At 46.0% G+C, this 123,658-nt stretch overlaps 2 protein-coding genes and 1 pseudogene across 6 annotated transcripts; 1 reads left to right on the forward strand and 2 right to left on the reverse strand.

Moving 5' to 3' along the window:
* Positions 1 to 17,880: 17,880 nt before the first annotated feature.
* Positions 17,881 to 27,173, forward strand: Capn12 (calpain 12). The gene is made up of 21 exons (XM_004659884.2): positions 17,881 to 18,117; positions 18,417 to 18,486; positions 18,635 to 18,753; positions 18,942 to 19,075; positions 20,511 to 20,679; positions 21,185 to 21,259; positions 21,331 to 21,416; positions 21,486 to 21,560; positions 22,670 to 22,833; positions 22,916 to 23,142; positions 23,524 to 23,535; positions 23,705 to 23,913; positions 24,286 to 24,328; positions 24,404 to 24,463; positions 25,046 to 25,103; positions 25,476 to 25,546; positions 25,640 to 25,702; positions 26,166 to 26,244; positions 26,808 to 26,924; positions 27,009 to 27,067; positions 27,147 to 27,173. Exons 1-21 carry the CDS (start codon positions 17,881 to 17,883, stop codon positions 27,171 to 27,173), a joined length of 2,154 nt encoding a protein of 717 aa, XP_004659941.2.
* A 445-nt stretch (positions 27,174 to 27,618) lies between these two features.
* On the reverse strand, positions 27,619 to 120,680 carry Actn4 (actinin alpha 4). Of its 5 annotated transcripts, XM_004659885.2 has the most exons (22): positions 120,423 to 120,679; positions 56,012 to 56,126; positions 55,704 to 55,823; positions 53,219 to 53,305; positions 50,999 to 51,086; positions 50,054 to 50,132; positions 48,884 to 48,965; positions 48,085 to 48,170; positions 43,504 to 43,596; positions 41,302 to 41,532; positions 40,429 to 40,576; positions 37,213 to 37,363; positions 34,428 to 34,536; positions 34,090 to 34,230; positions 33,833 to 34,015; positions 33,613 to 33,747; positions 32,070 to 32,249; positions 30,805 to 30,951; positions 30,014 to 30,094; positions 29,674 to 29,739; positions 29,011 to 29,169; positions 27,619 to 28,914 (listed from the first exon to the last, which is right to left on the reverse strand). In XM_004659885.2, exons 1-22 carry the CDS (start codon positions 120,582 to 120,584, stop codon positions 28,756 to 28,758), a joined length of 2,802 nt encoding a protein of 933 aa, XP_004659942.1. In that variant the 5' UTR covers positions 120,585 to 120,679; the 3' UTR covers positions 27,619 to 28,755. The 5 variants fall into 5 exon arrangements, with proteins under 5 accessions (XP_004659942.1, XP_012804540.2, XP_004659944.1 ...); XM_012949086.2 differs by lacking the exons at positions 30,014 to 30,094; positions 48,085 to 48,170 and adding an exon at positions 46,352 to 46,437 and having other exon boundaries at positions 120,423 to 120,680; XM_004659887.2 differs by lacking the exon at positions 30,014 to 30,094.
* Positions 59,163 to 59,304, reverse strand: LOC123462684 (annotated as a pseudogene).
* Positions 120,681 to 123,658: the final 2,978 nt, after the last annotated feature.

The raw sequence follows: 123,658 nt of genomic DNA on the forward strand, positions 1-123,658 counted from the left end.
TTGAGAGCGACAGACACAGAGAGAAAGACAGATAGAGGGAGAGAGAGAGAATGGGCACGCCAGGGCTTCCAGCCTCTGCAAACGAACTCCAGATGCGTGCGCCCCCTTGTGCATCTGGCTAACGTGGGACCTGGGGAACCGAGCCTCGAACCGGGGTCCTTAGGCTTCACAGGCAAGTGCTTAACCACTAAGCCATCTCTCCAGCCCTAACTAGTCTATTTTGATGTCATTATTTTTACCTCCTATTATGCAGGTAGCCACTCTGAGGTCATGAATACCACACCAACTTTGTGTCTGGAAGACAGTATTACAAAGCACTCCTCCATACCACTGACTCATACATTCATTCTACTACCTCATCCACAGTGGTCCCTGACCCTTGGAGGGTGTGATAGAGATACCTCACTTGTAAATATACCACTGATGGTGCTGGAGAGATGGCTTAGTGGTTAAGTGCTTGCCTGTAAAGCCTAAGGATGTGGTTCAAGGCTCCATTCCCCAGTACCCACGTATGCCAGATGCACACGGTGGCACATGCATCTGGAGTTCATTTGCAGTGGTTGGAGGCCCCGATGTGCCCATTTTCTCTCTCTCCCTCTCTCTCTCTCTGTCACTCTCAAATAAATAAGTAAAAATAAACAAAATTTTTTAAAAATACATATATATACCACTAATGAATATACTTATTTCTTGTCACCACTTTGATGAGTTTTTAGTTTACCAGGGTTGACAGCCATCTGAAAAGAGAAGTATCTCTAACCCAAAGTGAGAGTAGCATTAATAAATGGGCATAAGCCTAAGTATTTGGATGATTTTAATTGGGCCTTACTGGTAATTTATTTACTGGTTTTGCCTAGTTTACATAGCACTCTTTTTCTAAAACCATTACGAAAAAGGTGGGTAAATGATCCCCCCATACACTGTCAAAGGACTACCTGCAATTTAATAAGATGCTTCTAGACTCTATCATGATAATAATTTTTATATCCACTTAGCATGATTTCTTTTTTAAAAAATTTTTTATTTTTATTTATTTGAGAGTGACAGAGAGAAAGAAAAAGAGAGAGAGAGAGAGAGAGAGAGAGAGAATGGGCATACCAGGGCTTCCACTGCAAACGTGGGTCCTGGGGAATCGAGCCTTGAAACAGGGTCCTTAGGCTTCACAGGCAGGTGCTTAACAGCTAAGCCATCTCTCCAGCCCAGCATGATTTCTTTAATATGACCTTTTCCACATAACCCACTATTTTTAAAGATTCCCTTAGGCCATCTCAGGATTTGCCAACCTTCTCTCTCTTTTTTTTTTAACGGTAGCAGAGCTTCTCATACTGAGGGTGATAACATTTCAACATTGGTGCCTATTACTTTCCTTAGACAAAAACAAACTGAGCTATCACTGCAATAGTCAAGGAGATTTTGTGATTCCATATGAAATCCAATAATTGAGTTTGTTAATACCATACTAACATTCAAGCTTTCATATTTGGACCTCAGCAGTCCAGGCAGGGAACCCACTGGAACCAATTGCAGCATGATTCATCCAGTGAGCAGGGGAAAATGTGTGCAGTATTTGAGGGCCACTGGGGCTGTGCATACAATAGTAATTCAAACTAGTTGGAGACTGGGCAAATATAGGACCCAGAACTCTAGCCATCTGTCAGACAAGGTTACCATGCACACATCACAGCTATAGCAAATCCCACTGTCTTCCTTGCAAGCCTAACCCCCACCCCATACCATTTTATTCTGGGTTATCCACACCCTTATCCTGTAGCATGTTGATTCCTATACATATATTGTATTTATTTGCAAGCAGAGAGAGATAGAAGAGAGACAGACATAGAGAGAATGGGTATGCCAGGGCCTCTAGCCACTGCAAATGAACTCGGGATGCATGTGTCTCTTGTGCATCTGGCTTACATGGGTACTGGGGAAATGAACCTGGGGCCTTTGGCTTCACAAGCAAATGCCTTAACCAGTAAGCCATCTCTTCAGCCCCTCCTTTCTGTATTTTAAATAATATTTCTGCTTATCTATTGGGAGAGAGAGAGAGACATAAAGGTAGAGAGAGAGAATCGGTGTGCAAGGGCCTCTTAGCCACTGCAAACAAACTCCAGATGCATGCACCACTTTGTGCATCTTGCTTTATGTGGGTATTTGAGAATTGGACCTGGGTCCTTAGGCTTCACAAGCAAGTGCCTTAACCACTAAGCTGTCTCCAGCCCGTCTTTCTGTGTTTTGACTTGCACAGTTCAGTACCTTCTGTTCTTTTTTTTTTTTTTAAACTCTTCCTTTCCCTCTGACCCAGTGCTTTGATCTGGTTCTCCTAGGAAATCTTCCTGCCTTCACTCATTGCTGCATTCCCCATTGCTACACAATGTAGGTATAGAGCCAATTCCAAGAATGACTTTGCTGAATATCTGACAAGTACAAGAGTCTGCCTAACATGCAAATCTGATCATCTTATTTCTATATGTACAGTCCTTCAGGAGTTCTCATTGCCATGAAGACAAGATCCAGACTCAGTTCACCAAGGCTTTTAGAGACATCAAGAGCATCATCTCATATCTATCCTGTGGCCTGCCTGTCCTAGGTAAAATAACTAGCAGTGGTCCTGACAAAGCCCATGGTAAATGCAGTGGTTGAGAGTCATGTCTGGTGTTGGAATTGAATGAAATGTTGCCTTGCCCTTCCCATGGAGGGCTACAACATGAAGGGAGTCATTTGGCCCTCTCTTTGGCCCAGTTTTCTCATCTTGATAGTGGAGCTGACAATATCACCTAATAAGGTGGTGATATTTGGATGTGTGATTACATGTTGAACACTTACGTCAGTTTCTAGCACATACAAACACCATCAGTTTTTACCTGGGATATGTCACTATGGGCATAATAACTTATCATATATTTCTTCCTTTTTCCTGGCTACATCTTTACCTAACAAATTTCCTCCATTCTGCTTGTATCAGATATATATATATATATATATATATATATATATATATATATATATATATATATACCTTCAATATTCAGTTTATTAAACATTTATGGAATAAAGTGTGACATTTCAAAAATGTTTATATATATAATGATAAGGTCACGTTAGTTGGCATGTGTGTTACTTCAAACTTGTATCGTTTCTTGGACTGGGAACATTCAACTTCCTCTACTAAATTGCCAATCACAGTTGCCTCAATGAGCCATAAAACATTAGAAGTTATTTCTCCTGGGGGCTAAGGAAATAGCTCAGCAGTTAAAGGCACTGGTTTCAAAGCTTGCTGGCCAGATTCAGTGCCCCAGCCACTCAGGCAAATGCAGACAGAAATTTGTTTATAGAGAGCCTACCCCTGCCCTGTGCACGCATATCTGTGCAAACACATATGCAAATAAATAAATCATATTTTTAAAATGAAGCTATTTCATTCCAGGCATCTGTGTCCCTGTGCTTATTCTCCCTCCAGCACGCCTCCTCTCAGCTTGGAGGCCTATGATATTTTCAACACATCTCTTTTCTTCCTATTGAAGATCTCGCCTTACAGATTTTTTTTTAACCAACTGTCAGCCTCAGTCAAGGTCTGTCAGCAACTGTCTTAAGGACTACGCAGGCTGCCTCTTGGCCTACTCAGGCCTGATTGGTAAGAAGAGAGAAGAAGGATGGGAGGACAATATGACTTTGAAAGTCTGTTGATGTCTGCACAAGTGGAAAATGTCTGGTAGCCTCTATGCTGGGGTTTTTAAGATAGGCCCTCTAGAATTCAGCAGTAGGGAAAAAAATAAATAGTTACAAGAATAATGAATGCAAGAAAAGCAGGGCCTATTAAAAAGTATGTCAGTTGAGGAACTTCTCTCACAGAACAATGGCAGGGGAAAGTGTGCTTATTGAAAAAGACAGCAAATAAAACAAAGTTAATGGAATTAGAGAGCTTTGAGGAGAAAGAATTCAGAAATCATTCTACTTGGAGAATAAAAGATGTTGTTTCCCAAAAAATGGCCCATTGGGAATAAATACCCAATACTAGGTACTTATTGCCATTATTGTTCTTGGTAATCTAACACCTGTTGTACAGGGGGTGATAAGGATAATTTTCCCTCTAAAGATACTGCATAACAGGACCATCATTTTTAGTCCTTTGAAGCCTGTGAACAGTTAAACGTGGCTCCCCTGTGTGGGAAGAGAGCCAAAAAGAGGAAAATATGTCTGAGGCAAATGTGGCCAGCAGGAGGAAAGATAGGTTTCCTGGGGTAAAGTAGAAGCCTCTCTGTCAGAGTCTGGATGCAGTGAGCATTTGAAAAGGATCACTTAGTGAAGGCTGTGGAAGGTGTGAGAAATCAGTTTATCATATCTTTTGTTTGTTTGTTTGTTTGTTTTGGTTTTTTGTTTTCGAGGTAGGGTGTTTCTCTGGTCCAGGCTGACCTGGAATTAACTCTATAGTCTCAGGGTGGCCTTGAACTCATGGTGATCCTCCTGAGTGCTGGGATTGAAGGCATGCACCACCATGCCCGGCTAGTTATCATATCTAGATGGCTCAGTGTCACCCATTCCTGGGTGTCCAAGTCAGGGTGACATGTGTGACCACCAGGCAAAGTCTCCCACCCTGAATGACAGTGTAGTCTGCACTCCTGATCACCACAGCGTCTTCAGCACAAGCCTTTGTAAAACCAGCGATGGTATGAAATACAAGGTTACTGTTCTTGACACAATTGCCATGCCCAATTTTATGAAATGACACCTGTGCTCCCAGGGATGATCCCTTTAATAATATCTTAGTGATTCCTCCAGTGATGTACTGTTTGTTGATCTAGTCAATGAGAGTACCTTTCTTAAGTCAGAACTTCAGATTTGCATTCACATTTTCCTTTTAGCAAAGTAATTAAGACATGTTTGTTGTTAAAGATAAAGGGAAAATAAAGCCAGTGAAGCTCCCAGAAGGCACTGTTAAGTGTTTGCAGCCCACTCCCAGGTGTGGTCACTGTTATACTTCAGTCTGTATGCTTCCAGGAGTCCATGCTTATTAGCTCCCCATGGGTGGCCAAAGCCAGTTCCTGCCAGGACTTCATTGAGCTCTCTCTTAGACATCACAAATCCAATGATGAAATGGAGGGAATAAATGGTAGAGGCGGTACTTTCTAAAGGCCAAAATTTATTTATCCCCTGGGTCTGGATCTGCCCCTCCATACTTGTTAATAAGTCAATGGATCCCACCTTTGGCACAAAGCTTGTCCCTACCTCTTCCATATGTCAGGGAACCATTAAGTGTGGTATCGGGTATCAGATATCTGTTCTGTTCTCAATTGTGTTAGAATAGGGATTCACTGGAATTTCAAATGGGAAAGTGTGGGGGTGGGGAGGGAGGGAATTACCATGGGATATATTTTATAATCATGGAAAATGTTAATAAAAATTAAAAAAAAAAAAAGAAAAGAATAGGGATTCACTAAAGGTTAAAATTCTCATACTAAGGTGTACTGGGTTATTCAAGTTCAAGTCAGTAAGAAATGTAGGGAAACTACAATATGTCCTATGTTCAAAGAAACTTACCAAATACTGTTTGTGACCCAACTCATCTTATGGACTACTGGCTACCTATTTCTTCTTCTCTGTACAAAATAGCTAAATACACAAGTTTCTTGACATCCTTGAGCATGCTTAGTGTGAGCCACCTAAAGGAAGACATTATGGATATAAATGCATTGAGTATTTGAGCCAGTTGAGAAGCCTCCAGCAAAGCCATGACTATCACACGATATAAGCAGATAGGTCGATCTAGAACCTCTTTGAAAACTGTGAATGGTCCACATTTAATAGTTAGGAACCCTTAGGTAAGAAAAGTTTCCAATTCTTTTACAACTTAAATCATTGAGACTTTGGGCCTCATTACGTACATTTGCATATATTCAGGATATGGGGAGCACATTGGACATTTACACACTTCCCAGTGTTACCCTAAGAAAACAATTTGCTCCTGATAGTAGTGGATTAACATCCCCCAATAATTCTCATGATATGTAATTCAACACTATCTATTTATGAAGATTAGCTTTTTCAAGAAAAAGCAAGAAATTTTGCAGCTCAGGCACTCTAACTTAAGTTTCATTCTTTACTACCCCATGAGATCCAAAGCACTTGTGCAAGAAGAAAATATCCAAACTGCAGCCCAAGAAGTTAAGTTATACTTTTAAAAGTAAATATGTAACTTATTTTATATGTTGTAGATAAATTCCAAAGCAAATGGCACTGCTTAACATAATGCCCCATTCAGCAAATAAAGTATTTGTGATTATCCACAGCGTAAACACTTTCTTTTTAAGCTACAGAGAAGTCCATAACATCACAGGAAGATGACGTTTTCATTCTTTCAGGCACACTTATGACCCCCAACTATATAGACTCCAGCAGCCTCAGTGTGGCCCCATGGTGTGACTGTTGCAACAGTGAGGATGATCTGAAAGAGTGCTATGAATTTCTGAATTTCTTCAAGAACAATAGTGTCTTAGTGAGGTCTTGAAAAATGGGGAGCATGCAAACACATATATACTTTCCTCTCTAGGATAAATGTAAATGTCTTTATTATAACTGCTGCTCTCTCTCTCCCTCTCTCTCTCCCTCCCTTTTGTTGATTGCAGGTGGTAACTCTAGCTTGTTTTGGCACATTGACTGATAGAGCAGGAAACCACGCAAGTGGTCCATTGGATGCTGCCAAGATTGTGATCCTAATTGCTTGAGAGAATAAGTGATTCAAATAACAGAGTGCATTATAGGGAAAGAGCACTTCTACCTACAAATCAAAGTTTGATCTTCACAGCCAGCAAGAGTGCACTCTCAATGTTCCAAAAACCTGAGAGGAATGCACAGTATGAGAAGCTCAAACAAATTAGATGGAGACAGGTCTCTCTAAGGACTCTGGTAAAAACTGGAATGTTGGGCTGGAGAGATGACTTAGCAGTTAAGCACTTGCCTGTGAAGCCTAAGGACCCCAGTTCGAGGCTTGATTCCCAAGACCCACATAAACCAGATGCACAAGGGGGCACATGCATCTGGAGTTCATTTGCAGTGGCTGGAGGCCTTGGCACACCCGTTCTCTCTCTATATATATATCTGCCTCTTTCTCTTGGTCTGTCTCTCAAATAAATAAATAAAAATAAACAAAAAATTTTTTAATTGGAATGTTAACACCAACAACTAGCTTCTTGGGTTGTCAGGGTTGGCTTAGAGTAGAAACAACAAACTTGGGAGACAAGTTATTCATGCAGCAGAGAGATGCAGGATACAGGTTATCTTGGGAGATCACTAATCACTGGTGAGCAAGGATAGAGCTGGTTATCACAGTGCTGTTTAGGCAGTTTGGAAGCATGCTTGACTAAGGAACAGAAGTAGAATTATACAGATGCTAACAATGGACATCCATAAGACACACTCAAAATATAACATGTCAGGTCTCCCTCACACACACCCCATATTTGCATGCTATGGTTGGCTATTCAGCTGAGAAATCTAAAACTTCATTTACTCTTGTGACAAGCAAAACTTAGACAGGGCCTTCTCTGTATTCTAACTCACTTTATAATGTCCATATCTCATTTTATGTTCTCAAACAAGTATATTATGACCAAATATATAAAAGCTAGGCATGGTGGCACACACCTTTAATCTCAACACTTGGGAGGCAGAGGTAGGAGAATGTCTGTGAGTTCAAGGCCACCCTGAGACTACAGAGTGAATTCCAAGTCAGCCTTGTCTAGAGTGAGACCCTCCCTCAAAAAAAAAAAGGGGGGGGCTGGAGAGATGACTTAGCGGTTAAGCGCTTGCCTGTGAAGCCTAAGGACCCCGGTTCGAGGCTCAGTTCCCCAGGTCCCACGTTAGCCAGATGCACAAGGGGGCACACGCGTCTGGATTTTGTTTGCAGTGGCTGGAGGCCCTAGCTCGCCCATTTTCTCTCTCTCTCCCTCTATCTGTCATTCTCTCTGTGTCTGTCACTCTCAAATAAATAAATAAAAAATGAACAAAAAATATTTTTAAAAAAAGAGGAGAATATTAGGAGATATAGATCTCATATATCTGAGTAAAAGAATAGTATTACTTTAATTTTTTATGTATGAGAGATAGAGAGAATGGGCACACCAGGGCCTTTAGCTGCTGCAAATAACTCCAAATGCATGTGCCACCTTGTGTATCTGATTTACATGGGTCCTGAGGAATCAAACCTAGGTTCTTTAGCTTTGCAGGTAAGCACCTTAACCACTAAGCAGTATCTCCAGTCCTAGACTAGTCTTTTTACATAACCCAGATGTGGTAGACTTAGGATTCAAAGTCCTGTGCAGGCCCCTGTCTCCATAGGGACTTACCCATGTCTGATAGTGAAAGATTTGTTGGATAAGAGCAAAAAATAGAAATTTCTTGGGATGAGTATTCAAAAGCTAAAGCTAAAATTCATTCTCAGTGAATTAAGAATTTAGTAGTCTATATGCACCTTGCCTACATTCCTAGAATGTTAGACAAGATTACTGGGTGGCATCTGATGTTACACATCTCAGAAAACCATGAAATTCCAGGTTTTTTTCCCCATGACAAGTGGGGAATCATGAAAAGGAATCTGTCAGCCATAGTGGTGGCTCAAGCTTTCCCAACCTACTTCCTTGCCCTCATGATAGTTCCTAACTTAGGTTCCCATAGTACAAGGCTTGGCTTGCCCACACAATTAGTGTTTTATCTTTAGCACAGACCTGCCCAGACACCCCTCCCTGCCAGGAGGACTCTGTGAACCACTTCATGGTTTCCCTGACAATGCTGTGGAACACATGAGACCTGTTCCCCAGAAACCATGCCTTTCCTTGTGTTAATGCTAGGAGCTATGATTCATAAAAGGGCCAAAGCAATACAAAGTATGATGCTTCTCTCATGGATGCCATTTGACTTTTCCACACAGAGGGTTGAAGAAGTGGCACTGGCCAGGAATAAGGGTGGCCACACCTCTCTGGGCTGTTGTCTCAAAGGTTTCAAAGTCCCCTTGCAGTGAGGACCAGGAAGACTTATCTTTTTTGAACTCACATCTGTACACATGAGACATGAGATGGACGACCTGGCATTGTAACCTTAAAAAAGTATGCTCACTTCTCTAAGCCTTAGCTTTTTTGTCTACAAAGCACCAGAAAACCCTAGCTGCTAGCATTGAATCAATGAGGTATAATTAGTGCTCCAGAATGGCACTTTAGAGTGTCCCTTGTGGTGCCTGATCCCCAGTCCATCAAATAGTCCTTGTACAAAAATGGATAGTGATGCTGTGCCTTGCTCAGGATTGGGGTGATGAGGGTTTGCTAAGGAGCAATGGGTGAGTAAACACTAGCAAGTGGAAAGTACATTTGGTTATTCAAAGTTTGTGAGTGCTGCTGGGCATGGTGGTGCACACCTTTAATCCCAGTACTTGGGAGGCAGAGGTAGGAGAATCATTGTGAGTTCGAAGCCACCCTGAGACTACCTAGTGAAGTCCAGGTCAGCCTTAGCTAGAGTGAGACCCTACCTCAAAAAACAAATAAACAAAAAGATAACTTGTGAGTGCTAAGCTGGATATGGCCATGCCCATCTGTAACCTCAGTCCTGTGTGTGGTGGGGGCCTTCGAATCACTGGGATTCCCTGCCTGGAAAAACCATGGCAAAGGGACAGCTCTGGTTGAATGGGATGCTTCTTCACAATGAAACAAGCAGATGAGCAAAAACAGGAGGACAACGAATGGTCTCCTCTGGCCTCTGCAAATGTGCACACAATGCACATGCATCTGCACAAGCATGTAATACACCACACACACATCACATCAGAGAGAATGAATACAAAACCCTTTGATGGGCTGGTCCCACAGCTACTTGAGGAGGTAATAATGACTAGAATCAGAGTAAGGCAGAAGCTATCATAGAGAGAGCTGTTGTCCGAGTTTTTCCTGAAGGTTAGCAATACGATTGAAGAGACAGATACAAAGCCTATGCCTATTACTGACTTCTTCTGGCCTCAGATACAAGGCACAGATTAGAGGGAGGATTGAAAACTTGCTAGTAGAAGTTTTAACCGCATGATTCCTTCTTGAGAGTGAACTATATGATAAGTGGCTGAGGTATCATTTGAAGCCATAGGATGAAGATTGAGTGACATTGATAACTAAAAGGGCTCCACCTGATTAAGGGTCTACCTAGGTGTGGGGGCTCCAGGATATTCATTCTTCACATCTGCTTTTTGTTTGCCTGTCTGTGGATGAATTGCCATTTGCCAGAGGGTCCTGGAAATATCTGGGTGTGGTGGCACATACCTCTAATCCCAGCACTTAGGAGGCAGAAGTAGGAGGATCGCTGAGAGTTCAAGGCCACCCTGTGACTCCATAGTGAATTCCAGGTCAGCCTGGGCTAGAGTGAAACTTCCTACCTCAAATATATATATATGGAACACCATTTGGTCCAGCTGCCTGTGTCTAATAGGACTGAATTAAGCCAATTTTAGATCCATTGGTAACAGATTTGGAGACAACCAAAGACTTGGGAAGCCTTAAGGTTCACTTATGAGAATCACAGTCTTTTAGTATTTTCAGATATATAATAATATGAGAAAACTCTTGGAGACTAGAGTATCTGTCAACATTTGAGATATATTTCCTTCCTGGGAGTGAAGAAAAGAGAATAAACATTTATCAAACTTCTGCCTGGAAGTGTGATTATCAGTTAAACATATATCAGAAATGCTTGGGGAATGAGTAGCCTAGGTCTGGAGAGTGTAAGGCTGATGGATAGCTCGAGTGAAAGGCAATTAAAAAGAGATAGAGTTGATTGATTAGTGCAGTATCATGCAAAGTTCCAAGTGCTAACCCCTTGAAGTGACAAAATACTGTTTTTGGGAAATGCACTAAGCTCCCTTGTCAATTAATTGGCAGTCATATACATAAAAGGCATGAAGCAAGTGGCACTGTTTTTAGTGCATTCATTTGACATGTACAAAGTGATCACATGGAAAACAAAAAAATCATAATAATTCTGTCAATTACTTCATTATACATACACTTGAGTGGTCCTGGATTTGGAAAAGCTTAGGATATTTAAGCCAGATGGACTATGCTTGTTGCTCACTTAAAGTAACTATCTTTAGAGAAGTTAAGTCAGTGTTGGAAGCATTTTCATTTTACATCACTGTGCTGTGCCTTCAAATGATGACACCTTAATGTGGTGCATGTAGACCTCTGAGCTCCATGTTCAAGTACAGTCAGTTGTCTTTTGTTACCTGAAGGTGACTGGTTTTAACATTTCTCAAGGACACTCAAATCCATGGTCATGCAATTCTCTTACATGAAAGGGTATTTGCACATAACCAGTATACTTTACCTCACCTAGATGTCATATACAGGGTTTAATGTAGTGATTTGAATAATAATTAAACTGTAGCATTAGGGAATAGGAAGAAGAGTGTGCCTATTGAATACCATTGCATTTTGAAGAGTATGTGATTCACATGGGTTTTGCATTTTAGTCCAGGCTGGCCTGGGACACACTGTATACCAGTCATCCTGCCTTGGCCTCTCGAGAGCTTGAATTGCAGGTGTGAGCCACCATTTCCAGCTCAGGTGCATTTTTTTAATTAATTAATTTATTTTTTAATTTATTTATTTGATACAGAGAGAAAGAGAAAGAGAGAAAGGGAGAGAATGGGCATGCCAGGGCTTCTAGCCACTGTAAACTCCAGATGCATGAACCACTTTGTGCATCTGGCTTACATGGGACCTGGAGAATTGAATCTAGGTCCATAGGCTTCACAGGCAAGGGCTTTAAACCCGCTAAGTCATCTCTCCAGCCCCATACTTTCAATATGCCATAATCATAGGACATTAGTTTTTAAACTTCCCAGGGTGATTCTAGTATACAGCCAGGGCAAAGAACCACTGGTCTCCAGGACACAGAGTGCAGGCTGTTGGTGGGATGCTCAGCAAGTCCTCAGGTGCATTTTTTTTTTAATTTATTTATTATGAAATGGAGAGAGAAGGGGCATGTCAGGGCTTCCTGTCACTGCAAATGAACTCCAGATGCATGCACACACTTTGTGCATCTGGCTTTACCTACGTACATTATTACCTCAGACATTTCAAATAATCACCTTTAATCTCTAAGCCACCTCTCCAGCTCTTCAATTTTTGTTTATAATACACACAAGTGTTGTAATTCACCAAGTGTTAGTTGACTTCTCAGAACTGGTAGAAACAATGAGCTGACTATGTTAGAGGCTGGGCTCTACCAACTTGGTGAGATACTTTGACTGTCTCTAATCTCTTTCTACTGAAAGTAATGCAACAGGTCATGGGTCACACACTCCGATCATGGTTAGCAAGCAAGTTGTCTAGAGGACACTTGTGGTCAGTGAGTAGGTGTTTGAGATTCATAGAGAAGCCAAGTCTACACCTCCTGACTTCACAGCATAGTTCCTTTTCTGTTGTTCCAGAGCAAACTCAAGCATGCACTACAGATTGGCACTTTTAGAATGTGACCCAGGGGTTGCAAACAGGTGAAAGGCATAGAGGAAAGGCAATGGTTATAACTCTTGCATATTTTGCATGAGAATATTGAAAATGACTTACATTTAGGAGGCTCCCTTCTCCTCTGTGCCCTAGTATTTCATAAAACCTGAACAATGTCCATTTGTTCCAGATAGAACCAAACCAGTCTAGAACTTATTTAGCAAACTTCTCTTAAGTCTAGAGGCAGGACAGGAAAGTGATTAAACAATAAGCAGGACTCTGCTGGCTGTGACCAAGTAAAAATTTTTAAATGTTGACTTTAAAAAAAATTATCTTATTGTTTGTTTGTTTTGTTTTTTATGAGGCAGGGTCTCACTTTAGCCCAGTCAGGCTTCAAACTCACAGTGATCCTCCTACCTCTGCCTCCCAAGTGCTGGGGTTAAAGACATGCACCACAACGCCCCACTATTTTATTTTTCTTGAGGTAGGGTCTCACTCTAGCCCAGGCTGACTTGGAATTCACTATGTAGGCTCAGAGTGGCCTCAAACTCATGGCAATCCTCCTTCTGCCTCTCAAGTACTGGGATTAAAGGGGTGTGCCACCATACCCAAATCCCAAGTGTTGACTTTTTTTTTTTTTTTTGGTTTTTCAAGGTAGGGTTTCACTCTAGCCCAGGCTGACCTGGAATTCACTATGGAGTCTCAGGGTGGCCTCGAACTCACAGCGATCCTCCTACCTCTGCCTCCCAAGTGCTGGGATTAAAGGCGTGCGCCACCACACCCGGCCAAGTGTTGACTTTTGAAAGGAAAGCTCCCAAGAGGTGTTCACCCACTGTGCCTGCAGACTGATCCCGTTATTTCAGCTAATCTTGGAAATTCAAGAAGTAAATTTAAATCTTCACACATGAGGGCTGGAGAGATGGTCTAGTGGTTAAGGCACTTGCCAGCAAAGCCTAAAGACAAAGGTTCAATTCCCCAGAACCCACATAAGCCAGATGTACAAGGGGTGCATGTGTCTGGAATTTGCTTACATTGGCTAGAGGCCTTGCCATGCCCATTCTCTCTCTCTTCCTCTCCCTCAAATAAATTACTAATTTTGTTTAAATCCTCACGCATGAAACCATCAGTATTCTAGATATTTTTCTTGCAATTTATACTTGCAGAGCAACAGGGTGTTTTAGCATCCCATTCATCTTCTACTGGAGAAGATGTGAGGGAGGCCAGGGTGGTGGGATTTTGAAGATGTCAGGTGGGAAAGCAGCCCTAGGTTAAAGAGAAAGAGATTTATTTCTACTCCCAGGGATTAGGTGGGGCAGTAATTTCATTCCACTGAGCTACTGGGTATCTAACTGCACCATTCCCAGGAAGCTGAAGATGGACTCCAGTCCTTCTCAGCCTCCTTTTTAACTTGTGCTAGACAGTATAGGAGTTACTTTCTTAGGACGAGGCATAAATGTGGAGTTAGCTGGATCTGAGTGAGAATTCTGGCTTATCTCCTATTGCATCTCTGAATTTCTGCTGCAAAATACTATCATGTGTAAGTTTCTTGCATGAATTAAAGAATAGCACATGTATGCCCAGGGACCCATGAGCTCCTTAACACTTTGAAAGTAGCCACCCTCATCATAAGATAGGTTCAGGTCCTTGGGAATGTCACTTGTCCTGAGCATGCACAAGCTGCAAAGGGGAGGGGATATTGAAGCCCAAGGAGACTGGCGGCATTGGAAAAAGATGAGACTCTTTAGAATTTTAATTTGTAAGAACTTTAATCAGATGTCATCCTGCCCATTGTAAGCAGTCATTTTGGAAAGTTTGGTAGAAGGAGGGAAAAGGGTGAGGCATTCTTCAGACTCTAGGCCCAGGTATGGTGGGATTAGAAATGCTCAGGGCTCCATCTTGCTGCCCAAAGTCATATCTTGGGAGCTCTGTCCTGACAATCTGTTCAGGGTCAGATGGTATCCTGCCTGGTTTTGCAAATAGGACTGTCTGTCAGGGGCCTCACTGCAACTCTAACCAATCAGAGAGAGCGTGATTGTAAAGGACACAAATTAGGACTAGCCAAATGAAGATATACCTAGGACAGTGTGGGAGGGTGAATTCTGTAGGTCTCCTTTCCTCATCTCATGAAAGTATAACATTTCTGTTACCTGGAGGTAACAGACAGCAAAATGACACAGACAGGCAAGGATAGAGAAACTGAGACAGAGGTAGACATGGACAGATACCTTCAGAAACAAACAAAAAGTTTGGGGCTGGGATTTAGCTCAATTTCCTAGCATGTACAAATTCCTGGATTCAATCCCTAGAACCATATAAATCATGAGTGGTGGTGTACTCCCATAATCCCAGCACTTGGTTGGAGGTGGAGGTAGGAGGACAGCCTAACCTAATACAGTGAGTTAGAGAACAGGCTAAGATATATAAGACTATGTTTCAAAACAAACTGAGACAGAATATCTCACTAATGGGACCTGTAATCCTAGCACTTGGGAGGCTAAAGCAGGAGCATGAGAGCTCAAGGCCAATCCAGGGATATATATTAAGACACTGCCTCCAAAACCAAAAAACAAAAAATAATAATAGCTTTAAAAACCATAAAAGACACAAAGAGGAAAAAGAGAAAGGAAGGGGCTGGAGAGGTGATTCAGTGGTTAAAGGCAGTTGTTTTCAAAGCCTGCTGGTCTGGGTTCAATTCCCCCATACCCAAGTAAAACCAGATGCACAAAAAGTCCATTTGTAGGCTGGAGAGATTGCTTAGTGGTTAAGGCACTTGCCTGCAAAGCCAAAGGACAAAGGTTCGATTCCCCAGGACCCACGGAGGCCAGATACACAAGGTGGCACATACATCGGGAGTTCATTTGTGGTGTCTGAAGGCCCTGGCACAGCCAATCTCTCACTCTCTCTATCCATCGCTCTCAAGTAAATAAATAACATTTTAAGGGACTGGAGAGATGGCTTAGCAGTTAAGGTACTTGCCTGCAAAGCCTAAGGACCCATGTTCTACTCTCCAGATCCCACATAAGCCAGATGCACAAAGGTGAGGCAAGCACAAGGTTGCACATGCCCACTAGGTGGTGCAAGTGCCTGCAGTTTGATTGCAGTAGCTAAGGCCCTGGTGTGCCAATTCTCCCTGCCCCCCACCTCGCTAGCTTTAAAAATAAAATAATAAAATAATTTTTAAAAAATATTTTATTTTGGGGGCTAGAGATATGGCTTAGTGGTTAAGCACTTGCCTATGAAGCCTAAGAACCCTGGTTCAAGGCTCTATTACCCACGTTAGCCAGATGCACAAGGGGGAGCACGCGTCTGGAGTTCGTTTGCAGAGGCTGAAGGTCCTGGCGTGCCCATTCTCTCTCTCTCTCTCTCTCTCTCTCTCTCTCTCTCTCTTTCCCTTTTTCTCTATCACTCTCAAACAAATAAATAAAAATAAACAAAAAAGTTTCAAAAATATTTTATTTTTTATTTATTTATTTGAGAAACAGAAAGAGAGAGAGAGTCTGTGTGAGAGAGTGAGAGATAGAATGAGTGCCCCAGGAACTCTAGCTAATGCAAATGAACTCCAGATGCGTGCACCACCTTCTGCATCTGATTTTATGTGGGTCCTGGAGAATCAAACCAAGGTTCTTTGGCTTTTCAGGCAAGCGCCTTATCACTAAGCCATCTCTCCAACCCCGCCTCCCTTTTTTTGAGGTAGAGTCTCACTCTAGCCCAGGCTGACCTGGAATTTACTATTTAGTCTCAGGGTGACCTCGAACTCACAGCGATCCTCCTACCTCTGCCTCCCAAGTGCTGGGATTAAAGGCATGTGCCACCATGCCAGGCAGCCCTTTTGTTACTATTTAAAGAAAAAAGAAGTTGGGTGTGGTGGCTCATGCCCTTAATCCCAGCACTTGGGAGGCAGAGGTAGGTCAGCCTGGACTAGAGTGAGATCCTATCTTGAAAAACCAGAAAAAAAAAAAGAGTTCTTTTGCAGTGGCAAGAGGTCCTACATGCCCATTCTCTCTTATGTCTCTTCCTTATAAATTAAACCCCCCCTTTTTTTTCAAACAAGGTAGGGTCTCCCTCTATCCTAGGCTGACCTGGAATTCACTATGTAGACTCAGGCTGGCCTCAAACTCAGTGATCCTCCTACCTCAGCCTTCTGAGTGCTGGGATTAAAGTTGTGTGCCACTATGCCTGGCATAAATAAATAGTATTTTTGGAAGAAAAAAAAGTGAGAGGGGTATAGATAGGATGGGTTTAGTGGAACAAAAGTTACTCTAGCTACTCAGGAGACTGAATCAGGAGGATGGAAAGTTTAAGGCCATCCTGGGCAACTTAGTGAGACCCTGCCTCACAATAAAAAGAAAATTCAAGGGCTGGAGAGATGGTTTAGCAGTTAAAGTGCTTGCCTGTGAAGACTAAGGACCCAGGTTCAGTTCCCTAGTACCTATGTAAGCCAGATACACAAGGTAGTGCATGTGTTTGGAGTTCGTTTGCAGTGGCTAGAGGCCCTGGCACGCCCATTGTCTCTCTAGCTGCCTCTTTCTCTCTAATAAATAAGCAAAAATAAAATATATTAAAAAAATAGCTGGGTGTGGTGGTACACACCTTTCATCCCCACACTTGAGACGCAGAGGTAGGAGGACTGCTATGAGTTCAAGGCTACCCTGAGACTTCATAGTGAATTCCAGTTTACTACATAGTGACTACATAGTGAATTCTAGCCTGGGCTAGAGTGAGACCCTACCTCGAAAAACCAAAAAAGAAAGAGACAGAGAGAGAGAAGGAAGGAAAAAGAGAGAGAGAAAGAAAGAAAGAAAGAAAGAGAGAGAGAGAGAGAGAAGGAGGAGGAGAAGGAAGGAGGGAGGGAGGGAGAGAGGGAGAGAAGGAGAGAGGGAGGGAGGGAGAAAACCCATATATATAAAGGTTGGAACTGTAGCGCACTGGGAGAATACTTGCCTAGCTTGTATAAGGCTTTGGGTTCAATCCTCAGTGCCAATAAGCAGATTAAAATAAATAATAAATACATAAATAACTGATAAGATGGCAGTGAGGTGGAGATGAAAAAGGGATGTGATGACAGGGACAAGCAGGCAGAAACACACCCCCACATTGACCTCCTTCTTGGCACTCCACAGTGGCTGCTAATCTTCCCTCAGCTCTACCCAACCTTCCCCTCCTGCTGCTGGTCAAGCCCATTAAGATGCTAACCCAGCCACAACTGAAGGCTCCACGCCCCAGGGAGGAAACCACTGAAGAGGCGTCCCTGCTCCATAGCACCCCAAACCATCAATTAATATTAATGAGAGTAGGCTTCTCACTGTCTAAAGACCCCCAACAGAGTGCAGATGGAGGCGAAGCTCCGCCCTGTGACTCAGGAGGTTAAAGCTCCTAGGCCCACTTGGAAATCCAGAGTGTCCAGATGGCGAGTGGCAGCAGAAGAGTCACCATCCAGCTAGTGGAGGATGGGGCAGGGGCTGGAGCCAGGGGTCCACAGCCCTTCCGGGGCCAGAACTACGAGGCCATTCGAGCAGCCTGCCTGGATTCGGGGATTCTGTTTCGTGACCCTTGCTTCCCTGCTGGACCTGATGCCCTTGGCTATGACAAGCTGGGGCCTGACTCAGAGAAGGCCAAAGGGGTGGAATGGAAGCGGCCCCATGTAAAGTGGGCTGGTCTGGGTTGTGAGTCTGAAGGACAACAGAGGGCTGGGATCTGGATCCCTGGGTCTGAGGAAGGGAGCTTGGGTCTGGACCCTCTAGTCTGAAGAAGGGGTGGGGTCTTGTTGAGAACAGACTACCATTGGGGTCCAAGGGAAGGTCAGGGAAGCCAAGTTCCTGCCTCAAAGATCCATAGCTTTTCCAGGGTTGCAGGGTCTCATTACCCAGAGAAGTGATGCAGGAAGGGACCTAGGCCTCTGACCTTCCTTTTCCTGGGCTGACTAACATCCCCCTCCTCCAGGAGTTTTGTACCAAGCCCCAGTTCATCTGTGAAGACATGAGCAGAACAGACGTGTGCCAGGGAAGCCTAGGTAAGGCCCTGGGGCCCATCTTGAGCCCCAGATCTAAGAGTTGTGCCTATGGTCTGACACAATTTTGTTCTGTCTCTCCACCTTTCCTTACCTCTCTGGGAATCCCTCCCTCTGTCCGTTCTTACCTGATCTGAGCCTTTCCTCTCAGGAAACTGCTGGCTTCTTGCAGCTGCTGCCTCCCTTACTCTGTATCCCCGACTCCTATACCGGGTCGTCCCCCCTGGACAGAGTTTTCAAGATGGTTATGCAGGCATCTTTCACTTCCAGGTAGAGCTCAGTTCCATTCTCCATGTCTTAGTTTCCCATGGTGGCATAATGGCACAGATGTCTACTATTTTCTTGGGGTTATAGTTCTTGGACTTGGTGATGGGTAGACAGAGTTGAGAGTCATGGATTAGAGCCCAGGTAGTATTTGGAAGCTTTCTGAACCCAGGTTCTCCCCTGTCTCCCACCAGCTCTGGCAATTTGGTCACTGGGTGGACGTGGTAGTGGATGACAGACTGCCTGTGCGTGAGGGGAAGCTGATGTTCGTGCGTTCGGATCAGAGGAATGAGTTCTGGGCCTCGCTGCTGGAAAAGGCGTATGCCAAGTGAGGTCCCTGACCCCATCCCAGTTACAGCCCCAAGACCTAGGAGAAGACCTCAAGTCCCATGGGACTTAGAAGCCTAATATCTGGGATGCTTTAGACAGTCCACCTAAATCAGATCACAACCCCCAGACCCTATATCACATCATTCTCTTAAAATATTTGTTTTTGTGTTAATTTTTATTTGTGTGTGTGCATGTGCACATGTATGTTAGGGTTTCTTGCTGAGACAAACAAATGCCTGCCTGGCTTTAAGTGGGTGGCTGGAAAATTGAGCCCGGGCTGGCAGGCTTTACAAGAAAGCACCTTTAACCACTAAGCCATTTCCCCAGCCCTGGATTTTTTTAAAAAAAGTTCAGAGTCTCACAATGTATCCCAGGCTGGCCTCAAACTCATGATTCTCCAGCCTCCTGGATCTAGTATTAGAAGCCTGCCTACTACTGTGCTAGCTTAGTTTTTGTGTGTATGGTTACGGGGAGAGAAGCCAGGGCTTAGTCCATGCTAGGCAAAGTACTCTACTGTTGAACCATGCCTTTAGCTTCTCACTAAGGGATCCTAGACAAATACTTTACCATGGAGACACCCCCCAGCCCCTCACTGGTGGATTCTAGGCAAGTGCTCTATCAAAGTCACACCCTCAGCTCATGAAACTTTAAATCTTAAATGCCTCCTTCCTTTAACATCTTTCACAAAACTCCTAGAACTCCACTGATCACCCATAACTTCTAAGAATCTCAGAATCCCATTTGTCAGACCCTGGATTCACCTAATCTAAAATTTATCCCCAGCAGACAGTTAACCTTAGACTATCTCATCTGATCCATTGAGATGTCTAGAGTACCCTCCCCCCTCCCAGATCACTCAACTATCCCTGGGGCTTCAATTCCTGCCTTTTTTCATCTGGAGGCTCTGGAGCCCCTGTCAAGCCCTAGTAGGAATCACTTATACAGCCTTTGAGGTCTAGAAGGTGCAGGGCTTTGAATTCTGGTACAGCTTCCTCTGGCTTCCCAACTGCACAGTGTCTGTGGCCCCAGGGACTACAAACCCAGATCCAAGGGTTTCTACCATGTGACCACCTCATGTCTAAAGATTTCAGCCATTGAACCTAGCCTAGTGGTACATGCTTGCAATCCCAGTGCTGTGGAGGCTGAGGCAGGAGGTTTGAGGATATCCTGGACACACACACAATCAGCCAGGCTTGGTGGTGCACACCTTTTATCCCAGCACTTGGGAGGCAGAGGTAGGAGGATCCTTGTGAGTCTGAGGCCACTCTGAGACTACATAGTGAATTCCAGGTCAGCCTGAGCTACAGTAAGGCCCTACCTCAAAGGAAAAACAAAACAAAACAGAAATACCCTTAGATATAGCTCCTAGATTTAGAGAAGGGGGCTGAAGTGCACTTTTATGCCTCAAACCACACATCCACCTGCTTCCACAGGCTCCATGGCTCCTACGAGGTAATGCGAGGGGGCCACATGAACGAGGCTTTTGTGGACTTCACAGGCGGTGTGGGTGAGGTGCTTTACCTGAGACAGAACACTCCAGGCCTCTTCTCTATCCTTCGCCATGCACTGATCAAGGAGTCCCTTGTGGGTGCCACTGCCCTGGTGAGAGCTGGGGTCCCATGCAGACCCCCACCAGGACAAGGATACAGCCAAGGATGCCATAGGGAGGGGGGGACATCCTGTACCTCTCAACTTCTGCTGCTGTTCTTATCCTCTTGATGGTGAATTCTATGCAAGCATTCAGCAAACTACAATTGAGCCAAGCTCCAGCCCATCACTGGTGGATTCTAGGCAAATATTCTACCTCAGCTGAGTAACATCCCAGCTCTCTATGTTTTATTTTTAAGATAAGATGTCACTGAGTTGCCAAGGCTGGTCTTGAGTTTGCAATCCTCCTGCTGGGATTATAGACTTGTGATACCAGGCTCAGGCTTCATCTCTCTCCTTTTTCTGTCACTCTCACTCCCCAGCTCAGACACCCTCTGAGCCCCATAGCATTCTGTGCTGTGTTTGGTTGACTCCTGCTTTGGTGGAATGAGGCTGGGGAGGAAGGAGCAGCTGCCCTTCTATCCCCAATCCCAGCTTCACAATCCTGTCCCCTGTCCAGAGTGATAAGGGTGAGATTCGCACAGATGATGGGCTGGTGAAAGGACATGCATATTCAGTTACCGGCACACATAAGGTGAGACACCTCTATGGCTGGGCTGGAAGGGGATATCCAGGTGCCATCCTCATTAACAGTGTTGCCCTCAGGTGTCCCTAGGTTTCACCAAAGTACGGCTACTGCGACTGAGGAACCCCTGGGGCCGTGTGGAGTGGAGTGGGCCCTGGAGTGACAGGTGGAATTGGGTCTGGGGTAGGTGACGGGTGCTACCCCATCTGCCCAGCCCTCACACCTGTCTCTCCAGCTGCCCACACTGGGATGCACTCCCCTCTGAGTGGCGGGATGCCCTGCTGGTCAAGAAGGAGGATGGTGAATTCTGGTGAGTTCTCAGGGACCTGTGCTGTGCCTGTGGGATGGTCACTGGAACAAGGATCTCAGAGACAGGGTAAGAACAGACATAGAAATTTGTGGGATGAGTACTAATGGAGAGAAACTGTCTATATCAGTGGTAATTTGAGGAGAATTTTCTATTTTAATTTTTTATTTTTATTTATTTGAGAGCAACAGACACAGAGAGAAAGACAGATAGAGGGAGAGAAAGAGAATGGGCGCACCAGGGCTTCCAGCCACTGCAAACGAACTCCAGACACATGCACCCCCTTGTGCATCTGGCTAACGTGGGACCTGGGGAGCCGAGCCTCGAACCGGGGTCCATAGGCTTCACAGGCAAGCGCTTAACCGCTAAGCCATCTCTCCAGCCCGAGAATTTTCTATTTTGCAAAGGAAAGAAAGATTTCTTTTTGAGGGGGGGGAGTGTTGTGAAAGGATCTCCCACTGTGACCTGGCCTAGAAGTCACTATGAAGATCAGATTAGCCTCAAACTCATGGCAATCCTCCTGCCTCGGCCTCCCAAACACTAAGATTACAGGAGAGTGCCACCAGACCTGATTTTAGGACATTTTTCTACTCTCCTCCATCCTCTTCCTTTCCCTTTCTCCTGAGCACAGGGCCTTGGGCATGCTAGGGAAGCCTAAACCACACCCTCAGTTCCCAGCCTTTCACTGCTGCACTCTAGGCAAGCTCTCTAGCACAGAACAGCGTCCTAAGCCATATTTGGGGGCTTTCTAGTCGATATGATGGTTTTTTGAGGTAGGGTTTCACTCTATAGCCCAGAATGACCTGAGTTCACTCTGTAGTCTCAGGGTGGCCTCAAACTCACAGTGATCCTCCTACCTCTGCCTCCTGAGTGCTGGGATTAAAGGCATGAGCCACCATGCCCGGCACATTTGATGTTATTTGAAGGTAGTTTGTAAATCTTTGGAACTGTGGAGAATTTCTGAAGACTTGGAGATATTTTAAGGGACTTTAAAGTCAGCAATTTCTGAGATTGAAAGGTAGTTAGCAGTACTGAAGGAACTGAGGGCTTTGCAATTGAAGGCCACTTCTGGGGAGGAGGGCCAGGCAAGTCTGATGGTCTGCATCATCCAGGATGGAGCTCCAGGACTTCCTCACTCACTTCAACACGATCCAGATCTGCTCACTGAGCCCTGAAGTGCTGGGTCCCAGCCCAGCAGGAGGTGGCTGGCACATACACATCTTCCAGGGTCGCTGGGTGCGCGGCTTCAACTCCGGGGGAAGCCAGCCTAGTGCTGGTGAGGCCTGGGGGCCCTTAAAAGGCAAGCTGGGGTGGAGACTGAGGCAGCCTAAAAAACCCAAGGCCTTCTCCTCCGTTAGAAACCTTCTGGACCAATCCGCAGTTCCGGCTGACACTGCTGGAGCCAGATGAGGAAGAGGATGAAGACTATGAAGAGGGGCCTTGGGGAGGAAGGGAGGTTCGGGGCCCAGCAAGAGGGGCTCGCATCCCCAAGTGCACAGTCCTCTTGTCACTCATCCAGCGCAACCGGCGGTGTCTGAGAGCCAAGGGCCTTACTTACCTCACCGTGGGCTTCCATGTGTTTCAGGTGAGGCCAGGGCCAAGCTGAGATTTAGAGGGGCAGTGCCATAGGGGCATCATAGCTAGTGAGGATACACGGGGGCTCAGAGAGAAGAGTCCTTGCTGAGAAAATCTGGGGGACAGGGTGTGTACAAAGAAAAGCTGGGGTTCAGTGGCCAAGAATGGACAAAGGGCACAGAGAAGGGACAGGGGCCCAGATGGGGAAGGGGAGAGTTGGGAGTGGGGCCAGAGGGCCCTTGGTTTAGAAACTGGAGGTCTAGGTCCAACAAAGGTCATAACGAACCAAGGAAAAAGTTAGGGTCTAAGAGATGTGGAGGGGCAGGGAGGGGATTAGAGCTAGCCATAGCACCTGCCCGGCCTCCGCTTTTCTAGCCTTTTCTTTCTACAGATTCCAGAGGAGGTGGGTCTCTGAAGGGGCCCCAAACCCTTGATCAGCCCCAGCGCTGGAGGGGCAACGTCTCAGCCTGGATACTGGGATGGGGATGCAGTCTGGGGTGTGTGATGGGCCAGAGAACTGGGTGCAGAGCTCGATGGAGGAGGTGGGTAATGGCCATTCCTCCGGTCCGCAGCTGCTGGGCCTCTGGGACTCCCCGCGCAGCCGGGCGCTTTTGCCCAGGCTGCTGCGCGCCGATCGCTCTGTCTTCTGCGCTCGTCGTGATGTGAGCCGCCGCTGTCGCCTGTCTCCAGGCCACTACCTGGTGGTACCCAGCGCCTCCCGCGCAGGCGACGAGGCCGACTTCACGCTGCGAATTTTCTCTGAGCGCAGCCATACAGCAGTGTGAGCCGGTTTCCCAGCCCCGCATCGAGCACCCCGGCCCACCCAAGGACACCAGTCGTCTCCCAGGATCTCAGAACCCTTCCCCCCTGACCCTCTCCGGGACCCCCTACCCCCAGCTCAGAATCTCCCGTTCTGCCCTGGGAACCCAAACCTGCGGAATATTCCGCCCTGCCCCAGGACTAAAAGCCCCGCCCTTACTTACACCTGAAGCCCTCCCCTCCCAGATCTCTGGTCCCACTCGTTCAGCCTTGCGCTCACCATCCCAGTCCCTCAATACCCCACCTGATTCTTCCTCTGTGACACCCCACCCCCGGGCCTCAGAGGGGGCCGTGACATGAACCCCCATCCTCACTTCCCATCTATAATTTACAGGGAGATAGATGACGTCATCAGCGCAGACCTGGAGGCCCTCACGGTACGGGGCTGCCCTGGGAGGAGGCAGAGGAAGGGGAGGGCTTTGGGACACGACTGAGCTGCCCCCACCATGCAGGTCCCCTGTAAACCTTTGGAGCTGGCGATGGCACAGCTGTTTTTGGAGCTGGCTGGTGAGGTGAGGAAGGGTCTGGGCCGGTGGCTTCCTGCTGAGCCGGTCTCACCCTAGGTGTTTTTATGTTGCTTTACACTATAGTCCAGGTTAGTCTGGAACTCATGTAGTCCAGATTGGCCTCAAACTCCTGGAAATCTTCCTCCCTCAGCTTCCCTACTGCTAGGATTACAGGCATGAACCATGTTCTCTTTTAGGTGTCTTTGCTTTACTTCTCTCTCTCTCCCTCTTTGTGCTCGCATCCCCTGAGCTTTTCTGAGATTGATTCCCCATCTCTTTTGCCCGGTCTGCACGTCCTGCTTGCACCCAGTTTCTCCCATCTCACAACCTACCAGATTCGTGCATATTTATTTTCCAAGTTCCCTCCTAAATCGTCCCTGTAGATTACTGTGGGCTCCCACACCCAGGGCTTCTTTCATTGCTGCCTTCACCACTCTGGGGACAGACCTGTTTCTGCCAACTGAACTCTATGACAACAGGTCTGAGGCTTCATCAGTCACTGTCGTGTCCTCAGTGCTGCCAGGCACAGGGGCCGTTTGTTGATTGCCTGTATAAGAAATGGCCTCACGCGTGGCTCTTTTGGACTAGGAGGAGGAACTTGATGCCTACCAGCTGCAGACCTTAATCAGCATTGCTTTGGAGCCTGGTGAGTTAATCAGGAGTCCTTATAACCAGAGCCACAGGTACACAGTCCCATGCACGGTGTTGCTGGGGGTCCAGCCACAGGAACCTGGGCTCAGCCTAGTGGTGTCTCCCTGAAACTCTCATGGCATGTCCTGTGGCTTTCCAAGGTCATGGCCACATTCAGGCACTCCTCCCTCAGAAGTAGGGTGTGTAGGATGTTATAGGCAGACATGGAACCCTTTGACTGGATTCAAAACCCAGCTCAACTAGTTACAGCAGGAATGAGTTCTTTGTGCCTATTTATAAAATGCTTACTTCAGGGAGTTAGGTCCAAAAGTCCTTGCAATGGTGGCCCACTGAAGGGAGCACTGGGTTTGGGGTGTTTTACTTGTAGCCAGAGCCAACACGAGGACCCCTGGAGAGATTGGGCTCAGGACCTGTGAGCAGCTCATACAGTGTTTTGGGGTATGTGGGGTCAGTGTCTAGGGAAGGGGGTGGAGATGCTGGGATCCCTCCTCCCCTTTGGGGGACATTGTAATCAGATGTTCCCACCTGCAGCATGGGCGAAGCCTGGCCCTCTACCACTTCCAGGAACTCTGGAGCCACCTCCTGGTGTGGCAGGTAAAGTGGGGACTGGGAGAGGCAGCTGGCGAGACAGGGGGTAGGGGCACATTAGAAAGACTAGGCCTCCCCACGCTAACTTGGGAGTGAGCCATATCACAGCCTCTAGTCCCAGATTGGAAGCGCAGCTCAAGGCTCACCTCTTTCCTGACCCCGTAACTTCAGGATAATCACCATGAGTGCTCAGATTAGGTCCTTTTGAGAAGGAAGTGGTCAAAAATCTCTTAAACATGTAACGGTGATAAGACTTATTGAGCCCTCCAGCTTTTTGAGTAGCTGAACATGTCCTCAAAAACCTGTCATTTTGCTGTTGCTTCAGTCACAGACTGGGAAGCATGAGTGGTTAAGTTGCAGACCTAAATCAAAGGGAGTGGGGGTGGGGGCCTATGCTGTCTGGCCTCAGAGGCTCCCTCTCAAGCCACTTCAGAAGCCTGGGTCATGACAACCTGTACTTCCCACCCAGGCTACATTTGACAAATTCGATGAGGATGCCTCCGGGACCATGAACTCCTATGAACTGAGACTGGCACTAAATGCTGCAGGTATGGACAAGACCCTGGGAGGTCATGAGAACAGAATGTGTTCCTTTTTGCAACATCTGAGTCTGATATGGCCACCTGCAGTGGTTATTCACATTGCCCAGCTAGCTCTTTGTTGCCATTTCCTGGTGACCCTGAGAGACCAAGTGGGAAGGAAGGGGAGGGACCTTCTCAGTGTGGAGTAGGAATACTAGGAGGGCCCTTAAGGAAGAGGGATCAGGAGCTGGTGTTTGAGAGACCCTTGCTTAGTTAGGCAGCTTTATGTTAGAAAGTTTGGAATCCAGTGAGATTGGGCTGGGGAAAATTTTTTTTTGATTTTCAAGGTATGGTCAAGTCCAGACTGAAATGGAGTTCACTATGTAGTCTCAGTCTGGCCTTGAACTCACAGCAATCCTCCTACCTTGGCCTCCTGAATGCTAGGATTAAAGGCGTGTGCTACCATGCCCAGAAAAATTGTTAAGGCAGTTCAGGCTTATCTCAAACTCAATCCCCTGCAGCATTGGCAACTCTCTGGGACATCAGGGGGTGTGATGCTAAGGTGGGGCTCAAAGGCAACCTCCTCTTAGGTTTCCACCTGAACAACCAGCTAACCCAGGCCCTCACTAGTCGCTACCGGGACAGCAGGCTACGTGTGGACTTCGAGCGCTTTGTATCCTGCACAGCCCAGCTTACCTACATCTTTCGTGAGTGCCAACCTGGCTGGGGAACAAGAATGATACCCACCATCACTAGGTGCTAGGCACTCACCCTAGTCCTCTCATACATAGGCCACTGTAGCCAGCACCTGAATGGAGGTGAGGGGGTCATTTGCCTGACCCACAAAGAGGTAAGCCAAGTAGGAAGTCAGGGTGGCTCCAGCCATTCTGGAACCCCTGCCTCAAACCTGCTTCCCTCCTCCTGCCCAGTGGTTGGAGGTGGCCACGTTTTCCTAGATTTGCAGGTTGACACCACCCTGTCCCAGCTCTCCGTCTCTCTGCCTGGCATCAGCAGTGACAACTAAACACGACAAGCAAGCACCTGCCTGTGGATGGGGACTAGCCCACTTCAGCTTTTTCTTTTACCTGCACACTATGGTGGAAATACCATGTTTGGTTCCTTTGTTGTTATTTTGGTTTTGAGATAGGGTCTCACTATGTAGCCCTGGCTGACCTGTAAATTATATAGACTAGGTTAGCCTCAAACTTGGAGCGTTCCTCCTGTCTCTACTTTCTGAGTGCTATAACTACAGGCCTGCACCACCACATCAGACAGCCCATGAATGTCAGTCCCCACTCCCAGTTCAGGAGTCCTCAGATGAGTACAGGACCATGGTCCCACACACTCCTGAAAAGTAGAGAACAGAGAAAGCAGGATGAAAAAAAAAAGACACTAGGAATCTATCTTAAAAATATTATGTTTTATTCTTCCGTCCCCAAAGGATGGTTTATCCAGAAACCAAGACAAAAAAAAAAAAAATCAGAATAAATTCAAAAAAAATTTTTTTTTGGGGGGGGGGTGAAAACCATCAAATACTAGGCAGGCAGACAGGCCAGCAGCCCACCTCCACCTCAGGAAGTTCCCATAGACCCCTGCCCACCACAAACAAGGGGAAAATCAGGAGGGATTGAGGGCAGCTAATCAGCTATGTCTTCATTACGAGAGCAAGAAAGGTGGCAGAGATATGCTGCTAGGTGGATATATATTTATATAATAAATCCGTAAGTTAATAAAGTAAATAGTAATTCTCTGGAAGTTTTAAAATTTCTATAGGGTTTTTTACTTTTATTTATTTATTTATTTATTTTTGGGTGCACATGCTTCAGGGCCTCTCGGCTCTGTGAACTCTCGACATATGCACAATTTTTTGTTCCTGGCTTTACGTGGGTTTTGGGGAATTGAACCCAGGCCAGCAGGCTTTGCAAGCAAGCACTTTTAACCACTGAGCCATCTTCCTAGCCCACTGTTGGTTTTGGTCCTTAGAAAATGAGACCCTGTGTCCAGACAAAGCAAGGCCAGAGTGGACTGGGGCTGGGCTATTCCACCCACTTCTCTTGGGCTAAAAAGGATGATGGCAGAGTCCCAGACTCCTGGCATTCACAAATGGAGGGAGGGAAGAGCAAGCTGGTGGGGTCTGGTCCAGGGGTAGCTGGTATTCTCTGTTGGAGCCTCTACAGGGCAGGGTGTTACCTGGACAAGGCACATGGGGCTTTGGCCTGGATGTGAGAGGCCTTGAAAAGGGACCTCAGGAGCAAAGGAAGGGACCAGGGTTTGGAGGCGCATCCCCAGGGCAAAGAGAGAACCTAAGGACCCACTGTTCCCTCCATATAGGTTAAAAAAAAATCATGTATATTTAACAGATCAGAGCTGCTGATCCCCACACCTCCCTCCCCTACCAGATGGGGTGAGGCCTGAGCCCCTCCCTTTCCCTAGAAGGACCCCAGACATCACTTTGCATAGATACAGAGTTGGGATGGGGCAGGACTCCCTGGCCCCTCCAGGAGGCCAAGTGGATCTTGTCAGGGTGGCTGGAGGGCCTCACAGGTCACTCTCGCCGTACAGAGCTGTAGAGAAGGACTTGTAGTCAAGGGCACCAGGCATGGCATCAGGGCCCTGGTAGGGTGCCATGCGGGCAATGCAGTATTCAGCTTGGTCAGGGGGCAGTTCTCTCCGCAACTCCTCAGCTGTGATGAAGTTCTAGGGGTACAGAACAGGATTGTTAGTCACCCACTTAACCCTAGTGCCCAGTGCTAACTGAGGTTTCACATGATGCCTCTGGGAAGTCTTGCTCACCTTGTCCCCTGCCAGGACCTTGAAGGAGGCAATGACCTGGTCGGCTGTGTCTGTGTCTGTGGTCTCCCTTGACATGAAGTCAATGAAGGCTTGGAAGGTCACAAGGCCACTGTGATTGGGGTCAACCACACTCATGATACGGTTAAATTCAGCATCACCCTGTGAGATGGGATGGGAAGGTGACATAGCATTTAATGGAGCAGGGATGGCCAGGCTGGTGGTAGATTTGGACTAAGGAAAATGCAAGGGGAGTAAGGTCATGTAGTTAGCCTGCCAACCACAGCCTGGGTCAGGCAGCACTTAGCCACATCACTGCCCCTCTGTATCCTCCCCCAAGATCTCAGGAAGAGGGGAGTTGGGTCCACTGTCTCAGCCCTAGGCTCAAATTAGCACTGGAGGATAGGGAAAAAGGGAGATGGGGGAGGTAGACATGGGAGGACTGCCCCTAGATACTGGTAAGAAAAAAGGGCTTGGGAGTCATTGGAGGAACCTCATCCACACAGATGTAACAAAAGAAGCAGGAAGACCGCACTGCACTGGGTAGAGTGGGTGGAGGAGTGTCTCAAAGGAAGATATGGAAGCTCAGGAGGCAGTGTGGGGGCAGGAGGAGGAATAGGAGGAGGAGGAGGAGCAGCAAAGGCAAGGGAGGCAGAGGCTGCATACCAGGCTGTATCCTGTGGAGATAAGCAGAGCCCTGAAGTCATCGGAGTCCATGCTGCCTGTCTGCTTCTGCTCCCAAGACGCAGGCATAGCAGAGGCCAGGCCCAGAGTACGCAAGAAGGGCCACCCCATGTGCACAGCAGGCAGACAGGACAGTGGAGGGAGCAGGGAGACAAAGAAGGCCTCGAGAGGGACCAGGTAAGGGGGAAGGTGTCCAGAGACACAAGAGGGAGGAGGCCAGAGAGCCAGGAATGACGGGTGGAGTGGGGGGGGGGGGGAGGAAGAGAGAGAAAGAGAAGAGCGGTTAATGCCACAGTCTGCTGGGGCCTTAGGGTGCGCATACCTGTCTGTCGTTCTCCACGTCGTAGCCCAGGCTGATGAGGCAGGCTTTGAACTCCTCAGGCCCCAGCGCCCCGCCATGATCCTGCCGGGGCCATCGAAGGCAAGTGTGCAGGGGCAGTGCAGAGACCAGGCCACGGAGGTGGGAGAGGGGCCAGACCACATGCAGTGGGCAGGGGAGGAGGACACATGGGGAAGGGAAATACACAGTTAGAGATGACACAGACAAGGTGGTGGCAAGGGACAGGTGGGACACTCAAGAGGCCTCTCTGGCCTCCAAAGGGACGGAGCAGAGTGGGGCAAAAATACTGATGCCCGAATCCTGGGCTCAAAGATGATGGAAGACCTTTCTTTGCCTTCATGATGTACGTGCGTGTGTGTGTGTGGGGGGTGTGTGTGCATCAAGGACTGCACATTTGTAGCACCAGAAGCTGGGTAGATGGCATGCTGAACTAGCATCTGGCTAGAGACATAGTCAAACTCCATACTCCGTGTCTCTCTAAAGGAAATGCCAGACCTGAATTTTACAAACATCCTGCATATAGAGACCAGAGTCCTGGGCCAAGCCAGTACAGATGCAGCCCCAGAGAGCAAGGACCCAAGCTTATTTTGTGTGCTCTATAACTTGGTCAGTGACTGGGATCCTGCCTGCTCTGTGGACAGTGACTAATGTAATGAATAGACAGATGCAAAAAAAAGGGGTAAGATAGAATGATGGCAACAGGGAAGGTACAATGACAATGGAAAGTGAAGAAGCCACAACATACCAGTAGGTGAGGTGGCAGGAGAGCTCACCTTGTCGAAGTGGTTGAAGGATGCCCGAAACTCTTGCATCTGCTCCTGGCTTATGCCCTTGGCATCTCGGGTGAGGATCTGGTTCTCTACCTCATTGATGGTACGGGCAATGGTGGTAAGCAGCTGCTCCCAGCCCACACGGATATGCTGGGGAGGGAGAGGAAGAAGGTGTGACTGCAAGCCAGGTGGTCATCCAAACTGGGTGAGGTCTGGGGAGTGTGTGTGGGAAAGGGGTCCAAGGCCCATATTCTCCTATAGACTGCTGACAGGGGCCACAAGAATACAGCATTTCCTGGTTACCTGGCCAACCTCTACCAGTGTGCCTCACCTACTACTCCATTCATGAATGTGGCAGAGCAAGGGCCCAAGACACTGTGCCATGACAACTTTCTAGAGGCAAACTAGTTGCTGGTCAACTAGGTCTGGAGAAGGAGCCCCATGCTGTTTTGTGTCTTCTACAGATTGGCATGGTATAATGCTCATGCCATGCCCATTTCAAGCTACCAACAGGACCAGCTTCCCAAATTCCTTGACAAGCCCCTTCGCACTGGTGGGCTGCCCCAGCTTCCAATGCCAGGTCTGGGCCTCAATCAAGGCTGAAATTGTTGAAGCAGTTAAGACTGGGTGGGAGAAAGCCTATCAAGATGGGCATGGTGGTGATGGGAGAACAGAGATCTTAGTTTTAAAAACCATGATTTTAAATGTGTAAATATTCCAGCCCTTTCATCATATTTTAAAAAATTATATTTGTTTGCAAGAAGACACGCACACACAGGAAAGAGAAAGAGAATGAGTGAGGAGAGAAGAGAGAAAATGAGAATGTGCAATTGGCTTTACATGGGTACTGGGATGAACCTGGGCCCAGGCTAGCCCGGAATTTGGCATCCTTTCTGCCTCTACCTCCCACACTGTGTGGGATTACAAATGTGTAGTAATGGACTGGAGAGATGGCTTAACAGTTAAGCACTTGCCTGTGAAGCCCAAGGACCCCGGATCGAGACTCGATTCCCCAGGACCCATGTAAGCCAGATGCACAAGGGGGCACATATGTCTGGAGTTTGTTTGCAGTGGCTGGAGGCCCTGGCACGCCCTCTCTCTCTGCCTCTTTCTCTCTCTGTCTGTTGCTCTCAAATAAATAAATAAATAAAAACAAACAACAACAACAAATGTGTAGTACCATACCAGCTTTTCAATCATTTTTACATAGCTGTAAAACAAAGAGAAAACAACTGGCCTAGCTTTACTCCTGGGCCATGGAAACAAACCTCCATGGTGTAGTTGGTGTGCTTGTTGTCAAAGATGAGAGCCTCCTGGATGAGCTGATGCTGCTGCTCAAGCAGGTCTTGATTGGGTTTATAGTCTACAATGCTACACTCATACTGCTTCAGATGGCTCAGCTGGTCCTCCAGGGTTCCATTCATCTCAATGGAGATACGCCCTATCTCCTGTAGGGTGGAAGTACTCCATGGTAAATACAGCCCAGGACTTTTGTTCCCAAAACCCTAGACCTAGAAGGCCTGTGGCTCACTGCTATTCCCCATTCCCCTCTTCTATGTAAAAGAAGGCAGCTTGGAAATCTCTCTGGTGCTATACACTCCACATACCCAACCTCCCTTACCCTTAATCTCTCTGTGAGACCCTAGACTATGACAAACTGAGTGCTGATGTGAAAAGGCAGGCTCAGGGAAGGCCAATCAGGAGACTCCCTAAATCTGCATCTTCCCCTTAAGTCTGTACTGCTTTGGTCCTATAATAAAACTTTCTCCTAACTGCTTAAAAACAAAACAAAAATATATAAATAAGCCTGGATGTGGTGATGCACACCTTTAATCCCAGTACTCAGGAGGCAGAGGTAGGAGGATCACCTTAAGTGTGAGGCCACTCTGAGACTCCACATAGCCAATTCCAGGTCAGTCTGGGCTAGAGTGAGACTCTACCTCCAAAAACAAAAACAAAAAAATTATATATATAGTGTAAAAAAAAAAGCCAAATATATATAACAAAAACAAGGGATTTTGAGGTAGGGTTTCATTCTAGCCCAAGCTGACCTGGAATTCACTACGTAATCTCAGGGTGGCCTAAAACTCATGGTAATCCTCCTACTTCTGCCTCCCAAGTGCTGGAATTAAAGGCATGTGCCACCATGCTCAGCTATACCTGGCTTTTGAACTCAGGTCTCTTCCCATACTCTTGGTTCTCCACTGCTATATATGCTATGGAGCCAGCACAAACCTTCAAGCTGACCTGCTGCCCTTGTGGCCTCTCAGGAACTTGCTGAGATGAAATGAGGCTCACTACTGCCTAAGACAGTGAGCACTTAAGAACAGACTTATAACAGGCAGTCCTATAAACCCTACAGTGGCTGTCAAGAGGGTCCCTGGGGACTGTGTTGTTTACAACTACACCACAGCACAAGGATAGCACAATGCAGTGGACAAAAAGCATTGGCTGGGGAGTAAGGTAACCATTATCATCCTTATCTTAGAGATGAGAACACTGAGGACCAGGGGTTAAGCCAGCCCAAGGCTCACCATCAAGACAAAGTCAAGGCTCCAAATGGCACCTGGCCAACCGCCCCAGCCAGGCTTGCATCTAGCTGGTACTTTCCATGTGTCATTTCTACCCACATAGTCCCCAACCCTCACTCCCACCCACCATTTTAGTCCTATGAGGTGATCAGGGTTGCCAGGCAGCAAAAGCAGGGATCCTACTTTCCTAGCCTGTTAAGAATGCAGCCTGGGGATCCCAGCCTGAGCTCTCTGAGCCCAGATCGGCTGACTGGGCTCGGTAGTAGGTGCACAACTTCACCTCCATCTTTGTCTGGATCCAGGGCCCAACCATGTTGGCCTGGCTGGCAAATTGGCGGCGCAGGTGCTCATTGGACTGCTGCTTGCTCTGTTCCTCCAGGAGAGCATGGTCCCGTTTTGGCACCAGCTGCTGCACCTGGGTGGGACAGTAACATTGGTCATGTAGTTAGCAGCTCCCCTACATTGCTGGCACAGTCTGCCCTCCCAGGGGCCCTGCCTACCTTTTCCCACTTGGAGTTGATGATCTGAGGAGTAACTGTGGTGTAGGGGTTGCTGCCTGACAGCTTGATGTGGTTGCTTTCAGCAATCCTCTGGGCCTCCTTGTGGATGGCCAGGATGGCTTCACGTTCCCTGTCAGCATCTGGGAGGGTTGACTTGAACTGGTCATGAGCTGAGATCAGGCCCTGGAGGAAGAACAGGAGTGAGAAGAGCAGTCCAGCCATCTGAGGGTTCCCTGAAAGGATGGGATGAGGCAGACCTCAATCTCCTCAATGGTGTGGACAATGAACATGTCCTGGAGGTCCTCCATGGCACTTTCCATCCAGTTGTTGAAGGGTGCAGCCCGCTTGGCATACTCCAAGTGCAGCTGGTCAATGGTCTCTAGCTGCTTCTCTGTTTTCTAGGGTGTCGAGAAGGATAGGGACAGAGCAGGCAATGCAGGTCAGCTAGTGAGTGTGTATGTAGTGGGGGAGGTGTACCTCAGGGGTCTGAGGCCACCTCCCCAGGAAAAGCCCATGGATCCGGCCACTGTCCATAGTCCCACAATCCCCAAGGGCAAGAGAACCCAGGTTCCTCAATGATGCAGCACTTCCTCACCTCCAGAGCTTCCCTTCGACTGTGGGTCAGAGAGCCCAGGGCATCCCACTGGTCGCAGATCTTCTGGCATCGTGTGTTAACATTGTGGGAGTCATAGTAGTCCAGCTCACTGTGGGCCAGGCATACAGCAATGAGACCCAGTGGGCAGGCAAGGGTATGCAAAGACCACTACCCTGAGATCCTAGGTCCTTGTGCCAGAGGACAGTTAATACCACAAGGTACCCTTCTGCTTTGGGCTGAAGCAGAAGGGTAGGGAAGCTGGGGATGGGAGGGTTGGGCTGAGACATGGGTCCTTCAACCAGCCCTGGTATCTAGGCTGTTCTTGATTTAAAAAATGTCCAGCAGACAGTGCATTATAGCTCAAGCCTGTATTCCCATCCCTCAGGGGGTTGAGGCAAGAAGACTGCTGTGCTTTAAGGCAGCATGGGTTACCAAATGAAAGCCTACCTCCAATAATAATAATAACAGTAATAATATATATTAATTATATAATATATAATAATATATAATATATGTTATATATATACACACATATATATATTAGGAAAGATCCTATTTATAGAACTCTGTTATGAATAATTTTTTTTTACTACTGCCACTGGTCTCTTGCTGTGGCTCATGAACAAGTTAAGCTTCATGGCAGACATGTATGTGTATAGGAAATAAAAGAACCACCCCCTCGGGGGTCCTAGAAGACCCTGGCACACTGAGTAGAACTGTTGTTCAGAGACTTGAATGACCAGTATGAAAGACTCTGGGCTGGCACTTTTGTTGCTGGCAGCTACCTTATAATCTGCTCCCTACCCCTCCATCCATTCTATCAACACCCCAGGACCCCATGTCCTGAGGTCCAGGTGCTTGGACACACTGAACAACTGGCACCCAGGTAGTGAGTGTACAGGCAGGGTCCTTGGGGCCTGAAAAGGAGATGATCTCGTGACAGGAAGGCCATGTTCCCAAATGCCACCTGTGTAATAAGACTCTTGGCTTCTGTGCCTTAGCTTCCCCATGTGACACAGGTTACTGTGGAAATTAAATGCACTGATACACACTGCACGGGGCTCTGAGAGCTCTGTGGGACACTGCTATTGCCATTCCTCAAGACCTGGAGCCCACCAAGCCCACCCTGGGTAACTTGTGGCCTCTAATTTATCACAGGGATATGGATGGCATCCAGACAACCTCCTTTTCCTTCCACTAGGAACATGTCCAAAACATTGCTTCTGGGGCTGCCTGACCTTGGCTCAGGAGGATGGACTCACATGGTTGGAACCCAGCATCTGCAAAACAGGCTGGCTCAGCAATCACCCCAAGCCTATTTCCTACTAACTTCTAGGAGTGGCCCATTCAGCTGGTGGTCCTGATCATCCCCCATCCCCACAGCACAAAGGCATCTGTGTCTGTGGCCTTGCTCTCCTCAGTTTAGACAGACCCCCCAGGGGTACCTCTGTAGTATCAACAAGGGTACTACAAGTCCTAATATCATGATGGTTCCAGAGTACTGTATGTCTCAACTAAGCAAATGAGAACCCAGCAGCAGTGGGAAAGAAGAGCTAGAACAAAGGCCTGCCTTGTAGAACTTTGAGGATGACTGTGGCTGGTGGGCGTGTCTATGGAAAGGCAGGTCCAGCCAAGGATTCTATTTTTTTTATATATAAACTGGTTTTTTAAAAATTATTTATTTGGGCTGGAGAGATGGCTTAGCGGTTAAAGCGCTTGCCTGTAAAGCCTAAGGACCCCGGTTCGAGGCTCGGTTCCCCAGGTCCCACGTTAGCCAGATGCACAAGGGGGCGCACGCGTCTGGAGTTCGTTTGCAGAAGCTGGAAGCCCTGGCGTGCCCATTCTCTCTCTCTCCCTCTATCTGTCTTTCTCTCTGTGTCTGTCGCTCTCAAATAAATAAATAAATAATTTTAAAAATATATTTAAAAAAAAATTATTTATTTATTTGAAAGTGACAGAGAAAGAGAGAAAGAGGCAGATAGACAGAGAGAGAATGGGTGCACCAGGGCCTCCAGCCACCAACTGAACTCCAGACGTGCACCCCCTTGTACATCTGGTTAACGTGGGTCCTGGGGAATCGAGCCTCAAACCAGGTCCTTAGGCTTCACAGGCAAGCGCTTAACTGCTAAGCTACCTCTCCAGCCCAAGGATCCTATTTTTAAGTAGATAGTTATTTTGGGAGCCCCTCTGAGGCCTGTGGATTTTCCATGAAGTAATGGCTTGGGCCTCATACTCTCCAGTCCCTCCTTGCTGCTGTCCACTGTGCTAGTGGAATAAGGCCTCCATTCACAGGCTCCAGAGGTGCAGTGTACTAATTGTGTACAAGTTTATCTGACTGGGACAAGGAAGGGAGGGACCATGGGCTGCCTGGAAGCTCTTACAATAAGTATATGCTGAGCAGAAGGGAAGAGGCTGGAGGACAATAGACTTAGTGTATAGAGCTTCCCTCACGGAAGAGTTCATAGCTATAGCAGCCTGCCCTACCAAGGGCAGAGGTAGGAGGGAGAAAAGGGGCTATGTGGAGTGGCAGGCGGGGGAGAATGGCCCCAGTGACCCCTAAAGCCTGAAGATTCAGATTCAGCACAAGGAGCCAGAGGCCTTCCCTTTGCTAAAGAACCTAGATCCATTATGCCTTCATTGGTGCTGACAGGATGACTAAACTCCTTGCCCCAGAAGGTCCTTTCTGGTATCTGGGAGGAGGTGAACAGGTGAACAGGGCCTAACCCTAATGCTATGGGTGGGGCTTGAGAACATGCAGATGACGGATGCCACAGATCACACATACTTAAGTTCCTGGGCAATTGCTGCTATTTGTTCCACACGGTCCTGGTGCGCAGCCAGGTCACTCTCAAAGGCCTCGTGTTTGCGGATCAGAGCTTTGATGTCTGACAGTGTGGCTGTCTCATAGTCCCGGTGTTTCAGCATGGCTTCCTTCCCTAGAGGAATGGCAGAGACATTGGGTAACAGCAACAGAGCAGCTGTAAGGCTGTCCATTGAGGAAAGGGAAGATAAAGACATGGACCCCCATATCCTTTTTTAAAAAATTTGTATTCTTTTTTAAAATTTTATTTTATTTATTATTGGAGAGAGAAAGAGGCAGAGGGACTGAATGGGTACTCCAAGGCCTCTAGCCACTGCAAATAAACTCTAGACACATGTGCCACCTTGTGCATCTGGCATACGTGGGTACTGGGGAGCTGAACCTGGGTCCTTACTCTTCCCAGGCAAGTGCCTTAACCATTAAGCCATTTCTCCAGCCTCCCACATCCTTCTTAAATGAAGATGGTACCATGAACCCTACAAACTTCTGAAACCTCCTTCCTTGACCTCTCTGTTCAATACATGTAGGCCTAGTAAACACTTAGAAACCCCTGGAAACCTCATCCTTGACCTCTATATTCATCATAAACCTAGATAAGTCACATTGGACTTTATGGGCCTATGAACAGAGAGCTTAACAAGTAGCATGTCTTACTGGTAAAAGACTAATAGGATGGCGGTACCAAGGCAGGAAAGTTAAAGGCACCCATTTCTAAAGGGCTCTGACTGGGAGTCCCTGGACTGGCAGCCAGTAAGATGGGTAACGGGGCTGCTACTGCTCTTCCAGAAGCCTGGAGACTGCTCCTGAATAGGATCTTTGAAGCTTACTTCCTAGGGTGCTGTTCCAGTCCCTGCACTTTGCCTAATGTCCTATGGCTTTCTCTGTGCAGTAGGTGGGGCCATCCAGGGCTTTTGAAGCCCTGGGTGGAACACTGTTATTAGTTCTGGAGCCAGGCTAATTACATGCCCTGGAACAAAAGCTCAAGCAGCCCTGCAAACAAGTTAAGGAACTACAGGGAACCCAGGGGAAATGCCAGACTGGGAAGGTAGTTAGGATGCCTAATCGTTCCTCAATCACTGCTTCAAGGGCCTCCCCTGGAATGGCAGCTCAGAGACTCCCTCTGCACCTAACTAACTGGAACTGGAGCTGATTCATTATCTGTAAAATGGGGCTAGCAACTGCACTTACATGGATGGCCTTGGGCTAAGAATGGCAGGCTAGGAGCTGGTGCTACCATTCACCTCTGCCACTCCCAGTCTCATCTGTCTGTTAAATGATAACCACTTCCAGGTCAGGGCCTGGCGCTAGCAAGCAAACTGACTCTCTGAGCCTGCCACCCCCACCCCAAGCAGCAGGCTTAACCACAAGCCAAACTTGCAATTCTCTTTTCCAAACTGCTTTCTCCTAAGGGTGGGAACCAGAAATAGCAGGTTATACTCTGGCCTCAGTAAAGTTCCAGTGGGGAGCTGGCAAGAATGTCCTGAGAAGAATCAGAGAATAAGCCATGGGGCAGCCAAAGAAAGGATGAGAGGGGTCATTGGTGTCTGGTTGATGATCTGGTTACCTCCAGACAATCAACCTCTCTGACAAGTATGCACATGGACCCCTACCCATGTAGGCTATGGTACCAGTGACGTTATGAAGCAATCTCTGAACCCTTCCCTACAGGACAAAGACTGTAACTGCTAACTGGGACCAGCAGTGCAGAGGGGCAGCAAGGCTGGCCTATGCTCAGTACTTCACAATATGTGATTGAATCAGTGGACACGCCTGGAAAAGGGAATTACAATTGAGTTGGTAGGTTTGCCTGGGGGAAATACCTGGTGGGAGGAACAGGGCTAGATACCAAACCCAGCAGGAGAGGTGATAGCCCATTAGACAGGTAAGGCAGGGGTATATGAAAGCCATGGGCAACAAGGTCTCAGGAAATCATCTGCCCAGGGCCTTCAGGGGCCCTAGGCTGGTCACTAAAGAGTTTCCTCCAAAGTGATGATGACCAGAGCTGCTGTGAGGGCAAGATACAGCTCATGGCAACAGGAAACACATGGAACCCAGGTACTATGATACCCACTCATGTACCCAGAGGATACTGACAAAGAAATGCAAACATGGTGCCTGACTGCTCCCTGGGTAAGACCTCACTTGCTTGCTAAACTACTGTGCACAGGGCCATACACAGCCAAGTGGCTGAGGCTCAACAGATTGTTGCTTTTTTTTTCCTCCCCCAGAGTTAGGGTTTCACTCTAGCTCAGGCTGACCTAGAATTCACTCTGTAGTCTCAGGGTGGCCTCAAATTCACAGTAATCCTCCTACCTCTGCTTCCTGAGTGCTGGGGTTAAAGGTGTGCCCCACCATGCCCAGCTTGTTGTTTGGTTTTTTGAGATAGGGTTTCACACCATAGCCCAGGCTGGCCTGGACTCACTATGTGAACCAGGTTGGCCTTGAACTTGTACCAATTCTCCTGGTTCAGCCTCCAAGGTGCTGGGATTAAAGGCATGTATTATCATGCCAAGCTAGATATGTAGAGTGAATGTATGGATGACTGAGTGAGTGAGTGAGTGAGTGAGTGAATGAATAAATAAGTAAATAAAAGAATGAACTCAATTCCAGTTCCTATTATCCCCAAGATGACATCACAACCAACAAGCCTTCCTTGAAGGGGCACCATTTCTGTGAGGCAAGGATGAGGTGCTCACACCCAGCCCAGCCTAATCACCTCACCCTAGTCTGGCCTTGAATGAACAAGATGGAGTCATGAGCACATCCAGCTAGGCTTCTGTAATACGAAGCCTAAATTAAAAACTGATAGGGAGAGGGCAGGCAGGCGGGCTAAATCTGGGGTGGGAAACCATCCTTGGAGGAGCCATAGCTAGCAAAATGAACAGGCACAGGATCACTTCCCTTTAAGAACGGAAAGGTCCTCGGCTGTGCTTCTGGATGACTGGCCTCTAATGACCCAGGAAGGAGCCTGCCTGTAAGACATCTGTTTATCTCTAAGGGGAAGAAAAAAAAAAAAAAGAGGACCTGGTGCCAAGTGCTCTTTGCTATAGGCAACTAGCTGCATGAACTCAAACCAGCATTTTTGCATGTAGGAAAGGAAGGAGCTAGATGGACCCCATAATGCAGGGTCTGTCTGTGCATGTGCAATTGGGAGCTGAGAATAGAATGGGCGGGGTATACCATCAGTCCAGGCCTCATGGATGGAGGCCTTCTGCCGGAACTTCTCTGCTAGGTGGTCGAGTCGCTCTAGCCTACGGATCTCATTCAGTAGCCATTCCTCATAACCCTTCTCGGCCTGCTCAAGATGCTGCCAGCCATTGTTGATGTCCTGTGGGGCAAGAGAGGGAAGACAGCTTTCACAGGATGTTGGTAGTGAGCCAACTAAGATGGAGGATGCCTGTTTGATTCAGCCTTGGCAGGTCTGTGTTTACATGGGCCAGCACAACATATGCATCCATTCTTTTTGGACCAACTGAATGAATCTGAGCACTGGTTAACAGGTGAATGCTGATGAAGGCATGGGAGATAGAATTACATGGGAGACATTATCCCTCCTCTGATAAGACTACAAGTACTTGCCGGCCTTTAAGTCCAGGCAGACCAGGAGTCCAGATTTAAAAAATTATCGCTGGGCTGGAGAGATGGCTTAGCGGTTAAGGCGTATGCCTGCAAGGCCTAAGGACCCAGATTTGATTCTCTAAGTCCCACGCACGCGGTGGCACATGCATCTGGAGTTTGTTTGCAATGGCTAGAGGCCCTGGTGTGCACATTCTCTTTTCTCCCCCACCCTTCCCCACCCCCCACCCCCGTCTCTAATAAATACAGAAAAATAAAATAAAAAAAAATTATCTCACACAAACCATGCTAAGATTTGGGATGGTGGTACGTAAAACTCTGGGTATAAAACCTTGAGAAAAACAGTGGGGAATGTAGTCGAGTGACCCTCTCCTAAAAGCTAAGATGATACTGGTCCAACAGTACACCCAAGGGCAATTTAGCAGGCACTGCCCCTGGGCCCCAGTGGGTGTCGGGGGGGGGGGGGGGGGCACTCACTGAGACCATCCTGCCCTCAGAGGGCATGAAGGCAGGCCGGTTGCTAAGGCGCAGCTTGGTCTGAAGTGTGTTGAAGTTGATCTCCAGCTGACATTTCTCTTGCACCTTGGGCGGTTTGTGCACACGGCGGTAGTCACGGAAATCTTCCAGCTTCTGCTGCATCTCCTGGATAGTCTTCTGGGGCACACGGTCCTCAAGCCAGGGGATAGTACGCCGGATCCACTCCAGAAGCTGTGGACCCACAGGAAGCCATAGCAAGTGCTGCTCAGAGTGTTGATGAGGACTTACCCCCACAGCTTCTGGGCAAACCTGTCTTCAGGACTACCCTTTCTCCCAAAAGCAAATTCTTTGTGATTCCTTTTGGAACCTCACAACATATAATTTTTTGAAACTTTACTCCTCCAAGAGTCACTGAGCTGTACTCTACTTCGTATTTACATCTTTGCTTGTCGTTTTAAAAATTTTTTATTTATATGAGAAAGAAACAGGTGAAGAGAGAGACAGAGAGAGAGAGAGAATGGGCATATTAGGGCCTCTAGCCATTGCAAGTAAACATGTCACCTTGTGCATCTGGCTTATATGGGTCCTTTGGCTTTGCAGGCAGGTGCTTTAACCACTAAGCCATCTCTGCAGCCCTACCTCAGTCTTCTTTGCCCAAATCTAAGTGTTTGGCTTAAGTCTAATTCCCTCCCCAGATGCCTCTTTCCATAATGTCTTAGGACTCATGGCTATTGGCCTCACTGGGCTCAGGGGCCTGCAATGTGCCTGCCTCACTTGGGTAGCCAGTACATGCACAGGCCCTGAGACCTTAAAAAAAAAAAAAAAAAAAAGTAGAAAACTGAAAATGTAACATGTATTCATATTAGCTACTCTGATCTGATTGAAGGGGTGGAAAAGTACAAACAAATTGGACATTTTTGCATATAATTCTAGGAGAGTAAGTTCATTGTCTCTAATACAGACATATTTGAAGAAGTGGTTTCTAAATGCCAGCCACAGCAGAGGGAGAATGCGAAGGCCAGATGCACTAGGGTAAGCTTACATCCTGATGCATGATTTTGGAAGCCCTTTCTTGTCAAGAGCTGGGTCCTGAGAACTTGATCTTTTGCTTTGTCTTGGGGGTTGAGGATAATGGGCATAGTTATAGCTTTGCTCCTTTAAAGTGCTGAGGATGGAACTGAGGGCTTGTTCATGCTAGGCAACAGTTCCAATATCATGCTACAACCCCAGCCCTAGCTTCACCTCTGTAAAAGTCAACTGGTCAAAATAAAAAGTTGGCCACTTGCTGGGTATGGTGGCACACAACTTTAATCCCAGCATCCGGGAGGCAGAAGTAGGAGGATCACTGTGACTTCGAGGCCAGCCTGAGACTACACAGTGAATTCCAGTTCAGCCTGAGCTAGAGTGAGACCCTACCTCAGAAAACCAAAAACTTTAAAACCCTGAAATCATAACGTTGAAGAACCAATGGTTTCTTAAGAGCACACAATTACTCCTCAGAAGCCAAAACTGAACATCTATGTAGGAACTCAAGCTTGGGATTCAGAGGCCAGGTGGCATTGGTAACTGCCTGACTAACCTTAGTTCTCTGAAGCCAAACTGAAAGGTCACATACTAACTTGGTCAAACTCCAGAGCCTGTAACCTTTTATCTTTTCTAGAAGGTCTTGCTGCTTGCTTTCTTCCTCTGAATGGTACAATCTTTGGCCACAGGTAACAAGGTGATCTGCCTTGGCCAGATGTGGTGGCACATACCTGTAATCCTAGCAATAGGGAGACTGATCAGAAGTTCAAAGTCCAGCCTTGGCTATGAGGCCCTCTCTCAAAAAGAAAAAAAAAAGAAAAAGAAAGGTGGGGGATGGGCTAGGGAGATGGCCTAGAGGTTCAAGCACTTTCCTGTGAAGCCTAAGTATCCAGGTTTGATTCCCCAGTACCCGTGTAGGCCAGATGCACATGAAGGCACATGCATCTAGAGTTCGTGTGCAGTGGCTAGAGGCCCTGGGCATGCCCATTCTCTCTCTATCTGCCTCTTTCTCTCAAATTAATTAATTATGGGGTGGAGGGTGAGCAGCTGGGACTGTAGCTCAGTGGGAAACAACTTATCTAGCATGCCCAAGGCCCTGGGTTCCATCCCCAGAACTACCAAAGACAAAAGAAAGTCTTTTAGCTCTGGGGCCTTGTGGAAATAGGGGAGTACACTCACGTCACTGGCCAGCCGCTCATAATCTTCCATCAGGTGCTCATTCTCTTGATTAACAGCAAGCACCTTGCAGATCCGATTGGCAGCAGTCTCAGCCTGGGGCACGGAAAAGGCACAATCAAGGCTGCCTGGGGCTGAGGACCCTCCCTCCTGACAAGTAGATCCCTTGAAAGCAGAGGATTTCCCAAGAAGGGGAAGGAGAGGAAGCACAGCTCTAGCAAGATGGCTTTGAGTGGCTATGTCCTAACAGGACTGTTGGCATCTTTTTTTACTGCAAGGCATCCACTACCTAGTGCTGGGGGCACTGAGAGAAGGGTAGGGGCCCTCTACCTCTACTGAGAACCAGGTCATAGAAGAGGGCTGGGTGGGGCAACACTGGGCCTCCACATTAAATGGGAAGGTAGCCAGTAGACGGAGGTGGGGTGCTGGTACTCTTGGGGGCAGTGGTCAGAAGTACACTCAGCCCCTTCCTGCTTCCCCTTAGAGGTGTGAGTTATCAGTAGCTCATGTGGCCACAGGTCATAATTGGCAGGACAGAAGAGCAAAGAAGGTGGAAATGGGGAGCTGGCCTGTCCAAACTCTAGGAACATGTCCTGCCTGGTCCTGGTGGGGGGAGTATAAGGCCAGTGTGGAAGGGGGGAATGCTTGCTACACAGGGAGAGGGGAGACAGGTACCTTTCAGGAAGCACAGAAAAGGTCCGAGAGGAGTTGGAACAGCAACAGAACAGGAACAGAAATAGTGAGGAGGGTCTACAGAGTGATGGGGAAGAAACAGAGGCTCGGGAGACAGTCCAGGCTCAGCTCACTCTGCTATCCACATGTGGCACAGGAACAGGTGGGGAGGAGGACTGGCCATCCATAGTTGGCATGAGCACATGCAAACTAACCCTGCCCCATGCTGCTGGACACACACCAAGGGTAAGAGGCCTCACCACTCCCAGACTAAGACTCATGAAAGCCTAGGCCAGGACATACCAACCCAGACAAACTGCAGAAGTCACAGCCAGGAACACTACTGATATGGTGCTGCTAGGGTCAGCTTCTGACTACTAATTGGGTACATACCGGGTATTCTAAGCTCAAACACACTTATCTGCCAGGAGGGCTTTGTCAGTCACAAGAGTTTTGTGCCACTACTGGAGCTCACAGTTTTAGGTGTTCAGGGTTGATGAATGAAATGAGCGTGCAAAAGAGAAAGAATGAATGTTTTGATGACTAGACACAGGAGAATGGCACATTCAGAAAGTAACAGACCTGTGTGTCTGCAACAAAAACCCCTGAACAGACAGGACTGAGCATCAATAAAGAAGTTATAAGGTGTCCTGAGAGACAATTTCAGAGTCAAAGAAGGGCAAGTCCAGCTAGTGTCCAACTCCCTGAACAGAGATGGTCCTAACCTCCACCTTCACAAGAGGGGCCCAGATGCTCCCCAAACCTGCAGAGTACCTGTATCCACAGAGCCTCCCTTCCAACACTAGACCCAAGGTCAGCTCAAGGCATGGTGGGGGTGGGGGTAGATTTCAGGCAGAAGAAAAAGCAATCTGATGAGGGCAATGTGCTACACAAAGAAGTCCAGAGCAATTGAATCCAACAGTAGCCATGCTGTTAGGGCTTGACGCTACCCATCCCCACAGGCCTTCCTACCGTCGGGGCAGTGTCTTCCCTCTCACTCCCTCACCATGCTCTCCAACAAAACACACGGGTCACAAGCTCCAACTGTGGCGTACAGGTAGGAGAGGGGCTCTGAAATCTTGTGTGTTTGGCCAGGAGCTGAAAAGAACAATTTTCACTCTCCCAGTTGGGCAGGGGCAGCTGTGCTAACTGCCACAACTCCAGGGCCACTGCACTTGCTGTGCCAGGGACTGTCCTAGATATCTCTACATCTGCAGGAAATCATTATTGCACATCCAAAGCAATCCTATGAGGGGTGCTAAGAGAATTCCCATTTCACAGATAGAGAAATTGGGATAAAGTGACCCATGGAAGGTCATGCTGCAGAGGTAGAGTTGTGCCAGGCTAGACTGTCCACAACAAGGCACTTGCTGGACATGAGGTCTAAGAAGATGGACTACAGAGAACAGCAGGTATGACCTCTCCTCAAATCTAGAATATCCTTCCCTCTCTGAACTCCAATTTCCTTTTCTTTCATCCAAACAGAGCTTACAAAACAAAGGCTGTTAGCCTTGTGTGAGCTCTCTTGAGACCTGAGTTGGTACAGTCCTTGGAGAAGGCAGGTGTATGTTAAGTGGTCCATAAAGCAGCACTGATTCCTCATCCTCAGCCCATGGGCTGAATGAGATCATAAGATCAAGTCAATAGGAGCATGCTGCTGTCCAAAACACTTCTGAAACTAGGAAGGCACAGATGTGCCCAGACCCTAACAGAAGCCACAGGGTGGCATGTGGCCAGCAAGACTCAGGAAGAGCCATACAGGGCATCAACTCATCTTTTGTCCTATTCATGTCACCTCCAGCAAGGCAGGCTACTCCTCAAAGGCAGGCAGCCCAGCTGTGGATCATAACAAGAGAGGACAAGAAAGATAAGGGGTCATACCATAGTCTTTTTCCCTATGGTGATACTAGGCTCTTGCTTCCCTGTCTGAGGGTTTAAGGCATAACCACCTGCCTTGCAGAGGAACTGTATTCAAATGTAAGAATGTCTGTGGGGCCCTGGCATAGGTCCAGCACTGGTCAAACAGTGGAGCCAAGGTCATGTGGCCTCCATAGATGACCCTTTCAAGTCCCACAGCTTAGCCAGGGTTCCAAGTACACGTGGACCTAACAATAGTGACTTGTGACAGAAAGGGCAAATCTGCACCACAGCAGCAAAGGGTCCTCCCACCTTGGCTCACCTTCTGGGCCCCCGAGAAAGCGTGGTAGAAGCAGGACACGTAAGTCATGATAGCCTTCTCATCTGGCCTCAAAGTGCCCACAATATCTGTGCAGAGAGAGAGAGAGAAAAAAAAGAGAGAGAAAGAAGCAAGAGAAAGTGAAAGATGCAGAAGGGAGACGGTTGGCCTGAGGCTCATGCGGGAAGAATAGCACTTGCTCTGGACTGGAAGCCAGCTGCAGTTCAGGCCTGGTGGGAGGGGACATCCTGCCAGAGTATACAAAGGGGAAGAACATGGTCTGAATGAGGGGCCTTTTTTTCCACCAGGTTTGAAACAGACTGGCCACAGTTTCTACAGAAGCAGCTTAGATGGGACCAGAAGAGTCAAATGCTATGCAACTACTTTCTGAAAACCTAAGGAGAGGCTGGAGAAATGACTCAGCAGTTAAAGGCACTTGCTTGCAAAGACTGATAACTCAGGTTCAATTCTCCAGTAGCCACGTAAAGCCAGATGCACTAAGTGGTGGATGCATCTGGAGTTTATTGTAATGGCAGGAAGCCCTGGCATGTCCATACTCACTCTTTCTGTCTCTCAAATATAACAAACATGGATATATATATATATAACCTAAGCAGGGACTTAATTACCAACCACCAACCATCTCTGCATAAAATCCAGAATGATATTGGACACAGTAGTACATGGAGGCAGAGGCAAGTGATCACTACAAATTCAAGCCCAACCTGGTCTACATAATGAGCTATAGGATTCTGAGTCAGCCAGGGCTATATAACCAGACTCAATTTCCAAAATCCAAAGAGGGGAGGTGGTGGGATGGGCTGGAGAGATGGGCTTAGCAGTTAAGGTGCTTGCCCGTGAAGCCTAAGGATACAGGTTAGATTCCTCAGTATCCACGTAAGCCAGATGCACAAGGTAATACATGCATCTGGAGTTTGCTTACAGCAGCAAGAAGCCCTTGGCCCACCCATACTATCTTTCTCTTGCAAATAAATACAACTATTTAAAATATTATTAATAACAATAATAATATAAAATAATATAAAATAATCTGGGTGTGGTAGCTAATACTCAGGAACACTGTAAATTCAAGGCTACTGAGTGAGTTCCAGGTCAGTCTGGGCTCAAAATACCCCTGCCAACTAAAAATAAATAAATAATAAAATAAAACAGTGCCACACCCATACCTAACAATTTCCTGAGGCTCTCAGAATGAGACATAATATTCTTATTCTGTGGTCTCATCACCTTATTTTGCATCTCTTTGTTCTACTCATATTTCTCCAGCCACTGCTTGAACAAGCCTTAGGGTCTCTGCACTTGCCTTACCCCTATGTCTGAGATGCCTGGGCCACAATCTTCATCTAGACACTTTTTGGTCCCAGCCATCTCTATGCCACCATTGCACCTCATTTTCCAGTGGCTCCTTACCACATGAAACAATCTGACATGTGTGTTGTCTTGCCCACTAAGAGATGCAGAATCCCCTGTAACAGGGATCTGCCTAATCAGTAACAACTGGGTTTCACTGCCTGAACAGAGCATGGCACACACTAGGCACAACAGAGTACAGACTGGACAGATAGCAATGTTCAGGATTGGGGAGTAGGGGGTGGCTTCCAGTCCGAGAGAGGCCACTGCCGTCTGCAAGAGAAATGAGGTGAGCATGGGAGGCGAGAGGCAGCAGTGGCATTGGGCAGTGGCGGCAAGGAGAGCTGCCTGGCCTTGCCCGGTACCTTCTGCGCTCCCGAAAAGGCATGGTAGAAGCTGGACACATATGTCATTATGGCCTTCTCGTCGGGACGGGCCGTGTTCACGATGTCTGCAAGTGAACAAGAATGGTTAAACGGCCCAAGCAGGGGTTGGATTGTTCACTTGCCAGGACCCATAAGCTCCCAAGGCCACAACCAGGCCAGGGGAAGGACCTCACAGCTGATTCAGTGCTAGCTGTCAGGTGGGCTTGGCCACATCCAAAGCTGCCCTCCTAGTCTGAGAAGGTCAAGGCTGTGGGAACTAGACTGAAATAATACTGCTTCCCTTTTCTGAGGATGGCCTCAAGGGCCTGCAGAGCAGTGAACTCCAAGGTTCACTAGAGACCAGAGACATGTATCCTGGCTAAGGGTTTTGCTGGCTAGGAAATGGAGCAAAGCCGGAAAAGGAAAAAACAAAACATTCCACTCTAGTGAGCTCCATTCCCCAGGCCTGCAGTCTGCAGAGGGGAAAGGCCAGGGTTGTTCACAGGAAGCCAAGAACTGGCCTCTGTTCTCTGCCTAGCCCATGATGTAGTCCCTGAAAGCCAATCCTTCAAGCATTGCTCTCCCCACCCTTTTCCATCCCCTGAACCCATCCAGTCAGCTCAGTCTTGGGTGACAAGACCATTACTGGTTCCCCTAGTTTCATTCAGCCTTCTAGCTGGCTCTGCCTAGCTCTCTAAGGTTACCCTAAACTTTGAAGAGCCATGGCCTTTGCTCAAGCCAGGCCGGACAAATAAGGCCTTGGGGAAATGTCGTGTTTTACCAAACAGGATGTTCCTACCTTCTGCATCCAACATCTTGGGGATGTCAAGGTATTTCTCAGCCACTTCAAAGGCATTGTTCAGGTTGGTAACTGGGTCATCCTGAGGAGGCAGATGGGAGAAACAAGAATAACTCCATTGGATCCAGCCTCAACCCCCATTCCCAAAAGCAGGGCTGGATAGCATTCTTTGGAATTCTCAGCCATCTGTGCCAGGTGTGGAGGAGGACACCACTGGATGGTGCAATTTCTACCCCAAAGTGGGGCAAACTATGGCTATTTTCGTCAGAAAAATGTAGGCACACACCTCTCACATAATTTCCAGACATCTACAGAGTCCAGATTAACCTTCTGCCCTGAAACCCAACAGGTGTGGTCCAGGACCAAGAGCACATGGGGTGACTGGGAATCAAACAAAAAGCAACTATATATTTCCCTCCCCTAAATACTCTTATCTCCTACACAGGACCCCACTGCTATAAGATGGGAACAGGTCCCACTACCGGCTGATCACCTTCATTTTCTTTCCCTATCTCCAGCTACAGCAGGATCCCTGCTCCCTCCATGGCCCAATCAGGCTCATACCTCCTGTGGAACATCTGCCTCTGAGCTGTCTTCTCCTCCAAGGGTCCCTCCAACACAAGTCAGTTCAGGGGTATAAAAATTCTGTAGCAGCTATCTAGCTTTGCACCCTGCCACCCCACTGGCCTGTGCCCAGCTTCATGTGGCTAGGTGCTTTGGATATGGTCCTCTGCTTTGCCCATAAGGCCAACTGTACCTACAGAGCAGGGCTGGCTTTCAGCTCTTTGTAGGCAAATCAAAGAGGACTCTGCACAGGAAATGGTGGCTAGAGGAATGGTTTAGAACTCCTGTCTCTTCCCACTAGGCAGAAGAGAAATGCTTCTAGAATCTAGAAGGACAAAAAGGGAAAACAAAAGGCACAGAGGAATCCTAAAATATTCCTGGCTGGTTGCAATGCGCACAGAGGGAGATGGGATGGTCCCTGAGGAAATCACCAAGGCAAGAATTAACTACCAAGCCAGCAAACAAGGTAGAACTGGCACAAGGCTCTACTAGTCACTACAAATGGATAGAATTCAGCTGTGCAGGGCAGCAATGGACAGTCCTTAGGGACTGGGACCAGAGCTAGGGCAGCACTTTCAAGGTACCTTGAGCTGTGAAGTCACATACCTTTCTTAGTTTGTCATACTCAATTAGCTCAGGTCTGTGTCGGTGGATCAGAGCATTGAAGGCCAGACCATCTTTCCAGCTGAAAGGGAAGGCAAAGGTTATGAGGTGGGCCCTCACTGTCCTGGCAATCCTGATGGTCCTGCATACTCACAGAACTTGTTAGTGTTCATTTAGTGTGTGGCAAGCACCACAGGGACATGGTATGGCAGGGTGGCTGTGAGCACAACCTTAGGAGCTTGACAGCGTGGAAATCCCAGATCTGCCATTAACAATGCGATCTTGGGTAAATCACATAATCTGCTTTTTCAGTTTCTACACCTGTAAAATGGGGATAGTAATAGTAGCTACCTCTGAGTTACAAAGATTAAATGAGTAAGTGCTTAGATAGCACCTGACATGTGCCTAAGCTGTAGGTCTCCTGCACTCATCCATGGAAGGCTAGGAGAGAGCTAAGCTTGGTGGTCAGCCCTGCGGGCAGTCACTGCCACTGCTGGCCCAGTTTATAGTAACAGGGAACCTATTCTTTGTCTCTCCCATCAGAGGGAGAAAAGGTCTCTGGCTGGGCTGAGTTTGCTCATCTTAGCATGATGAAGAGCACATTTTCCCCAATTCCAAGTTCAACACAACACCACAGCCAGTCTATCTCCATTTCAGATGTCCAAATAAAGAATATGATTGTGGCTTCTGAGAGTCATTTTGCTTAGGGAGGAAGGAAGTTCAGGGCGCCTGGGGGAGTGAAGAGTCTTATTGCCTCCAGGCAGCTGCAATCTCCTCCTCAAGTGAGCCAGAGACCTTCCAATGGGCTCACACCAGCCTGTGATAGATCAAGACTCACTGAGAAATGCTTATTTCACAGACCACAAAGCATGGGGAGTGAGAAGAAGCATCTGCATCCCCAGTGTGAAGCAGGGGAATGAGACAGGTGGGGTAAGGCCAGGCACCTACCTGATGTGGAAGTTCTGTACATTAACATTCTTATATGGGGCCGTCTTTCTCTGGCACCAGAGAAGCAGCCCTTCCTTGGCTGAAGTCTCTGCAAAGCACACAAGAGCGGTGAGATGGGCTCAAAAGCAAACCTTAGGGGCTGGAGAAATGGCCTAGCGGTTAAGCGCTTGCCTGTGAAGCCTAAGGACCCCAGTTCGAGGCTCGATTCCCCAGGTCCCACATTAGCCAGATGCACAAGGGGGCGCATGCGTCTGGAGTTCGTTTGCAGTGGCTAGAAGCCCTGGCACGCCCATTCTCTCTCTCTCTCTCTCTACCTCTCTCCCTCTCTCTCTCTGTGTCACTCTCAATAAATAAAAATGAACAACAACAAAAAAATTAAAAAAAAAAAAAAGCAAACCTTAGGGCTAGAGAGAAGACACTTGCCTGTAAAGCTTAAAACCCTGAGTTCAGTTCCCAGTACTCACATAGAGCCAGATACACAAAGCGGCACATGTGTCTGGAGTTCTATTACAGCTGCTAGAAGCCCGGAGCACACCTTTAATCCTAGCACTCCAGAGGCTGAGGAAGAAGGATCGCTGTGAGTTCAAAGCCAGCCTGAGACTATATAGTGAATTCTAGGTCAGCCTGGGCTACAGCGAGAACCTACCTCCAAAAAGAGGGGTGGGGGCAATAGACATTACAACAGTAATACTGATGTCAGTAGTGACAGCCAGTCCTGTTCCTGATGTAGCTAGACATCTGTCTGTCCCAACTGCCAGCACATAAGGCTCAGCCCCAAGAAGCTGCCTGCCTGGAGCTGTTTCAGAAAGTGGCAGGGTCAGGATGTGAATCCGCAGTATGTCCCTAACCAGCCTGCCTTTTGCTGCCAGAGCACACAAAAAACAAGCACTAATAGCCAGCCTCAGCCTTTTCCCAACAGAGGAAAAACAAGCCATGGAAAAGCGAGGAGGCTCTTCTACTCCTTCTGTCAACTTGGCTGTTCTCACATGGAAAGTTCTATCACGGTCACCCAGCATCCAGGAGCCACTCCATACACTGGCCTGGCATTTTTTTCTTTTACTATGTTTCTGTATGGGTGTGGAGGAGAGGTGGTGCATGCATGGAGGTCAAAGAACAACCTCAGAGTGCCAGTCCCTTCCTTCGACCTTCTTTGAGACAGGGTCTCTTTTCTTGTTTTCACAGAGGTTAGTCTAACTGGCCTATGAGTTTCAGGATTTTCCTGGCTCTGCCATCCATTGCCCTAGGTGCTCTGGAACATAGACTACAAAGGTGCTGGGAATTGAACTTGGTTCGTCAGGCCTTTAACTACTGAGCTCTCTCTCCAGGCCTCTGGCAGCTCTCCACCCCCCTCCCCGTCCAAAGATAGGGTCTCACTATAGTCCAGGCTGATCTGGAATTCACTATATAGTCTTAGGGTGGCCTTGAACTCATGGTGAACCTCCTACCTCTGCTTCCCAGTGCCAGGATTAAAGGCAAGTGCTACCATGCCTGGCCTCTGGCAGCTTTTTCTTATCTTGTGGTGCACAAGGGTGGCTAGAGAGAAGAGGCATAGACTCTGGATGGCCTAAGCTGACCCCTGGCTCAGGAGTATACCCCCAGGTAGTATATGGAACAGAAAGAGAAAGAATCGGGCCCTACCCACTCATAGTTTGCTCTGAGGTTCAGGTCACCATGCTGTACAAAGGGGTCAGTCATACTGGTCTGCTTTGACCATGGAGGTCACAAAATGGAAACCACAGAGAACAAGTGCTCTGGGGTGACCTAGAGCAAGGAAGGGCTATGGAAATAGGTGAGTGGCTGACATCTCAAGCAAACAGGAAAAAGTATGGAAGTACAAAGACAAAACCACATGTTTTTTATGTTTTTTTTTTTTTTTTTTTTTTTGAGGCAAGCCCAACAGACTGTCTTTTCTTTTCTTTTTTAATGAAAGAGAGAGAGAGGAGAGGGGAGGGAGAAAGAGAGAGAATTGGCATGTCTGGGGCCTCCAGCCACCACAAATGAACTCCAGACCTGTGTGCCCCTTTGTGTACACATGTGACCTTGTGTGTTTGTGTCACTGTTCATCCACCTTAAATGGGACCTGGAGAGTCAAACATGAGCCCTTAGGCTTCCCAATCAAGTGCCTTAACCACTAAGCCATCTCTCCAGTCCCAAAACCAAGAGTTCTTAACTAACTTGCTTGATTCAGGAAAACAAAAAGGCAACTCTGTTGTGCCTTACCTTCCACAGAGATGTCCTGAATGGCAAACCTAAGAATAATGGTCCAGATCATTCCTAGGGTCATCTTTGCATTGCCGTCCACAATCTCTGCACATAGGAAAGAGCATAGGGAGAAGGGGGCTGATAACCAGAGTCAGGAACCTTAGCATGCACCAAGGCAGCCTACCAGTCTCACCACAGACCTGCTCTTGATTGTCCCAGTGGAGCACAGGTTGTCCCCTCTGCCTCCCTTGCAGGACATACTCAGCATGGTTCTGGCTAGACACCTCAGACCTCTGCATGTATGGTTGCCTGGACCACCAAGGTCTCTTTCTCTGCTGCCTAGTTCATTGTTATAACTCAGCTCATAGGAGTGATCCTCCATGAGGACTGTGTCTTGTCTCTGCTTGCTGGACATACTACTGTCTGCTAATGACCTACCACTTCCTTCCAACAACACTGCAACCACCCTTATCCATGCCATTGTGGTCTCCTGCAGAGCTCAAAGCAGCTGCTTCCTACCTGTCCTATAATTCACATGCCAGGTGCATTAAGATTTGTGTCATACTCTTGTTAAAGCTCCTCTATACCATGTTTCTCATTAGCAAACTCAGCATATCAGGTAAACACTCTACCACTTGAGTACAGAGAGGCAGGGGATTGTCTGTCCCAGTCCAGTCCCAGGGTTCTAGGATCCAGACCTGGACACTAATCAGAGCCACCTGCCTCTTTCCAGTATCAGGCCAAGGCAGCTCTTCAGCCAAGAAACCCATCTCAAGTGCCAGCCTCCACAGCCAGGGGGCATGACCCATCCCACATAGCTGTAGGTTGGCCATGAAGGCTCAGAGTTCCTGAGAGGAAGATGACTCTCATGACATAACCATCACTGCTTTCTGACCTGCAGCTGTCCCCTTTTGCAACCCCTAGGAGGAAACCATGTTCTTCAACTACCAAGCCATGCCATGAGGAGGGGTGGGGAGATGGGGTGGAAGCCGGGGTCCTCCAGTGTTCTCAGGCTACCCTCCAGCTTTGTCCCAGAGTCTAATGGTTATCAGGGTTGGGACTGAGCCAACTATGGCATGAACAAGGACATTTTCTATTTTTTCAAGGTAGCCCAGGTTGACCTGGAATTCACTATATAGTCTCAGGCTGGCCTATAACAGCAATCTTCCTATCTCTGCCTCCCAAGTCCTAGGATTAAAGGCATGCACCACCTCGACTGGCCAGGGAAAATGCACATAAGAATTTTCTTCAAAAGAAATAGACCAGGTCCTTCAACTCATCCCTCTGTGTTTACAGACAAGTATTTCAGCAAAACAAACACAGCTGTGAGAGCACAGGCTGGAGCAGTGCCCAGAAAAGAGATCCATGCAAGAACAGACAATTTCTGGGCCTGGCTTAGTTTTTGGGTTTCCTTTTTCTTTTTTTACACAAACACCAACCACTTCAACCATGGCATTCAAGGCTTGGCATCCCTCTTCAGAGGTCCTGGGTTGAGGCAAAGCCTTAGAACTTAGCATGCACATTATGGCCTAGTGTTTGGGCCAAATTCTTAGCTTTGTTATTAAAGGCAATCAGGTTTTTTGTTTGTTTATTTGTTTTGTTTTGTTTTTCTAACAGCTGGAACAACATGGATGTCAGACCAAAAAACTCTTCTCTGATTAATGAGCAGAGCTGAAAGCCCAGGGTGCTGGGAGCTTTTGAGCTCCATCAGCCTCACCTTATCTCCAAAAGTGCCTGTGAGCTCAACCCTAAGGACTGTGGGTATCCACACAGGACAGAAGAATCTTGGGTGGTCAAGGCCACACTATCAGCCTGTACCTGGGGTAAAGCCTAGGTCCTGGCTGTGCATTGTCCTCCTCTATCACCTTGCTTTGGACCACTAGTTTTCTCTCCTCTGTACTTCATCCTCCTATCCACACATATTAGCACAGACAGAAGACAGGTCATTGAAGCCAATGCCCCATGCCCTCATGGTTAGATACACACTCCCACTTGTCAGGTTTGGACTGGATTTTTGCAGAGTGGGGCTGTGGGCCCCTCATGCTATCAAAGGCAGTCACTAATTTTTATTTTTTTAAGTTTTTTTGTTGTTTTTGTTTATTTGAGGTAGGGTCTCACTCTAGCCCAGGCTGACCTGGAATTACCTATGTAGTCTCAGGGTAGCCTTGAACTCATGGTGATCCTCCTAGCTCTGCCTCCCGAGTGCTGGGATTAAAGGGATGCACCACCATACGTGGCTTATTTAAAGTTTTTATTTTTATTTGTTGAGAGGGAGGTAAAGACTTAGAGAGGGAGGGAGAATGGGCGCACCAGGACCTCTAACCACTGCAAGCAAATTCCAGGTGCATGCGCTACCTTGTGCATCTGGCTTATGTGGGACCTGGAGAATCAAACCTGGATCCTTAGGCTTCACAGCATCTCTCCAGCCCTATGGTCACTATTTTAAGTGCCCCAAATGCTCAGCCATAAGCAAAGCTAGACCAGGCTGCCCACTTTTGCTCACCTTCTGCACCAATGGAGACCAGCTTGACTCCTTTGCTGGCAATGAAGTCCAGTGCTTTGTTCACATTGTTGATCTTGTGAACTCTCATCTTGCCCCGCTCTGGCTTAGGTAACCGCTCTCCTGAGAGTTGCACGGAGAAAAGAGAGGGGCTTTAGCATTGGCCCTGCTTTCCCAAAACAAGCTCCTTGGCCACCCAAGCCACTCGTCCCACCCCACGAGCCGAGGCCTTTGTATGCTGTGGCAAGGGGACAGCTGGGAACAGTGTGTGGGTCCACGTTTAGGTTGCACCCATGCCATTCTACCCTCACCTGAAATGACCTCTAGGAGGAGCATGAGCTTGAGCCCATCTCGGAAATCCTCATCAATGTTCTCAATTTGAGTTCCAGCTTTCCGCAGGTGGGAGTTGCACCAGGCTGTGAAGGTCTGGGGAAGAGAAACGAAAAGGGGATAGTCAGTTGTGTCAGGGCTCTCCACCAAGAAGCACTGCCTCTGGGCCTAGCCCTGGAGCCAGTCCTCTACACATAGATCGTTTCTTTTAAGGCAGAAATCTCATGTAGTAGCAGCTAGACTAATGTGCTATGAAGCTAAAAATTAACTTTAAAAAGAATTTTTTGGCCGGGTGGTGTGGTGCATGCCTTTAATGCCAGCACTCGGGAGGAAGAGGAAGGAGGATCACCATGAGTTCGAGACCACCCTGAGACTACATAGTCAGCCTGGGCTAGAGTGAGACCCTACCTCATAAAACCAATATTATATATGGGGGCTACAGAGATGGATTACTGGCTAAGCACTTGCCTGTGAAGCCTAAGGACCCCAGTTTGAGGCTCTATTCCCCAGGACCCACAAAAGCCAGATGCACAAGTTGGCTCATGCATCTGGAGTTCGTTTGCAGTGGCTGGATGCCCTGGCATGCCCATTCTCTGTTTCTATCTGCCTCTTTCTCTGTCACTCTCAAATAAAAATAAACAAAATTTAAAAAAAAAATTTGAGAGAGAGAGAAATGGGTGTGCCAGGGCCTCCAGCCACTGCAAACAAACTCCAGGTACATGCACCCCCTGGTGCATCTGCCTTACATGGGTACTGGGAAATCAAACCTGGGTTCGTAGGCTTTGCAGGCAAGCACCTTAACAACTAAGTCATCTCTCCACCCCAAAGATGAACTCTTGATCCTGCTGCTTCTACCTACCAAGTACTAGGATTACAGGATGTGGCACCATGTCTGACTATATACATTGTTTATGACCTTAAAAGTGACCCAGTCAGGGCTGGAGAGATGGCCCAGCAATTAAGGCACTTGCCCATTAGGCCTAACAACCCAAGTTTGATTCCCCAGGGCCCACATAAAAGCCAGATGCACAGAGTGGTGCATGAATCTGAAGTTCACTTGCAGCAGCTGGAGGTCCTGGCACACCCATATTCATAGTCTCATTCTCTCTCTCTCTCTGCTGGATGTGGAGGTACACACCTTTAATCCCAGCACTTGGGAGGCTGAGGTAGGAGGATGACTGTGAGTTCAAGTGCAGCCTGAGACTATATAGTGAATTCCAGGCCAGCCTGGGCCAGATTGAGACCCTGGTCGGGGGAGGAGAGGTAAAGAGGAAATTTGAGTGCTCTAGACTGACTACTACACAATCACTTGGGAATATAAGGCAGAACTTAAATCTGAGCACAAGTCCACTAAACCTGGCAGTAAGTGCCATCACCTAATATAGCTCACAAGCTGAGCAGCAGGTCCTATTGATTGGAAACAAGTCAGGGGCCCTCATTCCCAGTCAAACATAGGTTGCAGAGGGCAACAGCTTCCTTCTGTCCCTGTGCCTCCTCCAGGAGGAACTTGGCTATGACATTCTCATCACTACCCAGCTGTGGCTTTGGGAAGGAAAGCCATTTGGAGAGCAAAGGTTAGTATAAATTAGTTTCCTGATTTTTCCTTAGGCAGCAAGCCTTCTACAAGGCCAGGAATTCAGAGCCTTTCAGCCCCGAGTCTATCACTAGAGTTTGGTATCCTGCAGGCCAAACACCCTGGCCTCTCTCTTTTCCCTGCTAAGTATAGTCTAGTGCCCTGTTCTTCCAAATCTTTAAGATCCCTAGAGGCAAATGGAAGCCCAAGTAGAAGGCAACCCTACCTAAGAAGCTACTTTTAAGAAACATCTGGATAGTATAAGGACATTTTCTGGTTTGGAGGGCTATAGGCAAGAAGCCTAAGTCACAGACCCCAATACATGGAAAATGATGTCAGAACCCAAGTGCAGTGCCATTTAGCCCCTGCAAGCAGGGGCATGTTTACCAGACATCAATGCCATAGAAGTAGCTCAGATCAGTTAACACCAACAAGCACAGACAACTTCTGGGAAAACCAGCCTTCTCCCTCTAGCAGTAAGGTATGGGAAAATCTAAGCCTCTGCTTTGCCAAGGAGACCCCAGTCTGCACAGACCAGAGCAGAAATGGGCAAACTGCTAGAGACATACAAGAGCATATTCTATGTCTGAGGTGCAATCAAAGGCCACATGAGGCATGCCAGGGTCTTTCAGAGCCTCTGGCCAAGCACCATGTGTTTTGACAAATACCATTAGGCCAGCTCAAAGACGTTTAACACAAGGAGCCTCCTAGACAAGATGCCACCTAATAAATGTATCACCCCATAATGAGGACTTGCCAGATAGGGACAAGTAGAGAAGTTAGAGCTCTCTACCCGCCCTGGCAACCATGGAGTTCTTTGAGAGAAAGAGACCACTCCTGGTTACATGCTACCCCAACATGAGCAAAAGACCCTCTCTCCAAAAAAAAAAAAAAAAGGAAAAGAAAGAAAGAAAGAAAGAAAGAAAGAAAGAAAGAAAGAAAGAAAGAAAAAGAAAAGAAAAGAAAAGAAAAGAAAAGAAAAGAAAAGAAAAGAAAAGAAAAGAAAAGAAAAGAAAAGAAAAAAAAATGCAGCCCACAATTCAGTAAGTCCTGCATACTACCTCACTAGCTTCCCCTGACCTGGTTCCACTTAGACAAGCCCTCCTGTGCAGCACCCCTTTTAGTCACTAATAGTATAACTCCTTTTCTGGCTCTCCACAGCTTTGTGCTCTTCCAAGGGACTGGCCACAGAGCAGGTTCTCACTAAAGAAAGCTTCAATTTACCTACCCAGCTCCATTTCCTTTGTTTCCCCTTGTACAGTTCTGAATTCTGAGCAAGAATCTGGTTCTAACACTCCATGACCAAGCTACTCAATCTTCTTAATGTCCATTTCCTCTTTGTAACACCAAGACCTTGGTAACCCTATGCCTCTGGCAGTTGACTCCACTTTGCCTTGGTCTCAGAAATTCTACCACCTCTTCTACATAGTGCTTATTCTGTCCCCTGCCTGTCCTGGACACCAGACACAGTCCCCAGGCATCTCTTTGACAAACAATATTCTCAATACATCTTTTGTGCCTGCCCTCTCCTTGGCCCCCCTTTTTAAAAAACTACGTAATAGGGGACAGTGCAAACACAGTACCCCACTACCACAAATTGCAGTTGAGTTTCCTGCATTTTGGGAAACTGCAGGGGTCAGCACATCTGGGGTAAAATAGATAAACCTCACCCTGGGAAAACCACCCCTGCCAGGTATTTTAGATAGTGTAGTGGAGGCTGACCTTGCCTTCTTGATCTTCCTGCCTCCACTGCTGAAGTGCTGGAATTACAGGTGTGTGCCATCACACTTGACCTCATTTTTGCCTTAATGTATACAGCATATACATGGTATAGTCTCCTGCCATATGTGAGCTCCAAGATGTAGGGGGTCCATTTCATATGTCTTTATAATGTCCAAAGTATGGCTGGGTCTCCAGTGCAGGCAGTAAGTGGGTACATAGTTCAAAGGATAAGCTGGGGCATGGCTCAGGGTTCCATACCCAACACTATAACAAGAACTAGAGTTCAGAGGCACTATAATGCAGAGGGCTGCAGCAGACAGGGCTGGGCAAGAAGCAGTTGGGGATACTGGTTTTCTGCTCTTACATGTGCGTTGGACCACAAAGTGACCAAATCACATCCAACAGCCTGACGATATAGAAGGGTAGTTTCCAGAGCTTGAGGTAACTGGACATCCTTCACCACCTGGGCCTGCATAGGTAATTTCCGCAGGCTCTGGGAAGGGCACAACCAAAGGTCTGAATATCAACTCTTCAGGTTACTTGTTCTGTTTCCAACCAAATATATTCACCCACTTCAGCCTGTTTTATAACTGATAAGACGAATTGACCAGAATCTACCTCCTGAAATTGCTCTAAGGATTGAAATGGGGATAAGCAGGGTGCGGGGGTGTACACCTTTGATCACAGCACTCAGAAGGATCACTATCAGTTTGAGGCCAGCCTGGGACTACAGAGTGAGCTCCAGTGAGACCCTGCCTCAGAAAAACATACACACATACATCTGTCATTACGGTACCTGGCATAAAGTCTGCCAGATAAATTACATATACTGGTTCTTTCTAACCAATCTCCAAGAAGGGCAGACTATCCTCCCTCCTCTTGCAGAGGCCCAACAGTTTTGAGGAGAAATGGAATTGCTTGAGAGCCTTTGCAGATGGCCCTCATTTCTATCTAGGGAAGTGCTGAACACACCTCACTTTGTCAGGTAAAGGCCATCTATCATCACAGTGGTTGCTATAGCACTACCTGCCCTCCAAACACATAACCCTTTGCTCATCTCCACTGGGCAGTAAACAAGAGGTCCTGGTTTGGGAGTCACAAAGATGTGTATTCAAGTTTTGCCTCTGTCACTAAGGTAGACTGCCATAACTGGGCAAGTGATAAGCCTGTTTCCTCATTGACAAATAGGGACTGTAATCTCTCCTAAAATTAGGATTAAACAAAATGATTCAAATTAGTCACTTAAAACTGAACCTGACCCATGAGTGCTCAGTGTTATACATATGTTGAAGAAAGGTCTATTTTTAAATGAGTGGTAGCTGTGCCATGTGTATTTGTCTTTCTGGCTGAAACACACAACCCCAAGAGCACAGAGCAGGTGCCGGGAGGGCACCCAACAGAAGGGTGAGGAGGAGCTCCCTCCTGGCATTGATCATGAGCCTGACTCCCAGAGAGGACCCTGTCTGCCTCATGTGCTCCCTCCTCTTGGAAGATGAGGGGCATCTGCTGACACAAGAGGGTCCTCTCAGCTTTGACATGAGGGTAAGTACAGCATGCACTCAGGAAGCAACCTCAATCACCATGTTCCATTGAGTGACACTGGCAAGGAGATGCTGGAGTTGGAAAAGGACATTAAAAATTCATAGCTTTTTTTACTTGGTTACAAAAAAATAACACTCTGTTCAGATCCTTCCTCTTCCTCCTCAGTTTAGACTAGGGCATGTGGGTTGGACTGTGCAGACGGGTGGTTTCTAAAGCTGGAGGCCTCACTTGTATACCTACCCCAACCTCCTCTGCTATGCACAACTCCTAAGTATGAATCCCATGGCTTTACAGACAGGCCCACCTGCTCTACCCTGTCCTGTATTCCTGAAGTCAGCCATGTTCACGTCAACAACCATCTACTGAATGTACCTAGGCCAGGCCTGTGAGGAGTACTTAAGCAGTGAGTAAAACCAGACAGAAGCTGTACTGACATGGGGGTCCCTAAACTAAGTGGGACAGGACCTGGCCAATACAGACATATTCAACCACAGAGAGCAAATTTTAGGACAAATAACATGTTGGTAAAAACTGTAACAGAGCTCGGTGTGGTGGCACACACCTTTAATCCCAGCACTTGGGCGGCAGAGGTAGTAAGATTGCCATGAGTTCAAGGCCACCCTGAGAATACACAGTTAATTCCAGGTTGGCCTGGACCTGAGTGAGACCCTACCTTAAATCAAAATAAATAAATAAATGAATAATTAAAAAAAAAAAACCTACCACAACAGGCATGCCCTCAGAGCAAGCTCAGTGCCAAAACTTTCCTAGACACTATTACCTATTAGCATCTTCCATGCTCATACTATTGTGATAAGGCAGGTGCTGTTATTGCTCCCATTTTACAGACAAGGAAACTGAGGGCTTGAGAGGCAAAAGACCTGCTCAAACCAGTCACATATCCAGAGTGTGATGGTCCTGGAGTTACAGCCAAGTACTGTGGCTTCAGAGGCCCCTTTAAGTACCAGGTTATACTTGGATTTTTTTTTCTTTTTTCCTTTTTTAACTTTTATTTATTTATTTGAGACAAACAGGAAAAACAGAGACAGAATGGTTGTACCAGGGCCTCTAGCCACCACAATCCCCAGATCCATGCACCACCTAATGTATCTGGCTTACATAGGTCCTGGGGAATTGAACCTGGGTCCCTTGACTTTGCAGGCAAGTGCCTTAACCACTAAACCATCTCTCTAGCCCAGGCTGACCTGAAACTCACTCTATAGTCCCAGGCTAGCCTCAAATACACAGTGATCCTCTTACCTCTACCTCTTGAGTGCTGGGATTAAAGGTATGAGCCACCACACCCAGCTTGAACCTGGATTTAATTCATAGTATGAGCTGCAGATTATTCAGCAGGGTTGGAGGAGACACTGAACAAGTGACAGAGGAACAAGTGACAGAAGAAAGGAAGTTTCCACATAGGTAATCCTCAAGTTCTGATCTAAATGAGGAAATATTAAGAATAAAGGAAAGACGTTACAGATTATGGCACAACCTGGGCAAAGGCCCTACAATAGAAGGGGCAGATCCCCACCAAAGAAAGGAAAAGGAATTTTCGGAGTGAGGGGGCTTTAAAAGGTCTAAAAAGTCAGAATGGCTGCAGCTATGTGGAAAAAGAGCCATACAGGCAAAGTTCAATGCACTATGACTAGGAAGAGCATAAGGGACAGATCCAAAGAAAGAGGAATTTGTTGGGCGTGGTGACCCATTCCTTTAATCTCAGCACTGGGGAGGCAGAAGTAGGAGGGATCACCATGAGTTCAAGGACACCCTGGGATTACATAGTGAATTCCAGGTCAGCCTGGGCTACAGCAAGACCCTACCTTGAAGAGGAGTTACCTCCACATAGGAGAAGGGAGAGCAAAAAAGCTATGTCAGAAATGCCTGGCATGACTGAGAAATGCAAAAACAGGTCTCAATTTCACTGGGGTAGTACCAGAGCCCTGTGGGAAAGAATGGCACAGAGTTCTGGGCTTTGCTGCCGTCTTCCAGGGGTAGCACCAACTCTAACCAGCTAGCACAAGGCAGTGGCTATATTTAGCACTTCACCTAGGAACACTCAATGCATTCTCTTGCCTGACAAATGCTTACTTGTAGGTTCCATTAGATATTGCATGGAAGGAAGCTAAAGAGACAAAGAATATACATTCTGCAATGTAAGAACAAGTGTGCCATAAATGTTACACACAGCTTCTTACTATTCACACATTATTAATTCTTCAACCTCCAACCTCATGACCATGTCATTCTACTGAACAGTTGAGAAAACAAGCAGGTGAAGTTAAGCTAAGATTGTGCTCAATGTCACACTAACAGGCAAGAGCACTCATGATGTCAAAGTAGGCCACAGAGACTGGTGTAGTATACCTCACCTTGGAGAGCCCAATGCAGCCCTGAGAAAAGCAAAGTCTTCCAAGGGTGGCTATGCTATTTCCAGCCTGTCCTGGGTACCCTGTGAAGGAAGTGATCCCTGATCCTTGGCCTACCTAAAGAGGAAGGATGTTGGCTGTGTGCTTTTGAAAACACTCATGGAATCACATTTAGACAAGGCTGCAGAACCTGTCCTGCAGCAGAAAGACTGCTGGAGCATTCTCTGGTTGCTAGGAGCTGGGGTATGAGGGTAAAGGGCAGGAGGAAAGAAAAAGAAGCTGTAGGCTCCTGGATCCAGGTGTTGAGACCTGTGGTGAACTGGGTAAGCCTCCTTGGGGGCCAGTGATAGTGATTTCTGCTTTGTCACTCTAGGTGTTGGGGGTGGGGGACAGGCCTGGCATCACTGATCATAAAGCCCTTCCAGTGTCACAGGGGCCCCACCCATCCACCAGGATGTGGAACAGCCGGGTGAATGAATGATGGACATTGTTCTGGGAGATGACCTAAGCAGGCAGGAATGTGGCAGTAATAAGCTTTCGTGAGCCATTTATGGATGATCACACCTCCCTCTAACCCAAAGCGTTCAGAAACCCTCTGAGCTATGAGTAAGAAGCAGGGAGGGTACTAGGTCAGCCGAGAAGGAAACTGTACCTTCCATTTTAATTCCTGGTTTCTTGTTACAAAACATGTTCTTGATACTAAAAGACTGGTGTGGAGGGGATTGTTCATTGGAAGTATAAGACAAGGAGTCTCTTGCGATGTGAGCCTAGGCCTTCTCAAACAGGCTGGACTGCCATAGTATCCTGAGGCTGAAGCATACATGCTGGTCTTGACTGGAAGAGACAAAGGAGCAGGGCCCAGAGTTCTCTGCCTCAACACACCCAAGAGACACATGTGGATTCCATCAATTCCTCACTTGACAAGATTGGGGGAAGGGAGAACAGTTCAATACCTCATGACACACACCCCTTCTGCTGTGTGCACAGCAGCTCCCCCCGCCCCCCCCCCCCGCGCCCCGCATCACTGTCTGCCCCCTAAGGACTGGCCTGCACTTAACTTTACCCAGGCCTACAGCAAGCTCCCCTAGGAAACAAAGGAGGAGGCCAGGTAGTACCCTGGAGTTTAGAGAGTTTCAAACCTGATTTCTGAAATACCGTGTTGGGTCTGCCACTCCACTGGAGCATCGGCTGCTTTGAAGGGGAGGACATCATGCCATTTCCTGAATTTCCACCTTGCCTACTGTGGCTTCTGATGATACCCATGGCTCCTGCTTCCCCAGGTCCTCAGAAGGGATATCCAGGACTTGGACACAGGGGAAGGACAGCTATTTATTTTTAGGGTAGTAAACCAACCTTATTACCCATCTGTAAGGCTACTGCTAGGCCTCAGTTCAGGCTGGTTCCAGCGGGACATCTTTTCAGTTCCTGAAAGCAGAGAACACTCCTGGGACCCTGGGCCTCATCACCAATTATAAAGACGCTTTCAGGTCTAATGGCTCAGCCTTCTAGAATTTAGGTTACCAGCTACCCAGGCAAAGAAGTGATAGCCCTGACCAATCTATAGAGACTCTGAACAGTTAATAAGATTGTACCTGTGAGCAGTGTTTTGAAGACCCATTGGCTCTATCAGATCCCAAAGGGGATAAAAACCAGAGACCAGGCAGAGAGAAAACACAGCAAATGAACAGGTCATGTGATTAAAGTCACACATGAGAAGGGTGCAGAAACATGAGACACAGATAGTGGGCTTGCACCACAGCTAACCTAGGCTGTTGTTACTGTGGTCTAAGGACATAGGCCAGGGGCAAAACAGGCAAGCTATGCCTGACCCATGAGCACACGGCCCAACTTTAAAGCAATTACAGTGAAATATGGAATGTTCCTACATTCTGGCCTGAAGTTGCCTTACTGGGAATTTTTTTAGTCTACATGAAAATTCTCTGACTTCACAGTTGGAAGAGAGGTATAAATACTGCAGAGTACAGTGGTGAGCATTCCAAAGGCCATAGGTGTCCATGCAGGAACCAACTCTTCACTCCATACCCCTCCCTGCAACCAGGACCCCAGTTTCTGGACAATGCCCTGTGAGGTACATGAATGGACTTTGGAGTGCAAACATTCTTCATGAGAAATACTAGCCTAAGCATTTTGCTTTATCCACGACACTTATCCAAAAGTATGCTCAGCAGTTAAAAGCACTGGCTTGCAAAGTCTGCCAGCCTGGGTTCAATCCCCCAGCATCCAGGGAAAGCTAGACACAAAAAGTGCCACAGCATCTGGTACACAAACACACACACAAATAAGTAAAAATTGTTAAAAAGAGGGCTGGAAAGGCAGGTGTGGTGGCTCATGCCTTTAATCCCAGCACCCGGGAGGCAGAGGTAGGAGGATCACGGTGAGTTCGAGGCCACCCTGAGACTACATAGTGAATTTCAGGTCAGTCTGAACCAAAGTGAGACCTTCCCTCAAAAAGAGAAAGGGGGGGGGGAGGGAGGGAGGGAGGGAGGGAGGGAGGGAGGGAAGTGGGGGCAGGGCTGGAGAGATGGCTTAGCAGTTAAGGCACATACTGAGGCAAAGCCAAAGAACTCAGGTTCAGTTCCCTAGTACCATGTAAAGCCAGATGCACAATGTGGCCCATGCGTCTGGAAGTTCATTTGCAGTGGTTAGAGGCCCTGGTACGCCTATCCTGTATCTGCCACCCCATAAATAAATAAAATATTTGAAAAAAGAAAGTATGCTATCTGTTCACATGTAGTCTCCCTCCCAACAGTTAACATGAGCTCCGTAAGAGGGGGGTTCCTGCTTATCCCAGAATCTTATTGGCAGAAATAGTGCCTTGCATAAAATAGGTGCTCAGTAAGTCCTAGAATGACAAAATATGATTGGGGCTTCTTAGACCCAGTCATTTAGGATTTTATGGTTGGTTTGGTTAAAACAAGGGCTATATAGCACAGGGGACTGGCTTTGAACTCACAATTCCCCTACCCTAGCCTCCCAAATGCAGGAATCGCAGGAATAAACCAACACCTGGTTGGGCTTCATGGTTTCTATTCCTATTTGATATTGAAGAGGCTCCTCATTTAGGAGTAAAATTGCTTGCTTTCAAAGTCACAAAAAATAGTCCTGGAAGTATAGACATTCAATAAGCAAGCCAGGGGACAAATGCTCTGGTTTGCACTCTAGTGAAAGAATAGAGCCCTCTCCACTCTGGCTTCGTTAACCTCCAGACTTGTAGAGACACTAGATTAAGCAGAATGGGACCAGGAACATAGATACTAGTAGGTGGCTAAAAAGATTTGGGCTGAGCAGCTAACAATCTGCTTCCCCCAGATGTCAACCTGCCTCAAAGCAAAAAACAAGCGCTCTTCTAGGTCATCCTCAGCTACACTGAGAGCTTCAAGGCTAGCCAGACAGTCCCACAATGAAAAATCAAAGACTAGCCAGATATGGTGGTGCATGCTTTTAATCCCAGCACTTGAGAGGCAGAGGTAGGAAGATTGCTGTGCATTCGAGGCCAGCCTGAGACTACATCGTAGTCATAAGCCCTAGGAGTGTAATGTCTGCTGCTGTCTGGCTAAATGTATAAAGTATGCTTATCAAACTGCCCAATAAGCACTTCTCTTAATGTTCATACCCTTATATTAATGTTACTCTCACTTTTGGTAGAGAATCTTCCCTTTTCAGATGGCAGTTACCTTAGGATGTCACAGAAGGCACCATGGTGCTGAGAAGAAGTAACAGAGGAGTGCTCAGCACTGAAATATCTCAATCGCACCTTCCATGGCTCAGGGTCTATTACGGAAGTGGTGGCGGAAAGAATGTAAGAGCCAAAAGAAGGGTAAGACTCCTTACAACGTGCTCCTTCAGACACAAATGGCCTGAATATCCATGACTTCACAGTCCCTGATACTACCTACCCTACACAAGACCATCATAATAGGAAGAAAAGATCATGACATCAAAATAAAAGAGAGACTGATTGGGAAGAGGAGAAGATATGATGGAGAATGGAGTTTCAAAGGTGAAAGTAAGTAAGGGGAAGAGGGAATCAGCATGGGATATTGTTTACAATTATGGAAGTTATTAATTAAAAATATTTTAATAGGTTGATATTGTATATATGTAAGTACAATGATTGAGATGGGGAGGTAATAGGATAGAGAATGGAATTTCAAAGGGGAAAGTGTGGGGGGGGGAGGGAATTACCATGGGATATTTTCTTATAATCATGGAAAATGTTAATAAAAAATAAATAAAAAAATTAAAATTTGAAGTGTGCAGCTTTAGAAAACAAACTTCATTTCTCTAAGCTTCAGCTGTCTCCTTTTAAATATTCATTTTTTAAGTATTTTATTTTTTTATTTACTTGAGAGAGATACAGAAATAAGCACGTAGATAGTGAGAGACAGAGAGAGAAAAGGTGCACCAGGGCACCCAGCCATGGCAAATGAACTTCAGATGCAGGCATCCCTTGTGCATCTGGCTTAACATGGGTCCTGGGAAGTCAAACCTAGGTCCTTAAGTTTCACAGACAAGTGCCTTAACCGTTAGGCCATCTCTCCAGCCCAGCTGTTTCCTTTTTGTTTGTTTTGTTTTTCTTTGTTTTTCGAGGTAGGGTCTCACTTGAGCTCAGGCTGACCTGGAATTCACTACGTAGTCAGGGTGGCCATGAACTCTTCGATCCTCCTACCTGTGCCTCCCAACTGCTGGGGTTAAAGGCATGCTCCACCATACCTGGCCCAGCTGTCTCCTTTTAAATGAGGTTAACATACATGTTGTAAGCGTAAACATAAAAAAAAAAAAAAAAAGACAAATGTAGCGGGGCATGGTGAAGCACAGAAGGCAGAGGTAGGAGGATACCATGAGTTTGAGGCCACCCTGAATTCCAGGTCAGCCTGAGCTCGAGTGGGACCCTACCTTGAAAAAGAAAACAAAACAAAAAGACAAATGTGAGACACACAACTTTAATTCCAGTACTTGAACAGAAACAGACAGGAGGGTCAGGAGTCCAAGGCCAGAGGTACATAGCAAGTTTGAGGCCAGCCTGGGCTACATGAGACCCTGTCTCACAAAACAAGAAATATGGGCTGAAAAGATGGCTTGGGGCTGGAGAGATGGCTCAGCAGTTAAGCACTTGCATGTGAAGCCTAAGGACCCCGGTTTGAGGCTCAATTCCCCAGGATCCAAGTTAGCCAGATGCACAAGGGGGTACACGCATCTAGAATTTGTTTGCAGTGGCTGGAGGCCCTGGTGTGCCATTCTCTCTCTCTCTCTTTCTCTGCCTATTTCTCTCTCTGTCTCTCTCAAATAAATTAAAGTAGACCAAAAAAATTTTTTAAGTATGCTGTCCACTTAAAAAAAAAAAAAAAGATGGTTAAGCAGTTAAGGCATTTGCCTGAAAAGCTTAATGACCTGGGTTTGATTCCCCAGTGCCCACATAAAGCCAGATGCTCAGTGACACATGCATCTGGAATTTGTTTGCAATTGCTAGAGGCCCTGGAGTGCCCACGTTTGTTTGTTCTCGTTCTCATTCTCTCTCTGCAAATTAATAAATAAAATACTAAAACAACAACAAAAAAAAAAAACATGGAAGAGTCAGAGATCATTAGTACACCATTTCTGTTCTGGAAGATGCCATTCTTCAGTATTTCCACTGCAGCTGAAGGCAAGTCTTTCTAGGTCCTGCCAAGTTGCTGATTGCCCTCTAGTGACTGACACAGAGTAGATGTTCCCCCAATCTTCCCTTCCTTGTCTAGCCTCTGAAATATCAAAGTGATACTTGGCATCACGGCGCAAGTTTGTAATCCTGGCACTTGGGAAATGGAGGCAGGAATGTCAGGAGTTCAATGTTATCCTCAGCCACACAGTCAGCATTTAGGCAGCCTGAGCTACATAAGACCTTGCATCAACAACAACAAAATGCTGGGCATGGTGGCACACACTTTTAATCCCAGCACTAGGGAGGCAAAGGTAGGATGATTGCTATGAGTTCAAGGCCATCTTGGGACTACAGAGTGAGTGCCAGGACAGCCTGGGCTAGAGTGAGACGGAGTGCAGCTGGGGGCAGGGGAGGGGCAGAACAAAGAAAAGGGTTAGAATAAATGAAATAAAAACAACATAAGAAAAGTAATTATAATGATCAGATCTGGTTCTTCTTGCTTCCCAGTACTTAGGAGGCTGAGGCAAGGAGGATCCAACTTCCAGACCAACCTGGGCTACAGAGGTTCAATCTCTAAAAACTCACAAAAAGCCTTCAAATCCAGTAGTTTACACCTTGGATGTGAAGAATTCCCTAGGAGAGTTCCTTCCCTTCTCTCTCCTCTCTATTTTGCTAGATCATAGGTATGCCTGTACTCTTTAAAGCATATGCAGTGTGCAGAGTCAGTATCATTTTTGAAAACTTGTTTGTTGCATGTGTTGTTGTTGTTGTTTTAAGGCAGGGTCTGTCCCTAATCCAGGCTGACCTGGAACTCACTCTGTAGTATATAGGCTGGCTTCAACCTCACAGCAATTCTATCACAGCCTCCTGAGTGCTAGGATTAAAGGTGTCAGCCATCATGTATCACTTTTGGGGGATATAATTCACATAGAAAAATATTCAACCTTTAAAAATCCCATGAGTTTGAGTATGTTCACAAGGTTGTGCAATTATCCATATCTACTTTCAGGACATTCCCATAACTTCAAAACTGTTGGCAGTTACTCCTATTTTCTATGTCTGTGGATTTGCCTACTCTGGACATTCCACAAAAACACAGTATACAGCCTTCCAATTATAGCCTCTTTTACTTAGGATGTTTTCAAGGTTCTTTCGTATTGAGTCTTATCAGCACTTCAATTATATATATTTAAAAATACATTCTTTGGGGGGGGCGGTATATTTATAATCATGGAAAATGTTAATAAAAAAATTGAGAAAAAAATAAAAATACATTCTTGTTGTTCCTACCTCTTGGCTATTATGAATAGTGCTGCTATAAATACTTTAAATACTTTGTGTAAAAAAGTACAAATTACTGGGCTGCAGAGATGGCTTAGTGGTTAAACACTTGCCTGTGAAGCCCAAGGATCCTGGTTCGAGGCTTGACTCCCCAGGACCCACACTAGCCAGATGCACAAGGGGGTACACGCGTCTGGAGTTCATTTGCTGTGGCTGGAGGCCCTGGTGCGCCCATTATCTATCTATCTCTATCAGCCTCTTTCTCTCTCTGTCACTCTCAAATAAATAAATTTTTTTAAAAAGTTCCAATTTCTTTATTCTTTTTTTTTTTTTTTTTTGAGGTAGGGTCTCACTCTACCCAGGCTGACCTGGAATTCATTATGTAGTCTCAGGGTGGCCTCAAACTCATGGTGATCCTCCTATCTCTGCTTCCCAAGTGCTGAAATTAAAGGCGTGGGCCACCACGCCCTCTAGTTTCAACTTCTTTGTGTATATTCATGAGAGTGGAATTGTTGGATCATACAACAACTCTACTACTTAAACCATTTGTAGAACTGTCAGACTGTTTTCCAAAGAGGATGTAACATTTTACATTTCTACCAGCAATGTAAGTGTTCCAATTTCTCCATGTCCTTACCAAAACTGGCTTTTTTATTTAATTACAGTAGATGTTAATTAGTATCTCTCTAAAGGTATACACCACCACATCCAACTTCTTCTAAGATTTTTATATAGCTTTGGTTCTTGCACTAAGATTTTTGACCCACTGGTATGTGATGAAGTAGAGGTTCAACTCCAGTCTGTGCAAGGGGTGTCCAACTGTCTAGTTAAGAAAAATATTTTTAGGGCTGGAGAGATGGCTTAATGGTTAAGCACTTGCCTGTGAAGCCTGAGGGCTCTGGTTTGAGGCTCGATTCCTCAGGACCCATGTAAGCCAGATGCACAAGGTGGCACATGCATCTGGAGTTCATTTGCAGTAGCTGGAGGCCCTGGTGTGCCAATTCTCTCCCTATCTGCCTCTTTCTGTCACTCTCAAATAAAAAAATTAATTAAATAAGCAAAAAAATTTTTTAATAGTTTCCATTTATCTATTTGCAAGCAGAGATACAAAAGAGAAAGCAAGAATGGGCACACCAGGGACTCCAGCCACTGCAAACAGACTGCAAATGCACACCCCTTTGTGCATCTGGCTTTATGTGAGTACTGGGTCTTTAGGCTTTGCAGGTAAGCACCTTAACTGCTGAGCCATCTCTCCAGCCCAAAAAAAGACTATTCTTTTATCCTATTGAACTGTCTTGCATCCTTGCTTAAAGGCCAATTGTCAGTAGATATATGGGACTTGGAGAGCTCTTAAAGAATGTCAGAATTTTTCCAAAGGTCAAATGGGTCAGATTCTCTATAGGTGGATCCTTGACAATCCCATTTACAAAACTCATCAGGTGATACTCACATGAAGGTGTAGTTGAGAAATGTCACCTTTACTTCCCTCATTGTAAATAGGTGGGGTTTGAGGCTCAGGGAGAACCAGAGAGGCCTTCACAATGGATTTGTCAAACTGGGTTGGACCCTTGTAGGTAAAGGAAACTCAAGAATATCAGGGGGCAGACAAGGGAAGATCTTCTTAACTATGCCTGCCTCTTGTCACCCAACTTTTTCAGAGCTATCCCATACTTGAGAAACCAACAAAGCAATCCAAAACTTTCAGATTACATGCTACAGAACTGGGTTCTCGTCCTCAAGGGGAAGTACTTGCCCTCCCCTCACAAAGTCCACCTGCACAGGAAGACAGGGTCTGAAATAAAGCCAGGTGGGTCAGACAAAGAAGAGGGAGGAAGCAAATTGAACCCTCGCTAGAGCTTTCCAGCAGGAAAAGATGGGTGAGGCCTACTTATATAGCTATTCTCAAAATAGGAAACTTTCACTCCTAAAAGACAATTTTAAAATTAGGGCAGCAGCAAAGACTGAGGCTGGGACTGGGCTGCCTCCACTTTGCCTCTGCCTCCTCTGGCCACATCTGGCACTCTCCTGTAAAAAGAATGGTACTCTGGTCCCTTCTTCACCTGAAAAAAGGAGAGCTTGAGGGTCAAAAAGCCCATTTAATTTCAATGCTTGTAGCTGAGCTCAGGTTTCCAGTTGGGGGACTAATATTTTCTAGTTTAAACTTTGATCCTTCAAAATGATAGCCAAGCCAGACAATTTTGACCTGGAGATTGTATGGCTTGGAATCCTTACAGGTGCCTGCGGCCCCAAGTTCAAAATTTAAGGTAAAAGGGGCTAGAGGGATGGCTTCGTGGTTAAGGTGCTTGTCTGTGAAGCATAACAACTCAGGTTTGATTCCCCAGTACCCACATAAAGCCAGATGAAGTGACACATGCATCTGGAGTTTATTTGCAGCAGCTGGAGGCCCTAGCATGCGTGCCTCTCTCTGTCTGTCTGTCCCTCTCTGTGTGTCGCTCTCTTCTATCTCTCTGCTTGCAATTTTTTTTTTTTTTTTTTTTTGAGGTAGGTTCTCACTCTATCCCAGGCTGACCTAGAATTCACTCTGTAGTCTCAGGGTAGCCTCAAACTCACAGGGATCCTCCTACCTCTGCCTCCCCAGTGCTGGCATTAAAGGCATATGCCACCATGCCCATATTTACTTACTTACTTACTTACATACATACATACATACATACATACATACATACATACATACATACATTCATTAAGGTTTTTAGGATGGATCTGAAACCAATCCACCCAGGGGCTTGCTCATCTAGACAAGAGAAGCAGAAGCTGGCTATTCGAGGAAGTGAACCAAAGGGGCAGTGACAGACTATCATCTAAGCAGATGCTACACTTCTATCCCAAGTTGTCAGGGCCACCCTCGGAATTCTCTATAGGTCTTGATTACCACAGACCAGTGTATTGGGGAATAGGACAAACACCCCTTCTATTCACTGACTTTCCAGCAGAAAGCCTACTTTCTGGCACATGCCTTTAGCCCAGCACTTGGGAGGCAGAGGTAGGAGGATTGCCATGAGTTCAAGGCCAGCGTCCAGGTCAACATGAGCTAGAATGAGACCCCACCTTGAAAAGGCAAAAAATCAAAACAACAAAAAAAATCTACAGCTAGAAAGTAATTATATATAGGACTGGAAGGAACTAGTAGGGAGAGACTGAAGCCTCTGACTCATAATTGCTCCATTAAAAATGGTGAAACCAGCAGGGCGTGGTGGTGCACCTTTAAACCCAGCACTCGGGAGGCAGAAGTAGGAAGATCGCTGTGAGTTTGAGGCCACCCTGAAACTACATAGTGAATTCCAGGTCAGCCTGAACTAGAGTAAGACCTTACCTTGCAAAACAAAACAAAACAAACAAACAAACAAAGTGAAACCATTTGCCCTGGGAGTGACAGTGATTCTCACCTTGGCTCATACCACCTATGCACCTTCCTGGGCTGGTATTAACACACAGCCAAACCACTCAACAGTCCTAAAGGACTCTCTGCAGGAACACAGTGATATCAGAAGATAAAGGGGGACCAGGCACTCTGGGGCAAAGGTGGCTGCTGGCCCCAGAATAGCTTACTCTGCTGCAAGGGACAGGATGTTGGGGAATCGTAATATACCATTTCAAAATGGGAAAGAGGACTGGGGTAGGGGGGAATTAAATGTCATCTCAAGCTGGCTTCAAAGCTATCAGGGGTTGAGTCTTAGGAAGCCAACAAGAGGTGTTTTGTGACTGGAAAGGATATTAAGCTGACCTAAACTAACTAACTGTACAGTGACTTGCGTTTCTTTTTTTCTTTTATTTATTATTTATTTATTTATTTGAGAGCGACAGACACAGAGAGAAAGATAGAGGGAGAGAGAGAGAATGGGTGCGCCAGCCTCTGCAAACAAACTCCAGACGCGTGCGCCCCCTTGTGCATCTGGCTAACGTGGGACCTGGGGAACCGAGCCTCGAACCGGGGTCCTTAGGCTTTACAGGCAAGCGCTTAACCGCTAAGCCATCTCTCCAGCCCAACTTGTGTTTCTTGAGCCCTATGTCTGAAGATTTTTTCTGAGTGCTCTGATTTTACAGGTAAGGGTACCAATGCTGACCTGCCTATGGTCACACAGCTGCAAAGGGTCTCACTAACCAAGGCTGACTTCATACTTCTGGTGACAACTGTTTGGCTCACAAGAAGCCCTTCACATTGTCAGTCTGCTAAGGAAGACAGGCCCAAGGCAGTCCCAGTGGTGGAGTATAATGCTTCAGGCCCTGATTAGCTGCAGGATGAATCACAGGAGAGGGAAGGTAAGTCAACTGAACTGGTGAGACTAAGAGCTATGCTAAGGTGGCCTGGTTACCTTGACATTCCTGTGCTTCTGCCAAGGTAAAAAGTAACCTAAGGAGTTTGCCTTATATGGGCACATGACAGATTTCAATATGACAACGAGTTAACTGACCCCTGAATCAAAACTATTTCAGAGTTGCTCAGGCAATGACTGATAAAGCTGCTCTGAAAGTATAGGAAATAACAATTTATGACAGGCTATGGCAGTGACTCATAAAACAAAGGTGCAGTCCAACTGCCTTTGTGTGTCTTTAAGGGGGGAAGGGGTGTGCCTGTAGGCCAAGTGACTCCACCATTCTCCCTCAGAGCCTGGAGAAAATCAATTTCAGGCTGCAGCTAAAAAGCAAGTTTTACCTAGGTTCTGAGAGCCCTCACCATCTGCTTTTTCTCAGAGAAGTCAGAAAGGAAAGGTTACTGAGGGTCACAGTCCTTCAGGCAGGCAGGCAGGGGGGAAATGGACAGGTATGGGTACAGCACATGTTTATGAGAAGCCCCAGCAAAGGCATGAGGACTGCAGCAGTCTGGACTACATATTAAGACTCTGTCCCAAAAAAGCTACTGGCCAGGCCTGATGGCACGCACACACTTTAATCTTAGCACACAGGAGGCAGAGGTAGGAGGATCGCTGTGAGCTTGAGGGCACTCTGAAACTACACAGTAAATCCTAGGTTAACCTGGACTAGAACAAGACTCCACCTGAAAGAAAAAACATGTATTTAAGATACTGCATGAGAACAAAAATAAAAAAAAATTAAAAAAAAAAAAACCCCCAGCTAGTTCTCCAAAGAATCCTCACAGCCATCCCAGTTAAACCCCAGGCCCCAGAAAGGGGACAATCACTTCTCTGAGTTTCTGCAGAGTTCATTCACAAATATATTAAACACCTACCACCCCCATCTAGTCTTGTGGGCACTAGGTTAAATTGACAAACACCTCTGCCCTCTTGAAGCTTGTGTTCTAATGGAAGAGATTTCACAGAAGAAAGCAATACAATCAGAGATGGTTACAATATAATAGAGTAGCCCAAAAAAGAGGAACTGCAGGATAGAGTGCTGGGTTAGGGAAGACCTCTCAACAGAGGTGGTGACATATGAGCTTCAATAAGCGTAAACCACAGTATTATAGGGACCATTCCTAGGAAAGGCCTGGTTGGCCATGGTGAAGCAGAAGGGCTGATTCACACAGTTTCAATGCACCATGGTGGGAGTTTGGGTTTTAGTCTGGGATCAACAGGAAGCCTTTGGAGGTCTCCTGGGTGGGGGCAGGGACAGGGGAGCACAACCAGACATGTGGTAGCTGGGTTAGTGTGGCAACTTAGGCCAAGGTTCCTATAGAGAAGATGGAGAAAACTGGGAGATCTATAATACATTCTAAAGACAGGAAGGAACACAATGGACACACTCACTGCCCTTTATCACAGCCTCTGCCTACAGAACCATCCCTTCCAGGAGGACAGGGACCTTTAGGTAACCTCTATCTACCCACTGAAGCTGCATTCAATGCACTCATCCCATCATCTGCTTTAGAAACACACAGGCCTGATTGAACCAGCCCATGTCACAAAGGGCCCAAAAGCAGCAAATAAGAAAAGGAAGTCACACAACATCTCAACAGCTGTCTTGTGGGGTACTAGAGATGGGGAAGGTGACCCTACTCAAATGGAACTCAATAGTTCTTTTTCCTATTTTGGCTAGTGCTAAGGATGGAACCCAAGGGGCTTTGTATATGCTAGGTAAGCATCTACATCTCGGGCTAGAAAGATGGCTTAGCAGTTAAGCGCTTGCTTGTGAAGCCTAAGGACCCCGGTTCAAAGCTTGATTCCCCAGGACCCATGTTAGCCAGATGCACAAGGGGGTGCACGCATCTGGAGTTCGCCTGCAGCGGCTGGAGGCCCTGGCGCACCCATTGTCTCTCTCTCTCTCCCTCTTTCTCTCTCTGTCGCTCTCAAATAAATAAACAAAAATATACTTTTTTAAAAAAGCATCTGCCGGGCATGGTGGCGCACGCCTTTAATCCCAGCACTTGGGAGGCAGAGGTAGGAGGATCGCCGTGAGTTCAAGGCCACCCTGAGACAACATAGTGAATTCCAGATCAGCCTGAGCCAGAGTGAGACCCTACCCCGAAAAACCAAAAAAAAAAAAAAAGCATCTAAAAAAGGATGAAGCCTGAAAAAAAAAAACAACAAAGCATCTACATCTGAGCTATACCCCCAGCCCTCAGCTCTATTACATAATTTGTAATATGGAAAATGAGCATGATACTCAATTTGAAAGAAAGCTGCTCTGTTGCAAATTATCTTTGCTTTATCTGAAATCTTCTAAGCAAAATATTCCAAATGGTTGTGCCCCCTACATCCAACTGGATGGAGGGGAGACCAACCTATCAAGTTCAGCAGTAGAAGGGCAGAGGAATGTGTGGCTTCACTGGCATGAAAACACTGCCCTACCTCTCCTATAGAAGGCAGACACCACACAGACTACAATCCCAGTTTTTAGTGGCCTAGATTGCTCACCTCAGCAGTAAGTCCTGTATCCCATATTTCCCTCCAGGACAAATGCAGTTTGAATTCCAGTGTGACCCAGGGGCAACAGATGGGACCTGACAGGAGAAGAGCAGCTTGGCTCTGCAGCAGAATTCCCATGGCAGGCAGCCATTCTCCCCAGTGGGAAACAACCCCTTGCCATTAGCTTCTTTCCAACTTCAACGACATCAACTAAAGAAAAAAGGAAGAACCAAGGAAAAAGAATAAGAAACTCTGGGTGGATTGCTAGATATCTACTAAATGGAAACTTGGCATCCCATCTACAAATGGACTGATTCAGGACACAGGAGAGAATCCCAGCCAAGGGTCAAAACAGATACCAACAGTTCTGCCCTAGAAAAGGAAATGGTCTGGTCGGAGGATGACACTGGTAAGCCAGTCACTGCAGTCAGTATGAGAAAGACAGCACAGGTTGGGTGATACTTGATATGGGTCTTGAAAGATGAGTTCTATTCTGATGGGTAGTGACCTGGGAAGAAGGCCATTCCACATAGTTGGAACACCAAGGGCAAAACCCACCAAAGAGCAAGAAATGTTTGGGAACCCCAGAGTAGGGGTAGACATGGTATCAGCAAGGGTTAAACACCCTTCAATGAATGAGCTCAGAATGAATTCTCTGCACAGTGGGGTCAGAGCAGGTTTTCAGAGTTAGATAATAGTCACAGAAAGATAATGTTCACAGAGCCACTGAGACCAATCAGGAGACTGGAGTCAAGACAGTTAGTCACTGCAGGAGGTGAACACAGAATGGTGGGTTCAACGTGTCCTATGGACTAGACATCTACAGGAAATGGCTGACCATTCTGCCCAGTCACACAACTCGGGCTGAAGCAGCTACAGCACCTTACATTTTCAAGCACCCACTATGTGTCCTGTTAGGAAAATGGCAAGAACAAACAACAGAAGGAAGACTAGGGTTCTGAGGGCTATTCAAGAGAAAGGAAGATATAAAACTAGAGGCCCATTACAGGGAAAGGTGTCAACCAAAGGTTCCAAGGTTTCTGATGGGGTGACTTATGGAGGAAAATGTCAACCCTAGGTGGGAAGAACCCAAAATCAGGAACTAGAGTATGAAGTATGTGATGCACTACCACCAGGCATGTGGAAACTTCAGCCTAAAAGTGAGCAGAATGGGCTAGAGGGAGAGATGGCTTAGCAGTTAAGGCACTGTCCCCCAGGTGTTTATCAAATGGCTATGAGTTTTATTTTTGTTTTGTGGTGCTGGGGGTAGAATCCAGGGCCTTATGCAAGCTAGACAAACCCTGCTGCTGAGCTACACCCCAGCCCCTAGATAGGTATTCCATTAACATATGTAACCACATGCTTCTGATCATGTTTCAAGAAAAAACAAGGGCTGGAGGGATGGCTTAACAGTTATGGCATTTTCCTGGGAAACCTAATGTTGCAGTCCGGTTTGCATTGCTGGTAGAAATCACCCAACCAAGAGCAGCTTCTGGGAAAAAGAGATTTATTTTGGCTTACAGGCTTGAGGGGAAGCTCCACGATGGCAAGGGAAATGATGGCATGAGCAGAGGGTGGACATCACCCCCTGGCCAACATAAGGTGGACCACAGCAACAGGAGGGTGTGCCAAACACTGGCATGGGGAAACTGGCTATAAAGCCCATAAGCCTGCCCCCAACAATACATTCCCTCCAGGAGGCATTAATTCCCAAATATCCATCAGCTGGGAAACTAGCATTGAGACCACCTAAGTTTATGGGGGACACCTGACTCAAACCACCATACTTAACAACCCAGGTTCAATTCTCTAAACCCATTTACTGGAAGATGATGTCTAGATGTGTGGGAAAGATGAAAGAAGTATGACTGCCAGGTGTGGTGGCTCATGCCTTTAATCCCAGCACTTGGGGGGCAGCGGTAGGAGGATCACTGTAAGTTCAAGGCCATCGAGACAACATAGTGAATTCCAGGTCTACCTGAGCTACAGTGAGACCCTACCTCAAAAAACCACACACAAAAAAAATTAGTATGGCAAAATGTTTATGATCACTGATGCTGGCTGAAGGGTACCTAAAGATAATGGCTGTATTTTGATAAACACTTCAAAGACAGTGTGTATGCCTATGAGTGTGTACATGCATGTATACATGCTCTTTCAGTCTCCTTTACTGCTGAGATGTTAAGAGAGACAGAACCACTGTCCTGTGTCCTGAGCACCTAGCAATACCTGGCTTACAGGCAACTGACAGAATGCTAGACACCTCTGTAATGGTGCAGCTGGCCTTTAGAGACCTCCGGGAGCAGTTGAGTGGACAAGTGGGGGTTAAGTAGTATGTAGAAAGTGAAAATATGTGGTCTGCTGGCAAAGGTTTAAACTTTTTTAAAAAAACACACCAAAGCCAACACCCAAGTACAGGTCTTCCCCCCCCCCCCCCAGGATATAACCCAACTTATAGTTCACACAAAACTATTCTATTTTCCTTCAAGAGAAAGACTCAAATGTCTCCAGGTACAAACCAGACTTTCCCAGCCCATACTCCAGCTTCAAATTCCCACTGAGTTACTGGTGCTTTCTTCCTCCAGTTACATATTACCCAGCAAAAGCTCCTGAAGCAAAAGCTGGACCCTTTTCAAGGCAGATTAGAGAACACCCACTATAGTCACATAACAAGCCATCTCTTTCTTTCCCTCTCCTGCAAAACAAGGTTGCATTTAAAAGGAGAAATAGTTTCAGGTTTTGTCTCCCAAACACAGTGATGGTCCCAGGAGAACAGATGGCTAGTTCCCCAGTATGGGTCACCACTGACAGTGAAGGTGTGGAGGGACATGGGAAACAAAGGCTTAGTCCAAGCCAAACAGCAAGGAAAGAAAAAGGCAGCCAGCTGTGAGGCTCTGGGTCCCATGGCCCAGACAGAAACCAAGAGCTATCAGATTCTGTCTGCTGTCACACCCTGTGGCCTTGTTCTCTACATTTTCCATAGCACTTACTTCTCTGCCAATGTCCAATAAAAAACAATGGTCACCAGACATATCCAGCATGTTCTTCCTTTCCTGACTGGTATACCTTGAAACTTGGCTCAAAAAATGGAGCCAAGTGGGCTACATGAAACCTGGGACCCTGGCAGGCCAGGTTTCAGGAAAGCTACTAGACAGCTTAACCCACAGGGTTATATTTTAACGTATTTAGCTATCCCTAGAAATAAAACACTTTATTGTCTCTTTCACTATGGAAGTTAATTTTACTTAAGAGGCAGCAATTTCTATATAAAAAGAAGTTTTAAAATGGAACAACAAGCTGGGCATGGTGGAGCATGCCTTTAATCCCAGCACTCAGGAGGCAGAAGTAGGGAGGCAAAGGTAGGAGGATCACTGTGAGTTCAATGCCACTCTGAAACTACATAGTAAATTCCAGGTCAGTTTGGGCTAGAGTGAGATCCTACCTAAAAAAAAGAAAAAAAAGGAAGGAAGGAGAGGAGGAGAGGACAGGACAGGAGAGGAGCAAGCAACAACAACAAACGAGCCTTCTCTTGTCTCCTTTAAGGTGTCCCTGCTACCTGGCCCCATGAACTCAAGGCTCTGTAGATACTGCACAAAACCGGATCCTTTCTGTTCTAAGAACAAGTTTTCTACCTCTCCAGGTTAAAGAGGTCTCCCTTCTCTGCCTAGTGGAAAAGCATCCACTTGCCTCACAATAGGCAAGCAAGGATAAAAACTCTACAAGTACAACTGGCTGCCATAATGGGTCTAGGAGTATCCTGGAGAGAAATAGGGACTTCCAGAATACACACAGTCACAGGACTAGCTTTTCAATAAGGCACAATTAAGAATGCCTTGAAGAACTGGGCCTGGTTAGTGATGGTGAAAGAACACTTTCAAAGAAAAGATCAATCTCTACCTAAAACCAAGCTGTGTGTCTATGGGAGAGTCAAATAAACAGATGCAGAAATGAGTGGCAGGTTACTCCACCTTTCTGCCTACTTATTTATTGAACACTTTTGATTGTCAGACATTACTCCAAGTGCTTCAATAGACAAAAATAGGTTTTGTGTTTTCTTTTGTTTTGTTTTTTTCTCTCCTGACACTCGCAGTCTCATGGGGAATGGAGATAAGAGGATGGCTAACTGTAGTTAAAAGGAAAAGTGCATGAGACCCTGTCAAATAAAATAACAAAAGTAGAAGTAAAGGTGACAGGCATGGCTACCCTGTAAGAAGCTGAGTGAAGCCCGTGCACGCCTTTAATCCCAGCACTTGGGAGGCAAAGGTAGGAGGATCACCGTGAGTTTGAGGCCACCCTGAAACTACATAGTAAATTCCAGGTCAGCCTGGGCTAGTGTGAAACCCTACCTTGAAAAAACAAAACAAACAAACAAACAAAAAAACAGAAGAAGTCAAAATAAAAACTGAGGTCTGAAGAATGAGGAGGTTTGGATGGGGATTGAAGAGAAAAGGGGCCCTGTGAAGGCCCTAGGCAAGAGGGAACATGACACAAAGGCAGCTGTGTGCTTGGAGAACAGTGAATGTGATCAGGAAAGGAGAGGAGGCTAGACAAAACAAGCCTGGCATGATCCCATCACTAAGGCCAGGAATACTAGAAAGGAATTCAACCAGGGTATTGGTCAGCTCATGTGAAAATGGCTTTTTTATAAATATTTTTTTGTTCATTATTTATTTATTTATTTGAGAGTGACAGAGAGAAAGACAGATAGAGGGAGAGAGAGAGAATGGGCGAGCCAGGGCTTCCAGCCACTGCAAACGAACTCCAGACGCATGCGCCCCCTTGTGCATCTGGCTAACGTGGGACCTGGGGAACCGAGCCTCAAACTGGGGTCCTTAGGCTTCACAGGCAAGCGCTTAACCGCTAAGCCATCTCTCCGGCCCGAAAATGGCTTTTAAAAGCCCAGGGCAATGTTTGAGCCACACTGCTTGCCACTGGTGCCAGAAGTTGAGCACTAGGTTATGCTCTTGCAATGGGACAATGAGGCTGCTTTTAAGTGGGACCTCAGGGCTTCCTGAGGTAGAAAGCTACAACTTTCAGGATCTGTCTATAGGGACAGCGCAGAAGGGCTTCAGGTTTACCTCCTACATCTGGCCTGTCTCAAGGCTTCCCAGAAGGCCACATGTGGGATTCTGCAGAACACAGTAAGACTATGGGTTCTGGGGCCTAATGGACCCCTCGGCAAGCTTCACACTTATTCGCCAGGACACTGGCCTCTCCTGCCTCAGCTTTCTTGCCCAGCAACTCCAGGACTCAGTCTCCACAACTAAGGCTCGAACCACCATTGCAGCTGAGTAACAGGAATGAGAGAGATGCTTTCTTATCTAGCAGTTGACAGTAATTTTCAGCAGGTTTTGTTTTTCCGGGATAGGGTCTCACTCTAGCCCAAGCTGAAATGGAACTCACTCTGTAGTCCCAGGCTAGCCTCAAACTCACAGTAATCCTCCTACCCACGCCTCGGGAGTGCTGGGATTAAAGGTGTGCACCACCACACCTGGCTAAGCAGCAGGTTTTGAATGTGGACTACAGGTCTTTCTACTGCTTGAGTGAGAGCTCTGGCTAAGCTTTCTACTTGAAAAAGATTTCCAAAGCTGGAGACATGGCTCAATGGTTAAGGTACTTGCCAACAGAAACTTGACAACGCAGGTTTGATTACCCAGTACCTACAAGCCACAAGCACAAAGTGGCACATGCTGCTGGCGTTTGTCTGCAGCAGCTAGAGGCCCTAATGCGCCCATTCTCATTCATTCATTCATTCTCTGAGTGCAAAAAAATAAATAAAACATATTAAAAATACATTACAAACTGAGTGTTGTGGCGCACACCTTTAATCCCAGCACTTGGGAGGCAGAGGTAGGAGGATCACTGTGAGTTCGAGGCCACCCTGAGACTACATAGTGAATTCCAGGTCAGCCTGGGCTACAGTGAGACCCTACCTCGAAAAACAAAAAATAAAATAATAAAATAAAATATTATTATTATTATTATTATTATTTGTAAGCAAAGAGAGAGAGAAAGAGGCTGGAGAGATGACTCAGCAATTCAGGCACATGCCTGCAAATCGAAAGGACCCAGGTTCAATTCACCAGGACCCATGTAAGCCAGATGCACAAGGTGGCACATGTGTCTGGAATTTGGTTGTGGTGGCTAGAAGCCCTGGTGCACCCATTCTATCTGCCTCTTTCTCTCTCCAATAAATAAATAAAATATTTTTAAAATAGATATATGTTAGGGGCTGGAGAGATGGCCCAGTGGTTAAGGCACTTGCCTGTAAAGCCAATGACCTGGGTTCAATCAATTCCCCAGTACCCATGTAAAGCCACCTGTGCAAAGTGGCACATGCTTCTGGAGTATGTTGTGGCAACTGGAGGCCCTAGTGTGCCCATGCTTTCTCTCTTCCTTCCCCTCAACCCCTCCCTCCCTCTCTCTCCTTGCAAATAAAATATTAAATAATACAAATGGCCAATAAATTATTCAAATTATACATACATATATATAGAGAGATGTAGATATTAAAAATAAAAGGCTTCCCAAGACCCTCGAAAGATACCATATTGCTCTGAATCCTGACCTGCTATTGGTCATGTTTTATAAAGGAAACAGATGCTTCCTTGGCTAAGGTTCCTTGGACAGTAAGAAGCAGGATCAGAAAATCTGATTCTCTCTAGCTTCATGCCCATATCTTGGGAAAACAAGTCTGCAGCTACCAGTACAAGAACAGGAAAGAATGTCAAGGCAGGGCTCAGAACCTGACCACCTGGGTGCAGGGGGAGTCTCTGTGATGGCAGCGCATATGCAATGGGACCTCTGAGCCCAGACCTCTCCTTTAGGCAATGAAGACCTAGGCCCACCCAACTGACCTCTCACCAGGAAACCTCTGCCCATTGCCTTGTCAGCCAAAGTGTTTGGGATTGCAACATAGACTTAAGTCCTGATAGCTAGAGGCCTCCAGGTCAGCCATAAAGAATGCAGCTTGAGGGCTGGAGAGATGGCTTAGCCATTAAGGCACATGCCTGTGAAGCCTAAGGACCAAGGTTCGATTCTCCAGGTCCCACATAAGCCAGATGCACATGGTGGCGCATGTGTCTGGAGTTCGTTTGCAGTAGCTAGAGGCCCTGGCGTGGCCATGCTACCTATCCCCTCCTTCTCTCTGACTCTAATAAATAAATAAAAACAAATCTTAAAAAAAAAAAAAAAAAAAGAATGCAGCTTGAGAAGGACACAAAAGCCAGGCATGGTAGCACACACTCAGGAGGCAGAGGTCCTGGAGTTCGAGGCCATCCTAAAACTACATAGTGAATTCCCGGTCAGCCTGGGCTAGAGCAAGACCCTACCTCATTAAAAAAACAGAAAAATAAAAGTTGAGAAAGCTATACCCAAGACAGGTTGGCTATATTCTCACCATGTGCTTCTCAAACCAAGATTAATTATTTGGCTGGTTTCAGACCTTCAATTTCAAAACTATCTAGTTTGTGCTTGTCTATGAAGGAATGCGACTGGGCACCACCCACCAGCAACACAGAAAACAACTCCCACTGCCATCACCTGTTCCTTGAAGCCAAGCCATATATAGGCAGCCAAAGCCAAGAAAGCCTGGCCTGAGAGCTATCTCAAGTCTCTACTTCCCACTATTGCTTAGACAGGTCCCCCAGACAAATCCTTCAGCAAAAGACTACTCTCACACCTAAGACATTAAGGTGAAGATGAAATGTGAATACGGCTATCACTCCATGAGCTACCAAACCAGAGACATTACCAGCTCTCTCCTTTCACCACACTCTATCCTTAGAAAAGACTGATATTACATGCCTGAATTCAAAACATTGCCAGGAGACCAAGTCTCAAAATCAGGGTTACAAAGTGAAAGGGATAAAGGGTCAACTGCTCAGCCCAGCCAAGAAGAATAACCTCACTAAAGAAGTCTGATTCAGGAATGGAGAGATGGCTTGGCAGTTAAAGTATTTGCCTGCAAAGCCAAAGGAACCTGGTTTGATTCTCCAGGACCCACATAAGCCAGATGCATAAGGGGCACATGCATCTGGAGTTTGGTTGCATTGGCTGGAGGCCCTGGCACAACTATTCTCTGTCTCTCTCTCTCAAATAAATATATAAATCTTAAAAGAGTCTGATTCAGTTCTTGGTTTTTGTTAGGCTGGGCAGCCTAGGGCAAGCTACGAAATCTCTCAGGACCTCAGTTTCATCATCTGTAAGGCTGAATAAAAATGGTATAGAATGGATTTCAAGTCAACCTGAGCTTATGGGGAAGAAAGCTGGGTGTGGTCGTGCACGCCTTTAATTCCAGCACTGGGGAGGCAGAGGTAGGAATAATGCTGAGAGTTCGAGGCCATCCTGAGAATACATAGTGAATTCCAGGGCAGACTGAGCTAATGTGAGACCCTACCTCAGAACTCCCCCCTCCCAAAAAAGGGGGAAGGGGTAGAGAAAAATGAACAAACATCAATCCTGGAATGATGGCACTCAAGAGGCTGAAGCAGGTTGTTTAAGAACCTGTTTTACACAGCAAGTTTCAGGTCAGCCAGGACTATATGGCAAGACCCTGTCTCAAGAAATACACAATAATAAATCCTGTTGTATGGTTCACAAGACCAGGAGTAAAGTCCACTACAAGAACTCCCTAAACTGTGATCCCTACCCTGATATTCCTCATGTTACAAATCCATGGAAGATAAGATTTTGTCCTTGAATCATATGATAGACTAGCAAGATGAGGAAATCCTGTCTGTTCAGCTGCTTCTCTGGATGGAAGGTCCTCTCCTTTGCCCAGAGTTTCCATCCATGGGGACCAGTGAGCAATGCAAAGTATTGCAACCATTTTTCCTCCAGCTATTTCTAGGCACATAAATAACATCTAAGGACTCAAGGCCAGCCTGAGAAAACAATAAAGCCAGGAAATACTCAAACCAGCACAAAAGCAAGAAAGCCAAAAAAAATGAGCGGGATGTCTAGATGAAGGGTTTCCTGGCTTCTCCCAGACAGCTTTTTAACAGGCTTACTAAAGACAGTGGGTCATTAATACAATTAGCATGGAACTCAAGCAGAAAGAACTTGGGGGTGAGGAGGGATGAATTTCTCCTTTTCAAGCCAACAAATTTGTTGCATACTTAATATATTCTATTTTCCTGAAATCCTCTCATCAGTAAGTGCTGTTTAAGCCCTTAGCACTGATCTCTTTCACAAAATATGGCCTGTCATCATCGTCCAAAAGTCAGCTTAAGTGACCAATCCTAAAGTATTTCTGTCCATCTGCCACTTGAGTGCAATATTTTGAGCCAGCAGTTCATTTGAAAGCTGGCATGGTCTACCAGGTTATTTCACGCACAGAAAAACTGCCTTTGTGTGGATGTGTTTAGTTCTTCTAAAACAAGACAACAAAAAGATTTTCCCTATTTTTACTCACAGAAACAGAGGGTCAGGTCATATATATAAAATTTTGCTGTTTGACTTAAAATTTGAATTACTTGTCCTATAAAACTCTAGCCTGGTAGAAAGTAACATCCCATACCTTCCAGTGAGTTGTTGGCCATGGAGATCCCTGATGCCCCCAAAACATTATAGGCCATTGCCAAGGCCCTTGGTTAGTAAGACCCTACTGCTGAAGACTCCACATACTTGGGCTGCAAGGCCACTGAAAAATCCTGCTAAAACTGAGCTGAAAACCTCCTCCATGTAGACCAGCTGACAGAAAGCTGGAAAAAGCCATTCTGCATGCAGATCAATGGGAGAGAGAGAAATCACCAGTGAAGATACTCAACAGTGGACACTGCAAGCCTTATATGTGGCCAGCCAGGCCAAATGAGCCAACGGGTGCAATAGTGCCACGTCTGTCATGGTGGAAACCAACTGCCCTCTAACTGGATTAGAGGCCTGCTCCACAGGAGGAAATACATCCCTGGTACTGAAAACCTGAAGCAGGGATAGTCATGAGCCCTAGGGGCGACACTTCTGCTGCTGTCTGGCTAAATATATATATTATGCTCATCAAACTGCCCAATAAGCACTTCTCTTAATGTTTATACCTATATATTAATGCTATTCTCACTTTTGGTAGAGAATCTTCTCTTTTCAGATGGCAGTGACCTTGGAATGACTCAGAAGGCATCATGGTGCTGGGAAGAAGTGACAGGAGTGCTCAGCACTGCAAGTTCTCTATCACACCTTCCAAGGCTCAGGGTCCATTGCAGAAGAGGTGACAGGAAGAATGTAACAGCCAAAGGAAGGGTAGGACTCTTTACAATGTGATCCTCCAGACAGAAAATGGACTGGATGTCCATGACCTCAGGGTGTCTGCCACTACCTACACAAGACCATCATAATAGGAGAAAAAGATGATGACATCAAAATAAAAGAGAGACTGACTGAGAGGAGGAGGAGATATGATGGAGAATGGAGTTTCAAAGGGGAAAGTGGGGGAAGGGAGGGCATTACCATTGGGATATTGTTTATAATCATGGAAGTTGTTAAAAAAAAAAGAAAGTGACATCCCAGGACCCAGTCCCACCAGGCAAGAGTCAGTACAGGTTGCCTCAAGCTATTCAGGACATTTCACTGATTTTTGTCACCTGCAGGATGATAATACAGGACCACAATCCCTTATATCCAAGAGAAGAGAACCTACATGACACCATTTACCTATCTCCCAAGATGGCCAGAATTTGAGGTAAAAGTGGAAGGTGCTGTGTGATCCCCAGAGGAAATACCACATTTCCTCAGGTACCCCATTTTCTTTCCTTTTTTTTTCTGGAATTCACTATGGAGCCTCAGGGTGGCCTCAAACTCATGGCGATCCTCCTACCTCTGCCTCCCGAGTGCTGGGATTAAAGGCATGTGCCACGACACCCGCCCCCCATTTTCTTTCATGCACCCTATACAAATGATCAAGTTCAAAAACTGGGATGGGACACATGGAAGATAGAGGTGTGGTTAGGAAAATGTTACAAACACCAGATATCCTGGATCAAGGAGGACCATGACTAACAAACCCCTTCAGCTGCCAACAGTTTCTAACTGGTGTTAGAGAGAACAGCTATTTCCACAAAAATCCATACATTGAGAGAGCTCTGAGATTCTTGGCTGAACTGTAACTTCCTCTCCCTCCTTTTCTCAACTCTTGCCTTAAGCCATCAGCTGAGTCTTTCTTTCCCTTGTAGGGCTATGCAAGCCAAAATTCCAAGAGACACTTTTCCAAAATGGTCAAAGAACAAAATCCCAGAGCTAAAACCATGACGAGGTCAGCTCTGGTACTATTTCTAGCCTGTCAAAAATGGTATAAGCCTCACCAACTTCCTGAGGCCACAGTGGTCTCAGTTTCTGGCAGTCACTACAAAAACATGCCTCCAACTGCACCAAGGCCATGAAGGTAGCAGCAGTAGCTTGGATGATCCAACAACCATCATCCTAGGCAACGTTTATGGTGTTTGCCACCAAAGCACATCCAGTCTCCACCAGCTCCTTCCCAGTGGCCAAACACACACACAATTAAACCCAGCAAACCTGCAACTTCAAGACTACCATCCCAACTATCACTCCACTCCAAACTAGGTCACTGATCATTTCCCTTGTAGAAATTCTAACAATGTCCCTGATGAAGACACCTACAAACTCAGAGTTCCTTGACCAGGTGATGCATCCTTTTCATATAACCTGTCATTCATTTCCAAAAACATTGTACTTTATCTCCAAGACAGGAACTAAAATTAGACCTCAAGGTCCCTGGGGAGCCTGTGAAACCCACACACAGCAAGAGCCAAACCTCCAGAACCCATCTAGAGGTCATAAAAGAAGGTAGCCCTGAACATTTGAGCTCCCAGGTACACAGTGTGTGTTGGAAAAATCCTCTCCAAACCCTATGCATATCAGTATGTGGAAAGCCAAAAGGCTAAATTCATAGTTACATGTCACCTTAACATTTTTAATCATTTAGCTGTCTTCCTTTCCAGAATCTAACTACTAGGGCTGGATCCATAACTCAGTGATAGAGTACGTGCCTAGAATCCACTATCAAGGAGCTGTGGTGTGTTAGAGCACTTGCCTAGAATCCACCAATGAGGGACTAGGACATGACTCAGTGGTAGAGTGCTTGTTTGGAATCTACCAGTGAGTTGAACTAGGGGTGTGGCTCACTGGCATAGCACTTGTCTAGAATGCAAGATATTATGGTCCCATCTTCAGTACTTGGAGAAGAAGTTATAATGTAACTGATTACTTTAAAGACAGGGCTCAGTTCTTTTTTGCTTTCTCTCTAAGCCTACAACTCAACTGTAGTGGTGGAGAGGAGGGAATACTAACAGATAACAGGATCTGAACCACAGGAAACTTGAATGGCTCTCCTATTTAATTCTCATATTTTATGGGGGGTACACTCTCTCTGGATCTTGCCTTAGCTTCAGAGGCCATCAGTTCCATCCAAAAAGTGGACTATGCCAAGCATGAAAGCTTCATCTGAGTAATGGTTCATGGCTTATTTGTAATTCAAAAGCACAGGCATCTCCAAAAACATAACTCCTTAGCCAGGCCTGGATCTTCTTATGACCACCTTCTGCCATATAAATCATATGCCTGCTTGCATACGTTGTATTATATACTGTTTTGAGTTTTGTTGCTTTCATTTCTAAGACTGCTTATAAGTCTCTGTTAAGACTTCCATCCAGGGACAAAACAAGATGCAAAACTTGCCTTTTTCTCAGAGATAGTCCAGACACTACCTGGAGGTACACGCTAGATTAACTTACAGATGCCAACTCATTGGCACAGGGTAGCCTTCCAAAATGATTTTTTTTTTGGAAGAAGCAGATACATTAATCTACTTGTGTGTGTCAGGTTTTAGACTTCCTAAAGATGGAGTGAATACCTAGTACCTAACTCCTCACCATGCAACCTAGGGCAACAAATTCCAGTTACTTAAAGCACTAAATGGGAAATGGCTCAGAAAAAAAGTATCTCGGGCTGAAGAGATGAAGGGGCTTGCCTGAAGAGCCTAAGAACTCATGTTCAAATCTCCAGGTCCCACGTAGCCAGATTCACAGTGACACAAGCATGCAATGTCGCACATGCACACAAGGGGGCGCACACGTCTGGAGTTCATTCACAGCAGGCTGAAAGCCCTGAGCATCCATTCTCTCTGCCTCTTTTTCTCTCTCTCAGAAGAAAAAAGAAGCTGGGCATGGTGGCACATGCCTTAATCCCAGCACTCGGGAGGCAGAGGTAGGAGGATTGCTATGAGTTCAAGGCCACCCTGAGAATACAGAGTTAATTCCAGGTCAGCCTGAGTTAGAGTGAGACCCTACCTTGAAAAACAAAAAACAAATAAACAAAAAAAGAAAAAAGAGAAAGTTGTCTCCAAGACTAGAGAGATGCTCAGTGATTAAGACACTTGCCTGCAAAGCAGAAAGACCTGAGTCAAATTCCCCAGTACCCATGTAAACCAGATGCACATGGTGACACATGCATCTGGAGTTTCTTTGCAATGGCTAGAGGCCCTGGCATGTCCATTCTCTCTGCAGTAAAATAAAATAATTAAATAGATAAAAAGTAGGTGGAGTTCATTTGCAATGGCTAGAGGTTTTTCTCTGTCTCGCCTGAAAATAAATAAATAAAATATTTTGAGACAAAAGATTGGGGCTGGAGAGATGGCTTAGCAGTTGAGACAGTTGCTCGTGAAGCCTAAGGACCCAGGTTAAATGCCCCAGTACCCACGTAAGCCAGATGCACAAAGTGGTACACACATTTGGAGTTCGTCTGCAGTGGCTAAAGGCCATGGTGCACCTATTTTCTGCTCTGCCCATCTCTGCTTGAGAAGTAAACAAAAATATTTTTGTAAGTTGTCTTCTAGGGCTGGGGAAGTGGCTTAGTGGTTAAGGCATTTTCCCGCAAAGTCAAGGGACCCTGGTTCAATTCCCCAGGACCCACATAAACCAGATGCACAAGGGAGCACATACATCTGGAGTTCATTTGCAGTGGCTGGATGCCCTTCCTGGCACACCCATTCTCTCTGTCTGCTTCTTCCTCTCTCTCTCTCTCTCTCTAATAAATAAATAAATAAAATATATTTTTAAAAAAGTTTTCTTCTAGCTAGGCATGGTGGTACACGCCTTTAATCCCAGTACCCAGAGGTAGGAAGATTGCCGAGAGTTTGAGGCCAGCCTGAGACTACATAGTAAATTCCAGATCAGCCTGAGCTAGAGACACAGACATTTAAAAAAAAAAAAAAAACGAAAAGTAGCATCCAGCTGATATTTACAAGACTCTCTCATAAAGTCAAGGCTTTTACCTGACTTGCATCTTCTAGAAACAGCTAAGTATACATACATGCATACATGCACATACACAAACACACATATACACAGTAATTTTTTAATTGTAGTACCACTACCCTAGGCTAGAAACTTGGTGGTGATAACCTGGAACAATGACATCATCCCAGGTTTGCATTCTTGGCAGGGTCACCAATATTGTTTGCAGTGAGTTTCCTGCAAAAACTCTGAAGACAGGAAACCAGCCCGGTGCCTCAGTCCTTGCCTGACCTGAGCCATCCTGTCAGGTTGAGAACAAAGGCTTTTTGTGCTTTTCCCTTAAAGAAAAAACAACACAAAATTTCCCTGCACTATTAATGAGCACCTTAATTACAAGCTGAAGAATTAGATGTATTTATGGATGACTTCATGCTTGGTGGTAATTAGCAATATAAAGACCTCCTCCACCCCCTCCCAGGGCACATTAATTAGGAAGTGTGACCTCCTAAAACAAGTTGCTTTTGTCCAAAAAGCCCCTCTCACCTTCCAAGGTGAGGCTTGGTCCTACTTGCCCTGCACAGCCCCCCCCCCCCCCCCCCCCCCCCGTGCAGTCCAGAATGGAAACTGCTTCAAAAAGGTTTGATTAGCCTGGAATAATAATGTAGGAGGGGGTGACTGGTTTGGGGTTTTTTTGGTGGGGGGAGGGGTAACACTCTAAGTGTTGACAAGTTTTAATCAGTGCTGGAGATAATTTGACCCTGGCACAATGAAAGGGAAGGTAAACTGCTCATCTCAAAAGACAAGAAGTATCTGGATCTGTAAGATCCCCATCACACTTAGGGGCATCTGCTCAGTGGTTCCTTTTTGCATTTGTACTTTTTCTCCTGATGTTCAAATCTCACCACTGGAGGTATTGCTGACTGAGGCTGTTACTTTCCACACACTTTTTTGTGCTAGAGGGGTGTTCACAGCCTGATTTGGAAAGTATTAGCTAGCTGGGTGGCCCTCCCTCAAGGTCCTGCCTGCTGCCAACAATGAGAGCTCCTGAAAATGGCTGACAGCACCAGCAGCACCCCAGCCAGCCCCTAATCAGTTGTCACTCCACTGTAACATTTTCCAAATTTGATGCAGGCCTGCACCCTGTTAGGGGAGAGACTGGGAGGCAGACATTCTCCTCATTCTTTTGCCATATTAGGTTGTAGATTTGATTGCTTTTTTTGGGGGGGTGGGTGTTAGGGACTGGGATAAGGAATGGCATCAGGAAGTGACCCCAGGAAAGGGGGAGGGTTCTGAGGAAGGATGAAAGGAGATGTAACAGGATTGAAAAGGGGGTTGGGGAACGCCTGGAGAGGGCATGGCTCCTCTAAACTCAGGTTCAGCATTGACAGCTGGGCAGAGGTTCCTGAGTCCCTCTTGGCCCATGTAAAAGCATTTCTGGACAATTATTTTGGAGTTATCAGTGAGAAGTCCCTCATGATTCTCTATCACTTACAAGATTAAGTAACTGGCTACAAGCTGGGAGTAGTTTCTAAGTCAAACTCACTGGAATTTTATCATTTTCTTTTCTCATTTTCTTTTCTCTCTTTTTTTAAAGCTTCGGAGGAAAGGGGAGATGGCAAGAAGGGAACCTAGGGAAAGGGCCTCTCAACTGATAGAAAACTTAAATTGAATTTGTCACGAATGAGGCTTGCTGACACTGCCTGGGGATCATCCAGACACAAAATTGTTGAGGGCTCGAAACTCTGAAACAAGAAGCCACCTCCCAGATAATGAGGCCCAGGTGGATGTTGAGGCCAGGGAGCAGGCTAGGCTGTGTCACTTTCATGTTGCCACATGACTGACGATGCTTCTTTGAAGCCACTGGCTGGATTTAGGCTCCAGAGCTACCTGGGGGAGACCTGTAGGAAAGGGGGTAGATATTTGGGTTTTCTACTATGCTGAACATTTCAACCTCTTTGAAGAGAAAGAGCAACAGATCCCACCTGCATGCAGGATAGAAAAAGCCTGTGAAATAATTACTTAGCATTTACAATGGGCCAAGCACTATGACAAATACTTCACCCAATTTATCCTGTCTAATTCTCAGAGGGACACCCCTTTTTTAAGACACTGAGGCTTCACCCCTGTTACTTGCCCAGGGGTAGGCCACAGGGAGGTGGTATTAAGTGGGTGTGGAGCATATATCTGACTCACTCCCTCCAAGAACCAGCTCTGAAGCAACACCTTCCCACCCATACCTTTCACTACCTCCTGTGATGGTGCCAGAACCAAGTGTGGCCACTGGGGTGCCAGAAACCAATGCTGCCTCCTGGGGTGCAGCTGCTGGGGCTGCTCCACTGTTATTTGAGCAACTTCCTGTGTCTGGTGAGTAGCTGGGAGCTATCAACTAATCTACCAGCTGAGCAGGGGTCTCCTCAAGAGCCTGGGTTCAAGCAATAACTTTCTTTTCTTTTGTGTGTTTTTTGTTTGTTGGTTTGGCTTTTTCTTTTTCTTTTTTTTTTTTTTTTTGTAAAGAGAGTTTATGTAACCCAGGCTAGTCTTTGAGTTGGGATACTCCTGACTTAGTTTCACCACTCCTAGCTCAAACAAGAATATTCTGCAATTTAGCCTCAAAAACCTCTTCCAAAATTGGGATAAAGCAGTACATTCCCCAAGGTCCTCTTCTCAAAGAATGTTCACCAGCTCCTGACTAGATACCTTTATAAGTGGGAAAGGAAACAAAAATTGGCTGTGCTAATTGCCTCCACCCTTCCTCCTTAGTTGGAGAAATTGCAGGTGCAACCTTTATCATTGCCACCAGATCCTTATATATTAAGTACACTGATCCCAAGCAGTCAAAAGATGGAGACAAAATTCTTGTACTGAATGATTTCAGCCTCTATTTCATTTGCTTGAGCTAAGATATAGCACAGTTTTCATGCATTAATCTGCACAGAGGGAAAAACACAAAGAAAGGTACAGGCAATCTACAACAACCTTCTCTCATACTGAAGCCAGAACAAAGTTCAAGGATTTCTATTTGTAGAAAGTTCATCAAGGGCAGTGTAGTTTCTAAGCCACACATTAAGCCATGAGCTATTTGTTGTTTCCCCTACTAGCAAGGTTGTTTCTTGGAATAACTTCTTAGAGCACAGCACTTCTGGACATCACAGAGATAGCATAACCACCTGTGGCACACTGCAGTGGTCAGCCTAGTAAGAGCCCACCCCACCAATCTCTTGACCAAGGTTCCTAGAGTGTGTGGCTATCTGTACCAAGTGGCAGTGTGCAGCCTCCCCACACACAGTAGGGTGTGGAGGGCCCTTGGATATGTAGAGTGTCTCTACTGTTTTGGTGGGGGTTTTTTTGGGACAAGGGCTCTTTTTGGTTTGATGACCTTGAACCCCTGATACTCCAGCCTCTACCTCCCAAGAACCAGAAATACAAGTGTGAACCAAAGAGCATGGCTTTCCCTGGTCTTCCTATTCTACAGAGACCATTAGCAAGCTGAAGGCATAAAGCACAAAAGCACCTAGAAGCCAGGCCATCGGCCCATACCTGTAATCCCAGCACTCAGAAAGTAAACACAGGAGATCACTACAAGTTCAAGGCCAGCCAGCCTCTGCTAAATAGTGTCTATTTGTATAAGTAAATAAATAAACAAACAAACAATTGCAGACAGAGCACATCCTTACATGAGGAGAGATGTCTGATCACCTATTCTATCTGCAAAAATGAAAGGACCAAGCCGGGCGTGATGGTGCATGCCTCTTTAATCCCAGCAGGTAGGAGGATCGCAATGAGTCTGAGGCCACCCTGAGACTATATAGTGAATTCCAGGTCAGCCTGAGCTAGAGTGAAACCCTACCTCAAAATACCAAACAAACAAACAAAAAAGACAGGACTCACACATGACTCAAATTCGGAGCTTGGGGTCTTGTCAGCCAGAGTGCCAGGCATAACTAAGCTAAAATGAGCATAGTAGCTCATCTCTCAAACCTCAGACTCCCCAAAGACAATGCTCATTGTGGGAAAGCATGCTTGAGAGAGGCAGCTATGATGATCAGTTGTACATGGGACCCTGTAATACTTTGCCCCCCACAACTTGCCCAAAGCTAGGGAAGAATTGCTGCCTCCCACCCCCACACTCACCTCCTTTATGAAAATTTCCATGACTGACCCCACCTGCCCTTATTCGCCCCTTTTCTCTTACAGGACACAGCTAGAGTGTTGTGGGCTTGTCGATGTGTGGCTTAGTGTCCTTCTGAGATCTCATGTGGCTTTCTTTGCTCTCTCCCCAACTACATCCTGAGCTTCTTTAGAGCATGGGCCAGGTCTCCGGTTTCTCTCATACCCTAAATGCCCTGCACGGCTCAGCTCTGAGAGAGGCCCAGCGGAGGATGTTGTCTGGCCTTGGCGGTCATGTTTCTTACCTGAGTACTGAACTCCAGAGCCCATGAAGCCCCAACTCAAGTTACACAGAAGCTGACTGGCTATAAAATACAGATCCACTCTGATCAGCTGCCCTTATTCTGCTACCTAAGCAACTGCTTTCAAAGGAACCCCTCACCCCTCCCTGCCATGAGTTTTTTTCTATCTGTAGCAACAATTTGGAGCAGGTTCAGCTCAACATAATGCATAATAATCCACCCAACATGGAAGTTTTCAGCTGAATCCTAAACATGTGGGAGGAATCGATATAATCTGAAATATTATGCATTTGCCCACTTTACATCAACTTTATCAAAAAAGAAGTTGTATTTTCATCTTTGAGGGGATAAAGATAAACACACAGGCACACTTCTCTGCTATACAGCTATTTAAAGTTTTTAAAAGTTCACATGGATATGCTGCTAGTAGAGCAGAAACCTTGTCAACTTCTTTCCAGCCAAAGCAACTGGCCACCTGTGGCAACAAGACACCTTCAGACTTAGCCACTCCTTTAGATTGTGTTGACTGGAAGATGTTTGCTGTCAGATCTCTCTCGAATACCAGTCCCATGCCCAGACCTGGTATCTGGGAACTTCTCACTATGTGCTGTGCATACAATGAGTGCTTATGAACAGACTCCAGCAAGAACCCATGCTGGCTACCCCTCTCTCTCTCCATTTCTCCCTCCTGAGTAAAAGCCACATAACTAGTTTGACAAGATGAGCTTTCAAATGGGGAGCCCTGTGCTCAATGAAATTAAATCGTACTGGATTGGCTTCCAGTGGGGCATAAAAAGCTGAATGCTTCAGACTGAATCAATTGCTTGTCTCTCTGAAACAGAGCCACCCTAGCTTCACCTGAAGGGAGGAAACAGGAGGAAATTTTACCTAGAAGAGCCAGTTTAAAAATCAGCATGTAAACCGGGCGTGGTGGCAGACGCCTTTAATCCCAACATTTAGAAGGCAGAGGTAGGACTATCACTGTGATTTTGAGGCCACCCTGAGACAACACAGTGAATTTCAAGTCAGCCTGGGCTAGAGTGAGACCCTACCTGGAAAAGACCCCCCCCCCCAAAAAAAGAAAGAAAGAAAGAAAAGAAAAAAATTAGCATCTAGCCAGTAGTGATGGCACACACCTTTAATCCCAGTATGTGGGAGGCAGAGGGAGGAGGACTTCTGTGAGTTCAAGGGCAGCCTGAGATACACTAAAATCCAGGTTAGCCTGGACTAGAGCAAGAACCTATCTCAAAAAAAAAAAAAAAAAAAAAAAAAACGAAAGAAAAAGAAAAGAAAATCAGTATATAGGCAGGGCATTCAATCCCATGTCTTTAATCCCAGCATTTGGGAATTGAGCCAGCCTGGACTAGAGTGAGTTCCAGGTCTACCTTGAAAAAAACAAAAGAGGGACCTGGAGAAATGGCTTAGTAGCTAAGGCATTTGCCTGCAAAGCCCAAAGCCAAAGAACCTCAGCTCAATTCCTCAGAACCCACATAAACCAGATACACAGGGTGGCACATGCATCCGGAGTTCATTTGCAGTGGCTGGAGGCCCTGCTGCACACATTCTCTCTCTCCTCTATCTAATTAATTAATTAATTAATTTTTAAAAAGAAAGAAAGAAATAGGGGGCAGAGGGATGTTTTGTGGCATCTCACCAAGTAGAAATAGGTTGTGAGACTGCAAGGGGGTTGATACCTGTTCATGTAGTAAATTAAACCCTGAGAGTCACACCACAAAGCCTATCAGCACAGTGCTGTGAAACTCCAGACTCCAAAGTTATCCAGGCTTTAATCAAACACAGGTGCCTACTGCAATAATGATCACAGAAATAATTAAAGCTTTTGATTTGTTGTTCTGTGGTTCAGAGATTCCCTCCTTTCTTTTCCCTTTCTCTCTCTCCCTCCCTCCCTCCCTCTTTCTTTCTAGAGAGAAAGAGGCAGATAGAGACAGGATGGGCGCGCCAGGGCCTCTTGCCACTGCAAATGAACTCGAGATGCATGTGCCATCTTATGCATCTGGCTTACATGGGTACTGACTGGGGAATCAAAACTGGGTCCTACGGCTTCACAGGCAAACCATTTCTCCAGCCCCAAGATTAACACTTTAGAAGTCAGTTCTGGTTCAGCCTGTATAAAGAACTCAGATGGAAAAAGGTGTAGTGCCTTAGTTCAGGAAGCATAAGGTGGCTGGGGAGATGGCTCAGCAGTGAAGGCACTTGCCTGTGAAGCCGTAGGACCCAGGTTCAAGTAATTCCTCAGAACCCATGTAAGTCAGATACAAGTGGTGGCAATGCGTCTGGAATTCATTTGCAGTGGCTAAAGGCCCTGGCATGCCCATTCTCTTTCTCTAATAAACATACACCCCTCCAAAAAAGGGGAGGGTTGCAAAGTCTGCTGGCCCAGGTTTGATTACCCAGTACCCACAAAAAGCCAGATGCATAAAGTAGAAGCATAAGGTTTCTCACCTACTGGATTCACTTTAGAACTCATCAGCACTGACCACAGAGATCTGACAGCTGTCTGCCCACAAGCTCTGACAACACTGGCCTTCCTCCTGCTTTTCAGGGCTTCTAAGTATAGCTTCCCACTACAGGGAACAGCTGAAACACCATGACCTCAGACTTTCCCCTCCAACTAAAACACCTATCTGTCCTTACCATCCTCACTCAGAGCCATTCCCAATCACTAGGATCATAGCCTTAAGGTTACAGCATAAACAATGTTCTTCTTGTTGTTTTTAGGTAGTCTCACTTAACCCAGAATGACCTGGAACTCACTCTGTGGTCCCAGGCTGGCTTCGAACTCACTCTGCCTCCTGAGTGCTAGGATTAAAAGTGTACACACCACTTACCCAGCTAAGAATATAACTTGAAAGTCAGACCTACACTTAAAGCTTGGCACTGTTACTTGGCCAGTGACCTAAACCTCCATGAGTCTTTTTTTTTTTTTTTTTTTTTTTTTTGAGGTAGGGTTTCACTCTAGCTCAGGCTGACCTGGAACTCACTATGTAGCCTCAAGGTGGCCTTGAACTAAGAGTGAGCCTCCTACCTCTGCCCTCTGCCTCCCAAGTGCTGGGATTAAAGGTGTGTGTCACCATGCCCGGCTTAATAGTATTCTTGCTATGGGAGACCCCCAAGTGTTGAGATTACAGGTATGCACCACCAAGCGTGAATCATGAGGGTCATTTCTGCAAGTGTATTGCAAGGGCAGAACTAGCTCACAGGATTATATAAATCAGTCTACATGAAGCACTGAGAAAAGTATCATGGGGCTGGAGAGATGGCTTAGTGGTTAAAGTGTTTGCCTGCAAAGCCAAAGGATCCCAGTTTGATTCTTCAGGACCCACATAAGCCAGATGTACAAGAGGGCACATGCATCTGGAGTTCATTTGCAGTGGCTGGATGCCCTGGTGCACCCATTCTCTCTCTCTCTCTCTCTCTCTCTTCCTCCTTCTCTCTCTCTCAAATAAATAAAATATTTAAAAAAAAAAACAAACCATCATGAGCTGGGCATGGTGGCGCATTGGTGGTGCATACCTGTAATCTCAACACTTGGGGGTCTCCCATAGCAAGATTACTATTAAGCTGGGCATGGTGACACACACCTTTAATCCCAACACTTGGGAGGCAGAGGTAGGAGAATCGCCGTGAGTTCAAGGCCACCCTGAGACAACATAGTTAATTCCAGGATAGCCTGAGCTAGAGTGAAACCCTACCTTGAAACAAACAAACAAAAAAAAAAAAAACATTGTGAACAGAATAAAATGTTAGCTGTTAATAATTTTACAGCATAGGATTCAATCTGAAGTTGCTTTGCTTATTTTCATGGTTACTGTCTTCCCCACCAACTTTTGAGATCAAGAACATATAGAAATGAAATAGAAGATGGTTTGTTTTTGATCATCTGACTTCCTTGGCATTCAATGGCCGATCGCAAATTACACTCTTGACAAAACTGAACCCATAGAGCCTAAACTCCTATTCAGAAATCTCATGTTTAAACTATGCTTGGAATGTATGATAAGAACATGTATTTATTTTTAGGCAAAAAAGTTGTCTCCTAAGCTAACCCTACAGCCCTTGAGCATGCCGTATTTGGCAAGGATTGCTTTTGGCTTATGAGAGGCCCAGAATTTGCTCAAGTCTAAGGTACCTGCTCAGAGAACTCTGTGTATTATGCCTTCTGTATTTATAGTCAAAGCATGCTACCTTTGAATCTTGGGGGGCTTCTGTGTGGTGGTAGATACCAAATGTTACTCTCACTTTCCTCAGCATTGGATCATGATTTGTTAACCAATTATGCCTAAACTGATTCACAGCTCTCACTGGACTGAATTGTCTTACATGGGTTTGCCACTATTATTCAGTGATAAAAATTATAAAGGGAACCAAGCATGGTGGCACATGCCTTTAATCCCAGCACTCAGGAGGCTGAGGCAGGAGGATCACCATTTGAGACCAGCCTGAGACTACATAGTGAATTCCAAGTCAGCCTGGACTACAGCAGGACCCTACTTAAAAAAAAAAAAAAAAAAAGGTTATAAAGGGAGACTGGAGAGATGGCTCAAGTTAAGTGACTGGCCTGCAAAGCCTAAGGACATGGGTTTGATTCCCCAGTACCCACGTAAAGCCAGATGCACAAGGTGTTGCATGTTTCTGGAATTAGTTTGCAGTGGCTGGAAGCCCTAGTGTGCCCATTCTCTCTCTCATTTTGCCTGTTTCTCTCTCTCAAACAAATAAATAAAATATTTGGGGAGGGGAGGATTACCAAGGGGTGTATATTGTTTACAATTATGGAAGATGTCAATTAAAAAAGAAAAACAACATTGTACAAATTTAAAAAAGCATAGTGGGTTATAATCCCAGCACTAAGGAGGCTAAAGAAGGACTGTCATGAGACCAGTAGCCTGCGGTACATAAAATATACTTCCAGGGCTGGAGAGATGAATCAGCAGTTAATAAGATGTTTGCCTGAAGAGCCTAATGGGGGGTAGGAGGGGGGAGGAAAAAAAGAGCCTAATGACCCAAGTATGGTTCCATAATACCCACATAAAGCCAGATGCACAAAGTGGCACATGCATGCATCTGGAGTCTGTCTGGACTGGCTGGAGCTCTGTCTCTCTCGTATCTCTCTCTCATTGCAAATAAATTAATTAATTAAAAATAAATAGCCGGGCATGGTAGTGCACGCCTTTAATCCCAGCACTGGGGAGGCAGAGGTAGGAGGATTGCCGTGAGTTAGAGGCCACCCTGAGACTCCATAGTGAATTCCATGTCAGCCTGGGCTACAATGAGACCCTACCTTGAAAAACCAAAAAATAAATAAATAAGGGCTGGAGAGATGGCTTAGCGGTTAAGGCACTTGACTGCAAAGCCTAAGGACCCAGGTTCAATTCTCCAGGTCCCACATAAGCCAGCTACACATGGTGGTACATGCAACTGGAGTCCATTTGCAGTGGCTAGAGGCCCTGGTGTGCCCATTCTTTCCCTCTCTCTCTCCCTCCCACCCTCTCTCTGTCTCTAATAAACAAACAAATAAAAATAAATCTTTAAAAATAAATAAATAAATAAGACAGGCATGGTGGCACACACCTTTAATCCCAGCACTAGACAGGCAAAAGTAGGTGGATTTCTTTGAGTTAAGGTTACCTTGAGACTACATAATGAATTCCAGGTCAGCCTGGGCTAAAAAGTGAGACCCTACCTCGAAAAACCAAAATAAATATCCAGCCATGGTTCTATAGTAAGACCCTGTCTCAAAGGAAGGGACACTAAGGATATAACTTAGTGGTAGACTGACTACATAGCATTTGGCCCTGGGTTCAATTTCCAGTACTGACCAACACAAAAAACAAAAATGTTTTTTCAGAAAGTGGCCAATGAGCTGGGCGTGGTGGCACACGCCTTTAATCCTAGCACTCAGGAAGCAGAGGTAGGTGGATTGCTGTGAGTTCAAGGCCACCCTGAGACTGCATAGTGAGTTCCAGGTCAGCCTGGACTAGAGTGAGACCCTACCTCAAAAAATACATATAAGTAAATCATATTTTTCGACAATGGAACACTCAGGAGCCATAAATTGTTGCTAGAAAACTTTCAGTGCCAGGGATGGGATACCTTCCAGTGAGTTGTTGGCCATGGAGGTCCCCGATGCCCCAAAAACATTATAGGCCATTGCCAAGGCCCTTGGTTTCCCACCAGGAATAGCTGGTAAGACCCTATTGCTGAAGACTCCACATACTTGGGCTGCAAGGCCACCGAGAAATCCTGCTGGAACTGAGCTGAAAACCTCCTCCATGTAGACCAGCTGACAGAAAGCTGGAAGAAGCCATTCTGCATGCAGTTCAATGGGAGAGAGAGAAATCACCAGTGAAGGGCTGGAGAGATGGCTTAGCAGTTAAGCGCTTGCCTGTGAAGCCTAAGGACCCCGGTTCGAGGCTCCGTTCCCCAGGTCCCACGTTAGCCAGATGCACAAGGGGACGCACGCGTCTGGAGTTCGTTTGCAGAGGCTGGAAGCTCTGGCGCGCCCATTCTCTCTCTCTCCCTCTATCTATCTTTCTCTCTGTGTCTGTCGCTCTCAAATAAATAAATAAAATATTTTAAAAAAAAATCACCAGTGAAGATACTCTACAGCGGACACTGCAAGCGTTATATTTGGCCAATTAGGCCAAATGAGCCAATGGGTGCAATAGTCTGTCATGGTAGAAACCACCTGCCCTCTAATTGGACTGGAGGCCCACACCATGGGAGGGAATACATCCCTGATACTGAAAACTTAAAACAGGGGTAGTCATGAGCCCTACAGGTGTAACGTCTCCTGATGTCTGGCTAAATGTATATACTATGCTTATCAAACTGCCCAGGAAGCACTTCTCTTAATGTTCATACCCTTATATTAATGCTATTTTCACTTTTGGTAGAGAATTTTCTCTTTTCAGATGGCAATGACCTTGAAATGACTCAAAAGATATCATGGTGCTGGAAAGAAGTGACAGGAGTGCTCAGTATTGTAATATCTCTATCACACCTTCCAAGGCTCAGGGTCTAATGCGGAAGAGGTGGTGGAAAGAATGTAAGAGCCAGAAGAAGGGTAGGACTCCTTACAATGTGCTCCCCCCCAGACACAAAATGACCTGGATATCCATGACCTCACAGTGCCTGATACTACCTACATAAGACCATCCTAAGAGAAGGAAAAGATCATGACATCAAAATTAAAAAAAAAAAAAGTGGCCAAGAAGGTCCTTCCCTCTAACTGTTTTAAATATTTCCTGACCACTCCATAGACAGACATAGGGCTGGGTAACCAAAGTCAACATCTATGTTTAGACACCTTCCAGAACTTGAAAATCTGAATCATGGCTGGTTAGCAAACAGCCTATAAGACTGGCCAATTCATCAGACTGCTCTTGAACCAGCCTGGATAGCAAGTCTGCTACTTCCAGACTTAGAATTTTTGAAACTGGGCTTGTTTCATAGACCACAGCTAGAAGATCATGTTAAGTCTTAAAATTTTAGAAATGAACAACAAAGAATCCTGAGCCTTCCCAACACAAGCCTGGTAAGCAACAGCCAAAGAAGCACTTTGTGAGTCATCAAGCATATAGCATAGTTTAATGGAAGCCACATATCTTTTGTTTGTTTGTTTGTTTGTTTGTTTGTTTGTTTGTTTGTTTGTTTGTTTTTCGAGGTAGGGTCTTGCTCTAGCCCAGGCTGACCTGGAATTCACTATGTCATCTCAGGGTGACCTCAAACTCATGACGATCCTCCTATCTCTGCCTCCTTAGTGCTAGGATTAAAGGCATGCACCATTATGCAGGGCTTGGAAGCCACATATCTCTTTAAAGAGGGAGAGTGAAAAAGACAAAAGATTTATTTACTCTCAGAGTTGAAAGTAGATTTTTTAAAAATTATTTGCTCTTGGGATTTGATGGAGATTTTATGAAAGGGTTTTTTGTTTGTTTGTTTTGTTTTTAAATTTGTGTTTTTAAAGGCAGGTAAAAGATACAGACACATTTTGCCCAGCCACCAAGAAGTCACATAGTGAGTTAGGAATGTTAGCTCAGGGATAGAGAGAAGGCTTACCTAACATGTGTGAGGTCCTAAATTCCTTCTCTAGCACTGCAACCAAAAAAACCACATAGCTGAAATTCCAACTTTAAATGTCTAGTGAAAAGGCACATGGACCTTAAGAGTGGCTACAAAGTTACCAGCTGCTTCAAATACACTGCCTTCATAATAAAGCAGACTGCCCAACTTCTTGCCAGGAGACAGAGGTCCCTCCAGGCCTTACCCTGCATAGCCACTGTGCATATGGACGTTTTCCTGTGAGACCACTAGGCAGCATCTTTTTTTGTTCACAGGCCCCGGGTATGAGAGCACTCCCCAAAACATTAAGCAGACTGAGTTCCCATGGCAATAGCAACTAACCTTCTACTCAGACCAGATTTGTCAGATCACAGAGCACCAATGTGTTAACCTTTAAGGACACACACATACTGAGGCCCTGATGACAAGGAAGTCAGCTTTGAGCAATGTTTTTGGCCCCTGGTAATGGAAAGCCTGTCTTTTGATAACTGAACTATAGACCCATATCTGACACTCCCTCCAGCAATGTCCCAGCATGGCTGGATGCTGAATCACTTAAGTTTCCATGAAGCTCCTCCTAACCTCAAATTGACTTTTTCCATCATCAAACAGAGTGATGGGAGGAGGGGGAGACACAACAAAACTATTTTATATCCTGATGTGCCTTCATTACCACCTTTAAGACAGTCTTAGAACTGAAATTAGCCATTACTGCTTATGAAATAACCTATGGAAGGGCTCTACACTTGGGCTTTTTGAACATAAAAAATCCAAATGTGCTTCTTTAAACTCAAAAGAAGGAATGACTACCAAAGACCTACTTAGGCTATGGCTTCTACCCATTCTCAAACACCATCAGGAAAAGAAACATGATGAAAAAACCCACTAAGGCAGTGACAGACATCACTTAGCCCCATACCTTTGGGAGGAGTCACTTGCCTAATGACCCAGGTTCAATTCCCCATTACCCATGTAAAGCCAGATGTGCCAAGTGGCACAAGCATATGGAGTTCCTTTGCAGCAGTTAAAGGCCCTGGCATGCCCATTCTCTCTCTCTCCCTCTACCCCCCTCTCTGCGTGCAACTTGCAAATAAATTTTTAAACAATTTTTTAAATTCATGCTCATCATTAATGCTACTCTCACTTCTGGTTAGCAAAGCTTCTCTTTTCAGATGGCAATGACCACTGGGATGAACCAAACGGCAACATAGTGCTGAGAAGAAGGGATGGAGGAGTGTCCAGCACTGAAACATCACACACCCTCCAAGGCTCAGGGTCCACTGCAGAAGAGGTGACAGAAAGAATGTAAGAGCCAAAGGAAGGTACCACTTCTTACATACAACTGTCCAGACAGAATATGGCCTCAATATCCAAGACCTTGCAGTGCCTAGCAATACATACACAGACCCTCAAAATAGGAGAAAAAGATGATGACATCAAATTAAAAGAGATACTAATGGAGAGAGGGAGAGGATATGACGGAGAGCAGAGTTAGGAAGGGGAAAGTGGGGAAGGAAGAGAAATACCATGATTTGTTGTCTGCAAGTATAGAAGTTGCCAATAAAAATTATATATATTAAAAAAAACTTTAAAGCATAAAACAAAATGCAATGAAGTTAAAGACACAGATGTTATTGTGCTGCTGGTATTCTAGCATCCTAATTCAATTACTGCAACACCATCACAAAGATATTTCCCATGATGATTTCACTCAGTTCCATGAGGGATCCACTTCTAACTACTTCTGCCTCATATCCATAATTACACTGGAAGACAAAGAATCTCTCCTGTTCTGATATTTGGAAGAAAAATATTTAAATAAGTCTTTCATTTTGGGGGGGCAGGGAGGCCTCGACATATGGTTTTACTCTAGCTCAGGCTGACCTGGAATTCACTATGTAGTATCAGGGTGGCCTCGAACTCAGGATCCTAGTACCTCTGCCTCCCCCAAAGGCTGGGATTAAAGATGTGCACCACCACACCTGGCCTTAAATAAGCCTTTCTTAACTCAGCAGGACAGCAATGCTTTCCTTTCAGAATACAAGGTTCAAATCCCCTATGGGAACAGCCAGACTTTCAACATGTAAATATGAGCTGTGTGAGGAGTAAATAATAAACACATATTATTCATCTTTTTTTAAAAAAAGTTATTGCCGGGTGTGGTGGTGCACACCTTTAATCCTAGCAGAGGCAGAGGTAGGAGGAACACGTGAATTCGAGGCCACCCTGAGACTACATAGTAAATTCCAGATCAGCCTGGACCAGAGTGAGACCCTACCTCGAAAAACCAAAAGAAAAAAAGAAAATGTTACTGTAAAGCCAGGTGTAGTGGCACACACCATCTTTAATCCCAGCACCAGGAGGATCACTGTGAGTTCAAGACCAGCCTGAGATTACATAGTGAATTCCAGATCACTCTAGGTTAGAACAAGACAGTACCTCACCACATGTTGGGTCATGATATGCAAAGACATTTATCTTACTCATAACTGTGGGCTAACTCCACAATGCATGATCCATATACCTCAACAAAGAGGGGCCAAGGGGAGGGAGTAGGTCATGGATGAGCCTAATAATGGTAACTGACTGTATTTGCTGAATACAAAACTAATTAATATAAAAAAAGATACTACCTCAAAAGAAAAAAAAATGTGGGCTAGAAAGATGGCTCAGTGGTTAAGGTACTTGCCTGCAAAGCCAGTACCCACATAAATCCATATGCACAAAGTGGTATGTGTGTTTGGAGTTTGTTTGCAGTTGCTAGAGGCCCTGGTGTGCCCATATTCTCTCTCCCTCCCTCCCTTATAAATAAATAAAATATTAAAAATGTTATTGTACGGTTAAGATGGCGTAGGAACCACGCCAAAGCAGCCTAGGGGAGAAAAAGCCAAAAAAAAAAAAAAGTTATTGTATGCACACAAACATGTCCATGTTGAGTGCAGGTGCACAACTGCCATGTGCAAGTCAAAGGACAATTTTAAGGTTTTAAGGTAGGTCCTCACTTGCACCTCACTAACTCACCATTCGTGAGCGTTCAGGAAATTATCCTATTTCAGCCTCCCTTCTACTTTAAAAAAATATTTTATTTGCAAGCAGAGATGAGGGGGAGGGAGAAGCAAGGGCATGCAAGGACCCCTAGCCACTGCAAAGAACCAGGGTTTGATTCTCCAGCACCCACATAAATCCAGATGTACAAAGTAGTGCATGGATCTGGAGTTTTCAGTGGCTAGAGGCTGGTACAACCATTCTCTTTCACTCGATCTGCCTCTTTCTCTCAAATAAATAAATAAAATATTTTATTTATTTATGACAGAGAAAGGTAGAGAGAGAGAATAGGGAATTGAATCCGGGTCCCTAGACTTTTCAGGCAAACGCCTTAACCGCTAAGATACCTCTCCAGCCCTATTAAAAGGGGGGGGGGGGGGCTGGAGAGATTGCTTAGTGGTTAAGGCGCTTGCCTGCAAAGCCAAAGGACCTCAGTTCGACTCTCCAGTACCCACGTAAGCCAGATACACAAGGTGATGCATGTATCTGGAGTTGGTGTGCAGTGGCCAGAAGCCCTGGCGTGCCCTTTCTCTCTCTCTCACTCTGCCTCAATCCTTCTCTCAAATAAATAAATAAAATAAAAAGAAGATAGTTTTTCCAAGTGTGGCATGCACACATGAGATATTTTTCACAACCTTTCTTTGACCTCAACCCATACTGGAATTTCTTTTGATTTACTTGATGACTTCAGAGATCTGTGTTTGTTAACTGGTTCTTTAGTACCACTCCCACATGTGCCAATCTTTCAACAAAGAGAGCTGGCCTCAGGTCAGAACCTTTAGCAAGAACAGAAGTTAGCAGGAACCCAATATTCTTTTGTTCTTAATGAATTTATTTTTGTAGTTTCCCTTTATTTATGGCCAGGGAAACAAGGCCTTCTATGTATTTTATCAATTTTCCTTTTAAGATCTTCAGTTTTGTGAGACAGTCTCATGTAGCTCAAGATGACCTCAAACTAGGCCTGTAGCCCAGGAAAATCTTCAACTCTTGATCCCTCTGCCTCTAACTCCCAAGTGCTGGGACCAAAAGCAAAAGGTAGCCAGGTGTGGTGGTGTACACCTTTAATCCCAGCACTCAGGAGGCAGAGGTAGAAGGATCGCCATGAGTTTGAGGCCACCATGAGACGACATAGTGAATTCCAGGTCAGCCTAGGCTAGAATGAGACTCTACCTCGAAAAAAAAATAAATCAAGTTAAGACTATTGAAAAGTTTAAGAGGCATAGAAATAAGTACAGGAATCAACTGTACCACCTGGAGATAGAGGATGGTTTCTAACTATTGTGGGCCAGGCCAATGGCACAGATGGGAAGAGGTCATTCCAGAAACACAGAAGCCAGCATAGTAACAGGTGACAAATAGAAAATACCAAGTAAATTCAATCTGCAGAGTTTTATATAGCACTTCAATAAATCATATCTAAGAAAAAAGCCCAGTGGCCTCTTCCAGAAAATTAAGTTGGTTTATTTTTATTTTTTCAGAGGTAGGGTCTCACTCTAGCTCAGGCTGACCTGGAATTCACTATGTAGTCTCAGGGTAGCCTTGAACTCATGGTGATTCTCCTACATCTGCCTCGGGAGTGCTAGGATTAAAGGCATGTGGCACTACGCCTGGCTAAGTCATTTTATTTTACTAAGGCAAAATCTTCAATTGTTGTGATCATAGTAGGTAGGTGGTGAAAAGCTTGGGCTCTTTGTTAGATCTTAGTTTGAGTACTGGATCGCCTTTTGCCATTAGCCTTTGGATCTTGAACAAGTTCTTTAACGTTTCTGAGCTTCAAGTTTTTCATCTTTAAAGTAGAGTCAGTACTATGCAGTCTAACACTTAAGTATTATGAACAAGGCCTAGCACATAGAAGGAATAGATGCTAACTGATTTATTTTATGATGTATCGGAGGTAAAGGTGTGCTCTCTGGTATCTCAAATATCCTCATGCTTCTATGAGGAGATTGTCCAAATACTTAAAGAGAATTATGCCTACTCTGTAGTTTTCCTTTTAGGTGATCAGTTCCAAATATTTGCATAAAGTAGTGGCTCTCAAGCAGGGTTAGTTTTGCTCCCCAGGAAACAGTGGCAATATTTAATGACTTTTTGGTTATCATCCCTTGGGGTGATAAGGTGCCTGCTACTGACATCTAGTAGGTAAAGCCCAAGAATGCTGCAAAATATCCAAAATATACAAGACAGATCCACAGAAAAAAAAAAAAAAAAAGAATTATTCTGGATATTAAAAGGTCATTGCTACAGCTGGATGTGGTGATGCATGCCTTTAATCCCAGCACTCAGGAAGCAGAGGTAAGAGGATCACAGTGAGTTTGAGACCAGCTTGGAACTACAGAGTGAGTTCCAGGTCAGCCTGGATGAGACTAAGTCCCTACCTCAAAAACAAAAACAAAAAACAGAACAAAAAAAATGTTTGCTTCTGTTTCATTCACTGAACCTTTATATTTCTTGATACCTGGGCTACACAATACAATGTAACTCATAAACTTTCTTAAAAGAAAAATTAGTGCAACATCATGTTTATTGCTGCTCTATTCACAATAGCTAGGAAATGGAACCAGTCTAGATATCCCTCAACTGATGAGTGGGTAATGAAGATGTGGCACATTTATACAATGGAATTCTATTCAGTGGTAAAGAAAAGTGAAATTATGAAATTTGCAGGGAAATGGATGAAACTGGAAAGGATTATACTTAGTGAGGTAACCCAGGCCCAGAAAGCCAAACATCGCATATTCTCTCTCCTATGTGGATCCCAGCTACGAATGTTTGGACTTACATGTAAGTTGGAATAAAACTCAGCAGCAGAGGCCAGTAAACTAGAAAGGGGCTATAAGAGGGAGGAAAGGGGAGGGAAGGACTTAAGGGGATGGTACTATATATATGGGCAAGTAGATGAACAGACTACTAGGGATAGAAAGACCTAAGTGAGGTCAGGGAAAGAAACTGAGTAAAGGAAGGGTGGGGAGAGGGTTGATCAAAATCTAAGGTATGAATAAGTCATAAACCTACTGTTTTGGACAATGGTGCATCCAGAAGCCATAGGTTGTTACTAGAAAATCTTCAGTGCCAAGGACGAGATACCTTCCAGTGAATTACTGGCCAGGAAGGTCCCTGATGTCCCTAAAACTTTACATGCCATTTCCAAGGCTCTTGGTTTCCCACTAGGAATAGATGGTAAGACACTATTGCTGAAGACTCTACATCCTTGGGCTGCAAGATCACTGAGAAATATTGTTGGAGCTGAGCTGAAAACCTCCTTCCTACTGGCCAGCTGACAGAAAGCTAGAAAAACCTATACTGCATGCAGCTCCATGGGAGAGGTCATTAGTGGAGATAAACAACAGCGGACACTGCAAGCCTTACATTTGACCAAATGAGCTAACGGGTGCAATAGTGGCATGTCTGTTATGGGACAAACGAACTGCTCTCTAACTGGACTGGAGGCCTGTGCCACTGGAGGGTTACATGCCTGAAAATGAAAATCTGTGACGGGGAAGTCATCAGCCCTAGTGGTGTTAACACCTGCTGATGTCTGAATAAATGCATATATCATGCTCACCAAACTGCCCTGTAAGCACTTTTCTTAATGTTTATACCCATGTATTAATGCTACTCTCACTTTTGGTTAAAGAAGCTTCTCTTTTTAGATGGTGGTGACCTCTGGGATGACTCATAAGGCACCACAGTGCTGAGATGAGACACAGGAGTGTTCAGCACTGAAACATCTCTATCACACCTTCCAAGGCTCAGGGTCCATTATAGAAGAGGTAGCAGGAAGAATGTAAGAGCCAAAGGAAGGACAGGACTCCTCACAATGCACTCTTCCAGATGCAAAAAGGCCTAGATATCCATGACCTCACATTGCCTGGCCCTACCTGCATAAGACCAGTGCAGTAGGAGGAAAAGATGATGACATCAAAATAAAAGAGACTGATTGAGGGGGGCAGATATGATGGAGAGTGGAGTTGTGAAGGGGAAAGTGAGGGGGAAGGGAATTATTATGGTTTATTGTCTATAATTATGGAAATTGTCAATAAATTATTGTTTTTTTAAATGGGCTGGAGAGATGGCATAGCAGTTAAGCACTTGCCTGTGAAGCCTAAGGACCCTGGTTTGAGGCTCAATTCCCCAGGACCTACGTTAGCCAGATGCACAAGGGGGTGCATGCGTCTGGAGTTCGTTTGCAGTGGCTGGAAGCCCTGGCATGCCCATTCTCTCTCTTGCTCTCTATCTGCCTCTTTCTCCCTCTGTCACTCTCAAATAAATAAATAAAAATCTTAAAAAAAAAAAACCGAGGGTCAAAATAACAACAAAAAGCTGAAGAGATGGCTCAGCAATTAAGGGGCTTGCCTGCAACGCCTAACAACCCAGGTTCAATTCCTCAATACCCACATAAAGCCAGACCCACAAAGTGATGTATGTATCTGGAGTTTGTCTGCAGTGGCTGAAGGCCCTGGTGCGCCCATTCTCACACCCCCAAAATAAATATTTTTTTTTTTTTAATTTTTATTTGAGAGCGACAGACACAGAGAGAAAGACAGATAGAGGGAGAGACAGAATGGGCGCGCCAGGGCTTCCAGCCTCTGCAAACGAACTCCAGACGCGTGCACCCCCTTGTGCATCTGGCTAACGTGGGACCTGGGAAACCAAGCCTCGAACCGGGGTCCTTAGGCTTCACAGGCAAGCGCTTAACTGCTAAGCCATCTCTCCAGCCCAAAATAAATATTTTTTAAAACTATTTTTTAAAAAAAGTAAGTGTAACCAAGCATGGTGGCACATTCCTTTGATCCCAGCACACAAGAAGCAGAGGTAGGAGGAATACCTGAAAGTTCAAGGCCAGCCTGGGACTACAGAGTGAATGCCAGGTCAGTCTGGGCTATAGTAAGACCCTATCTCAATAAAGTAATGTAAAGAGAAGAGCTACTCCTGCCACTTTGTAACAAACTCTGGCTACACTGCAACACTATAAAACTAAGTTTCCTTATAACTCTTCTTTGATGTTTCAAAGTTTCAACCCATCCTAAAGGAAACTAATCTTGAGCTCTCAAATTGCCCATGATATAAAGAGTTCTTTCACACTCTGGGAATGACAGTTTTTGTATCTGCTCAGAGACTACCAGACACTTTAATAGGTCAATGTTTCAATTACCTTGGCCACTGAGTTACCATTTTGCTATCATTTTGCCTCTTATTTCCATGAAAAAAAGAAAAAAGGAGAGGAAAAACTCTTAAAGCCAGATAACACAAGTGTTTCGGTTACTCTGTAAACTAGACATGTAAGTAAAATGAAAGTGGGGAAATGGAGCTGAATATTACTGCTGAGAACATGGGAATAGCTGAGTAAAGGAAATAATAAAGTGGGTGTAGATGACCTAGAACATGTTAAATGCCACAGAAGAAACCAATGTGTTGATGGTTTTGGCTATTCAGAAAACTTGAAGGAGCAAGTGATATCATAAGAAATAGCTGTTCACTCACTTTCTCCTATTTTAAATATTTTATTTATTTCCTTTTTTATTTATGTGAGAGCCAAAGAAAGATAGAAACTGGGCACGCAAGGCCTCCATCCACAGCACATGAACTCCAGACGCATGTTATCACCTTGTACATCTGGCTTACGTAGGTACTAGGGAATCAAACCTAGATCCCTAGGCTTTACAGGCAAATAAGTGCCTTAACCACTAAACCATCTCTCCAGCTCAGCTTTCTCCCCTTAAAAAAAAAAAAAAAAAAAAAAAAAAAAAGCCAGGCATGGTGGAGCACACCTTTGCTCCCAACACAGAGGTAGGAGGATTGCAGAGGGTTCGAGGCCACCCTGAGACTACATAGTGAATTCCAGGTCAGCCTTGGCTAGAGTGAAACCCTATCTTGAAAAACCATAAATAAATAAATGAAAAGCAAGAATCACCACCAGCAGCAAGGCTTTTTTTTTTTTTGCTTTGTCTTGCTTTTAAGATCTGGTCAAAGGCTTGTGCTATTTCCAGCATATTATAAAACCACTATTCAAAAGCCTAAAGTCTCCATCTCAATGCTTTCTTTGGCTCCCCATCCTTGGTTGTCATCTGCTGGCTAGTTCTGACAGATAACTTGCACTATGTACTCATTTAACTCTGGAAAAGGATGCTGTCTGGCCAAAGCCTGCTATAAAGTGATTACTAAATTGGCAGAACTCCACAGGACATGGTGGCACACACCTTTAATCCCTTCACTTAGGTAGTACAGGTAGGAAGATCACACTGAGTTCAAGGCCAGGCTGGGACTACACAGTGAGTTCCAGGACAGCCTGGGCTAGAATAAGACCCTACCTAGAAGAGAAACAAAAAGTAAAACAAAATGGCAAAACTCTCCTCACACCTATTCCAGAGCTCAACCTAGAAAGCAGATTCATTCCTGTTCCTCCACAATGTGTTCAACAAGGACATGTTGAGTAGTGTGAGCCTACATTTTGATTAAACTCCCTACCAACATCTTACCTGGATATGAAGTCACAATCTCACACCCTTATTTTCTGGGTTTGCTTGTTTTGGGGGGATTTTGTTTTTGTTTTGAGATAGGATCTCACTCTAGCCCAGCCTGACCTGGAATTCACTATGTAGTCTCAGGCTGGCCTCAAACTCAATCCTCCTGCCTCTGCCTCCTGAGTGCTGGGATTAAAGGTGTGTGTCACCAAATCCAGCACCATTTTCTGGTGTTTTGTAGGTTCGTGACTTGGTTTCCCTTTGTAGCTGTGGCTGGCCTTGAACTTACAGAATGTTAGATCCTTCTGCCTCTGCCTACCAAGAACTAGGGTGCTTTGTTTGGTGGGGGGAACAGGATCTTACTAAATTGGCCAGGCTTGTCTAGAACTTGTATGTAACCCAGACTGGCCTCCAACTCTCAGTGGTCATCCTGCCTCGGCAAGTGCTAGAATTTCAGGCATGCACCACCATGCCCAGCTTTTTTGGTTTTCTTTCTTTTTGTCTTTTGGTTTTTCAAGGTAGGGTCTCACCCTAGCCCAGGATGACCTAGAATTCACTATGTAATCTCAGGCTTCCCAAGTGCTGGGATTAAAGGCATGTGCTACCATGCCCAGCTTTTTAAAATATTTTATTTTTATTTATTTGACAGAGAAAGAGAGAGAGAGAGAACGAATGGGTGTGCCAGGGCCTCAAACCACTGCAAATGAACTCCAAACGTGTGTGTCCCCTTATGCACTTGGCTAATGTGGGTCCTGGGGAATTGAACTTGGGTCCTTTGGCTTTGCAGGCAAACACCTTAACTACTAAGCCATCCGTCCAGCCCCAGGCCCAGCTTTTTTTTTTTTGGAGGGGGTGGGACAAGGTGTAAGTATAAGTAGCCCAGGCTAGCCTGGAATGCACAACCCCCCTGCGCCAGCACCCCCAATGCTGGGATTTCAATAATGTGTTACAGGGCTGTCAGGTTCAATTCCCCAGGACCCATGTAAGCCAGATGTAAAGTGGCTCACGTGTCTGTTGTTCATTTGCAGCAGCTGGAGGTCCTGGCAAACCCATTCTCCCTCTCACTCGCTCTCACAAATAAATAAATAAATTTAAGGGCTGGAGAGATGGCTTAGCAGTTAAGGCACTTACCTGCAAAGGCTAAGGATGTATGTTTGAATCTTCAGATCCCACATAGCCAGACACAGTAAAACAAGCATACAGTGTTGCATGTGCACCACAAGGGGACACATGCATCTGGTGTTCATTCACAGTGGCTGAAAGGCCCTGGTATGCCCATTCATTCTCTCCCTCTGTCAAAAATAAAATCATGAAACCAGGCATGGTGGCCCACGCCTTTAATCCCAGCGCTCAGGAGGCAGAGATAGGAGGACTGCCATGACTTTGAGGCCACCCTCAGACTACATAGTGAACCCCAGGTCAGCCTGGGCTAAAGTGAGACCCTAGCTCAAAAAAAAAAAAAAAAAACAAAACGAAGAATGTACTACAATGCTCAACTCTCATGGGTTGTCTTCCACCAACATTTACCTTAGCTTTCCCTACAAGACCAAGCGACTGGCTACCATTAAATGAAAGGTTTCAGCACAAGTTCCAACTCAAGGGTGAATCAACTCCCTGCTGCCAAGGTACTCTCCCTGTTGGTCTTGGAAACGAGATCCAGGGAGGCTGTTTCAAAAAGCAATCCCAGATCCACACCCTGGACCACCTAGGATTAGGCAAAATGGCAGGTACCACTACAGTGTCACAAATAGGATCTCAATCAAATGAATAGGAGTAGCCCTGTGCTCCCAGCCTAATCATCCACCTTTTCTTTTTGGCTTTTTCTGTTTTGTTTTTTCCTGGGGGTGATGGTGAGGGGTGGGAAGGTGGGGAGCAGGGTTAAACTCACTCTGTAGTCCCAGGCTGGCCTCAGACTCACAGTGATCCTCCTACTTCTGCCTCCTGAGTGCTGGGATTAAAGGCGTGTAGCACCATGTCTGACTTTTTTGGCTTTTTGAGATAGAGTCGTTGACATATAGCCTAGACTGACCTTGACATGAAGATTATCCAGCCTCAGACTCCGCAGTGCTGGGATTATACATATTCTAAAAGGGGGGGGGGGAGAAGAGTGCAAAGAGCTGAGTAGATTCCCCACCCTCCCAGGAGGGCTTACAGAGCACACCTGCCCCATTCACGTATTTACACTTATTTCCAGAGAACAATGGAGCTTATTTTCCCCCCTGTAAATTGTTCGATTTTCACAGCTGATAAAAAGCAAGTTTCTAATAAGCAAGCAATAAAAGTAACAGAGCAATATACCAGATGGCTACTTTGGGACCTCCATCATCCATTGAAAACAATAAAAATACTTACTTGGAGAAAAACAAAACACCATCAGAACTTCCAAATAATTAACTCACACTTATCATAGCCTGAGTCAAAGTTCAGGGTCTAAACCCTAAGGCCCCGCAAACAACTATGTCCCAGTGAACACTGAAACTGGGCAAAGTGGTTCCTCTTGCTGTGAGGTGAGGGTTTGAGGTAACTTTCAAGAGATCCCACCTTTCCACAATAGCATGAGGCACAAGGTTACCCAGACCCTTTTTAGAAACTGGAAAGAGGAGGCTAGGGAGATGGCCCCATGGTTAAAGATACTTGCTTGCAAGACCTGCCAGCCTGAATTTAATCCCCCAGCACTCATGTAAAGCCAGATGCAGAAAGTGGCACAAGGGCTGGAGAGATGGCTTAGTGATTAAGGTGCTTGCGTGCAAAACCTAAGAACTCATGTCCAACTCTCCATGACCCATGTAGCCAGATGCACAAGTGACAAGCAGGCAAGGTGGTACATTCGTCTGAAGTTCAATTTCAGTGACTGGTGCACCAATTCCCTCCCCCCATTAAAAAAATAGGGGGCTGGAGGAATGGCTTAGCAGTTAAGGCACTTGCCTGCAAAAAAAACCTAAGGACCCAGGTGTGATTCTCCAGGTCCCACATAAGCCATATGCACAAGGATGTGCAAGTGTCTGGAGTTCATTAGCAAGGGCTGGAGGCCCTGGCACGCCCATTCTCTCCTTCTCTCTCTCTAATAAATAAATAAAGGGCTGGAGAGATGGCTTAGCGGTTAAGCGCTTGCCTGTGAAGCCTAAGGACCCCGGTTCAAGGCTCGGTTCCCCAGGTCCCACATTAGCCAGATGCACAAGGGGGCGCATGCATCTGGAGTTCGTTTGCAGAGGCTAGAAGTCCTGGCACGCCCATTCTCTCTCTCTCCCTCTGTCTTTCTCTCTGTGTCTGTTGCTCTCAAATAAATAAATAAAAAATGAACAAAAAATATAAAATAAATAAATAAATAAATAAAAATCTTTTGTAAAAAATAGGGTTAGGGTTAAGTAGCACAGCATCAACTGTTTATTTGCAGTGGCAAGAGACCCTGGCATGTATACATATACAAATATATATGCAAATAAATTCATTTATTTATTTGAGAGGGCAGAAAGAGAGTGAGAGGAAAAAAATGAACATGCCAGGGTCTCTAACCACTGCAAATGAACTCCAAATGCTTGCACCACCTCGTGCAGCAGGCTTTATGACTCCTGGGGAATCGAAGCTGGGTCCTTTGGCTTTGCAGGCACCTTAACAGTTAAACTATCTCTCCAGCCCCTTGCAAATAATTTTTTTTAAAAAATCTAAAACACGGCTAGAGTGATGGCTTAGAAGTAAGGCACTTGCCTGTGAAGCCTAATACCCATGTTCGACTCCCCAGATCCCATGTAAGCCAGATACACAAGGTGATGCATGAGCAAGGTCATACATACACATAAGGTGACACACACATCTGGAGTTAGATTACAGTGGCTAGAAAACCTGGCATGTCAATTATCTTTCTCACACATACACACACATTTAAAAAAAAAAATAACACAGTAGCTAGGAAAGAGATCTATAGCCATTATCACCCTAAATATACCAGGTCCCATTTGTTCTTGTAAGTAGAAGCCGGGCATGGTGGTGCTTGCTTTTAATCCCAACACTTGGGAAGCAGAAGTAAGAGGATCGTTGTGAGTTTAAGGTCACCCTGAGACTACATAGTGAAGCCCAGGTCAGTCTGAGCTAAAGTGAGACCCTACCTTGGGGAAAAAAAGTAAATTTCAGGTCAGCCTGGGCCAGAGTGAAAGACCCTACCTCGAAAGCCAAAAGGAAAAAAGCTAAGTAGTGCTGTTTAGTACTGGAATGGAATAGGTAAATGAGGGCTATCGTTGCTCAAGAATGTGCTCACAGGCCTGTACTCCCAGCTACTCAGGAAACAGAGGCAGAAGAATAACTTGAGCCCAGGATTCATGGCTATCCTGGACATACACCCAGACCCAGACACCCACACTACCCTCCACACACACATACACAAAGGAAAGAGAGAGAGATTCTCAAAGACCAGATCAGTCCTCTATCCTCCCCACCCCAGGGTAGTACTCAAGGCCATCCACGTAAAACCTGTTATATAACCTATTTGTTAGATGGTGCTTTGGGTAAAGGGGTCCCTAGTAGTCAGAGCAAAAGGCTTCCAGAAAGAATAATCATTCTTGGACATACTCACTGTGACTTGGGCCAACCTCTACTTCAGTTGTTAATATGTTATGTTCTTGGAGAGGCAAGAAAAGTAACCATTCTCAAAAGCAACACAGAAAAAGCCCAGCCATAAAACAAAAATAGAAAAGTCCTAGCCAACCTGTTCTGGGGGAGGGGAGCAAGTTCTCCTAGAAGAAGAGAGGACACTAGTGTATTCTTTTCATTACTCCTTCCCCCATGTCAAAAAGGGCACAGTGGTGAAGCAATACTTTACCCCTAACTAAGTGTAAATATTTGCTAGAGTAGGCATAAAGCAGGTATACTAGAACCTGGCCTTCACAGTCTCTAAAGCACTGTTATAAGATGTTTTGGGGACTGGGGATGTGGCTCAGTGGTAAAGCACTTGCCAGAGGACACTATGTGCCATCCAGTTCCTCAACCTTTCCTAACCTGGAAAGAAGGGAGCTAGGAAAAAATGACACATTTAGCAATGGGGTTCTGTTGAGTTCTGGTTCCGGCCCAGGGCCTGAAAGTGGCCCAACCTCACCCTGCAGACAAGGGAGGCTCTGAAGGCAAAGAGCACACACCTTAACTCCTACACAGAAGGGAAGGGAAAGGAGGCATTTGAGGACTTGTACAAGATGGGAAAGGAAGGTTTATCTACCCCCACTACCTGAGGGAAAAAAAGGGGGGAAGGGGGAGCCAGGGCACATTTTCTCCAGCACTTAAAGAAGACAGATGCAGTTCTCAAAACCAACATTGTGGCTTGGTTTCTTTCCCAACTTTTGAAGTCTCTTGGCACCTCTTAAACCTTTTTCCAATCAGGCACATACATGGCCTCCAGCAATGTTTTTGTTCAGATTCCAGACTAGATCTCCTCTTCCCTACAAAAAACGCATCTGTATGTCAGCTATCTCTACACCCTGAGGTAGGTGGGGCCAAGGAGAAAGGCACCACCCCCAAGCCACTGTTCCCCTCCACCCTGTTATGACTGATGAGTACATTCAAGCTGAGGTTGGTAATCTAGCCAAGGTTATGCCAAACCCCACCTCAGGCTGCTTAGGCACAGCGGCTCCTCCCACTTTTCCTTCCAGACTGGGCTGCCTATACCCAACCCCAGAGTACCAACTCCCTACCTGCTGTCTGCCCCTAGGGGGCCTGAGAAATCACCATCAAACCGGCTCTCCCACATCCTGGGGGCCCTCTCCCAAAGTCCCATTACACAGACACACATGCACACACCCTTTACAGAATCAAAGGGGCCCTACCCTTTCCTATTTTACAGAGGACAGCACTGCCCTGAGAGACCAAGGGTCTTGACCAAGGCCACGGAGCCAACCAATAACAAATCTGGAAAGAAAAATCGTGATCATCATCTTCTAGAAGTGTTTCTAACATCAATTACCTCATACCCTCTTCACACACTCCCCCACATACACACACACACTAGCGCTTCCTACACTCAAACACTTCCATCACTCTGAACTTCTGTCAACCACAGTGGATTACTGTCTCCCAACACTCTACACCCTCCTCCTGCTGTACTTCTGATGTCCCTTCACTACTGGGTTACCCCCTAAATTGCTTTCATACCCCATAAGAAACAAACGCACTGTTTTAATATCCCTTTATCTGCCTGCCACCAAGACAAAATCCTTCCTGGACACTCTCACCTCCTTCTCCCCACCTAACCCTGCTTCCTTTCTCAGTCTACGCATCAATCCAGGCTCTTTCTAATCAGACTTTCGTTTTCCCAAACTAAGCTCTCTCTCATTATCCACCACTCCAGCTCCCACTCTTATCATTCTCACCCTTCACTGGGTTTTTCCACCTCTTCTCACTTCTAAATTCCCCCAAATGTTCTGTGTACCCGTCCCTCTTCTGCTTCCCTCTATCGATTCCTCTTATCCCCCTTACCTTCTTTTTCTCATTCCTTTACACCTGGGCAACCCCCCCCCCAATAAATCTCACTCCCTTCACAAATGTCTTCACAGCGCCCCAACTTCTCGCCTCAGCAACCACCGATCCTTAACCCACCAGACCGCCTTAACGCTCCTATCCACCCTGAAACCCCAAGTTCATGTCTTTTCACGCATTCCTTCGTACCCCTTCCGTTTTCCTAGATCCTCTAGTCCTTCCACGCCTCTTGAGACCATAATCTTTTCCTTGGTCTCCCATTCTTTCCTCACACTCCTGGTTCTTCTTCTGTGGAACTCCCCCAGCCAATTAGTCTTCAGACCCTGCACTCCAAACCATTCCCTCCATACTGGGGCTCCCAGGTCCCTAATAAGTCCACAAATTCCCTTCTCAAACCTGTTTTTTTTTCCCGTTGGCCCGCCCAGCTTTTCTTCTGACCCTGCAATCCCGCCTTAAAAACCAATTCCACTTCAACTTCCCCGATCATCACCTCGGTTCCTGAAGTTATGCGCCCAGACCTTCCATATCCTTCGCCAGGCTGTCCAATTCCCTTTTGCCTGACTGCCAGTTTTTTTTCGGATTCTCAATTCCTTTCTTAAGCTCTGCTATTCCTTTTGGGGACTCCAAACCACTTCCCAGCCCGCCAATTGTTTCTTAGAACCCCCAATTCCCAACCTCCTCCCCAGCTCCCGACAGACCCCATCCGGCCCACGGGCCGCGCACCTTGCGTTGCTGCTTCTCCCAGGCCGGATCCAATAGCAGATCCCGGTCCCAGTCGTCCTCCTGAGCCATGTAATCGCCCATGCTCCCACCGCCGCCAGCGCCACTGCCGCCGCTACTTGGGCCGTATTGGTACGCCTGGTTCGCCGCGTGGTAGTCCACCATTCCGCCGCCTCTCGATTACCCACCAGACCGTCTGCTCGCGCTTCTGCTCCCACCCCTATGCCTGAGCCTCCCCCTCCGCCGCAGCTTCAGCTGCTTTCAGCCCGCCCAAGACTGACGCCTGCGCAGTTCATTCGCCGCGCCTGCGCACTACATCGCCGCCGCCGCCCTCCCGCGCGCGCACCTGAAGAACTGAGACTGCTCCTGGATGCTAGACGCCTGCGCAGTGTACGAGTCCCGTCGCTGCTCTCGCGTGAACGCGCACGTCATCCTCAAGTAGGCGGGACCCAACTTATGAAAGATTCGTAGACGGATTTCACCTTATGGCCTTAACCTACTTTGGTGGGGAATGTGCTCTCTTTTAACAATTAAGATGTAACAAATATTTTTTGAACGCCTGTTGGGTTCTAGACCAAGCCTTGTCGTTGGCTATGACAAACCAAATTCACGGCCCTAATGAAACCAGAAGCCCAATGTGGTGGTACATGCCAGCAGTCCCAGCATTCAGAAAGTTGAAGCATGAGTTTGAGGCCAGCCTGCATCACATAGGGAAAAAAAAAAAAAAAATTAAACCAGGCGTGGTGGCACTTGCAGGTAATCCAAGTACTTGGGAAATGGGGCGGGTTGAGTTTGAGGACAGCCTGGGCTACATGAGAACCTGTCTCAAAAAAAAAAAAAAAAAAAAAGGCTGCGTGTAGAAAGCAAAGCACTTGGGAGGTAGAGACGGAAGCATCTCCAAAAGTTAAAGGCCAGTATGAGCTAATACAGAGCCTGTTCAAAAATAAAATAATAATAATAATCAAGCTGGAGAGATGATTGAGCAGTTAAGGTACTTGCCTACAAAGCCAGAGAACCTAGGTTCGATTCCCTAGGACCCACATAAGCCAGATGCACAAGGTAGCGCATGGTGGCCCTGGTGCACCCATATTCTCTCTCTGCTTCACACTGTCTGTGGCCATTTCCAAAACACAAGACCATGTTGCAAATTCAGTGACTGTGGTGTCCCCCATAAACTTAGGTATTCTAAATGGCAGGTGCCCAGCTGATGGAGATTTGGGAATTAATGCTTCATGGAGGCAGTGTATTGTTAGGGGCAGGCTATGGGTGTTATAGCCAGTTTCCCCATGCCAGTGTTTGGCAGACTCTCCTGTTGCTATTGTCCACCTTATGTTGGCCAGGGGGTGATGTCCACCCTCTGCTCATGCTTTCGTTTCCCCTGCCATCGTGGAGCTTCCCCTCGAACCTGTAAGCCCAAATAAACCACTTTTACTCACAAGCTGCTCTTGGTTGGGTGATTTCTATCAGCAATATGGACCTGACTGCAACAGTAAAGTGGTATCAAGGAGTGGGATTGCTGCTAGTCACCTGACTCTGTAGCTTTGGCCTTTTGGAGCTGATTTTCAAGAGGAATGTGGAAGGATTTGAAACCTTGGCCTAAGAGATGCCTTGCAGTGCTGTAAGTACATCTTGATGGACTATTCTGGTCACAGTTGAAAGACCAAAATGCAGTAAGAACTATGGACTGTGAGGTTTGGCTTGTGAGGGTGAGAAAGAGCTTTGCTTGGACTGGGCTAGCTAGCTTGCTGTTATGCCTGGATCCTGAGAAATTGTGCAGGGTTGGTTTGCATAGAAATGAACTGGTGTGAGCAGAGGGATATGGCACAGAAAAAAATGAAATCTTTGGGCTTAAACTGCTGCCCGTTCACCTGCAAATTGTTTGAGAGATTACAACCATTGAGATTGGGCCAGCTAGCCGGGTGTGGTGGTGCATGCCTTTAATTCCAGCACTCGGGAGGCAGAGGTAGGAAGATCACTGTGAGTTCGAGGCCACCCTGAGACTCCATAGTGAATTCAAGGTCAGCCTGAGCTAGAGTGAGACCCTACCTCGGGGGGGGAAAAAAAAAAAAAAAAAAAAAAAAAAAAAAAAACAAAGAGAAAAAGATTGGGACAGCTGACCTGCCCTGGAGCAACAGTAAGAATGTAGATTCTTTTGAAGGGGCCTGAGAGCTCAAGGAGTGTCCTGTTCTTCAAAGTTTGCTTTATCCCCCTGTGGTTTGATTCAGGTGTCCCCCATAAACTTAGGGGTTCTGAATGATAGGTTCCCAGCTGATGGGTATTTGGGAATTAGTGCCTCTTGGAGGGAGTGTATTGTTGGGGGGGGGGCTTATGGGTTTTACAGCCAGTTTCCCCATACCCATGTTTGGCACACCCTCCTGTTGCTGTGGTCCAACTTATGTTGGTTGGCCAGGGGGTGATGTCCATCCTCTGCTCATGCCATCGTTTTCCCTGCCATCATGGAGCTTCCTCTTGAGCCTGTAAGCCAAAATAACCCTCTTTTTCCCACAGCTGCTCTTGATTGGGTGATTTCTACCAGCAATGCAAACCTGACTGCAACAATGACCCTCTCTTTCCTGCATTTCTTGTACTCCACAGTACCAGGTAGGGTGCCAATTTGTTGATCCTGGGAGGAAGAAAGCAGACCTTGAAAAACAGGATACTCCTTGAGCATTCAGGCCCCTTCAAAAGAGTCTACATTCTTCTTGTTGCCCCAGTGCAGATCAACTGGCCCAATCTCAAAGGTTGTAAACTCTCATATAATTGCAGCTGAATGGGCAGAAGTTTCGGCCCAATAATTTATTTATTCTTTCTTTCTTTCTTTCTTTTTTTGTGCCATATCCCTCTGCTCACACCAGTCCATTTCTACACAATGAAACCCTGCACAACTTCTCAGGACATGACCATAACAGCAAACCTCTCATACAAACTGCTTCTAGCCCAGTCCAGGCAAAGCTCTTTCTCACCCCTCACAAGCTAAACCTCATAGTCCATAGTTCCTACTGCATTTTGGTCTTTCAACTGTGACCAGAATAGTCCATCAAGATGTACTTACAGCACTGCAAGGCATCTCTTAGGCCAAGGTTTCAAATCCTTCCACATTCCTCTTGAAAATCAGCTCCAAAAGGCCAAAGCCACATAGTCAGGTGACTAGCAGCAATCCCACTTCTTGGTACCACTTTACTGTTGCAGTCAGGTCCATATTGCTGGTAGAAATCATCCAACCAAGAGCAGCTTGTGGG

This window comes from Jaculus jaculus, chromosome 7, assembly GCF_020740685.1.
Source record: "Jaculus jaculus isolate mJacJac1 chromosome 7, mJacJac1.mat.Y.cur, whole genome shotgun sequence".
NCBI lineage: Eukaryota > Metazoa > Chordata > Mammalia > Rodentia > Dipodidae > Jaculus > Jaculus jaculus.

Coding starts and splice junctions, on each gene's coding strand:
- Capn12 (XM_004659884.2), top strand. CDS start 17,881: ATGGCGAGTGGCAGCAGAAGAGTCACCATCCAGCTAGTGGAGGATGGG. Junction 26,245..26,807: donor ACTGGCACTAAATGCTGCAG/GTATGGACAAGA, acceptor ACCTCCTCTTAG/GTTTCCACCTGAACAACCAG. Junction 27,068..27,146: donor TTTGCCTGACCCACAAAGAG/GTAAGCCAAGTA, acceptor CCTCCTGCCCAG/TGGTTGGAGGTGGCCACGTT.
- Actn4 (XM_004659885.2), bottom strand. CDS start 120,584: ATGGTGGACTACCACGCGGCGAACCAGGCGTACCAATACGGCCCAAGT. Junction 34,231..34,427: donor GTCGAAGGGAAGCTCTGGAG/GTGAGGAAGTGC, acceptor TCGACACCCTAG/AAAACAGAGAAGCAGCTAGA. Junction 29,170..29,673: donor TCTCCACAGGATACAGCCTG/GTATGCAGCCTC, acceptor CCCATCTCACAG/GGTGATGCTGAATTTAACCG.